Source organism: Macrotis lagotis, chromosome X (genome assembly GCF_037893015.1).
Source record: "Macrotis lagotis isolate mMagLag1 chromosome X, bilby.v1.9.chrom.fasta, whole genome shotgun sequence".
NCBI classification, from domain to species: domain Eukaryota; kingdom Metazoa; phylum Chordata; class Mammalia; order Peramelemorphia; family Peramelidae; genus Macrotis; species Macrotis lagotis.
Window position 1 is genome coordinate 59,756,097 of NC_133666.1, and position 144,179 is coordinate 59,900,275.

Genomic DNA, 144,179 nt, shown 5'->3' on the forward strand with positions numbered 1-144,179 from the left:
AGAAAAAGATTTCCTTTAAGATTAAGTTCAAGTGTCAAATGTTTTTAAAATTAGAGAAATAAATGCAAGAGCAGAGCGCCGTTCTTCCAGGCCAATCTGCCATGATTATGACATTCCCCTGGGTTTCTGAAGTGCTACTTCCAACAGCCAGTGTTTTTGAAAGCCCAAAGGACCCTGAAAAGTCAGATCAAAAGATCTGCAGAAAAGCAGATGCAAGATCCTTTTTTTTATTATGTAAGTGTTAGAAGTACCAAGAAAGCAACATTTTGTAGGTCTTTTTTTTCTAAATAAAATAGCTTTATCTCTTTCATAGTAAGAATTAACTCACTTTTTCAAGACCAGTGACTGAACAAAGTTAAACAAAGAAGGTCTAGCATTAGCCACAAATGATGTGGGATGAATTCTCTAAGTCGGACAAAGCTTACTTTTCCATCCTACGAAGAACTGAGATGCTTTACTATAGTCCTTTCTAGAAATAAAAAAGGAAGCTATTCTATCTTTCAGTCCCAAAATGACACACTACCTAGAACCTACATTTTATAGAGAACACATGGGCTTTTGTACTGGCACAATTCTCTCCTTCAATTTTTTTTTCTATAGTCTTGACAGTCCCAATTATGTCAATATAAGAATCATACAGGAGTTCATAGCCCTCTACCCTCAAGACAGGGAATACTTTCTTCTCCCCTAAGGATGCTAAAGAGGGAAATAGTCTAACTATGGCAACATTCCCAACAATAGAGGTAGGCAACCTACCAAGGATGCATTTATTCACAAAAAAATGAATGGTGAAGGAAAAAGAGAAAATATGTCAACCGGTGCCCAGAATCTACTAGACGAATACGTAGACTAGGTGTTCTGAAGGAAGAGGGATGAGGGAGGGGTCACTTCGTGGTCTCAGTTGATGAGACCACGTACTCAGGGGTCTTTTGGTCAGATGTGACCCAAAGAGGGAGTGGTTATCTCAGCAGAGACTACACTCTACCTCTTCAACTGACATATGTGACAAATAAAGGAGCTGAAACTGAAATAAAACAAGGAGGGGAAGAATTACCTTTCTAAAATGCCAGAAAGTTACATGATGGTTGTACAATTTCTAATCATGCCCAGTATCCAGGGCATCTGAATTTCAAGCTTTGACTCCAGTGGTTTTATGTAGTATTTTCTTAGGAGGAAACTAATTTGAAAGACACATTTACATACACACACACACATACACACAAACATACATCTCCCCCTAAAAGGCAGGAAGAGCACTGAATTTGCCCAATATAGTAATGAAGAAAGTGGGCAACCATGGAGAGCATGGGAAATTGGCTGCACAAAGTCAGTGAGAGGTAAAGGAACTTTCATGTCGAGAGCGAAAGAGATAGTCTTCATTCATCTCTCCTTAGAATTTTTTCCATATTGCACAAACCAGACCTACCACCTCACCTCCCAAGAGAAGATCACTGAATCTACCAAGATTTGTGATTCTACATAGGAAAAAATAAGTGGCAGTAGATAAAGGCAGGTTCTAACCATCAGAGTACCCATTTCAGCTACTTGCAACAAAGAGGAAAGAGAAGATCAAAACACTAAAAAGATGGTGAATTATAAGTTCAGCTTACCCTACATAAGAAGTTATATTGTCTCACTACCCATAACAATGATTTACTAAAGAAGGAATAAAACTACAAGTTATTACTTAATAGTTAAATGGAGTGGACAAAGAATATAAAATATCTTTTAAAAAATAGTACATGCTAACAACAACACAAGAAAAAGTTTGCAAGCAAACCTAGTAAGAAAGTTGGCACCTATACATTTGTAAATGGCTAAAAAGTTGTGGTATATGAATATAACAGAACATCTAAATATAAAGAAATAAGGACAAAACCTATTTGAACTGATTTAAAGTGAAACAAACAGAAAAACATTAGGCACAATTGAAATGAATTTAATGAATGTTATACCTAAAGGCAGTTGAATTCAATTTAATGGCAAGTACCATTCTCTTGTTTCTAGAAAATAGATGACGAGAGATATTTCTTTCTCTCAAAAGAGAAGTGAAGAACTATGGGTATGGAAAGTTCTATATGCTGTCAAATGTTATTTTTATGTTGGTTTTGCTTAATTGTGTTTTCTTTAATTCAAGGGAAGTTACATTAGAACTAAAAAGTATTAAAACAAAAGGCATCAATAAGACATTTTCAAAGTGTGATAAAGCCTGATCCCATTATCAGCAAACATCAGTTCACCATGAACCATGGAAGGAAGAAATCTACTGTAATGGAAACCTGCATTCTAGTGCTGGCTCTGCTACTGACTAGCTAGGTGACCTTGCACCAGTCACTTGCCTTCTCTGGGTTAATGTTGTCACATTTGTTTAATGAGGGGTTGGGCTAACTCATCACCAACGTTCCTTAGAACTCTAAAATTCTGTGATTCTATATTAGATCTAGCAGCCTCTGTGTCTAATTGGGAGACAAAAGGTAAGAAAATTGCCTAACACACAAGATAAAAAGAGCAATTCATATACTAGCAAACATACTTTTAGGGGTAATGCAGGTCCAGGAGGAGTAGAGAATGGGAGGAAAGGGTACCTTGTAAGGAAGATGGAACCCTGAAGCCTGAGTTGACTAGATATTAGGGAAGTTGGGCAGAAATCAATTATACATCTCGGTTATCTGACTAAAAGCGCTTCAAACATCATTAGATTCAGAGTCAGAGCAGCTGAATTTGAATTCTGACCCTGCCACTTATGAGTCATCAAATTGAAACAGCATGGCCATCTATCTTGTCTTCTGTATTCATCTATAAAATGATGGTATCAGACTAGATGGCCTCTAGATGTCCCCTGCAGTTCAAGAGCTAGGATCCATTAAGACTCAATCATTTTTCAGAAAATAGAATGTGGAAATTTTATAGAATCAGGGGAGTAGTTACCAGTCCACTTCAAAATATCTTCTCTCTTGCTTCCTGAACTGAGCTTTGATCCAACAACACCAATGAAAACAGAGATCACCTTTCCTGTCCAAGGTACCATGGAGAGACTTACTTTGACTGTAAATCACAGTGTATATTTTGAGACAATTATCATGTTACTACAATGTTAACCTGTGGCTAGTTTCCAGAGGACTTCAATCAGATTTTACCAGATCAGAAAGGCCAACAGACTTTTCAGTTAGAAAAAAATAGAAGAGAAAATCATGATATGAAGTTAACCTATTATACTCTATGCATCAATTAGTACCTTAAAGACAAGGAAGGTATTTTCATTGTCCATGTACAACCTAAAAATAAGAAACAAGATAACTTTAGTATACCTTCCTCAAATGCCTTTGAGCATCATGTACCTGTTCCCTCTATCTCCCACCTACTCCCACAGTTAAAAAACAGATACGTGTAAATAGTTTTGCTAATGAGATTTTGTGTTGACAGCCTGGCCTGGACACTTTAATTCTTAAGAAAATAGTATTTTTAATCACAATCCTGATCTGGAAAAATCTTTCCTAGTTTTCTACATACTGCCCTCCCCAACTACCCCTAACCAATGAGGCTCAATAAATCTGCTATGTGGAACTCTACTTCTGCAGTTCAAGCTCTGCTAAACTTTAAGACAGAAGCTGGCCTTCTGTCTCCTGCTCTGGACTCCATTTAACTATTAGTCTCCTCATTCATTACTGAACCTCTAATAATACCAGATGTTTCTCTCTGAAGGAGGTACAGTTTCCCATGTATACTGTTCATCTTTCCTAGGAGCTCTGTTACCCAATGGTATCTCACAAATTCATATTCGCCCACCTTTCAAACCCCTACAGCTCTAATGTAGCACAGAAAGATAATAGAGTAAGTGCTTAGATGTTTTTGCTTTTGTCAAAGGACTGTCTTAATTATATCCTTCTATGAGAGCTATGATCTGATTTCCTAACATTTGGTTCAACATTTAAAGAAATCTTGAATATAATTTAGAGAATAACAGTCATCAAGATCTGCATACCATGCCTAAAGACCGACAACTTGAAGATACAACCCATTACCTGGATGAATGGTCCTCTAGGAAATGGAGCTCCCACTTGGGATTAGAGCCATGAGCCATGATTGATCCTGAGAGTGGCTTGATTCCAAGTAGTGGAGATCAGGTTTTTCTCACTTTTTCTAGCTTATTATGAAGAGAATACTGCAGAAAATCTTGAAAGCTTAAACCTTAGCTATGGTTCATGTCTAGAACCTTTCCAAAAGGAATAATAAGGGTACATCTACAAAAGGCACTATAAAATAGCTATCGGTATAGGAAGTTATGGGTACTTCAACAAAGAAAACATAAAAACAGAACCCTTTCAATTGATCATACTCCTCTTAGAGGTAAAGACAACTTTATAAGTCTGATGAAATGGTATTTCATATTCATTCTGAATCTGTACAATCTGAGCACCTCACAAAGTCCATATAAGCTGGCCAGCCAAGAAGAATTCTTTAGGTTTGGAATGATCCCATCAAAGAAAGAAATACAGAACAGAAGAGAGAGCCAGGGACTTGAGGTTCAGTCTTAGAATTGCTTAGGCAAGCACATATCACATCTGTTCTCTAGTCATTGCTGATGGGAATGGGAAAGAAATTCCATCTCTTGGCTAGAAGCCCAAGGAAGATTTTGCATTATTGGATATGAAGGAGGGAAAAAAGGCAATAAAAGAAGAAAAAAGAAAGAAGAAGGAAGAGGAGAAGAAAGAGGAGGAAAAGGTGGTAAAGGAGAGGTAAATACAGAGAGAGAGAGAGAGAGAGAGAGAGACAAAGAGAAAGAGAGAGAGAGAGAGAGAGAGAGAGAGAGAGAGAGATTTCTCTTCAGTTTTTCTTACTGGATAAGGTAGGTCTTACTGGCTCAGACACCAATAATCAACAAAACTTCTCAATCATGGAGACCAAGGAGTCACCCAGAAGATATTCAGTCACACATGTCTTTCATCAAGGGGTCAGAACATCTTTTCCAGAGAAAAGATCAATCATGCAAAAATCTAGGAGTTGCCCCTATACAGTTTGAGAATACATTAAAAGATTTTTTCCCTAAGCAAAGAAAGCAGCCACAAAAGAAGTGAACACAGATAGCTGTAGAGATACAAAAGAATTAATTCTTTGGACCTCCATCATCCAAAAGAGGATCACTTCCTACTGAAAGCATTCAGAAGACATTACTCAAAGTCCAATTCTTAACCATTCCAGGGGCTAATATTTCATAGGAGTGTCCAAAATACTGGCTAATAAAATATCAAAGGGACTATGACAATATTTATTGTGCTGTGTAAATACTGTTTCTACTAAGCCAATCATTGAGTTAGAGCAGAAAGGGAAAATACAGTTCACTGAGTTCAAGTTACAGAAAAGGAACCCATGGACCAGAGAAGGAAAACAAAGTATACCCCAAGGTCACAAAGAACTTTAACATTTGTAAACACTTTACATACATCATCTCATTTGAAACTCAATAACCCTGCAAAGTAGGTACCATTAAAATTTCCATTTTATAGCTGAGGAAACTAATGCTCATAAAGATTAAGTGACTTACTCAAAGTTACAGACAGTAAGTCCAAAGAAGAGTACCATTTGATGTCTTTAAGATGGTAGTTAATGCTAAGTCTTCACCCCAAGTTCCAAAACTTACTCATCTGCCTAACTTCCCAAAGTCAACAAAATCTTTACTTTCAACTTGTTTGAAAGTTATCAACTGTAGACAGGAACTATTTACCTTTATTTCTTGCTTTATTTCACTTTGACTGGGTACAGTCCAAAGAACCAGAGTTATTTTAAAAGACAAATTCATTGCTTTTGCTCTCCGATCCTAATTGCCAATTTAGGCCCTAGATTATAGTCTTTCATAGAGCATTCAGGACTTTTCAAAGGAAAGGTGTTTGTTAACATAATAGCTATAAATGATTTTTTTTTATCTAAAGGTCACTCTTCATAGTTCATATTTATTCATCCTGTTGGGTTTCGGTGCTTTAGAGCCAATTTGTTATTAAATGAATATCGAATGCATAATTGTCCCTCTGCAGTACTGCACATCAATCATTTTGGCCTTTGCTTTACAAAGTTCTGTGTACTAGAATGGGAGGCTATATTAGGACTAAGAAATAATCAAGTTATGGCTCTCTCCAACACCCACGTGCTACCTAAGTGGACCCATATATGCATACGTCCTACATAGAAGAACCAATTACAACAGTAAAGCAGAACCTCCTAGCAAGAGTTCCACTGAGAGCCCCGAGAACACTTTTGTTCCATTTAATCTCAAAACAAAGTCTCTGAATCACATTTGGAACAACTATGGACAGTAGTCTGCTTAGGAGGGTGGCAACTTCAAGAAATAAGTACAGCAAGAAGTAGTTCAGGAGCAGAGAAGTATTTTTCCCAGGTTATATAGAAAATGGCAAACTGTAGCTCAGATACTTGGGGAGATTAAAGGTCATAATGTAGACACATTAGTACAGAATGATGGAATAGCATCAATACACAGCTTGCAGATAGGTTTCTAATTGGGTTTGACACTATTTGACTAGAAGACTTTTCCAAAGGTAAGTGGATTATAAGCTTCTTAACAACAGTGCCTATGCATCTATATATCTATAAATTCTCTTGCCTTTGTGTCCATCTATATTGATATATAAAGGGCATGCATTTTAGTCTGGAAACAATAAGACTGGGAACAATTTATGTTAAATGAAAAATATGTGTATACAAATATTTCATAGAAAGACTTCTTTAAAGTGATGTAGCTAGAAAGAAATAGAATCATAAGAGCAATATGTATGTAACTCTGTTGTTACAATAAAAGTGATATTAAATATGCAAGAATATTTGGTTTATGGACTTCTGGCCAAGATGGCAGAGAGAAGACAGGCACTGTGTTAACCATTCCCTGTGTCCCCTCAAATATAACATGAAATAAACTTCTTAACAGAAACTCAATCAACATAACCCAGAAAGAGAAGCTAGGAGAACACCTACCAACAAGGTCAGTCTCAGGTGACCATGGATGAACCAGGAGAGGAGACCAGAGGAACAGCAGAGGGACAACAATGGGAGGGAAGCTAAAGGATTGGTGTTAGGTGTTAGCCTCAGAAACCTTAGTGAGAAGCAGGTCAGAGAACCAACTTTAGCTGTAGAGTCTTTGGCCAGGGGGAGGGGAGGTCTGCAGCCTGGAAATCATCCAGCTCTCTGCTGGACCTGAACTCCATACTTTTGGAGCATTCTTCCAGGAACAAACTGTAGCCGCCCCACCCCCTCCCTATTCCCCCCTCCCTATTCCTTCAAGCACAGGTGTGGACTAAGGAGCCCATTCAGCTGAAAGGGAAATTGACTTCCAGCCCATTGTTCAAGGTCAGCTCAGACCCTGTTGCCCCTCCTCCCTCCCTCCTTCCAGAATTGGGAGAGGGCTTCAATCACTCTGGAGAAGGCAGCCAATACCCCTGCTGACCAGCACTTGAAATTGCTGGACCAAGTTAACAAAGTCTCTGGGATCTTCAAAAGCAAACCTCTGAGAGCCAGACCCCAACCCAACACAAGATCTTAGAAAAATGAAGAAAAACCAGTGAAAAGTGAGAAATACTTAGTAGGACCTGATTCTAACCCAAGGAGATCTGGCACTTCTAAGGAGAATATGAGTTGGTCTCCAGTCCAGAAAGACTTCCTTCAAGAAATCATGAAGGAGTTTAAAAATCAATTGGAAAAGTTGGGAAAAGAAACTCAAGAGAAAATTAACACATTGCAAAAAGAAAAAAAAAAACATTCGAAAATACAATTGGACAAATACAAAAAGAAAATAATTCTCTCAAATCATCATTTGGGCAAATGCAAAACTTCAAAAATAGAATTGACCAATACTTTATTTTTCTTCCTTAAGGATATGATTTCTTTCTCATCACATTCAACTTAGATCCATGTATACCATGGAGGCATTGTAAAGACTAACAGGCTGCCTTCTGGGGAGGGTGGGGGAGGGAAGCATGATTGGTGGGGGGAATTGCAAAACTCAAAATAAATAAAATCTTTTTTAGAAAAAGAATATTTTGTTTATAAAGTAATATTGTTGTCATTTGAGTTTTGTCTGATTCTCTGTGAATCCAATTGGGGTTTTCTTAGCAAAGATTGTGAAGTTGCCATTTCCTTTTTCAGTTCACTTTACAAAAGAGGAAACTGCAGCAAACAGGGTAAAGTGATTTATCCAGGGTCACACAGCTACTAAGTGTTTGAGACATGATTTGAATTCAAGCCTTCCTGACTCCAGGTTCACTGTTCTATCCACTGCACAACTATATATTATAAAATTAGTATACAAAAAGGAAAGAATTCTGAAACTGAGCTTTGCTATTTCCCACCTGTGTGACTTTGGGCATATTGTTGAAATTCTTTGCATTTTGGTTTCTCCATATTTAAAATCGGGGCTATACTACATGAATTCTGAAGGCTGTATGCCTCTAATTCACACAATGGTCTCCCAGATTTGAATATCCCAGTTTCAACAGACTTTGTGGGTCCTTATCTGCTCAAAATTATAGCAAACAAGAGTCTTATCAATGTGATTACTTTTACTAGGAAGTCAAAGACAGTCAGTTAAGAGGCATTTATTATGTTCCATGCATTTTTCTATATGCTAGAGATAGAAATTCAATACTTTCTGCTCTCAAGGAATTTATATTCTACAAAGGCAGAAAAAAATATACACATAAGTATATTTAAAATATGTACACAAAACATGAATGCTGTTATATGTACATTATTATCCTGGTTTGGCTTACTTGACATGGCATCAGCTCAAATAAGTCTTATGTTTTTTTCTGAAACCATTCCCTTCATTTCTTATATCTCAATGGTATTCTATCACACTCATATAATACAACTTGCTCAGTCATTCCGCAAAAGATAGGCATCCTTTCATTAGCACCATATAAAGGGATGTGCTTAATATTTTGTACATATGCGACCCTTTCATTTTTCTTTGATCTCCATGGTAGTATTGCTGTGCACAGTTGTAGAACTCTTTGGGCATAGTTCCAAATTGTTCTCCAGAAATGGTTAGACCAGTTCACAGTCCCACCAAAAGTTCTAGAATCTAAGAGGCACAGACAAGAAGGGAAGTAAATTCAGGAACGGGGGTCAGCCTTTGCAAAGGAGTGAAGATGACAGATGTAATACATGAAGAAGATGAAAAATGACAGTGTGACCAGACTGAGTAGTGTATGAAAGGGGAAATTTGTAAAACTAGCAAGATAGACTGAGGCCTAGATTTTTTTTATTTGGTCCTAGTGTGACACATAAAAAGTTAAAGGGACATTCTTTCTGGGTAATTCACCATTTTATTAATCATGTGAGCAATAATTAATAAAAGGGATCAGTCACACTTTTAATGCTGAAGAAGCCCCATGGAACCCATTCAACATTATACACCCTTGGAAGAGTGGGTGTTCTAGAGGGTGGCAATTAACTCTAATTGCTTAACAATGAGAAGAATAAATATTATGGTGAGAGGTGGACCTATTCTAATGGAGGGAACCAGACTACTCCTAGAACAATCTAGACAAAGGGGTCCACAGGACTGGGTGGAACAAGAAAGGTCAGAATTTCCCCAAGTTTAAATTCTTTCTTTTTAAGTTTTTTTTTTATTTTTTTAAAATTGCATTTTATTCTTTTCCCATTACAAATAAAGATAGTTCTCAACATTCATTTTTTCTTAGATTTTGAGTTCTGAATTTTTCTACCTCTCTCCCTTCCCTCCTCCACCCTCCCCAATCAATCTGATGCAGGTCGTATATGCACAATCATGTCAAACATATCTCCCTAATAGTCATGCTGTAAGAAAAGAATCAGAGCCAAAGGGAAGATCACAAGAAAGAAAAAAACAAAAAGAAATTAGAAAGAGAAAAAGTATGCTTCCACCTTCATTCAAACTTCATAATTCTTTCTCTGAATGTGGATGGCATTCTCCATCACAAGTCTTTTAGAATTGTCTTTGATGACTATTGTTAAGCAAGGCCACATCTATCATAGTTGATCATTAGATCATATTCTCTGTAATGTTATCTACTTAGGTGGGGTAATAACTTCATCTAGGTAAGAAAGTCTAGGTGGGGCAAATTTTTAGAAAAATTCAGAGTTCCCCAATAATTTGTTATTTAATAATCATTTTTATCATTAGAGATAGTATGGAGTCAAGAGAGTTTATTGAATAGGGGAGAGACATGCTTAGTGGGGAATGAATGATGCATGTTAATAGTCCTAACAATACACTAGAACAGCTCTATTATATTATAGAGCTGAAAGCTTCAGTAAGCACTAACAAGTGATAATATAATAATAACATTTGCTGTTACTTCTCACATTTGACAGTTTTACCTTAGAAAAATAAACTTTTTCTTGCCAGTTCACTAGGCAGTAAGCTACAAAGTATTGACAATTTCCAGATTTATTAATTCTATAGCAGTAAATTCAGTATATTGGAAAACAACTGGTATAGAAGGTGGAATTCTACATGGGAAGGTAGGGAGCCTTCTGGGCAGTGGAGAGAGTGTTGGGCCCAATGATGATAATGTTATTGATGTTTATCCTTCATTCTTGAAGAAGACCTTGACATCAGGGAGGTGATGCCGTGACATGCAAGTGAATTGGATATGAGTGGGGGGGTGCTGTGCTAAGTCATCAGCCTCACTTTCTCCTCCAGAGTCTTCTGGGTCCAGTACCCAGATATGAATCAGCATAATTGGAGATGACCCTGGATGCAAGACAATCAGGATTAAATAACTTGCAAGGTCACACAGCTAGTATGTATCAAGTGTCTGAGGCTGGATTTGAACTTTCATTCTCCTGAAATGGAGAATGGCCTTTTCCTCAAAGGCCAATGCTCTATCCACTGTGACACCTAGATGGGCCTAGAGTAAAAAGACTCATCTTTCTGGCTTCCAATTTGGTCTCAAATATTCCTAGCTGAGTGACCCTGGGCATATCATTTCACCCTATTTGTCACAGTTTCCTCATCTGTGAAATGAACTAGAGAAGGAACTGGCAAATCACTCTCTTTGCCAAGAAAATTCCACATGATCCTACCATGAAGAGTTCTACAGAGCTGAAATGGCTAGACAACAACAATCTGAACGTTAACTAGCAATATTCCAAGGGTAAACTACTACCAATAAAGGAGTCTAAAGCATCAGGATAAGTCTAAGTGATAGAGAGTCAGGGATAGGCTTAAATAGGGAAACCCCATACTCACAAGGTCATAGACCTTTAATGAATTAACTTTAGGCCAGGAGGAAATATTAGAGAACAGACCCATGAACAGGCTCAGAAACTGACAGAACTTAGTATTCATCTCTAGACATTGTTTCCTAGAATATTGCAGTACCTAATATTGGAGCTCAGGATTTTTGATTTAGGCCCAAAGTCATTAAGTCTCTTATGTAGTCACTACAGCAGGATTAAGAAGCTTTGAATTTGTTCATACTAAGTTACTAATCTTCACAAGTGTCTTCTTCTAATGCTTCCGCATGATGAAGAAGTTGCCCGAATTCTAGAAAGTCAGGTCATTTGGGCTCAAGTTCCAGGAGGTCCTATTCAAATGGACTGGGTTTGAGCACAGATCCTGGATGGCTTGTCCATTTGTTGGTCCAAGAGTTCCAAGAGGTTCATCACTAGCATGGTCATGGGATGTCACAGGTTTTCATCCACAGAAACTTCTACTTGGTGAGGAAGGTCACAATCTATGTTGGTGTAGGATACCACTACATGAAAGGCAGAAGGACTGTGGTACTAACACTGGACTACTTACCACAGGGCTGTTCTGGCTTCTCAAGTCTTCTCATAAGTCCTAAGAGAGATCCAGAAGGAGGAGAGGGAGTAGAAAACCAGATCAAGGTCACATATGAGAATCAACTAGAAGGATGGGAAATGAATGTGGCAGGGGTTCAGCAGCTGAGATTCTCAAGGACCAGGGAATTCTGAGGAGGTGAATTTGGCAGAGTGATCTAAGAAAAAGAAGTGCTGGATAGAGAAGGATTTGGAAGCTGTCAGAACTTGATGCGGAAGATGACTTTAGGAACAGGGAATGCTCGGGGGCCAGCATCTGGAAGGGAACTCTGAGAAGAGGAAGGAAAAATGCCTGCTTTGCCTTTAAAGAACCAAGCAATTTCTCACGAATATTCAATAAGAAGTTCAAAAAAGCAAACCAAAAGAAGTTAGGTAGATGTCAATTCCACCTTCTTCACAAAGCGAGCACAGCTTGGCCCCAAGAAGGGGTAGAAGAGTTGTGGCAAAATGGAATAATGGGTCAAACCAGAGCCAAAGTAAGACAGTGATGAAGCCAAAGCAGAGAATTGTTCATTTGGGAGTTAGTGGGAGAGATAAATTGATAAAAACAATACTTAGTACTTGGAAAATAAAAATAATAAAATGGTATTTTTATCATGGAGGGGAAAGACAGAGTCAGATAAATATTTTAGAAATATCTATTTTGAAGCTTAGTGGATGAAGAAAGAGGAAACAGGAATCAACTGGCCCATTGTAACTGCTCATCTGAGAGATGATAAGAGTCTGACTTCAAATTCCAAAGATACTAGATTTAACAACTGACTGGGAATGGTAAAATAAAAGAGAGGGGGATCAAGGTTGAATTCTAAATGATAAAGCAAGGTGACTAACAGATAGGGATATCTTCAACAGAAATACAGAAATTTGGAGATATTTTTGAAAGTTCATGACATTTTGGAGTTGTTTGAGTTTGAAATGCCAATTGGACATCTAGGTGAAGATTGCCATTGGAAAGATGGCAATGTCAAAGAGAGGATAAGGTTATCTTGCTAGTTCTTGGCGCTAGCTTAAACAACTCCAGTTTCAAAATCTAAGTCTCCTATGTAGCGATTACAAGGTCCTTTACCATTCTGTTTCCCTGAACCCTAATCCTTATCTGGGCACTCAGTTTACCAATGGCCTTTCTAAAATGTTGCTGTCAGACCTACACAAATGTTTTGACAAGGAGAGGGTCTAGTAGGTCTATCCCTCTCAGCTTTCCTGGCTGCCATATCCCACTGCTGACTCCATCAGCGTAAAGATCACTAAAACCTCTTTTTTCCCCCTTTTCCCTCTAAGGGAAATGACCAAATTGCTGGAATAGAGCAGATTCCTTCATTTTCTTCAGATCCCTTTTTTCCTTTGGGTTTTCAGGTTGAAGCCTTTTACCTGAGAACCTAGAGGGTGAAGAGGAATTCCTGAAACAATTTGCTCTCTCTTCAAGGAGGGAGATGATTCTGTCACTTCTCATTGAAGAAACATAAACATAGACCCTCTGGTGGTCAATGCAAAGTTATTCCCTACTCCCCATACTTTCAGACAATGAGATCCACAGTCTCACTGAAATGTTTTGGCAAACAAGGAATGGTCATAATAATGATAACACCAACAATGATGATGACCACAAGAATAATCATTTAGCTGGAGAAGCAGGAGCTTTTGGGGTTGACAACAAAAAAGGCCTGCCTCAATGCCTCAGGAATTGGAGGAGAACAAAGCCTCAGGTTGAAAGACAAAATCTTTTTTCAATCTTCCCGTCAGCTTTCCTGAGCTGGCCATCTACATTAGTTCTGCATGTCTGCCATCTGACAAGTTTGTTGTGTAGATAATTGTAAGCACTTTATTTTCCAAGTAACACACTCCATCACAAAATGCAACTGAGTTCAGGACAGAATGGACAAATTCTTTAATATACACTGGACAGTGAATAATATTAAACACTGTTTGGGCTTGACAACCAAAGTATACATGAGTCATGGCAGAATATTTTCTCCTCTCTGCAAAGGGGAAAAAGATTCACATGTGGAAACCTAGAAATATTTGAAATAAGATATGGATAGCAGAGTGTTACATTTAGCATTTTGTTCTCATTTAATGGCCGCCTTCTTCACTACTGCAGCTAAAAATTTTCTTTGGCATCTGAAGTAAGTTCTTTAGGTCATTCAAAAGCAATGAATTTTCCATTTGAGGCAAAATACAAACAGGGAAATATCAGATGTTTTGAAAGAATCTCCCATCTTGAAGGTGATTAAAGATTTTTATCTGCAAGAATATGGATAGATGCATGCTTAATGAGTTTCAGTCAGTGAGAATTCTACCTCAGGATGTGAAATGTTCTTTCATTTCCTGTTAGTTGAAAATCCAAGTCTTTTTTTACAACTGCTCCAGGCTGTGATATAATCTAACAATAACAATAATAACAGTATTTCTATAGTCCTTTTTATTTACTATCAGTTATTATTACACAGGTTTTACAAAGTAGGAAACTGAGGTGTATAGGCCAATATAACAGTAGAATAAAAGCTCTTTGTGGGAAGTAATTAGTTTCATTTTTTATTTGTATCTGCAAAGCTCAACATGGTGCCTCATATAAAGTAACTCCATCATAAATGGTCATTGGACAGAAGAGAAGTTAACTAAATTAAGTGATTGCCCTAGGTCAGGATTCTAACTCAGGTCTTTTGTCTCTTCGTCACACTCAATGACAGTTAGTGAGAAGATGAGTTTTGGTAGAGGTTTTTCCAAGCTATAAAGATGTCATTATCAAAGGATTCCAGCATACGCCATCTTTCTCTTTCCCCCTTTTCCCTCCACTCCCACTTCCCACAATGAGACAGATTTTCTTTCTACGATATGAATGTGAGTTACCATTTCTTTGATAATATTTTTATTCATGTAGTAATACATTTTATCCAGCTTTAAAAAACAATAGGGAGGGAGAGAAGGAATGAAGAAAAAAAGAAGAAAGAGGCAGGGGAGGGAGATAGAAAGAAAAAGATGGAAGAGGGAAATAAAAAATTTGAAACTTTCTGATAGCAATGCAGAGATGATAAGTGATTTGTCCAGGGTTACAAATAAAGTAAGGCAGAAACCAGGTATTCCTTACAACATTATCCATAATCATTGTAATTCTCAAAGTTTTCGGATCATTACTTTCAGGATAGAGAAAGGCAATTTCTGGAGCAACCAATAAACAATAATATCATCTGGACTCTTTGCATATGAATTTCACATATTTGGTACACATAAATGGCCATTCATTTATTATTTGAACAAGGAGTTATCCAATTTGTCAGGGCTGGAGGTGTCAATTTGTTAGTCATCTGCATATATGCATTAGCCAAAGACATGAGGAAAAAATGGAGTTTTTTGAGATAGGAAAAATATAGAGATTAAAACTGAGAGTGAAAGAGAAAAAGCTTGAAAAGACACAGATTGTAGTGATGAGACCAATCACAGCGATCTCACACAGGGTAGGTACTTAATACATTTTTTGCTGAACTAAACTGATTCCAAGTGAAAATAATTGTTTATATTAGAGACAATTTTTCTGTTCTTATCTGCTTCATAAGGCCATTGTGACATGACAGACAGTGACCCCAAAGAGCTCTGTGAAATGGCAGTCATTCACTATCTCTCATAGCACTATGTCTAGCTCATATACTTTTTCAATGATCTTCAAAAACCTCTCAGAAGCTGATATTTATTTAATCACTGTTGGCTTGATCTGGAGAATATTCCAGTTTTGGGTAACCTGGAATTGGGCATTTTAATCACAACTGCATCTGAAGTTAATGAATTTTCACATAAAATTTTTTTGGTCTCATATAGAATTTTTTTTGAGGGGGAAGAGAGGTGGGGAGAGGGAAAACAAATTCCAACCTGTGATTTTATCAGTATGAGATATGGAAATGGGTGACCCAACTGTAACTTGTGCATGCTTGGAGAGGATTAAGTGACTCGGCTAAGGTAGTACAGACATGATGTGCCAAAGGCAGTACTTGAAAGGAGATCCCCCTGACTCCATGCCTAGCCCTCAGTCCACCATGCTGCACAATGTCGAGATTATTTTCTTTGACAAATAGTAATTGACATACAAAAAATTCATGACAAAAGGTGTGAGAAGGAAGTAGCAAGGTACTCCATTATCTTTGTTAATAAAAACCTCTGGACAGTGCACTTAATGTGTTATGCTCCATTGGCTCATGAAGGCAGACACAACTGGATGACTATACAACAATAAAAATTCATGTACATTATAAATAAAGCACTCTAAAATTGGAATCTCCATTGAATTCCAACAGCAAAAGGTTAACAAAGAGGTTAACATAACATATTAAATATCCAATACCTTTTCAAGCAATATTTTGAATTTTTTGAAAGAATGAGTTTGGTCTGTCTTTGCAAATATATATACCATAAAAATAAAATGGGAAGGGTTCAGACAAGATTCAAGTATAAATGTTTCCTACCAAATTGAATTTCCAAAAAGGGAAAGAATCTCATAAAGATCACTGTTTTGGATATCTCCATGTTCCAGTCCTATCAGTACTTTAAAAAGGGGGGGGGGGAGACTAAGAGAAGTCCAAGAAGCAAAAGAATTCCAAATCTTGTAAAAGGATACAAATAATTGAAGGAAATGCTCTGTTTGAAGATGAAACCATTCAGAGCCTATGGTGATTCCTATCAGGAAGAATGAATTTTGTTTCCTACTGCTAAACTTAAAAATATACAGACTCCAGACTACACCAAGTATTTCAAGTGCTGAAGGTGAAGACATTTATTAGCTGAAGTCCTTCTAGAAGACAATTCTCTCCCTAAAAGGGTTAGGTATTTAGGAGAGGGTAACTTCCCACTAAGAATATGACTTCAAAAATCTAGTCATTATTAGTTTTCCTGCCCCTGCTGGAGTTTTCCATTACGGTTGAACTTGCTACCATTTCTTACCTCTCTCCCCACCAACCCACAAAACCTATAGTAGTTTTCTAGGCAGGGAAGAAACATCCTTGCCAGTAATCCTGTGGGGGAGGGAGAGGATTTAGATATCTATTTACACTGTTAATACAGCTTATAAAGTACTTGGCAAATAGATAGGAATGAGAAAAGATAGCAATAGCCAATAGTAGAGGAGATAATGATAGTCAGGCAAGATCAGGTGCTATTGGTTGAACTGTGAAATGGTCCAATCTATTTGAAACTATGCTGAAAAAATGACTAAACTGTCCATATCCTTTGACTCAGGGGTCTCACTTGATAGCATGTTTCCCAAAAAGGAGAAAGACAGTGATCAAAGTCCCATCTAATATTCAAATATTTCAAAGAGCACTTATGGAGTAGCAAGAAATAGGAAATAAGGTGGGTGTCCATAAAATGGAAAACAATTAAAAGATGATTTAGGTTTCTGACAACAGAATATTACTGCACCATGAGAAATAAAGAGGATGGGGGCAGCTAGGTGCCACAGTGGATACAGCTCTGGCCCTGGAGTCAGGAAGACCTGAGTTCAAATTAGACCTCAGACACTTAACAATTACCTAGCCATGTGACCTTGGGCAAGCCACTTAACCCCACTGCCTTAAATAAAAAAAGAAATAAAGAAGATAAAGTATTTAAGAAAATTTGGGATTCTGATAAAGAGTAAAGTAAACATAAGTCTTTTCTAAGCATCTACTATTTGCTAAAAACTAGGCTAGGAGCTGAAACACACACACACACACACACACACACACACACACGCACACAAAGTCCCTACCATCAAGAAGTATATGGAATGCTAGATTAAAAAAGCATATGTCCCTTGAACCTGTTCTTCCACCCTCTTCCTTATGTGATGCCTCCTCAGACAGGTGATCACTCTGGAGGTTACTCTAGAGTTCTCCAAGGCTACATCTATAAACATAGATGCCTCTACCCCAAATACATACATACATTACATTACATTATATTACATTACATTACATTACATTACATTACATTACATTACATTACATTACATAGAAGGTAATGGATATGGAAAGGCATTAGTAGCTGGAAGGAATTTTTGAAAAGGCCTCATATACAAGGTGGTATTTTAGTTAAGCTTAGATAAAACAAACAAATTGGGAATTCTAAGAGGTGGAAATGAGGACTATATTCCAGGCTGAGGGAATAACTTGGAAAAAGCATGAAGAAGGGAGATAGAGTAATGTGTATACAGAAGATCAGTTTGGAAGGATCACAGAATTAGAAATGGATGTTGGGGTCAAGGTACCAAGGGCTTTAAATAACAAATAAAGAAATATGTATTTGACCCTAATGGGACCCTCTGGAATTGACTGAGTAAAAAGGGTGATATGATAAGGACTATACTTAAGGAAAATCATTTTCATGGCTTTGTGAAAGGTGGGCTGGAGAAGGGAGAGACTGAAAGAATATTGTCAAAATCAGTATAGGTGAAGAAGGGTGAAGAAAATCTAATCAGAGTGGTAGCTTTATGAGTAAAGCAGACAGGACAGATGGGAGAGATACTGTAGAGTCAGAAATGACAAGAACTGACAACTGATTGGATATGTGAGGATAAGCAGAACCAAGAGAGCTATAATACTATAAGGATCTCAGAACTTTGAGGAATAAAATGAGTTAGACCAGAGAGATACCAGAGGACTCAGAGGTGGCACGTGACCAATGAAAAGGGAGCCATGCACCATCAGTCATGATCAATGGGTCAGTTTGTTTTGTTTAGCTAAACTCCTTTATTACCATAAATATTTCTCTCTGTCTCTGTGGGAATGGGAGAGAGTTCCTTGGAAAAGACTCCAATGAGCAAAAAAAAAAAAAAGAATAAAGCATTTTTAACAGGAAGATGAGTATAGCCAGGGTTCAACAGAATATAGCCTAATATATGGTGTAACCTTTCCATAACATTTTGCATTTTCCAAAGGACAGTCACATACACCATCACAATAATCTCCTAAGATGAATGGGACAGGTATCATTCTCCCCATTCTATTGGTAAAGAAAGAGTTGCTCAAAGCTAGAGTACTGAACTTGGTCAAGGTCATATATGGGCAAAGAAAAGTGAGCTTAACCTAGATCAGAACATTCTCAGAGTGCAAAAGGCTCTGGGTGAGGGAAGGGGCTCCTTTCAGTTGTATGGAGGGTATCATTACTCAATTTATGGGAAAAAATATTTCAATTATATGATATATGATATAAGAGGTATCCATGTGCTATCTCTCCCTGATTTCAGAGCAAATCTAGACAATCCCACTGAATTTCATATCTGAAAAATGAGCCAGGAAATATTGGGAAAGCTATATTGTCCCTTGGAATGAAATAGAACGGGAGAGAAAAAATGAGGGATACCATTTAGAAAAGCTTCTTTGCTCTTCCCTCGATAACAAAAGAAACACACATGAAAACTGATTTTACTGAAAAAATTCAGAGGCTTTCTGTAGTAAACAATTATACCTACTTTGACTATAATTGTCATTTGGGACATGAGATGAAGTCAATTAAATAAAGTGCAGTGGGTCTGAAGCTGTTCTTCCACTATCCTCCTTATGTGAGGCCTCATCAGACAGATGATCACTCTGGCTACACTCTGGCTAGTTATCCAAGGCTACAACAGAAGAGCATTAATATTAACAGGTCATAGCCGGTTGAAGAAGTTTGTAGTATGACCAGGGAGCAGTAAGGGGTCTGTTGGTTGCTGATCTTATCTTCCATAAAATTAAAGATGATCCTCACCCCTAGTGTGGTCTTCAAGGGATGTTTGCTGTGATCAGGATAAATCCTTGTAACAGCTACTAAGTTGTAGAGGAAATGTAATGGGCAAAGGGGCAGTACAGAATCTTGAAATACTGACTCTTGTACTTTCACTTCTTAATAAAAGCAGTCCAGAGCCTATTGTGTGATGCAGTTCAAAGATTTGGCCACTGAGCCAAGGAATTCCAAATTCTAGTCCTGGTTAGGCCACTAACACCTGCATCTAACTGTAGCACACTGAGATTAAGTGACTTACCCAAGGTCATACCATTAGTATCGGAGGAAGACCATTAACTCAGATATTCCATCATCAACTGAATGTATCACACTGTTTTTGTCATATTTATTTGTAACGTCTCTGCCTCAACAAGTAAGATGAACTTTAAGTGAAAACACACTCTCCTTATCTTAATGATACTCAATATTTGCCAGAGCTTGTGCTCTGCAGTCCTAACTTTTAGAAGCCAGAGGTACCTCCATATCATGATAAGGACCTAAAGGAGGAGACTAGCAGCAAATGACAGCAGAAAATAACAAATGCACCAGTTCCAAGCCTCCAAACAAAATCTCAACCATCAACCAAGACCAGCAATGTTCTGTCAAGGTCAGATTTTATTTGGCAACTCTACACATTGACTGTTGAAAGCATTTTGGTTCAGGGATGCTGAGATTTCACCTCTGGGTAGGGATCTACTGCTGTTAACTTCCCTACTTCACATTTGCCAGCTATCAGTTTCAATCAACAAACATTAAGTGCTGAGTTAGTAGATAAGGGAATTGAGGGGATTAGAAAAGCAAAAGGTTAATGGTGGGAACTGAATAAACCACAATGACCCCTCTTGACTCAATTCTGGATCTAGCTTGCTTTCCTTTCTATTCAACTATGGTCCTGTGAGAAAAGTTCATTCAATTGTGCTAATTGAGAGAAAACTCTAGCACTGTTCAAACTTAGTCCTGAATGGCTAGGAAGCTGGGCCACTTCTACTCTGTGCGGACCCTTAAGCCACTGAGCGGTAACCCACTCAGATACACAGATGGATGCAAAAAATGTCCTCACAATTGTACACCTTAAGCAATCCGTGCATCTTATATGAAAACTGGCTTCACAGCACTCAATCGGTAGTTGGTTCCATGTTCCTTCGATCGTTTCCCGAAACTTTGGTAAGTGGGATATCTCCTTTTCTGATTTTGGGGAATTGAACCTGTTCATTCTCTCCTTTTCAACTTGAAAAGTCCTCAATCTTTCATCCAATTAGAAATCAGATTACTTAGTATTATATTGTTTCCTTTTGATTAAATGGCCTTATTTGATTGTTTTTAATGTAGAAAAAGTCTGTTTCTACCTATATCCAACCCTAAGTTGAGGAAGGGACTTGGTTCTGGTTTATTAGACAATTGGCATGTATTGTTTACTGAAATGATATGCTCAGAACACTGAACACAATACTTCCCCCAAAAAATGTAAGCTCCTTCAGAGTACAGTTGGTTTCCTTTTTGTCTCTGAATTCCTGGCACAGGGGGACCACAAACCCTGACTTTTGAATTCTCATGGGTAGGAAACTGCTCCAAAGACAAGAGTAAATGAAGTGAGTACAAGAAGTTAAAAACAGATTATTTTTTAATATCAAAAAAATCAAGTCAACCATTGCCCTGGATCAACTCAGGCCATTACAAAATATGGTAATTTTAGCATTTTTTTATAGCAATCACATATTCCAAGGGAAATAATGAATCAGTTCATTACTGGCACCGTATATTGTCTCACCCCCCCCCTTCATTCATTTTTAAAAGGTAGAATTCTTCAACTATACTCAAAACAACTTTCAGTATGCTTTCAAAGAATGGGTTACATCATGAAAAACTCCAAAACGAAACAACAAACAGATCTTCCATCTTCACCAAGAGTTTTGCCATTGCTATTAATTCTACAATTATTGCTACTTGAATGCTAGACTTGAGAATCCCATTTCTGTCCATTGATTGACTTGGAAAGTGACACACTTGTGGGATAGATACTCCCATCTTCTTAGACAGAATGTTTCCCCCTTCCATCCACTAATGAGTTTACTTCTTTGAAAAACTTTTTTCAAAAATGCCTTGGGTTTTTTATGTGACTTATAACAACTAAATCTGACTTGGGATAAAGGGAAAACATTTTCATCTTAGTTTGTAAGGCGAGGATATGAAAGGGACTCACAGGGATATACTCTTTCAAGAAGAACAAAATTATTTTTAATGTGCAAAAATGCTGATGAAGTCTCACCCGTGCCTCCAATTACTTTTCTAGCATATGCTTATCCAGATTGTACAAGACTTGGCTTTGCCATCCCATTACAAGAATTCTTTATTTTGGATACTTAGTTATTTCCTGAAACTGCACAAGGCAAGAAGAGACTGCCATAGTGCCAAGAAAAATGGTACTAGAAGACTCCTGACTCAATTGGCAAAAGAAAAGTCTTAAAGTTTTATTATAATGGGCAATTTTCCCCACACTGTTCAGTCTCAATAAATGCAGTTTCCAAAGAGAATTTAGAGGGTTTAGACCAGTGCCAAATCCTTTACTACATGTGACCAAAGAACTCTCACATTTCTTTAGCATTTGTGGTATCTTCTTTTTGTCAACCCTAGCAGGAAGTGACGTAGGTATTCATATCCCTATTTTACACTCAGGGAAGCAAGGCTTAGAGATCTGAAGAGATTTACTGAGACATTCATAGAAAAAACACTTCACTTACACTCAAAAGATCGAGACCAGGGGTGGGGTACCCTTTTTTCTGCCAAGGACCATTTGGATATTTATAACATCATTCATAGGCTATATTTGGTCAAGCATTTAATTCATTTATCCCTAAAAACTCCTAAATTTACTGAATTTCGGGTCCTTCCTGTGTTTGCCTTGGCAATACCACACTAGTACGGAGGGCTAGAGATCCTCCTGGCCTTAATCTAGACAGTTCAAATCATATGCTTGCTACTTATTGGCTGTGACCTTGAGCAAGACTTCTGGGTGCCTCAGTTTCCTCAGCTACACAATCAGGAAAATAACACTATTTGGCAGGATTTCTTGAGGATGAAATTAGAAAGTCAGCATGGTGCAGTAGATTAAACAATCATAATAAACAAATACTGATACAGAGCTTCAAGGTTTTGCAAAGAACTACTTATGTAAAATTTATATATTAATTTATATATGTAAAATCTCATTTGATCCTCACAATAATCTATGAGATAGGTGTTATTATGATCTCCATTTTATAGATGAGGAAACTAGGGTAAATAGGAGTTAAGTGGATTGCACAGGGTCATACAGCTATTAATTATTTGAAGTTGGATTTGAACTCAGATCTTCTGAACTCTAAGCCTGAAGCTCTACCTACTTCATTACCTAGCTGTCTCATATCGCCTTCTAAAACCATGCTTGTAACAGTGTTTGTAAGCCACTGTGTAACCTGTTAAGTACTAGAGATACATGAGCAAGGTTAAGAGATTTGCCTAGGTATTAGCTTCCCAATATAGATTGTTGCTGAAACAGAAAGTCTAATACTATTTGGCTTCAAGCTCAAGTCTCCATTGCCTAGGCAAGAGCCTCCAAGGCACTGACCTAGTATGTAAGCTCGCGGTAATGAGCCCATTTGAACTAAGTTACTTTGGTCTTTAGACCACAGAAGCAGGCCCTAACAGACTATATAACAATTGTGATATAGTTATTTTTCAAGAATATATTTATTTTTTATTATATTAATTTATATTATATAATAATATTTATATTATAAATAACATATTTATTTTTCAATAGTTTAGTCATGTCTTTGTGATTCCAAATGGAATTTTCTTGGCAGAGATACTTGATTGGTTTGCTATATCCTTCTCCAATGGATTAAGGTAAACAAACCTTAAGTTACTTGCCCAGGGTCATGAAACTAGTGAGTGTGGGAGGCTGGATTTGAATTCAGATCTTCCTGAGTCATCTTCCAGTCTCAAAACTGATTTTATATATATATATATATATATATACACACACACACACACACACACACATATATATATATAAGCATTATTTAGTTCTTTCTAGTTACAGAGTACTCAGAACACATAAACACATGATGCCATCTGTCTCTCACAGCATCTAGTTAGGCATGCAATTATTAGCATTATTATCTCTACAGATAGGGAAACTAAATCTCAGAGACCTGAAGGGACATGCTTAAGATAATAGAGCTGAGATTCAAACTTAGATTCTTTCACAACAAATCCATTGTTCCTTATAGAAGACTAAGCCTCCTAAAAAATGTACAGTTATCATGAGGAGTAAAGGCTATGTCTTCTCTGAGAAGTATGTAGAAGGTGAGGGGTTAACTGCTGCCCTAGCATCTCTTCCACAGAAGGTGATTGCAATGAGATCATGAGAAAGTGGAAACTTTTATCTTCAGGGCACTTGTGTGGTGTTCCTCAGAGAGAAAGAGATCTGAGCAAGGTGATGGAGTGAGTCATTCAGAGCACAGGTAACAACAGAGTCAAGAACTGGGGAAATCCTAACCCTAGGTTTCTAAGGGTGCTGGAAATATCGGTGTCCACATGAGAAAGAGACTTGAGCCAAATAAACAATAACAGAGAGGAAGCATAGAGTAGGAAATGGAGTGAAAAAGACTGAGGATTGAATCTAACATTACTGTGGTGGCTATGAGATCCTTGGTATTTCACTCAACCTCTCTGACTCAGTTTCTTCTTCTGGAAAATAGATAATACCTTCTATACCTCCCTTCAAAGGTATTGTGAGGATCACATGATGTATATAAAATATTTTGCAAACTTTGAAGTAGCATTGAAATGTCAATTATTATCAATATCATTTCAATAATAGAGGCCCTAGATAAAGGATACTGTTTGCTCTTTTACACAAATAAAATTGACTTTCACAAGAACTGTGCCCTAAAGGTGAATCAAAGTAGGAACTCACTAAAGGATCTGCTGAAGGAATTTCTTTCAAATGCATGCCTTCCTTTTATTTGGATTATGTCCAATCAATTTTTAAGAGATCATTTGCTTCATTTATCTTTTTAAAAAACATATTCACAATAAAGGCATCAGCAATGAGCTCCTTTCTTCCTGATTATTCTTATACTAGAAATCTGTAACTTTTACTTTGCTAGTAATATAATTACCTAATTGTTGTTTTTTCACATTCGGCCAATGGTGAATCTGTTTTCTCTCCTTAGAGGGAAATATTTTTTTGGATTCCCCAGGCAGAATATTCTCTCTCACATGGATTGGAAAGCTGTTAGTCCATTTGGTAGTTTAATCATACCAGATTTACCAATTGGCCAAATGTAGCAATCTATTACCTTCTAATGGGTGACTAAAGGAAATTCTCTTTTATTTACTACCTAAAAACAATGGAAATCAATTAGCAAGATCTGCTGACTGGAGATTTTTCGTCTGACATAAAGCTCCAAGAGAAATTTACTTTGTCTTGAGGTATACAAAATCTGTGTCTCTGGGGTTTTATCCAATCCCATGCAGTTGTTCAAGATATTAATGAAAAGATGTCAGCAAAGTGGTTGACTGTTTCCTTCTGTTGCCTTTTGGATATGTATCATGCTATGCCAATCCATATTTAAATTAGAATTTTAAAAGTAGCAATATACATTTTACAAGAATGTAATTGTCATTCCCAGAAAGTATTATCCATATGTGATTTGCACATAACCTGATACTTCTCCAGAGAGTCTTCAGAATTGAGGTTAGTAGGCCTGAATGATTGTGCTTCAATATTCCAGAGTTCTTGAAAGCCAAACAGGGACACTAATTTAAACAGCCTGAAAACTCTGGCTTGTTGTCATCATTACAGGTTCCACTAAGGATGAAGGAAAGAAGTACCTTTTGAAATGGGTCAGTTCTCAGTCTCAGGGTGAGCTATTAATGAGGAGAAGGCCCCATCTGCCTATGTTGGGGAAGAGGGATGGAGCGACGCTGAGGATGTTCTGTGTGGATATGCAACTCAACTGGTCAGTCTTTAAGACTGCCAGATTTCCATTGTCTACAGGGACCTAGCAGTCCAGTAAGCTGGCACCAGCTCTTCCACTTCCAAAAACCTCAGCCAACCTATATGTAGGGAATTCTATTAACAACAAACAACTCAACAAAGTCCAAACTAAAACCAGAAAATTGAAAATCACTGAATATTACAGCTCGAGAGAATCTAGCTGTACTTTGGCCCTCTTAAACCACTACACAATGAGATAGAAGAGGAACTCTAAGTAGTGTCAAGAATTAGATTTAAAGACCAGAAGACCCCAGATCAAGTCTGGCCTCTAATATCTATAAAATGTATGACCCCACTGGATCTAAGGGACATCTCTTCCGACAAGAAAAGTGTCTCTTTTTATTTTATTTTTCCAATTCCATGTAAAGATACTTTTCAACACTCATTTTTTTGTAAACTTTGAGTTCCACATTTTTTTTTCCTCCTTCCCTTTCCTCCCCTTGCCTTGACAGTAAGTAATCTGATATAGGTTATAACATAAACTAAATTAAACATATTTCACATTAGTCATGTTATAAAAGAAGAACCAGAACAAAAGTTAAAAAACCATGAGAGAAAAAAAATACAACACAATTTCAAAAGTGAACTAGTATGCTTTGATCTGTATTCGGATTCCATAGTTATTTCTCTGGAGGATAATATTTTCCATCTCAATTCTTTCAGAACTGCTAAGAAGGGTATCAATTAATATTATTTCAATAAAAGAGGCCCTAGATAAAGGATACTATTTCGGCTTTTTCACAAAAAAAATTGACTTTCACAAGAACTATGCCCTAAAGATGACACAAATTAGAAACTCACTCAAAGATCTGCTGAAGGAAATTCTTTAAAAATGCATGCCTTCTTTTTATTTGCATTATGTGCAATCTATCATAGTCAGTCATCAGACGATGTTGCTGTTAATGTGTACAATGCTGTTCTGGTTCTGCTCACTTCACTCAGCATCAGTTCATGTAAGTCTAGGAAAAAGTGTCTCTTATCTCAAAATGGATGGAGATATGAGTCATCATACGGCTAATGACTTTGAGAGGTAAAGTTGGAACCTAACTGAGAAATTTTTCCTTTCTACCCTACAGTCAAAGAGAATGAGAGCCACGCCTCTTTTAGCACCCAACAGTTCTCGATTAATAGATGCTCGACAATGTTTCATGGGGAAATTATACTCTTCTTTTCAGAAGGATCGCTGCTCCTAGGTTTCATTTCCATAACAGCAGGCTTCTACTCTTCTTTTTTTTTTTTTTTTACTTTGGGTAATCCTTTTGTTTCTGGGCCTTACGTCCAAACCGAGAAGTCTATTTCTTATATGTCTTCACAGAAAGTCCTATATTTTTCTTCTTAGAGCTTCCCCAATTGGGTCTGAGTAGTTGAATAAGCAATAGAAGGTGCTCTCTCTGTCCAAGTATTTCACTAGGCAATGGGGATAGAGAGATCTCAATGGAACAGTTCCCAGCTTCAGGATTGTGCTGAAAGAACATTCCAAGGATGGTGTGAGAAACATAGAGGAAAGTTAGAACAACAACAACTCGAGGAAAGGGGAGGGCAAAATCAGAAAAGGTGATATGTAGGAGATGGCCTCGAAGCAGGAGTGGGAGGAGATGAAGAAGAAGCAACTTCCAGACTTAGACAAATGGATGGAGCTGAAAGACAGAGTATTGATTTCACAGAAAAAACAAGTAGAGTCAGTTCAGTTTAACTGAAGTAGAGAATTCCTAAGGGTGAATTATATGCAGTAAGTCTGTAAAGAATGCTGGAAGCCATATTGTGGAGGATCTCACATTTCAGGCTAAGGAGCAGAGAGGAAGAGGTCACAGAAATGAGATATACCAACTGGGCAACTACAGAAACAGTAGAGATATAAGAGCCATGACTGTTTCTAGTTTACTATGCTAGGTGACTGGGTGAATGGTCATCTCCTCAACAAAAAACAGGAAATCTTTGTGAAAGGATGTGTTTAGAGACAAAGAAAGGGAATTTTTTATATGCTGAATTTGAGGTGCCAATGGAATAGTGTGACAAGATGGATGATGATCCAGCCTCAGACTCAGGAAGACCTGGGTTTAAATCCTGTCTCTCTATCCTACTCTGACTGTGATCCTGTGCAAATGACTTTTCAGAGAGGCTGCACCTCAGGCAACTTCAGAATTGTCCCAGACAACTCACTAAGACCAAAAATTGTTTCTGAATTGGGAATTTTTATACCAATGAAATCATACTTCTAGAACATCCCCAATGAGACATTTAGGAGGAACCGTCTGTTGTTGTTGTTCAGTTATTTCAGTTGTAGCCAATTCTTCCTGGTCTCATTTAGGGATTTCTTGTCAGATACTGGAGTAGTTTGCTAAGTTCTTCTCCAGCTCATTTGACAGATGAGGAAACTGAGGTAAATGGGGTTAAATGATTAGCCAGGGTCACACAGCTAGTAAGAGTCACACTGGATTTGTACTCACAAAGATGAATCTTCCTGTTTTCAGGCTGGCACTCTATGACCCCACCTGGTTGCCCAAGTGTCTAGCAGGCAGTAAACATGTAGCCAGTGCTCAGGGAAGAAATTAGAGGTTGGATGTTGAAATTTGAGAAATATGTTCATCAGTATGACTATTTATAGAGCGAGATACATATCTAGAGGAGATAAAGATATCTGGGGATTTGCCAATAAAAGGAAACAGGGAGGAAGACAGCAAGAGGGGATGGCAGAAATTAAGGGAACTAAATAGGTAGGGAGGAGAGAGAGGGGAACAGAGAACAAGGAATGTTGTTAGCAATAGCGTCATATTGAAACTGATCCATACGGGTCACATATCCACGGAGAATACCACAAATTAAAATTCTCCAAACTATATTGGATTTTTATTTATTTGTAAAAACATTTCCCAATTATACTCCAATATGGTTTGAGATATACTGCTTGCTTGCACCTGTGGCCAAGACTGACCACCTCTATGCTAGAGGATAGAGTTGCATCAGTCCTAGTAAGGAAAAGAGCTGTGTCTTTCTTCATAGACAGAGGTAAAAAAGAAGGCATATGAAGACATAAAGAGCTTCTGGTGTCTGAAATAGCAGAGACTAAGGTGCTGGAAGTACTTGGCCTCAATTTACTCATGACTCCCTCTAATGCTACTGAGCAGTTCAGAAGTCAAAGTAGAGAAGACCGGATGATGAGGGTGATTGGGATAAAGAAAGGCAATTGACATAAGGAAAAGGCTAGGAAGGAGTCAAGGGGAAAGGAGAATTTATATCACAACATGTTAATGATAAGATCAAGACTGTTAAGGGAAAAAGGGAAAACCAAGACCAATCATAGAGGGAAGGAAGGAGGGACTGGCAGATACATTCAGGATGAAAAATAGTTCTGGAAGACTGAGGCACAAGGAAGGAAGGAGAAAGATTGTGATCAGAGTAGGAACCCTAGAGACAGTTCCACTGAGGTGAGAGCTAAGATATGACCACTCATCTGAATGGCTGAGGTATCATTAAGCTTGAGACCTTAAGAGGTGAAGAAGCCAAAAAATATAGGAAGGCAGGATAAATGTGAAGAGATCAGTAACTAGATTGAAGTTTTCAGCTAGAATGCTAAGGGTTAGACTGGGAAGAGAGATAATAAGCTAGGTAGCAAACTTTTTGAGAAAGGAAGGTAATTGGGAGGTTATGAAATCACAGCCACAGGTATGCAGACTGGGTGAAAAAGATAACTGGAGTGTGCCTCCATTAGAAAAGACACTCCCTATTAATGGCAAGAATGGGTGACTCTGGAAGTACCATGGAGGCATGGGGACATGTCTCCTCCTTGCTCCAGCCCAGTGCATTAGAAGACATAAAAAGGGTAACTAATACTGCAGAGTGTGGCCCAGGATGCAGAGTGTAGGGTTTAAGGTTTGTTTAGACTGAGCTGGATAAGAAACAGAGTATAAGAAAAGGAAATTGGGGAAGAGTTTCTGGATCAGGTAAGTGGAGAAGTTCCAAGAATCTACCTATCATTTACCAAAGAGTTATCAGTTAACTCCCGAAATGAGAATCCAGAAAGAACATGGTAGAGGTAGCATGGCATAGAGCAGTGCTTTCCAAACTTTTCTGTTTGAGGATCCATTTACTCTCAAAAATAAAAGCCAAGAGCACCCAGTGCCCTAGCTGGCACAGTAGTTAGAGGACTGGCCCTGGAGTTAAGAAGACCTGAGTTCATATCTGGCCTCAGATGCTTAATAATTGCCTAGCTATGTGATCTTGGGCAAGTCACTTAACCCCACTGCCTTAAATAAATAAATTTTTTAAAAGCCCAAAGAGCTTTTATTTATGTAGTTATATCAATATTTACCACATTCGAAATTAAAATGCCTTAGTATTATTTTGAAAACAACTTTGATCTCCCTCATTCTCTGTAAAGATCTTGGGAACCCCAAGTGGTTCCTGGATCACACTTTTTAAACCACTGGTATAGGAAAAGTCCTCCAGATAGGGAATCATGAAGGCTGGGTTCTAAGTTTAACTCTGCCATGAACTAACTTTACTACTTTGAAAAATTCCCTTTCCCTTCCTGTACCTCAGTTTCCCCATACGGAAAATGAAGGAGTTGTATCCTGAAGTTTTCTTTAAACTCTACCTGAGTTCTATTCAGGACCATCAATGCAACAAAGATGCATAAATCAGTCTTAAGAGTCCAGGAATTAGGCTTGGAAGAAAACAGTATTCAGGTCGAATCCTCTCATTTCACAGATAGCCAAGCTGAGGTCAGAGAGAGGAAGAGCCTTTAAACCTATGTCCTCAGACTCCTTCCACCCCACCACGTTGCTTCTCATACTATGTCCACCACCATCACTCCAACCTAAACCAGAACTCTAATTAGGAAACCACACCCTTAGTCCCTTGGTTTTCCTTTCCAACCTAGTCAGAATCCCAGGAACAGAGGCTTCTGTGCCAATCCCATTATACGCACCACATGGTTAGACAGAGCCTGCTATGAAGCAGGAATGGCAGATGTTGAACTGTTCTGGCACTCTCCAGGGGAAGGTTGATATGATGGTCCACTTTCAGAGGAGCTTAAGCTGCTGGTCACCTCAGCCAGAGTATTTTCATTAGCACCCCCAGGAGGGGCCAGGATGAGAATGGAAACTGGGGTTGGCAGGCCACAGAGTTTCAATTAGGTTTAAAAGGCAAGTGTCAGCACCAAGTGCAAGATAACTCATGAGGACATTGGCGCTTCCCTGTAGATGCTTCAGAGAACCCAGCAGCACAGTTGGCGCTTTGCTGGGATGGGCAGCAGAGCACGTCAAGAGGCCATTTAAGAATCTTAGGAGCAGATGGTGTTGTGTGTGCAAAACGAATGACAAAGAATATATTAATTTATGGGCACGATGCAAAAATTCAACATCATTGGCAGAACACCCAACAAAACATGTGGCCAGGGCCAGCCCTGTTGAGCAGCTGGGAAAGGTCAAACACCAGGCCAAAGGTTCAAGGAAGAAGGGAAGGAGCAAGACCCAATCTAGCTAACTGTCCAAAGGGGCTCATTCTTCTGATTGGCACACTCATGTACATGATACCTTATCAGAACCCACCAGATTACAGGAGGAAAGATCACTTCTTACCCAGAGTTTTACTTTTGCAATTATTTCAGTTAGAAATCTGAGTTTCATTCAAATCCTAGTATCACCCTAAAAGGAGACTGAGAAATGGGGATTTAGAAACAATACATTGACACATACCTCCTTAATTGTGGCAGGATTCATGGTGTACAAAGTAGGTGGATCATTTTGCTTATTTCTTTCCAGGCCCATAACTAGGGTAGGGTAATTGGAACTTTGCCCCAGAGAGTAGAAATTCAGAGGACTGCCATTTCCCATTCTTCTGTCCACCAGAAACAACTGTGCATGACCTCTCTCTAAAAACAAAAACAAAAATAAAAGATTATGGAAGAAGTTTTTATAAAACATTTACTATGTGCTATTTATTTCTTACAACAACCTTCTCGGGTAGCTGTTATTGTTATACCCATTTTACAAGTGAAGAAATTGAGATAGCCAAGAATTATCTCAAACTGGATTTGAACTCAGTTCTTCCTGACTCCAGGCCTAGTACTCTGGACACCATGTCACCTCCTCTAAATGGAGAGAGGGAGTTCCGTGTGAAATACATCAAGTCCTACCTCGGCCCCAAAGTCACACCAGGGCTAACTCCCTAGCAATATTTAGGAGAACCTTTCAAAGACTTGTCCTGGTTGTGTTTTGTTTCGGACACATGAAGTGCTCATTGCAGATCTGATTGTGGCAGTGATTTGACCATTGGTTTATTTGACAGAGATAAAGCTCAGGTCAAGGGGAAAAAGTGTCCATGGGCGGCAGGAAAGCCCCCATATTTAAGGATCTCAAAGCTCAAGATAAATGAGATGGCGATATCCATCACTAACATTCCTTAAATATCATTTTGAATGATACTTCTATAGGAAAACATTTTTGGTATTCCAATTTGAGACACCACCATTTTGAGTGATACTCCTATAGGAAAATGTTTTTAGTGCTCCAGTTTGAGAGGCCAAGAGTACATAGCCCTATGTCACTATCTGAGGAACAAGGCAGATCTCCCTCAATAAAATATAAGCTCTTTGAAGTCAGGGTCCATATCACTTTTGCCTCTGTATCTCCAGAGTCTGCCATAAAGAAGCTTTAATACAAGCTTGGAGATTTTTTTTAACTGCAGGACAAAAGTCTTGGATTTTTTTAGGTTCAAGCTTCAATGTTGTAGGAAGGGTTCCTTAAACATAGGGAGTCAGGAAGAAATGACCTCAGTGCATGTGGATCACCGGAGGAGACATGTGTAAGCATAACCAATCGTGGAGATAGGGAAACATGCCTCTGTGAGATAATGGGAGGGAAGTCAGGTGATGTTTGAATATGGTAGGTAATTCTCTAAGATGGCACAGTACAGACTAATGCTAATCTGCATTTATGGAGGGTGAGGTACCTTGTGGGAGCTCTCCAAAAGAATGAAATCAATTTCAAAGAAAAGAGGAAAAAAGAGAAGCCTACTAAACTTTCAGTTGGGAGTGCAATCAATAGTGCACTAGACCTAGAGTAAGGAGGATCTAAGTTCAAATCTAATTCTGATACTTACTAGTTATGTGACCTTGCCCCTGTTTCCTTAACTGAAAAAAATGGGAATAATAATATCATTTATCTCTCAGCATAATTGTGAGGATCACATGAGATAATGCTTGTAAAATGTTCCTATTAGTACATTACCTAGCATAGTAGATGCTACGTACAGAATTATTTCTTTCCCTTCCCTTTGTTCCCCTGTCCTTTCCCAGAGACATGCAATGGAACAAGTTTCTTAAAAATCCTAAAAGAGTCCATTGGTTAATAACCATTAGAAAACCAATGGTACCTCAAAATGGCCACGGCACTTCTTTTCATTCTTTTGGCTACAAAGGATACCTGCTCAGAGGATGGGAAAATGTTCCCATTCTTCTTAAAAGGCAAATGAACAACTCTCCTATACTTAGTACAAAATTAATATTTATAATTGCAAGGCAAAAACATGAGGGAATCTTCAGAAATGGTTAATCATGGATGTGAATTTATAGAAAGCAAAAGTGGAAGCATGAGAAATCTTGCTCCATATTTCAGTTAGCTTGTCCTCATATACTAGCTTTTATTGAAGCATATACTTCGAGTTTAAAATTGCTCTAAAAAAGAGCAGGAAACACAGAATCGTTCCCTTATGACTTTCATGTTAAAAAAAATAAAAAATAAAAAGCAACCCCAGCAGGTTAGCGGAATGGTTAAGAATTATACTGAACACAGGGAAGAATCAGAGAATATTAAGTAATGCCTCCAGGTAAGAATAAGGATGTCTTTCTGATTTTCCTTCAGTTGAAAAGCCTTCAGAACAAGGGAAAATTCCCTTGAATTTGGCCTCTGTGTTACCCAAGAAGAAGGAACTTTCTGACTTTCATAACTACTTTTCCCTTGGTGTTGTTCTGATCCTGTACCAAGCAGAATAGTATGAGCTGGCAGGGAGACAGCCATGTTGAAGCCACTGGGCCTTTTGATAGCTCCACATCTACTTGTCCACTTCTTCCTCAATGGAAGCGTGCCCTGATTAATTAATTGGACCTGAATGAAGCCTACTCCCTTTTGGAAATGTAGAGGATAGAAGGGTTTGCTTCTCTTTCACTCCAGTGCACAAAAGAATTCATAAACCAAGCTCTATAAACCTCCTGTCTTGGATCACATAGATATATTATACAAGATTTCTCTTTTAGTGTCACCTTCAACTTTTACTGAAGTCCTCTCTGCTCCCACAATTCACTGAAGGCATGAGCGGGGCCATTCTTGACTTCTCCGAAGACATCCATCCAGTCTAAGAGCAATTTTGTAATTGAGAAGTAGAAGCAGATCATGGAGCCCAACACATTCCTTTTATAGAAGATGTATGGCTTTCTCTCCATCAACTCCCACTTTGTGCCCCCCTCAGAGGGGACAGATATGCACAAAGGAAAACTGGTAATAATAAGAAGAGAAAGGACTGAGTCAATCTCTCATACAGAAGGGACAGAGTATCAACTAATGTTTTCATTTCCTGGATCCCCTCCCTTTTAATGACTGGTATACTGTAATCCCAGGCAGGTAAATTAGCCCCCCTCATAGAAGTCCTGTGAAAACTTCTAAAGAGAGCTGTCATTGCGGAGAACTGGTAGTGAAACTGATCTCCGTAGCAATGTGAAGATGGACTGAGTTGCAGAATCAGGGCTCTCTTGTCCAACATACTCAATGTGCCATTTCATTTAAGTCAAATGCTTAAATACATTTCCTCAATATCAGGTAAGGATTGACCAAGGAGGGCCCTGATATAGGGGAAAAAGGTTTCATTAAAATACATACATACATATATATATATATATATATATATATATATATATATATATATATAATTTTGTAAACATAACAATGGAGGGGCAGCTAGGTGATGCAGTGGATAAAGCACTGACCCTGGACTCAGGAGGAACTGAGTTCAAATCCAGTCTCAGATATTTAATACTTTCTAGCTGTGAGATCTTGGGCAAAGCATTTAATCCTAACATCCCACAAATACCAAAAAAAAAAAAAGAATAAAGAGAGAAGGACTTCTGGGATGAAGCCAAGAAGACAGTGCAAAGCTAGAAAGCTCCTGGAACTCTTCCCAAAACAACTGTAATGAAACCTCTACACAGACCCTAAAGCTATATGAAAGAATGAAACAAGTTCTCAACTCAAGATATCATGGAGGAAGTTCAGTAAAGGTCTATTGCTTCTGACTAAAAGGGGAGTATAAATCAGTATAGGTGGGACAACTGGAAAGCCAAGAGAGGGATCTTATCCACAGCACAGCTCAGGTCAAGTCTCAGTAAGCCAGTGGTGCAGCAGGGCAGTAGTGAGGGTTACAACCACAACTCAGAAGACATAGTTAAAGTCCCAGGAATGCTGCTGCCACAGGTGGGACTTGGTTGGACTAAAGACTTTTGGACTTTAGCTCATGAGGGTAGTATTTCTATTGGGTTAGAGCGATTATACTTAGAGGGTCTGGATCTAAATAAATCATAAAGCATCTTCTACAAAATGAATATGTTGGGCTCCCTGATCTTCTTCTGCTTCTCAATTCCAAAATTGCTCTTAGACTGGATAGATGTCTTTGGAGAAGTCAAGAATGTCCCCACACAGGCCTTCAGTGAATTATGGGAGTAGAGAGGACTTCACTACAAGTTGAAGGTGACACTAAAAGAGAAATCTTGTATATTGTATCTGTGTGATTCAAAGACAGGGAACAAAATACTGCTTAGACAATACGTGATATCAAGTGATAAGCCAAGGACTAGACCCCTGACCTAAGCACAAAAACTTGGTATTGTGCCTCCTTTGCCTCAGGAGTAGAACTCAACTACCAAAATGAGCAAGAAAACCAAAAAAGTGGCAATCATAGAATGTTACTATTCTGATAGGGATATTAAAAATGCCATCTCAGAAAAGGAAAGTAGCCAGATTGTCTACACGTGAAGCATCAAGAGTTTATGATTTGGCTTCAAATGCAAAACCTCTTGGAAGAACTCAAAAAGATAAAAACCAAAGAAAAATGGAGAAAATAAATGAGAGCCATGCAGGAGAATTATGAAAAATTAACTGAAGAAATCTACTCTTTCAAAAGTAAAAATACCAACTAAAACATAAATGAATTCATCACAAACTAAAATCAACCAAATGGAAAAGGAAACACAAAAAATTAACTGAAGATAATAACATCCTAAAAATTAGAACTGGAATTGGAATTAGAAAGAAAATACTTTTTAAGACACCAAGATTCCATCAGAGAAAATCAAAAGGCTGAAAAAAGAGTAGACAATGTAAAGTACCTCTTAGGAAAATCTACCAACCTGGAAAACAGATCTAGCAGAGATAATTTATGAATTATTGGTCCATCTTAAAGCCTTGATCAAAACTTAAAAAAAAAAGCCTGGAAAATATCTTTCAGGAAACTATCATACAAAACTGCCCTAACATCAGAGACCAAAAGGACACAATAGTTCTTGAACGAATCTACCTATCATCTCCAGAAAGAGAACCCAGAATAAAAAGTCCCAAGGAATATTGTAGCCAAATTTCAGAATTCTCAGCTAAAGGAGAAAATACTGCAAGCAGTCTAAAAAGAAACAATATAAATATCAAGGAACTACAGTCAGGATTATGCAGGGCTTATCAGCTTTAACATTAAAGGATCAGAAAGCCTGGAATATGATACTCCATAGGGCATATGGCCTTGTATTTCAGTCAAGAATGAACTACCCTGCAAAATTCAACATATTCGCTCAGGGGCAAAGATGGACTTTCAATAAGATAAAGGAATTTCAAACTCATCTGATTAAAAGACCATAAGTGAACAGCAAGTTCAATCTTCAAAAACAAGACTCAACAGATGTGCAAAAAGGTAAATGAAAAAAGAAAAAAATGTTAATCTATAATATTAAACTGTATATATCCCAATATTGGATGGTAGTACTTGTAACTTTTGAGAATTGCAATTTTCTTAGGATAGTTAAAAAAAGCATACTAAGAGAGAGGGTATGGGTATAGATTGATCATGAAAGAGATGATGCTATATCTCATACTTGAGTTGATGAAGGTTGAATACAGTTGGAAGGAGTACATTTAGGGTTTTATTTTGCAAGGTAATGGGGTTAAGTGGCTTGCCACCACACAGCTAGGTAATTATTAAGTGTCTGAGACTGGATTTGAACTCAGGTACTCCTGACTCCAGGGCCGGTGCTCTATCCACCTAGCCGGCCAGAGGGAGTTTATTTAGAGTGTGTGGGTATAAATGGAGTTTGAAATGATTTTGCTCTACATGTTACTTAGCTCATGAGGGTGGTATTTCTATTGTGACAAAGGGATTATACTTAGAAGGTTTGGATATAAATAGATCATAATGTGATTTTGCTTTACTTGAAACTTCAGCTACAGTTGGAAGGAGTGTATTTTCAGAGGGTGGATATAAATAGATCATAAAGTGAATCTTCTTTACATGATACTATAGCTCATGAGAATTATATTTCATATAGCAGGTCCCTGGAAAGAGGGTGTGGTTGATTATAATTTGATGATGCTTTTGACTAGAGAATTTTATTTCAGATGGAACAGTAAAAGAGAATGTACTTGGGCAGAGGCTGTGAGTATGAAGTAACTAAGAGGTAATGTTGCTTATCAATCAATCAATCATCCCATGAGAATCATACATCTATCAGGACAGATAAAAGGAGTATATACTGTCAAAGGTTGTGGGTACAAGAGAGGTGTAAAACAAGGTATAAAAAGAAAGGTTATACTAGGAGAATGTTAGACATTAGAGGATAGATAATATCACATGAACAGGCACAACAACCTATTTTAGTAGAGGAAAAGATGGAAGGGTATGAATGCTGAATAAATCTTACTCTCAACAGATTTGGCCTACAGAGGGAAAAACATAGATTCCCAATTGGGTTTAAAAATTTATCCCACCCTACAGGGCTTCAGGTAGGGGGAGGGAAGGGAAAGAAAGGGGGAAGCAGGGACAGATAAAAAGTAAAAAGTAAAAAAGAAAAGGTAAAGTTAAAGTAAAAGTTTAAAGAGTAAAAGGAGAAAGTGGTATAAAGTAAAAGGGAGAAGGAAAGGGAAAAGGATTAAAAGAAAAAAGGACTGATCTAGAAGAAGTAGTAAGAAGCAAAACACTGGTTAAAAGGACAAAGTAAAGTAAAGTAGAAGGGAGAAGGAAAGGGAAAGGATGAATAGAAAGAAGGGCTCATGCAGATGCAACAGGCAGAAGCAAAACATTGGTGAGAAAGGATAAAGGGAAAGGAAAGAGAAAAATATAAATGGGGGAAGAAAGCATAGAGGGAAATGCAGAGTGAGTAATTATAACTGTGAATGTAAATGGGATGAGCTCTCCCATAAAATGGAAGTGAATAGCAGAGTAGATTAAAAACCAAAATACTACAATATATTGTTTAAAGGAAACACATTTGAAGCAGAGAAATACACAAAGGGTAAACATGAAAGGGTGGAGAATACATTATGCTTTAGGTGAAGAGAAAACATAGAATAGCAATCCTGATGTCAGACAAGATAAAAGCAAAACCAGATCGCATTAAAAGGAATAAGGAAGTAAACTATATCTTCTTTAAATGTAACAAAAGCAAGGACATACTATCAATATTAAAATCATGTGTACCAAGTGGTATATCATACAAATTCTCAGAGGAGAACTCTGGAGAAAATTGAATGGGGATCGAAAAGGATATACTTTATTCTCTGTAGTACATGGCACCTATACAAAATTTGACCATGTATTGAGCAAAAGATCCTCACAATCAAATGGAGAAAAGCATAAATTTTGAATGCATCTTTTTTTTCAGATCTTGGTGCAATAAAAATTACATTACTCAAGGGCCAGGGAAAGATAAACTGAAAACTAATTGGAAACTAAATAAGCCTATTTAAAAAAAAATGAGTGGATGAAGCAATAATTTCAACCAAGAAAATGACAACAATGAGACATCATACTATATCACTGTAGGATGCAGCCAAAGCAGTTTTTAGGGGAAATTTTATATCCCTAAATGATTATATGAATTAAATAAGGAGAAGATCAATGAATGAAGTATGCACCTAAAAAAGCTATAAAAAGGAAAAATTTAAAATCCCCAATTAAATACCAAATTAGAAATTCTGAAAATCTCAACTGAGATCAATGTGTAACAAGGAACCAATGTAAACACTAACAGAATGCCTTCTGTGAGCGGTGGGGGGAGGGAAGCAAGAATGGGGGGAATACTGTAAAACTCAAAATAAATAAAATCTTTCTTTAAAAAAAAGAAATTCTGAAAATCTAAGGAGAAATTAATAAATTTGAAAGTAAGAAAAAATTGAATCAACAAATAAGACAGTTGGTTTAATGAAAAAAAAATGCCAATAAATTAGAAATTTGGTGAATCTGATTAATCTGATCTTAAGAAAAAGAAAGAAGAAAACCAAATTACCAGTATCAAAAATGAAAAGGGTGAACTCACTGCCAATAAGGAGGGAATTAAAATAATAATTAAGAGCTATTTTACCCAACTTTATGCCAACCCATATGACAATCTAAGTGAAATGGATGAATGTTTACAAAAAAATTAGGCTACACAGTTTAACAGAAGAGAAAATAAAGTATTTAAATAACCCACTTCATAAAAAGAAATTGAAGAAACTATCAATAAATTCCTTAAGAAAAAATCTCCAGGGCCAGATGGATTTACAAGTGAATTGCACCAAACATTCAAGGAAAAATTAATTCCAATTCTATATAAACTATTTTTAAAAATAGGTGAAGGAGCTCTGCCAAAATCCTTTTATGAAACCTGATGCTGATACCTAAACCAAGAAGAGTCAAAACTGACAAAGAAAATTACATACCAATCTAACTAATGAATATTGATGCAAAAATTTTAAATAAAATTTTAGCCAAGCAATTATAACAGGTAACATTTATGCCAGGATGCAGAGATGGTTCAAAATGTGGAAAATGATCAACATAATTGATCATATCAAAAACACAATTAACAGAAATCACATGATTATCTCAATAGTTGCTTAAAAAATCTTTGATGAAATACAGCACCCATTCCTATTAAAAACACCAGAGAGCATAGGAATAAATGGAAGTTTCTTTAAAATGATAAGCAATATCTATCTAAAATCATCAGCATGGCTTCTATGTAAGGGGAATAAAATTATGGAATGCCCAATAAAATTAGCGGTGAAAACCATTATTACTACTACTACTAGGATGGTACACTTAGATAACCCTAAAAATTAAACTAAAAAACAAAACAAGAAATTTAGCAAAGAAGAATATAGAATAAGCTGACATATATCATCAGCATTTCTATATTACAAACAAGACACTACAGCAAGAGATAGAAAGAGAAATTCCATTTAAAGTAAATGTAGAGAATATAAAATACCTGGGAGTCTACATGCCAAGGCAAACTCAGAAACGATATGAAAACAATTACAAAACACTTCTCACAAAAATAAAATCAGATCTAAATAACTAGGCAAATGTCAATTGCTCATGGGTAGGCTGAGGAATAAAAATGACAATTCTACCTAAATTAAATTATTTATTTAATACCATACCAATCAAATTTTCAAAAAATTACTTTATTGAGCTAGAAAAAAAAATAGTAACTAAACTCATATGGAGAAACAAAAGAACAAGAATATAAGGGAATAAAAGGGAAAAAAATGCAAAGGAAAGTGGTCCAGCCATAGCAGCTCTAAAATTTTATCATAAAGTGTCAGTCATCAAAACTGTTTAGTACTAATAGAGTGCCTTCTGTGAGGGGTAGTGGAAGGAAGCAAGAATGGGGAAAAATTGTAAATCTCAAAATAAATAAAATCTTTCTTTTAAAAAAACTGTTTAGTGCTGGCTAAGAAATAAAGTGGTGGATTAGTAGAAGAGATTAGGTGCAAAAGAAACTATAATAATCTATTGTTTGAGAAGCCCAGAGATTGCAGTTTCTGGGATAAGAACTCACACGTTGATAAAAAGTGCTTGGAAAACCGGAAGATAAGATGGCAAAATTTGGGCAGAGACCAACATCCCATACCCTATACCAATATAAGATTGAAATAGATACAAGATTTAGACTTAAAAAGTGATATCATAAGTCAATTAGGAGAACAAGAAATAATTTATGTGTCACATCTATGAAAAGATCAGCAGTTTAGGACCAAAGAAGAGATAGCGACATTATAAAATGCCAAATGAATGAGTAATTCTGATTTTATTGAATTAAAAAAAATTTTGCACAAACCAATGCAACCCAAATTAAAAGCAATGTAGTAAGTTCTGAAACAATTTTTACTGATTTATGAATTATGAAACTATCTATAAAAAAGGATAAACTAGAAGCTTTCCAAATAAGAAACATGGATTCCATTATCACCACTCCTATTCAATACTGTATTAGAAATGTTAGCAATAAGAGAAGAAAAAGAAATTGAAGGAATTAGAACTGACAAGGAGGAAGCAAAGCTTTCATTCTTTGGAGACATTAGAATGGTATACTGAGAGAACCAAAGAAAACTCAACTAAAAAACTACTTGAAACAATGAACAACTGTAGCAAAGTAAATAAACCCCCAAAATCATCAGCATTTCTAAAGATGACCAATAAAGCCCAAGAGCAAGAGATACAAAGAGACATTCCACTTAAAGTAACTGTTGACAACATAAAATCCCTGAGGATGGGGAGGGGAAGGCCTAAAGACAGGTTTTAGCAGGAACTCACTTTCAAAATATTCCCAGAAGCTTAAAATGATGATCTAACTAAATTTTTGAGAGACAGAACTCACAGAAATATCCCATGAGGCAATTCTCCAGCCCAAGATAACCTGGAAGATGGCATGGCTCCGCTCCACAGGGTTGAATGGGGTGGTAGTGCAGCCAGGCCCTCTGGTAACAGCCCTCAGACCAGAGCCAGCATGGACCTCCTCAGCGTTAGGGCACTTAGCGAGGCCCAGAGTCCCAGAACCCAGAAACAGAAGCACACTTGTGGAGTTGCCCAGCAAGGGAGCCACCCAGCAGCTGCTCCCAGAGCACTCAGTCCACCAAAGGTAAGGGGGTGGGGGGAGACTGTCCCTGGGACAGGACCTCTGCTTTGTCCATATTCAGACCCTGGTTGCAGTCTGGGGTCCCCCATTACCATAGAGCAGCTCCAGGGCAGAGGGGTATGCGTGTGGTCACCCACAGACCAAAGCAGAGGCAAGGAGAGCAGTCAGAGCCTCTCATTAATACTCAAAAGCTCAGGAAGCACCCCAAAACAAGAGCACAGGCTAGGGAAATGAGTAAATTGGAAAAAAGGAATCTGATTATAGACAATTATGTTGGTCCCATGGAAGATCAAAATATATACTCAAATGACAAAGTCCAAATTTCTGTATCCAAGAAATATGGAAGTTGGGCTCAGGCTATGTCAGAGCTCAAAAAACATTTTGAAAATCAAATAAAGGAGGTAGAGGCATTATTTAGACTGAAGGGCAGTGATACATTCAAAGATGGGGACTAAGAATAACAAATATGTGATCTGCTAACCTCACTGAAGAAATGGGACTACCTGCTACTTCTTGACTCTCCTAAAAATGGTGATCCAAAGAACTTTCTTTAGAGAAACATGTTATTTAAAAGCACAGAAAATATTAAGGGAAGGATGGAAAGAGACTTCACAAGGAAGCATTAGTCCTAATGACTTGCTTGAAAATAACTGAAATGATGAAGAAAAAAATCAATAGGACATATGCTGGTGACTCAGGGAAGAGATGTGAGAGACTAATGGAAAACTGAAGCACAAATATGAGGAAATAGAGAAGAACCTCTTAACGTCCTTTGTTTCCTCTTGCAGTACCTGAATAAATTCTCCATGGTTGCCATGAAGCAGGGTTAAATTATCAGAGGAGTCCATCTGGACCTGAAGCAAGCTTCACAGTCTGTTCAAGGGGGTAGGAGAAGCAGGTGCCAAAGACCTTTTAGAAAGCAGCTCTAGAGATGAGGGGATGAGTCAATGAGTGGGATTAAGAAGGGAGAAGCAGAATTGGCACTAATACCAAGCACACCCTCCACTGAGAAAAGTTTTACCAAGTGGAATCTGATGTCTGACTCAACAACTCAGCTGGACAAACATTTATGAAGTCTTCTGACACAAAAAAATGACAAAGGCTATTTTCTGAAGTGACTCAGTGTCTCTGAGAGGGAGCAACATGGACACAAGGAGGCACAAGGCAGAAGGAAGCAAATAATTCAGGCAAAAGAACTCTGAGAAATTATTGGGGGGGGGGAGATTACTCCCAACAGGGTGGGCAAAAGGCATACTATTGAAAGCTTCAGAGAGGAGGGATCTCTTAATCCAGGCCTCAAATAATAGAGGGAGGTCCAGATGAAAAACAAGCAAAACAGAAGTTAAACACCACTGTAATAGTGTAATAGATATGGCTGAGATTCTCTGTTCTTAGGCAGCTAAGTGGAGCCTTAGAGGCCATAGCAGCAGGCCTGAAGTCAGGAAAAGCTGAGTTCAAATCCATACTCAAACACTTACTCTTTGTGTAATCCTAGTCAAGTGACTTGATCCCTGATTGTCCCCTAAAATAAACTGTATGTAAATGTTAGCAGCACTTAGTAAGGACCAGAGTTTTAGAGTTAGAAAGGACACAAGACCCAAACTCTTTTGTTTATAGACAAAGAAACTGAGCCAGAGAAATTAGTTATCTAAGGTCATACTGGCAGTATGTAGGTAAGCTGGAATAGGAATTCAGGTCCACAACTTCCAAAAGACTCCTGTGGTAACTTAGGAATCAGAACGCCTGGATTCTAGTGCTGACTCTACTACCAAACTAGCTATGTGTCTTGACCAGTTCACTCTGAGACTTAGTAGTCTCTTCTGGAAGAGGGAATAATATTGATCTTCACCAACTACCTCAGAAATAGTTTTGCAATGTTCAAATGAAGTGGTATTGTTTGTGTCCAACTTTCCATGAACCTATTTGGGGTTCTCTTGGCAAAGTACTAGAGGAGTTTCCCATTTCTTTCGCCAGTGCATCGTACAGATGAGGAAACTGAGGCAAACAGGATGAAATGACACGCAATTAGTATCTGAGGTTGCATTTGAACTTGGATTCTCCTTATTCCAGGGTCAACACTATCAATGGCACCCTAATGATTATATCACCATACACAAATCATTATTTCTCTGTTCTTATTTTTAAAAGGAGGAACTTAGTTTAGATCAGGGGTTCTTGACTTGAAGTTTAAGGATCCTTCTCAGAATGATACCAAATACTTAAAATAAAACATAAAGGAAATCAATGATATTAAAATATTTATCAAAAAATGTTTTTAAGTTTACAGCCCACAAGCACAGAACTGCTGGGAGATAGTACTGATAGCCTCTTCCAGCTCCTGTGAACAAGTCCTGTGCATCTCTGCATGTTGGCAATATTTTAGATAACAACTTTCCAATAATCCAATAATGAGATTATTAGATTCTTAGAATTCAATCTTCCCACCATCTAGTCAGAGACAAACATCATTACAATATGTACAGAATCACACAGACAATTGGACTAAATTAGACAAGAATATAATCTATCTAGATATCTGTATCTATATATCTACATATCTATATCTATATCCATATATATATATATATATATATATATATATATATATATATATATTTCCTTCAGAAACATACCATGTGACCAGAAAATTCTCATTTATCTCTTCTCATGGAGAGAAATTATCCATACCAAGGCTAAATGAACTCCTTAACTGATGTCACACTCCTATTTAGCCCCTGGTTCCAACTCTCTTAAGCATATAACCTTTACAAGAAATGCTAATCAGTTGCCCAATTGACTGATGAAAGGGGGGCCTGCACATGTTTGCTTCTCTCCAACCAGAACATGTCTCTTCCAGCCCATGTCTGCCTTTGGACCAAGCTGCTAATGAACAGTGATGTAGTCCAAGGCAAAGCACGGGGGCGGGGGCGGGGTGTAGGCTCAAAAGCAAAGGGCAGGGATGATTCTGGAGTCTGTTTCTGCATGACTGACCGAAGACGTGACAGCAGCTCCTCTGTGGGGCAAGAGAAGCCCACTGCTTATGAGAAAGCCAAGACTCCATGTCATGGCAGAGCCTTCACCCTAGTAAACTCTGCACGTACACAGTGTACTTTTCCACTTGGAAGAAGAAAATAGGTTCTTTTATCCAGACCATCTGCAGAGAAAAATCCATACATAACATACACACATATGTGTATATCGCTGTTGTTTCACTATGGTGACAAAAAGACAAGATTTTATAAAATATTATGCAATTAGATATAGCACTTCTCCAATGATGAATTCTTTAGCTAAATCAAATGGGAATGAGAAAAGCATTTTTTACCCCAACCATAAAATCTACAGCTTCTGTCATCAACAGCAATTCATTTTCTTGTGTTATTCTTGTCAAATAGGCCATTTACTGGTAAATAGACAAAAAATTTGTATTTGAAAAAGTTAACAGAAAAAAAAGCCTTATGACTTTCTGAGAAATTTTCATTTAGCTTGGAGAGCAATTCTGGGCAATCAGGGATTGAGAAGAGCATCAGCTTCCTTTAAAAGGGACCCAATGAAAAGTTCTTGTAATTCTCATTCTGCCTTCAATTAGCTAACTCTACCATGCCCCATCTCCCTTTCCCCCGGATCAGTTGATGAACAATGTCTTCAATGGCTGAAAGGTACACCAATGGCCAGACTGAATGATAGAAGCTTCTGATTAGGGGGAGAAGGCTAGGCAGTAGGATGCTTCATGTTGCTTCCAAACGTGGTTATGTGGCCTCTCCTGAAAATGTTCCACAAGTCCTATTGTTGGTCTCAGCCCCTCAGCACCACTACTTTTCCCAGTGTGACTTATTTTCCAGGTATTTGTTGATCTGCGTGTTGAGGGTGCTAGGAGCAGAAGGTCTCTGAAGTCCTACTAAATTATATGCTCTATATAGAAATGAATGCATTCTTCAAAGGGGTCCAGTTTAAAGCAACCTGGTCTACCATATTGTTCAAACCCGAACAGTGACATGTAATATCTTTTATAAGACTAATAACTTTTAGAACAAGATACTTTAAAAAGTCTGCTGCAGTTCCATTTGGTTAGAATAGATGGGTTAAAGGAAGACAGCTGGTGACTCAGTAAATAAAACACTGGGCTTGTCCTCAGAAAGACCTGAGTTTAAATCTACAAATCTACTTTCAGACATTTCCTAAATTGTATGACTCCAGGTAAGTCACTTAGCCTCTGAATGACTGACCTTGGAGAGGGAAATGACTAACTACTCCAGTACCAGAGCTAAGAAAACCCCAAACAGAGCAAATAAGAGTGGGATATGACTGAGCAACAAATATTGGTTAAGATGATTCTTGTTTCCCTTAAAAGCAAAGGATGAAATTGAATGTTATACTTGAGGGGAACAAAAGAACGCTATTCATTTAGCTTTTTTCCCCCCTATGAATTCTAGTCAGGATTTAAGTCCTTGCTGTCTTAACCTTAATTCATGGTAATACAATTATCAAAGTCTTGTTGTGTTTTGTTTTTTGTTTGCATGGCTATGGAGAGAAGTGGAAGTGGTGGCTTCCTGGTTGGGTTGAAGAAGCCAGGCCAGACTTCTCCAGGCATCAGAAAGGAGAGAAGAATGTGCATTTTTTATGTCTAGCTCTTGCACTCTAGGAAGCTGGGCTCATCAAATCCAAGGTTTGCAGTTGTTAGGTTTCAGGATGTGATGTGCCTCCTTTTCTATCGAATCTGTATAATAATGAGCTATGTTATAATGACTTTAATACTAATGGCCATTGATCAAAGCAGTCTTTAGTAGCCTTCAGAACATAAAAGTACAATTAAGCCATTGTTCTTCCAGACTGTTTGGTCTCTGGCCACAGAGCAGACACTCAATAAAAGATGGATTAATTGATAAATTATGTTCTATTGTATAGACTTAGTTAATTTTGTTATTTTGAATGGAATATTTGTCAATTATAGAAGGCAGCTCAAACCTTTGGGAGGGTGACTGCTGGAAATATTTGCATGTGAAAGGAAGGAACTTAGAACAAAAGATTTCAGAGGGAGGAAAATGACTTCCTAGGTGCCTGCATATCCCTTTTGGTTCTAACTTTCCCCAATCACTCTTGTGCATGGGAGACCCAGAGAATTTGTTAAGTTTAAAGAATCTATGGGAATACAGAACACACAACCCTTTTCATTTTCTTAGAATATAGTCTCCTTCCCTCCTGCCCTCCCATTACAGGGGAAAAAAGTGTCTGAGGGGGAATTCAAGTTAACACTCAGAAAATGAAAAGGTTTAGAGGGGACATTTCTTAGAGGAGATATTTTTTAAAAGTTATTTTTATTAGCATTTTCTTTCTTTTTTTTAGTTTTTGCAATGCAGTGGGGTTAAGTGACTTGTCCAAGGTCACACAGCTAGGTAATTATTAAGTGTCTGAGTTCAAATTTGAACTCAGGTCCTCCTGACTCCACAGCTGGTATTCTATCCATTGTACCACCTAGCTACCCCTTAATTAGTATTCTATCAGCACTAGCTCATGTATCCCTTTTTCCTACTTCCTGAGCGACACCTCATATGATAATATTTTTGGAGAGGGGAAAAAATCAGCCCAATTGACAGTTACATTGGAACACCCAAAAATCTATGTGATATACAACACAGTTGGCCTCCCACCTCCATTAAAGAGTGAGTTAGGGACATTTCATAACTCATGAATTGAGTCTTGCTTGATCTTTATAATTTTGCTACATTTGTTATTGCTTTCTGGGTATGCCATTTTTCTTTCTATTTGCATTCCTCACTCTGCTTCTTTCACTTCACATTCATTTTTATGTCTTTCCATACCTCTCTATTTCATTATACATATATTTCCTACAGCAGTCTTATTGCACCACATTCATTTACCACCATTTGTTTAGCCATTCTTTAAGCAGGTGAACATCTACTTTGTTTCTGATTCTTAGCTATCATAATAGTGTTGAGAGAAAACATTGTAGAGTATGTGGGGACTTTTTCCTTATAGACTGGTTCGTGGGGGCATAAACTGAGTGATGGAATCGCTAGTTGAAGGAGTATAGTCATTTTTAATCACTTTATTTGCATAATTCCAAATTGCTTTCCAAAACAATTGTACCAATCCACAGCTTCAGTTCCATGAACAATGTGTTATTATCCCTATGATTCCATAATTTCTTTACCAATGACCATTGCTGAACTTTGTTTTGGGGTGTTTTTTGAATGGAGAATGTAAACTCCTTGAAGGTAGGGACTATTTTCACTTTTCTTTGTACCTAGTAAAGTAGAAGCCCACAGTAGGTATCTACTGATTACTGCTTGTTAATGAGACTGATGATGCCCTTTGGGGGGGGATAGGCACAGCTGAAGAGCAAAATGATTACAGCGGCACATCTCATTGGCTTCATAGCAGCAGAATGATGAGCTACTCATCCACAAGACCATCTGTGCCGAGTAGATATTTCTTGTGTTTTCCCTCATCATTGTATATCACTTTGCATGTCTACTCTTGCTCATAAATTTGTGGAAAAATGTGCCCCAGTTCATTAGAGGAGTGTTATTTTCTATATTTCTTGTTATGCTATTCCATTAAAGTGTATTTGTTTTGAACTAATTGTGTCCTTTAGCTGAGAATATGAGTGAAAAGAAACACATTTGAAGGGTCTCAGATAGGAGCTATCATTCTGAAAGGATACAGATCCATGGAGTAACCGTGACCATGATTGAGCTCTCCTTAAGAGTCCACATATGAGAGGGATGGTGGCCCAGCATGGCTTCAATCCCAGAGGAGTACCCCACCACTATTCTCCCCCTAAGACTATGGTTTAAAGTGAAAAGAAATAGTATTTCCTGCTTGAAATTAAAGGACTTAACTCTAGCAAGGACATATGCTAGAAAACTGGCTCCAACCCGGAAAAACAAATCCACAACAATATGTTCCCAGGGTGAAACTATTATGATCATCACTTTTGACTGCCTTGAACAAAAGCAGACCTGCTAGAGAGTGGTCTTATTAACTATTCATGCATATGGGAACAATGGCCAAGCCTAAACAGTAACCTTGCCCCAAAAAAGTACACCTCATCAATGTCTACTTTACCACTGAGTCCAACCCAGATAAAGCCATTAGTTTTTTGATCTCCCTTCCTGTTGTGGCTACCTCTTTGCTCATTTTGTCTCTCCTAGGGCTTCTTTAATAGATCTCTTCCTCCTTCACCACTGCAAAGGCCGATGGAATGTCCTGACTTTTGGTTCAGCTTCTGTCAGTACTTCACAATAAACCATTATAAGCCAAGTGCAAGCAGAGTGGATGCATGAAATCTGAAGGAGTGCTTCAGAGCCCCTTTCCTTTTGGAACTCTTGATCACCTTTATCTCTTCGTATTGATTCTTCTGACCACTTTTTTGCAAGACTACTTCTTCCTCAATTCCTTCTAAGCAAACTTCCTTCTACTAGATGAGTCTATCTCACCAAGTGATCAGTTCTAAAACTGAAATCTCCTGCCAAGTATGGGTTACTGGGTTTCTTCCTTAGACAACTGAAGAGGAGGAACTAGGGTGAAGCAATCTGCCTCAGGCTGTAAGACTCTATAGGGGCAATATTTTTAATCTTTCCATAGATAGAAAAAGATGAGCTAGGGACCTACCTTTAATAACTAGTTAAAATAGGAAGGTCCAAGAATGGAGTTTCTTAAACCCTATTGTACCTTTATTTCCAATGACCACATTCTGGGGAGATCTTGCCTGAACTTAGTCCCACCTCAGGAATATTCTTTTCTGTGGCCTGGGATCTCTATCTTCTGGAAGCATAGAGGTACCTTTCCTCTAGATGGGTTTCTGTTTCTTCCCTTCCCTTTACATTTTTAAAATTCTTTAAAATATTTTTATTTGTTTTGCAAGGCAATGGGGGTTAAGTGACTTTTCCAAGGTCATACAGTTTAGTAATTCTTAAGTGTCTAAGGCCAGATTTGAGCTCAGGTCCCTCTGACTCCAGGGCTGGTGCTCTATCCACTGTACCACCTAGGTGACCCCCTTCACTTACATTTCGAAGGCAAATTTAAGAAAGTATCTAAGAACCTTAATTTGAGTACCTTTAATAGTGCTTGGCCAAGGTGTCAAAATTGCTTGCCATGGCTCTGGCAGAATTTATGTCATAAGGTTTGAACCTATCTGAGTCACCTGAGCCCTCTAGTCACTTTATCCCATGTTCCAGGATAATAGAAACCAAAAATAAAAATCACAAAATGGAAAGGATCTAAGACAGCCAGTCACACAACTCTGCAGCAATCTAAACAAATGGACCAATCCAAAAGAAGCTGGTAAAATAGTTATGTAGTAAGAAAACTTTAAGAACAGGGCAGAAGGAAGTCTTTTTTTATGGATGCATGCATAAGAAGAATGTCACAGTAAAATGTCAATATTCTGCTATCAATTCATCACATTGAAATGGAAAGATATGTGGTGAATCTATTAAAAAAAAACTTCAAAAAAACTCCAAGAGCTAACAATAGGAATGAAAATAATGAAAATGGCTCAGACACAAGATTTATTGTGTTACTAGATACCATACAGCTAAAAAGACAGAGAAAAGAGAGGAGAGATAATAAAGGAAGAAATGAGATCATTATTGCTCACTCCCTAACAAATCTGGTTGGGGAGAGCTAAGAAGAATAGAGTTATCATTTATCAACTCAACTCAGTTCAACAAGTATTGTTTTATTTCCATGCTGTGTTAATCTCTGTGGGAGATACAAAAGAAGTAGATGACACAGTAGCTGCACTTGAAGGACTTACAGTTAAAATGGGGAAACAAAACATAGACCCAAAACAAAATTATATGATTAGGTGCATATGGTCACGTGAGGCAATGAAGCCACTGATAGGTCCTGGAGGAGTTCATTTTTGATCAAATAATTATACTCAGAGGGGTCATTTCCAGTGAGCTTTGGAGAACAAAGGAGCTAGCAGAAGCAGAGGATGAGTTCCATTCTGAATAAGTGGTAACAGAATGGAGGGTCACGTTATCTTAGCATTAGTAACTGTCCAGATTCTGGGAGTGATCAAGTCTTTTTAAAAGCAACAAGTGGCATCCTAAAATGGAAAGTAGGACATTGTAGCTGCATCCCACCTTGGCAGAGAAGCAGGTGAATGGCAATGAAGGTAACAAAGGGTGATGCTGGTCTCACTGACCTACAGATAAAAAACAATGCTAAGAAATCACTCCTGCTATTGCCCAATGATTTTTCAAACTTGAGCAGAATGGGCATTTGCATAGCCATCAAGTCAGGTGGACCTTTCCATTACTCCAGAGAATGGCTAGAAAAGATGGTAGAATACACTGTACTGTGATTCATCAGCACTGCTGAGTCAGGTTCCCTAGTGGAATTGACAGCAGTGATAACAGTCCATGAAAATAAACATCCATTTTGTTCTGATATCCTATGTGGGCTTGCTACAGGGCTGAGATAAACTAGGATGGTGGATATGTGGGAGGAGAAAAGAGGAAGTGTTTGAAACAGAGATGCAGAGATAGAAGTGACAAGACTTGGCAATGAACTGGATATGTAGGAGGAGTGAGAGTGTAGAGTCAGAGATAAGATTGAGATTACAAACTTGGGTACCTGGGGGAGGGGTGATGCTCTCAAGACAAATATGGAAATTCAAAAGAGAAGTAGATTTTGAGAAAACGTAATAGGCTTTGTCTCAGATATGTTGAGTCTGAAATGTCTGTGATGTCAAGCTAAAATGGTCAATAGGCAAGATATAAAGCAATGCTGCAGCTCAGGAGTGAATCAAGGATGGATATATAGATGTGGGAGTGACCAGAGTGCAGAGAGAAAAAAAAAAGAGAAGAGGGATCAGGACACATCCTTGGGGACAAACATTGTTAAAGTGCATAATCTAGTTGGCAAGGGAGGATGTAAAACCTAGAAATCGATAGGTAACAAATAACAGCTGTAATGAAACCTGGATTTATAGAAGGTACATTACGTACCACAGGAATTAAGAGGAGGAAAAGCTCACTGCAAATTCAAACAGTCTTGGAAGGTGAGAGGAAATGAGGCTTGAGATGGACTTTGAATGAAGTTAGTATTTAGTGAAAGGGAAAAGATTAAAGAGAAGATCCTCAGTCTGATACTTAAACTCTTCTAAAATGTAGATATGAACCACTTTTCTAGTCCTATGTTACTTTACATATCTTTCTGTCTTACTTTTCCCTGATCTTGACAAGCCATATGCCACCTCTTTGAATTCAAATGGGTCATTCTCCTTGTCTACCTTTGAGACTCCTTAAGATGTGGGGGGCAGCCCTCTCATTCAAGGGTTTTAAGCTAAGGCTAGACTGTTACTTGCTGGGTAAGTTGCTGGGAAGTAGAGGGAGCCTTCTCATGTTTCTCACAGCCATGAATGTCTCTTTCAACTCTAGGATTCTAAGTACAATATACTTTTTTTCCTTTAGTGTCAAAATTTTGGTTCAGAAATTTTCAGTTGCCTGCTCAAGCAGTTCCTTAGCCATGGCACTCTCTATTGCTTCCCACAATATAAGCTGTGTGGGGGGGGGGTGATAGCCATCTTGCCCTCAAACTCTGCTACTAGGCTTAGTGAAAGAGAAGTAGTATTCTCCTTTATGGAAGGAATTGAAGTGAAAAAAAAACTTGTCAGACTCCCAGTAGGACTCCCAGAAGTAGTTAAGTACAGATTCATAATGTTATCATCAATGAAAAAGAAGGAATGCAAGAAAGAGCCCGATATTACAATAAAAAACTTAAGTTAATAAATGCTTGCATGAAAAGGACTGTTTTCCATGATCAGAGTAAAGTTACTTTATATACATAACACAAATAGAGAGAGGCAGGGAGAGAATGAATAGTATATGTCCATTTGTTAGTTTAAGTATAAAGTGAACCTTTTTTCTTGTAGCAAGAACAGAATTTACTCATCAGTTTTCCCTTAACCTACCAAAATGTTACATCTCAAAGTCCTCCCAAAGATGGATGATATGGGGTAATAGTACTAGACCTTATGCACTTGGGAATCCTATGTTCCTGAAGGATTAAGGAATGGAGTAGAAGGCCAAAAGTTCCCTTGATTTTAATTCTCACTATAAACACAAAACATCAAAACAGAGTCTCCTCATACTTTGGCCAGGAGGGGGCCAAGCAGAAGCTTTCTATGGCAATGTCATCTGAGGAAGAGAAATAAAAACATTCTGCCTCAAATCAGTTCTTGGTCCTCTCAAAACCAACAGGAATCACCTGTATACATCCATTCACAAATGAGTGATGGAGGAAGATAAAATGAGATTATATAGTATATGAAACAAAAACCTTAAAGCCATATATACACCTTAACTGTTATTACTAATAGTCATGGGCAGCTAGGTAGCACAGTGTATGGAGTACTGCCCCTGGAGGCAGGAGGACAGGAGTTAAAATCCAATCTTAGACACTTGTCACTTATCAACTGTGTGACCTTGGGTAAGTCACTTAAACCTTATTGCCTCACATCCAGGGCCATCTCTAATTGTCCTGATCCCCTTCTGGACACTAGATTCAGCTGACTCTGGGGGACAGAGTGAGGCTGGTGACTTAGCACAGGCCCCTCCACTCAAATCCAATTTACGTGCTTGTCATGGCTTCACCTCCCTGAGGTCATGGTGTTCTTCCAGAATGAAGGACAAAACATCATCAATGATAGTGCCTTATATCTCTTTCCAAAGACTCTGCCGACTGTATATTATATCCTGATCTTTCTCACCCCCCCCTTTTTTGCTCTCAAGACTGTAACTTCATTACTTTAGTTTACTTTGTTTTATTGAAAAAATCTGCTTTAAAAGCTTATTATTATAATACCATAGGAAACAAGCCAGGACAACTTAGAAAAACTTGAGAAGATTTCTATGAACTGATATCGTGTAAAGGAAGCAGAACCACAGAAACAATATTTTTAACAATCACAGTTACTTGAAAACAAAGAACAAAGACCAAGCAATTGAATGACTAATACTGGGTTTTAAAAAGAGATAAAGTTCCCTCCTTTTCTTAGAGATGTGGGGAGTTATGGTTATACAATACTGCATACACTGTCATAGGTAGTCCCTATATGGTTTGGTAAAGTGGTATGTTTTTTTTTATTTGTCACAAGGAAGAATTCATGAGTTGAAAGGGTAAGGCTAGAAGCGATAATCATAAAAGCAAAAGGCATCAAAACAATGAAGACAATGACAACAATAAAGAAGACAATTTCTTTTGGGAACAGTAACATTTGGTATGAACACACAAACATGAATGAGTTGGGAGTTTTTTTGTTTGTTTTTATTATTAGTGAGGAGACAGGAGAAGGAAAAACCTGGGTGGAATTGAGGAGGAAGGAGAGATGGATTCCTGGTTGGTCTAGGAAGGATTGAGCAGGTCAGACGAATTTGTGTTGTTTGTCTATTTGTTTTCATTTTAAATGTTATGGTTAAGGTCTTTTAATCAATATTTTAATTTTCCAAATACATATTATGAAAGTTTTTCAACATTCATCCATATACCTATGTATATTTTTGTGACAAAATTTCCTTACACCCTCCTTTCCCACTCCCCCCTCCCCTAAGCGGCAAATAGGTTAATATTGTACATGTGCATTTCTGTTAAAATGTTTACAGATTAGTCATTTTTGGTATGAGGAATTAGGATTAAGGCAACGAAATATATAAGAGATATTTGTTTTAAAAAGTTAATGTAGTGTTCATCAGATTCTGAAGGATTTTTTGTTTTGTTTTGTTTTCTTAATCTTCCTCTGGATGGGGATAGCATTGTCAAAGCCAGTTGAATAGGCTTGTCCTAGCTCTCTGAACTGCTGAGAGTAGCTGCATGCATCAGGATTGACCATCCCACAATGTTGTTGTTAACGTGTATATTGTTTTCTTGGTTCTTCTCCCTTTGCTCAGCATCAGATCCTATAATTCATTCCATGCTTCTCTAGAGTCTGACCATTTATGGTTTCTTAAAGAACACTAATAACCCATAATATTCATGTACCATAACTTGTTTAGCCATTCCCCAATTGATGGGCATCCCCTCAATTTCCAATTCTTTGTCCTACAAGAAGAGCAGCTTTGAATATTTTGAAACATGTGAGACATTTCCCATTTTTTTTTTATGATTTCTTCTGGATATCGGTCTAAAATTGGAATTGCTGGGTCAAAGGGTATATGGTTAAGGTTTTATTTGTAAGTGCACAATTCAAAAAGCACCACAAAAGATGCTGACATCAAAATCTGCTTCCAAAGGAGTTGTAACTTAACAACTGAAAAATTGATACCATAAAGATCACTGATGATGGCATCCAATAGAATTTCCTAGCTTTTTTTTTTCTCAGTAATTGTTCATTCACAAGGTGAAAGAATTGTAAAAATTAAATAGCATACTATCTACCTGATAATAAGAACAAAAGATTTTCTAAGAGAATTTTCTGGTTAGTACATTACTAAAGATCAGCAATCAAATACCCATAGAACTTCCCTTAGGACATAGCCCATGTTAATGGAATCATGATTTGTGTGGCAAGTTCATTCTTGTCTCCCTGATCAGCAGAGTGCTATTAAAAAGCAGAAAACATTATGCATCTCTGGATTCATTGATTCCATTATCATTCTAAAGAATGTAGGATGAGCTGTTTAACTGGTGGGCAATGTATTGCCAAAAATGAGAAATGATCATTTTATTTCCTTAGCTTGTCAAAAACTCTTTATATACAACATCAATGTAAAAACACTACAAGTAATTGTTGGAAAAACTCTCACGATATCTATGTGTGTTCACATACATACACATGCACATTTTAAATATATATACATATATATATTCACATATATGTATGCATGTACATACATAGACATTCACTCCTGGAAAGTAGAACATACAGCATTACAACCAAAGCAAACCAAAACTGTTTTCTTTAATTTCAAGGATAGTCTAGTAGAAGTGAGGCAGCTGGGACCATCTGGAACACCCATTTCAGGCTTTTTGTACTCTTGTCCAAAGAAACCCCAATACTGCATTATATGGTAGAGGGCAGGGCAATAGGGAGTAGCAAAGAAGTTCTTAATTTGGGGGGGATTTTATGCCACTACTCTTGTCTTTTCTCCCTCCCAGGGAAGTTGCACAAAACTTAGCAAAATGGCTCTATATTCAAAGTGGAGCTCATGCAACGTAGGAGCCCTGGTGTGAATCACAATTTTCACATGCCTGGAATCCAGATGTGGCCACCAGCACAGCTGACAGCCGCTCCCTTGGAAGACCAATTGAAGGTGAAGATAATGCTAGTGGCATTAAACATCAAAATCTTAGTTCAGAACAAGCAGACAAAGGAGTCTTTATATTTGCTTTGGGGGGATTTATTTTGTAAGTTTGAGAAAATGGGAAAAATGTAGTACTTTTTAATAGGAAGAAACTTTTATACTAATATATTAGGGGTAAAAACCTTTTTTTAAATATTGCATAAAAGTTCTACTGTTTAACATGGAATGACTTGTGATCATCTAATAAACTCATCTATCCAAAAGAACAGGGAACATGCTAGGAATATTCCTACATTTCTGGGGTTCTTGAATGTTTTAAAAACTTTTGGATAAATGTATTTCAATATAATTGGTTTCCTTTGTAATCCTACATATCTAAAAATATGATTCTGGGCAGAGATCCACTGACTTTGCCAGACTGCCAAGGGGGTGCCCATAACACAAAAAAGGAAAGGAAGCACTGAGCTACTTGCAACATTCATACCAAAGTAAATTAGTGTCAGAGAACTGCACGGTCAATGAGTCACATGGCAAGCCACAAGCATCATCATAAGTTTTATTAAGAGATGGCTAATTGATTCTCTATAGTCTTCTGTTATTCTATCAGTGATTCTCCGGATCCTGCTCACTTGACACTATATCAGCTTTTACAAGTTTTGGTTTTACTTAACTATGAATGTTTGCTACAAGAATTCTATTTTCCTTTTCATTCCAAGGGTGGAGAGGAGAAAAGGCAAGAAATTAAATGCTTATTCAGCAATAACACTACTAAGTCTGAATTCTGATGAGATCATCAATAAAAGGGGAAAAAGGCCTATATGAACAAAAATAGTTATAAGCAGCTCTTTCTGTTATGGCAAAGACCTGGAATTTAAGTGAATGGCCATTAATTAGGAAATTATGGTATATGAATGTAATGGACTATTATTGTTCTCTTAGAAATCTTGAGTATTGAAAGACTTCAGAAAATCCTGAAAAGATTCGCATGAACTGATGCGAGCTGAAGTGCATAGAACAGAACTTGGTACACATTAACAGCAAAATTGGGATTTTTGCAACTTATGATGGACATATTCCTCTCAAAACTACAATGATCAAGGACAATCCTAAAAACTTGTTATGCCAAATATCATCCACATTCATCATTTTTCCCCTTTAGCTCTAATTCTTTGTTAACAACATAATTAATATGGAAATATGTGTTTTAAAAATAAAAGCAAATGCTTGTTAACTGGAAAAAGATAATTATACATTAAAAAGAGAGAAGCCTAGGGTCTAGGAATAGGGAGATTATAGTCCAGTTTCCTTACTTTATAGATGAGGCAGAGAAAACAGACAATTAATAAATACTCTTTAAGCAGTCCTACTTAACAGGTGCTGTAAAAAGTAACTGGGAGTACAAAAAAGCCCCTGCCCTTGTGCAATTCACAGTCTAAGGGAGAGGGTAATATGCAAAAAAAATATGTCCAAACAAGCTACACTCAGGGTAACTAGGAAGCAATTAACATAAAGGGGGAAAAAACTAGAATTTAAGAGGGATTGGAAAAGCTTTCCTATCAAAGATGAGATTTTAGTGGAGACTTAAAAAAGATACCAGAGAAAGCAGAAGGTGGAGATGAGGAGAATAAGAAATCTAGGTATGGAGGACAGTCAGAGAAAAATATCCAAAACTGAGAGATGGAGAGTATTTTGTTTCTTAAATATCAAGGAAGCCTGGATGTCACTGGTTCAAAGACCATATGGTAAAGAAGAGGTGTAAGAATAATGGAAAGGCAGGAAAGGTTGATTTGTAAGGGTTTTGAATGACAAAAAGAAGATTTTCTATTTGATCCAGGAGGCAATAGGGAACTACTGAACTTAACTAAGGCAGGAGTGGGGAACCCTTTATCTGCCAAGGGCCATTTGGATATTTATAACATCATTTGCCTTCTACATTTGGTCAAATATTTAATTAATTCAACTATTGAAAGTCCCTAGATTTATTAAATTTTGAATCCTTCCCCCACCCAGGGTGATTTTTTCTGTGGGCTGGAGTTTGCTGGCCCCTGGAGTGAGGGGATAAAATGGTTAGACTTGCACTTTTGGACAGTCACTTTGATGACTAAATGGAGGATGACTTGGCTTAGGGAGAGACTTGAGGCAGGAGATCCACCTAGGGGTGGGGTGTGGGTGTGAGGTGATAAGGACCTACACCAGATTGGTAGCTATGTAAGATGAGAAAACAGAACAAAGGTGAAATCAAAAGACTTTTAGCAAAAGACTGGATATGGGAAGGGTAATGTAAAAGAGAATGAGGAATCCAGGATGATTACCAGGTGGTGACCCGGAAGGACTAGGCTCACTCCAATTCACATAATTGTCATGGTATCATCTCCTTGATGTTGTGGTCTTTTTCAAAATGAAGGACAGCATTATGAAGATAGTATTGCCCTCTAAAGTAATATGGAAGTTATTGGGGGGGGGCGAGAAGGAAGGAAGGAAGGAGTAGAAAGAAAAATAATAAGTCCAGGATTGGATGTGTTGAGCAGGAGATGTCTGCTGAATAAGAAGTTTGAGATGTCCAACAGGCAGTTGGAAATGGGAGATTGGAAGTCAGCAGAGAGGTTAGGGCAGAATAAGAAAACTTGAGATTTGTTCAGATTAGAGATAGAAATTAAATCCAAAGAAGCTGATCATATCACCAAGTGAAGTAATTTTAAGGAGAGAAAAGAAAAGAAGTCCCAGAAAAGAACCCCGAGGGAAACCTACAATAAGAGAGAATGATTTGGCTAGGGACACAGCAAATGAAACTAAGCAGGAGCAGTCATATATACATACATATATATACATATATATATATATATATATATATATATATATATATATATATATATATATATATATATATTTAAGAAGAGAACCAGGAGAGAGGATCTCTTCAAGGAGAAGAGAGTGATCAATATTGTTAAAAGCTCTAGAGATATCAAGAAATAGAAATTGAGAAAAAGCCATTGAATTTGGCACCCAAGAGATTACTGGTCACTTTATAGAGGACCATTTTTTGTTAGAATGATAAGATCAGAAGTATAATAAAAATTACAATGATAACAACAATTATATAGTGCTGAGTCTGTGCCAAAACTGTCTCATTTAATCCTCACTATAACCCGGTAAGGGAGTTACCATTCTCATCCACATTTTACAGCTGGGGAAACTGAAGCAGAGATCAAATGACTTACCAGGGTCACACAGCTAAGAATTGTCTGAGGCTGCATTTGAACTCAGGAAGATGAGGCTTCCTGACTTTGAACATCAGGTCCAGTACGATCCACTGAGTCACACAATGATCAATTTTTGTTTTGCCTGTTATGGGGAGAACTTGGGTATGGAAATGATTCTCATATGATTACAGTACTATCTGAGATTAATTGAGCATCTTAGGCATCGTTCACCAAGTGCATTACCTGCATGATCCCAGTAGATCCTCATTCTACTTCTGAGGTAGAAATTTCCAGGCATTATTATCCCTAATTTTGAGGTAAATGAGCAGAGGTACAAACAAATGAAAGAAGTGGCCTAAGTTACATAGGATGTAAACAATGAACAGCCTACAACCAGGAATGTGCCCCTTGTCTCTTCTGAGTCAAAGTCACATGAGGTAAATATGGCCCAGTGGGGAATAGAACCCAGATCTCTTGACTCCAAGTCCAATATTCCTCTTACCTAATCTCAGCTAAGATAAGCACTTAAAGTTGGCTAGGAACACAAGCTCCGGGCACCTGAGAAGCACAGGGAAATCACTTTGACTCCGGGAATCTCTTTTTAGGTACCTAGAGCTTATCCGGATCAACTCTTTCATTTCACATATGAGGAAACTGAGGCTTGGTGTCCAAGGTCACATAGGTTAAAAAAAATTGACAGGACCTGAACTCAGGTCTTTTGAGTTCAAATCTATTGCCTGCTGGTATCTTCTCTTAGTCTTGTTCATGCTGTACTATATTGATGGCTACTTCTTCCTATCTCATTAATTTCACGCTAAACCCTTTCTGCAGAGACCACCAGATGGGGGAGGTCTATGGGACATCCTCAGACAGACATCTCCCCAAAGAATTCAGCCCACCCTAGGGGTCACTACAAGTCCCTGGGTCTGGAACAATACTGTGAGCCCACTCTCAATGGTCACACCCAGATGGTACCAGGATGGCATCTACTGATGCCTGAGCCTTGTTATTTACAATGCTGATCAACCCCAAGGACAACCAGGTCACTTTATCTTCTATAGGTGTTGCTTCCTCTGATTCTAATCTGAACTTGGAGAGTAGGGCAAGCTTGTTTTTCTCCATGTGTCCCTGGAGGTAGTGCATTGTTTGGCATATACTAAGTGCTTAAGGGCAAAAGCAAGTGCAGTGAATAGAACATCAGCCTGGAAATCAGTAGGAACACCTGAGTTCAAATCTGATCTCAGACACTTGCCACTTTCTAGCTGTGTGACCTTGGACAAATCACTTCACCCTGACTGCCTCACATCCAGGGCCATCTCCAGTCATTCTGATTCATATCAGACCACTGGACCCAGATGGCTCTAGAGGAGAAAGTGAGTGTGGTGACTTTTCACTAACTTGTCATAGCATCACCTCCATGACATCATGGTTTTCTAGAATGAAGGACAAACATCACTAAGGGCTTAAGTAAAGTGCTTTCCAGTCAATATCATTCCATTTCATTCCACTGGTAGGCAGCTCCTTCTTACAGCCATTGGCAACATGTCTCACATGTCTAAGACAACTCTGCCTCTGATAATTGGCTCTGGGGAGCATGACCCAATCTCACTTATATTTGATGGCCCCTTTCTCCACACTGGGAGGAGAGAAACTGGAGTCATTGTGGAGTTTTTAATTGCTTTCTTCGAACAGAAAGGAAGGAGAAGGACACTGCAATTGTGCTGTTGTGGTCAAATCTATCAGACTTTCAATCTGATATCAATTTGATTTCCTTGAGGATATGAAAGATATACTAAGCAGGAAACCTTTGCATTAGAAATGAGAGATAATCAAATCCTTAATCAGTCCAACTTCCTCCCTTCCCAGCAATACAAATTAAACCCAAGGAAGCAAACACCAGGGGGCTGTCACAAAATTCGACATCAATTTCAAAAGGAAGATTCTAATTGGGGGGCAATTCCTGTATTAGGGGTCTTAGAAAATGTTGGAAAGGACATATTTTAACCTACTGGCTCTTTTCTAAAATTGAAAATGCAAATTTAAATGGGGAAAAAGGGTGATTTTTTTCAGCAACCTTGAAAAGCAGTGGAAGGGGGCGGAAAAATCCCTCCCTTCCCATTATCACTATTCCATCTCTACCCTAGAAGAACTGGAGGTAGGGCTGCTGCTAAGTACCTGGGTCTTCCAAGAAGTGAGGACAAATAAGAAGCAGTGGGAAGATGGGTGAATTCCTACTGATTACTAAAATAGGAATGTGACCTGGAAAAACCAGAGTAAAATGTAACTTTTTTGTAAACTAAAGAATTTCTGTTTAATCATTCCTTGGAATTATATCTTTGGGGAAACCTGAGAAATTCACCCTTAGAAAGGCAGTGAAACTGGGGCAGCTAGGTGACATACTAGATAGAGCACCAGCCCTGGAGTCAGTAGGAGCTGAGTTCAAATCCAGCCTTAGACACATAATAATTGTGTAGCTGTGTAACCTTGGGCAAGTCACTTAACCCCACTGCCTTAAGTAAATAAATTAAATAAAAGAAATGCAGTAAAACACTTTTAAATTCATAAAGTATAAAGATATAGAAAGACAGTTCTAATATTTGAAAGGTGATGCAGCATAATGGAAAGAACACTGGATCTGAGGGAGATGACCTGGTTATGATTTTCACTAATTACTCATGGAATCTTTGGCAAGTCCCTTCCATTCACAGAGTCTCAGTTCTTTTATCTGCAAATAAAGAATAATAACTCAGTAAAGTTTTACAAATAACCCAGCAGCCTCAGTAAAGGACTTCTTCAGTGTTTTTTCTATGTATCTGAGACTACATTAAGAACTAGGAATAGGGGGCGCTAGGTGGTGCAGTGGATAAAGCATGGGCCCTGGAGTCAGGAGTACCTGGGTTCAAATCCAGTCTCAGAATAATTACCTAGCTGTGTGGCCTTGGGCAAGACACTTAACCCCATTTGCCTTGCAAAAACCTAAAAAAAAAAAAAAAGAACTAGGAATAGACAAACATTCTCTGCCTCCAGGGGGCTTTCAATCCAACAGAGGAGACAAGTCAAAATAAAGAGATTCAAACAAGATATGCGCAGATTAAATGGAAGATTGTTTCAGAGAGGAAGGCCCTAAAGGCATGGGAATATGGGAAAGGTCTGCATAAGATGAAATTTGATCTCAGCCTTAGAAGTTCTCAAGCAAACTAAAAAGTGGTTATAAGGGGGTAAGCTATTTCAGGCATGGAAAAGAACCAGTGCATACAGTACCTTAAGGAACAGCAAGTAGGCCAATCTGTGAAGGAAAGAAAAGTGTAAGAATACTGGAAAGTAAGGAAAGGTAAAAGTTATACAGGGCTTCAAATGCCAAATATAGAACTTTATATGTGATCATGAAAGTAACTGAGAGCTGACATGGTTTACAGAGCAAGGGGTGGATGTGGTCAGGCTTATATTTTACAACAGGGTCAACTTGGTGGTACAATGACACCAGAGTGTAGGGCCGAAAGTTAGTAATACTCATCCTTCCTGAGTTCAAATGTGACTTTAGACACTTCTTAGCCATGTGATTCTAGACAAGTCACTTCACCCTATCTCCCTCAGTTTCTCATCATGAGCTAGAGAAGGAGATGGCAAATGACACTAGTGTCTTTGCCAAGAAAACCCCAAATAGGTCACAAACAATCAGAAATGACTGAAATGACTTGACAACAGTAATTATTTTAGGAAATTTACCTTGGCAGGTGATTTGAGGATGTATTTTAATGGGGAAAGACTTGAGACAGGGAAACCAATAAGAAGACTATCACAGTATGCAAGGAGAAAGGTGATGAGGGCCTCAACTAAGTAGACTGCAGCATATCAGGACTTCCTCAAGGTAGTCTAAAGGATGTAAAAATGTACTGCAACAGCAGAAATAATGTTGGATTTGGAGCTACAGAACTTTGGTTGAATTTCTGGTTTTGATTCTTCTACTTATGTAACTTTGAGCAACTCACTTAACCTCTATGGACCTCAGTTTCCCTATCTGTAAAATGAAGGTGTTGGCTAAGAGCAGAGGTGTCAAACACATAGCCTATAGGAAGTATTGCAGGAGCAACATTCAGAGTGAGACTCTAGTAGATTAAAATGAAATTGGGAAATATTTAACAAAATAAATTTTAAAATATAATAGAACAGAGACAATGTTAACATGTGGTTTTCTAAGTCAATTAAGTGACCTTGGGGCATGTAGGTGGTACAATGGATAGATTACCAACCCTAGAGTCAGGACAAGCTGAGTCCAAACGTGACCTCAGATACCTGACACTTACTAGTTGTGTGACACTAAGCACGTCACTTAACTTTAATTGCCTCACCTCCAGGGTCATCTCTAGTCATCCAGTGTCATATCTGGTTCCTAGATCCAGATGATTCAGAGGAGAAAGTGAGGTTGATGACCTAACAGAGCTCCCTCTCACTCCAATCCAATTCAAAGGCTTATCATGGCATCACCTTCCTGAAGTCATGGTCTTCTTGAAGAACAAAGGAGAAACATCATCAAGTGGTTTTCATAGACCCTTATACATGATTGAGAGTTCTCCATTTCTATTTGAGTTTGACGTCAGTGGGCTAGAAAACCATGCAGATCTCTTCGGGCTCTAGATTTCTGATCCTTGATTCAATTTATCAAGAACAGAGACAAGATACACCCATACATGGATATAGATAGATAGAGATAGATAGAGATAGAGATGATAGAGATAGAGATAGATGATATAGATATAGATATACTTATTTGTATATATGATCAGGCACACACACACAAATATATATATATATATATATATATATATATATATATATATTTGTGTGTGTGTGTGTGTTCCAAGGGGAATATTGGTATTGCTAGGACATGAAAAGAAAAATAAAAAGATAAAAGTCTTGAGATGTTGAGGAGATCCTCTTTTGAGGACTTCTGGGAAAAAAGAGACAGAATTAGAATAGGAAGACTTGACGGGGATATGGCCTGCACTGGTAAGAGGAATGAACACTCATACTAAAGAGATCATTCAAAGGATCTCAGTATTGGCTATAGCTCTTAACTTGCAGAGTAATAGTGAGAATAGAAGAAGATAAAGGATTTGAAAGCACTTTGCAAGTTGTCAATATTATTAATTCCCACTTTTTCTTTTTGTATTAAACATGACCAGAGCCCTTGTTCAAGTGGAGTTGGAAATACTCCAGGTATTTTTGCATAGTTTTCTTTATTTCTCTAAGGTGATTTCAGGTTGCTTACACATACACCATCTCAGGTGAAGAACTATGTCACCCTCCTCTTTTGTCCCTTCATGGACAATTCTTTCCTCTATAAACTTAATACCACAAAAGTTTAACCCTTGATCTATGATACTGGTCCCCCACACAAAAAACAGAACAGGATTGTTTTGCTTTTGTCTGTCATCCCCAGGACTTGGTACACAGTAGGTGATTAATAAATACTGAGTTGACTGACTGATATAACCTGAGAGGATCGAACTAGAGAAATTGCTTTAAAATTCAATAAAAAAGCACTGTGTCTTCAATGGAGTCTTAGCTAATATCTCTAACTGATAGTGGCTACTCTGTCTCTCAGACCACCCCAAGAACTTAGTTTAAATCTCCATAATTCACCTATTATGCTAATCTGGTTTATAGCTAGTTCTTTGTGTAGACATGATATCCTACTCTGAGGCTAAAAGCTCCAGTAAAACATGGACCTCTCTTATCTCAAATTCACATTTTTTTTTCTAAGCCTGGCATAGTATTCTACACAAAATAAGCCCTTAATAATTGTTTGCTGAATTGAATAGAAAAACACAAAAGTAATTTGAAGAAATATTGATAGCATGTTCTTTGGTAGAGATAACACATTAGCTACTTAAATCTATTAGCAGGGATTTCTTATCTGATTTATTATTACCATCTGTAGGGGAAAGGTTCTCCTTGGGAACTATCTCCTGCACAGGCCTGTATAGATTATAGATGGTGATTATACCATCCAGTGCTAGGATTTATTGGAAGGATGTTTTCAGATTGTCTCTGGGGAGCCTAAATAGCGCTCATAAGAGAGGCAGGAGAGGAAAGACATATTGTTGAATACATAAAGAGGGAGAAGAAAAATTGTGCATGGAGCCAGGAAGCGGCCTTTTTATAGGGGATGGGTAAGTGACTTGCCCAAGGCCACACAGCTGGGCAATTACTAAGTGTCTGAGGCTGGATTTAAATTCAGGTCCTCCTGACCTCAGGGCCGGTGCTCTATCCACTGTGCTACCTAGCTACCCCAGGAAGCTATCTTGCAAGTTAGATCTCATCCATGACCCTACTAGCAGGAGATTCTCTCTTCTCTGTGACAGAAAGCGAAAATTGCACGAAGGCTTCCAGTTGTAGGTCTTTATTCAGTCGTGTCATGGTTGTAAGCCATCAGTTGCTCTCAAGATTCGTATGAGACTTCATTTCTTCAAGAATCTGTAATGGTCCTGGCCTCAATAACTAGATAGACTGTTAACTCCTTTACGAATATGAACATATAATAAATCAAAGAATGTCAAAACAGTAGAGTCACAAGCTTGTTTTCCATGTTCTGGAAACTTAGGGCACCAAAGCTGAGAGAAGACCCACACCCTACATTCCCTAAATGTTTGGGAGGTAATAATTTGAAAATTGGCAGTAAGAGTGCTCCCTGTTTGATTCATATCATTTCTATATCTTGCACTATTTTTGCACTATTATGGTATTATGATTAATTCTGGCTGCTTAGGGGGAGGGAAACACATGGGATTGTGAACAATGGTTGAATTTATGGTGAATTCACAGTTATTTTAAGAACCTGTAGGAGCTACTGGGGTTCTAAAATATCTATCATCATATGTGGAGAGCGGGTTCTTGAGAGACAGGTAAGACAGGAAAGTGGAGTAGGGTTCAGGGCACCTGGGGAACACAGTAGCTGACCCTAGGCAGCCGGCAGGCAGCAAGAGGGCCATGGAAGTTGGAAGCAGTGAAGAAGGAAGGGCCAGAGAGTCCCTTCTGGAGAAGAGTCGCTAATGATGCTTGGGACCCAGGATGATCTTCGCCTGTTTCTGCATTTGGACATTGTCCTCTAACATTCAGCAGCCAAAATGAATTCATTAGAATGACACCGAAAGAATGGGAATGTTCTGGTGTCGAAAGTTTTTTGCATTTACAGATTCTGAGGTATGGATTTATGTTGCTTTGAATCAATATCTCAAAATAGTATGAGATGTGACATGATTTTTGATGACTGCAAAAACTATACTGATCCTTAAAGTAAATTAATCTGTGCATTCAAAAGTACAAACACATTTTCTTACCTAACACTTCTTATGTGAATAAATCCTACACAAATGATTTATTGTTTTAATACATATCTTCAAGTTGTTATAGTTACACTTAAAAGTTAATTTCTGCAATTTCGTACAAAATCATAAATCATTGCATTTGACTTTTCCTCACTCAACCACCATAAATATTGAGTTTTTTTGACCTTACTTCTTGAACCAGAAAATCAAACAGTTGATCTCCCGTATTTTCTCAGATAATTAGCTAGAGTATTGAACACCTAACCAGGGTTTTTTTCAAATTGAAAGCTGGTCACTTTTCTTGTTAATCTTTCATCACAATCAACAAGAAATACCTGAATTAGGTTTCATTTAAGGAAAAATGGATCCAATTACCCTAATCTTGCAAAAAAAAGAAGCTATCATTTGAATAAAGTTTAATTGTTAATTGTTTAAAATCCAATGTCTATGCTTGCAACTGAATTAGCAATGCTATGCAGGAACATGCAGACCATAGAAGCATATGGTCAGGCCATTTCCAGGTCTTTCAATTGTATATGATTATCACTAAAAGAAATTAACAGTTGCTTCTGGATCCTCAGTGAATAACCATATCCAAAATAGTTGAGGCCTAGGAGGGGGGAGGGAGGTATTTGTTATAGGTATAAAAAAAGATGATATTGAGTATACTGCCACAGTAATGCCAAACTGTATTATTTTCCAACATTCCTGGAAGATTTCTTTTTGAATACCACCCAGAAGCTTTGGGAACTCTAAGCAGAATTGATAGAACATTTGCAAAAACTATTCCTTACCTCACCTGGTCTCCTAGAAGACAAAAGAGCCAGTTGAAAATGAAACACTTCAGTTAATCTCTAAAGAACTGGAATTTTTCTGATGCAAGGCCAAACAATCCACTGGACTGCCACTTCCTATCATGCTGCCTGGTAGTTTTGGGGGGGGCATGGTAGAGATATTGTCCAACATCTATTTCAGCATGATCTGAGCATGTTTGGATATTTCACTTCCATTTTGGATACTATGACTATACCTCCTTAAGCTCTGGAAAAAGTCAACCATTGCTAAAATGAGCCCTAAGACTGAAAGCCAAGAATTCTAAGAGACACAATATCTTCTCTATTTTAAGGTTTTTGCAAAGTTCCTGGCTCCTCACCTAGGCTCAAAGCAGACCTTTCCAATAAATTGTCTAAATGACAAAAGATATGACTGAATTATTAAGGCTAAATTAATTTCTTCTACATTCTTTAAAACCTGCCTGGAGGCAAAGCTCAATCAAAGCCACTTTCAAAACCAAAGTTGAGACATTAAGGTATGGTGAGCTAATGTATAAAAAATGCTCATAAAAATGAGGAGTCTCCTCTCAGTTCTTTGTGATATTGCAAAGCAACTATTTCATTCATTCCCCAAAGCTGTTTATATCTATCCACAAACTGATTTGGGGAAAAAAAACAAAACAGCTAAATTTAATTAAAAAAAAAACATGTTATTAATTAGCTTGGTGAAGTGGACAGACAGGTCACTGGCCTTCTCCTCCACTGTGTAGCTTCCAGGAGCTTACCATCATTGGTATGACCAGGACTTGTCAACAGGAAGTATCTGTTAGGAGTTAAAAAGACAAAGGAAAAGATATTTGAATATCTCTGAAATGAAGAGGGGGGAGGGGAGAGACAAAGACAAAGACAGAGACAAAGAGAGACAGAGAGAGTGCTAAAATAGCTCAGACTCTAAGGACCTCCCATTTAGAAAGGGGCAGAAAAGAAAAGTCTTATAGCTGCTTAGTAAGAATTTGGAAAATATGTTGACTAATCTGTGACATGGCCCTTGGCAATCTAACAGAGAAAGAACAAATACAATATCCCGAGGTGGAGCAGTAGCATCAGGAAAAGGGTCTCTGCAGGGATTAGACAGAGAGAGAAAGGGAGTGTAACAGCAATGCAAGAAGCTTCCCAACTTCCATAGAAGCAGGCATGGGAAGCAGAAAGCAGATTCATTCAGTAGTTTCTCAACAGTGAAATAAGGACCATAGCACTGAGGCCCCAAACCTTCACCTCAAGGGCAAGTTTTATGGGGTATTATTAGTTTCCTTTCCACTGGAAATCTGTATTTGGAGACTGAAAGTAGTTCCATGGACTGAATTTCCCTGGTTCTTTAAATGGTCATTCTGACCCAATGAAATATATTGGATTTGTTGTATTGTTCCTGCTACTTCATTCCTTCTTGTTTCCAGAGAAGATATTGGATTGGTGCTAACTCCAACACTACCTCCCACTGAACTCCCAAAGTGGTAGAATTTCAGAGTTAATTTGGATATCCTAATTTGGACATTTTCCATTGAAAAGTTAATTTCGATATCCATATTAATTTGGACATTTTCCATTGAAAATAATTCAATAACCAGTGATTGTTGTATATGGAGAAGGTGAAAACTGAAGCACCTTGTCTATTTTTAAAAAAAAATGTGTTAATGGAATCTAGGTCTAATTCTCTTCTTTACCAGACTTCATTTACTATCAGGAAACATTTTATCTGTCATGAAATCAAAGGACTAGATAGAAGAAACTTTCAGAGCATCAACTCTTTTTCCTTGCTCCTTCCTTTTGGAAGGTTAATACTAGTTTAGAAATAGTTCTTTAATTTCGTTCTCTTCCATGACCTAGAAATACATAAGCACCTTATATTAATTTTTCAAAAACAAGTATTATGAATGTCATGACAGATCTGGTGTCATTTAACATCTTCAAATCCTTCTTACCTACTGTGCACAAACTTTCCATTAAAAAAAATCATTGCACATATTATACTGGCTCATCCTTCCAAAAGTTCCATTTGGGGGGAATTTCTAAATTAAGAATAGTTATGGGAAAAGTCATAGGTATAATTTGATTCAGATAAATACTTAATTTTTATATTATGGGACTTAATTTTCTTAAATTATCTAAATACTTAAAGATAAATTTACTATCTTCCAGAAATGCCGTAATTCGGGGGCGACTAGGTGGTGCAGTAGATAGAGCACTGAGGAGTACCTGAGTTCAAATCTGACCTCAGACACTTAATAATTACCTAGCTGTGTGGCCTTGGGTAAGCCACTTAACCCCATTGCCTTGAAAAATCAAAAAAAAAATCCCCCAAAACAAAACAAAAAAACAGAAATGCAGTAATTCCTGCTACTAGCCAAATAAGAAACATTGCTCCCTTTTCTTCTGACAAACTTTTTTGTGTCTAGGGTGAACTTAGGGAAAGTCTTGAGAAATTTTAAGTAGTACAGCAAAGATTTTGAAACTTAACAATCACCACAATTCAAAGGAATTAGAAAGCAGTGCTGTGAATTAAATAAATGGTTCAATCCTCCTTTCCTTCAGAGGCTGTTCATTTAAATGTTTACCAAAGAGAATGTATTTGGGAGAGATTTTTTTCCTAATTATGAGCCAGAAGTTATTTACATGCACTAGGTCATTTGAAAGAAAAACAGCTTAGTGTGTTTGATATCTTCTAATAGGAAATACTTTCCAGTAGCAGCCCTATTTCTCTAAGGGATAGTTGTGATTAGCACACTCTGGGGAAATGAGCATTGGAGAAAAAGGAACAAGAGTAATTAAGATATTAACGTAATGTTTTTAGCCATACTGAATCCAGATCTTTTCAAACACATGTGTAACTGGGGACCTAAAAATGCAATTGCATTCAAAATAATGAAGAGAAAATTCAGGGGGCTCTCATATGAACCACAATTAAAGAAGAAAAGGCAAGGCTTACATTAGGAAATCTACAATGGTAGATAGAATAAAAAATGAATATTTGGGTTTTGGGTGTTTAATAAAATTGTGAATGCCATTCAGCTCAACCAGATATGACTATATAAGAAGAATTTTGCTACCTTCTGGGAAAACAAAGTCAAAACAGGAAAGTGCCTCTGCCTAGAAAGAGGTCAAATGCTAATGATATAGTCACATTAAGTAATAGTGTCCTAGAGCACTGAAAACAAATCCAGATTCAGACAATTCTGAGATATCCTTGACCTGTATGAATTGGTAGGTGTGGCCTAATGCAAAACAAAAAAATAGACAACATGACTAACTCATAATCTAGATAGGAGACAAAATGTACCTTCAAGGTAAAAAAAATTCTTCTAATTTATGGTACCATACACATCATTACAAAAATGTTTTCTTTTTAATCATTTTTTTCTTTATAATTATTTCCTGAAATTGTTAAGGGGCTGAGATGCAAACATGATCTAGAGACCAGGTGTTGTGATAGCATTCATTGTTCTGTAATATTATGGTTGGTTAAAGTGGTATGAATCCCCCTCATAGGCACAGTCATTATTTCAATATTTTATAATTCCTCCCTTTTAGAAGGGATTATAGAAAAGCTTGGAAAGACTTGCATAAACTGATGCTGAGTGAGATGAGCAGAACCAGAAGAACATTGTACACCAAAACAGCAACACTGGGTGATGATCAACCTTAATGGACTTGTTCCCTCAGGGCAATAATCAGGGGCAATTTTAGGGGATTTGCAATGAAGAATATAGTCTGTATCCAGAGAAAGAAATGTGAAGTTTAAAAAATGACCAAATGACCTTCAATTTAAAAAAAAAGTTGTCTTATGTATTATATAAATTTGCTATCTAATATTTTATTTTTTCCTCAAGGTTATGATTTTTCTCTTAACACATTCTTTTTGATCAATGCTTACCATGGAAACAATGTAAATATTATCAGATTGCCTTCTGTGGGGGGGGAAGGGGAAGAAAGGGAGGGTGGAGGAAAATTGTAAAATTCAAAACAATACAAAAATGATAGGTAGAAACTACTATTTTTTATAATTGGAAAATAAAAAAAATTATAAAAAATAATTCATCCATTTTTACTAGCTAAAATTTTAAGTCTTCTTTATGTCGCATACTAATACTGGGGTATGGGGGAGAAAGATGAAGGTTCAAATTGAGGAGGAGATTCAGCTTTTTCCCAATATCTGACCTTTTACATACTAATAGTAAAAATAAAAAGCATCTCTGCTAGACCAACCCTGCTTTATATAATGAGTTTAGGATAAAAAGTAGAGAATCTTCAATAATGTGCAATTGGAATCCGACATTGAAAGTCAATCTTTTTTTAAATAGTAGCAGGCTCAAAATGGGTTATTTATTTATTTTTGGATGGTATTTTATTTTTCCAAATACATGTTATAAAACTTTTTCAACATTAATCCATATGCATATCTATATTTTTAAGTTACAAAATTTTCTTCAACCCTCTCTTCCCACCCCCTCCCCTCAGCAGCAAACATTCAGGTTAATATTGTACATACGTATTTTTGATAAACGTGTACAGATTAATCATTTTCAGTATGAGGAATTAGGAGTAAGGGAAAGAGATAAACAAGAAATAATTTTTATAAAGTGGTCATCAGATTCTGAAGGATTTTTTCATTTTCTTTTGTTTTGTTTTTCTTCCCCTGGTTGTCCTAGCTCTCTGAAGTTGTAAGAGCAGCTGTTTCCATCAACTTTGATCATCTCACAATGTTGTTATTAGCATTTACATTGCTCTCTTGGTTCTGCATCCATCACTCAGCATCAGATCCACCATTCCACGCTTCTCTAGAATCCAACCATTTATGATTTCTTATTGAACAATAATATTCCATAGTGTTCATGCACCATAACTTGTTTAGCCATTTCCCAAGTGATAGGTATCCCCTCAATTTCCAATTCTTTGCCACTGCAAAAAGAGTTACTATGAATATTTTCGAACATGTGGGATTTTTCCCATTTTTTTATGATTTCTTTTGGGTATAGGCCTAGAACTGGAATTACTGGGTCAAAAGGTACGAACAGTTTTATTGTTCTTTGGGCATAGTTCCAAATTGCTCTCCAGAAAGGTTGAATCCATTTATAACTCCACCAGAAATGCATTCATGTCCCAATCCTCCCAGAACCTCTTCAGCATTGATCATTTTCCCTTTCTCCCATCTTGACCAATCTGATAGGTGTGAAGTGATACATCATAGTAGTTTTAATTTGCATTTCATTAAACAATGATGATTTGGAGCATTTTTTGATGTGGTTATATATAGCTTTAATGTCTTCATTTGAAAACATTCATATACTTTCACTATTTCTCAAATGGGAAATGACTTGTAACCTTATAAATTTGATGCAATACTCTATATATTTTAGAAATGAGGCCTTTATCAGAACTCCTAGTTGTGAAGACTGTTTCCCAGTTTTCTGTTTTCCTTCTAATTTTGGGAATATTGATTTTATTAGTTCAAAAATTGTTTAATTTAATGTAGAAAAAATCATTCATTTTACAGTTTATAATATACTCTACTTCTTGTTTGGTCATAAATTTGTCCCCTTTCCTTACATCAGAAAGAGAGTATTTCTTAGTCTATCGATTTATCTATAGTGTCTCTCTTTATGTTTAATCCTGTACCAATTTTGAACTTATTTTGGTATAGTGTGTGAGATGTAGGTCTATATCTAGGTTTTGCCATACTATTTTCCAGTTTTCCCAGCAATTTTCAACAAATAGTGAATTCTTATCCAAGAGGCTGATGTCTTTGGGCTTGTCAATCAGTAGAGTGCTGTAGTCATTTATTGTGGTTTCTTTTCAAACCATCCTAATCCACTGACCCATTACGCTATTTCGTGACCAGCCAGCCAGTTTTGATGACTGCCACTTTATAGTATAGTTTTAGATCTGGTAGAGCAAGGCCACCTAACTTTACACATTTTTTTCATCAGTTCCCTTGCGATTCTTGCCCTTTTGTTGCTCCAGATGACTTTTGTTACTATTTTTCCTAGTTTGGTAAAATAGTTATTTGGTAGTTTGGTTAGAATGACACTGAATAAGTAATTTAATTTGGGAATAATTGTCATTTTTATTATATTAACTCGGCCTAACCATAACCAATTGAGATTTTTCTAATTATTTAGATCTAACTTTTTTGTGGTGAGAAGTGCTTTATATAATGTTCGTACAGTTTTCTGAGTTTGGGGAGGTAGAGTCACAAGTATTTAATGTTGTCTATAGTGTCTTTAAATGGAATTTCTCTTCCTATCTCTTGCTCTTCAGTTTGTTGTTCATATATAGAAATACTGATGATTTATGTGGATTTATTTTGTATCCTGCTACTTTGCTGAATTTGTGAATTTTTTCAATGAGTTTTTAAGACTTAAGTTCTCTATGTATACCATAATATCACCTGCAAAGAGTGAAAGCTTTGCTTCCTCATTGCCAATTCTAATTCCTTCAATTTCTTTTCTTTCTTTTATTGCTAAAGCTAGCATTACTAATACTATATTGAAAAGCAATAGTGATAATAGGCATCCTTGTTTCACCCCTGATTTTATTGGAAATGCTCCAAGTTTATTCCTATTACATGCAATATTTGTTGATGGTTTTAGATAGATACTATTTATTATTTTAAGGAAAACTCCATTTATTCCTAAACTTTATAGTGGTTTTTAATAGGCATGGATGTTGTACTTATCAGACTTTTTCAGCATCTATTGAGATAACCACATGATTTCTATTGGTTTTGCTAATGATATATTCAATTATGTTGAGTGCTTTTCTAATATTGAACCATCCCTGCCTACCTGGTATAAATTATACCTGATCATGGTATATTATCCTGGTAATAACTTTTTACAGTCTAATTGCTAAAATTTTATTTAAGATTTTTGCATCGGGGCCACTAGGTGGCGAAGTGGATAAAGCACCAGCCTTGAAGTGAGGAGTACCTGGGTTCAAATCTGGTCTCAGACACTTAATAATTACCTAGCTGTGTGGCATTGGGCAAGCCACTTAACCCCATTTGCCTTGCAAAAAAACCTAAAAAACAGATTTTTGCATCAATATTCATTAGGGAGATTGGTCTGTAATTTTCTTTGTTTTGTTTCTTCTTGGTTTAGGTATCAGTACCATATTGTTGTCATAAAAGGAATTTGGCAGAATTCCTTCACCTATTTTTTAAAATAGTTTACGTACAACAAGAATTAATTATTCGTTAGATGTTTGGTAGAATTCATTTGTAAATTCTTCTGGACCTGGAGGCTTTTTCTTAGGAAGTTTATTGCTGGTTTCTTCAATTTCTTTTTATGAAATAGAGTTAAGTCTTTTATTTCTTCTTCTGTTAATCTGAGTAGTTTGTAGTATTGTAAATATTACATTTCACTCAGGTTATCCAGATTATTGACATACAGTTTGGCAAAATAGCTCTGAATTATCTCTTTAATTTCCTCCTCATTGATGATTAACTTTATTTTTTTTTTTTGATACTGGTAATTTGATTATCTTCATTAATTTTTTTTAAAATCAGATTAAACAAATGTTTGTCTATTTTATTGGCTTTTTCATAAAACCAATTCAGTTTTATTTATAATATCAATGGTTTTCTTGCTTTCAATTTTATCAATCTCTCCCCTGATTTTCAGAACTTCTAATTTGGTATTTATTTGGGAAGATTTAATTTGTTCTTTTTCTAGATTTTTTAGTTGCATACCTAATTTATTGATCTCTTCTTTCTCTATATTTCTCCTTATTCTTATAGACATTTAGAAATATAAAGTTTCCCCTCAAAACTGCCTTGGCTGCATCCCATAAATTTTGGTATAATGTCTCATTAATATCATTTTCTTGGATATAATTATTGATTATTTCTATTACATGCTGTTTGATCCACTCATAATTTAAGATTAAGTTGTTTAGTTTCCAATTAGCTTTTGGTTTATCTTTCCATGACCGTTTATTACATTAATTTTTATTGCATCATGCTCTGAAAAGTGTGTATTTATTATTCCTACCTTTCTGAATTTGATTATAAGATTTTTTGGTGCACTAGTACATGGTCAGTATTAGTATAGGTGGCACGGACTGCTGAGAAAAACAGTATATTCTTTTTTATTCATATTAAGTTTTCTCCAGGGGTCTAACATATATAAGTTTTCTAAGATTTCATTAACCTTCTTAACTTCCTTCTCGTTTATTTTGTAGTTAGATCTATCTAGTTCTGAGAGAGGGAGGTTGAGGTCCCTCTTATTAAAGTTACTAAATCTTTAATAGTTTTGCTCTCTATATCTTCTTGTAATTCAATCAGCTTTTCCTCTAGGAATTTGGATGTTATATATGTTTAGTAATGATATAGCTTCATTACCAATGGTGCCTTTTAAGAAGATGTAGTTTCCTTCCTTATCCCATTTAATGAGATCAATTTTTGCTTTTAATTTATCTGAGATCAGGATAGTGACCATTGATTTTTTTTTTTTATTTCAGCTGAAGCATAATATATTTTGCTCCATACTTTTACTTTTATCCTGTATGTATCGCTCTGCTTCAAATGCAGGATTATGATTTTTAATACATTCTCCAATGTGCTTCCATTTTATGGGAAAGTTCATCCCATTCACCTTTACAGGTAAGATAACCAAATTCTACATTTCCCTCTGTACTATCTTTCTCCATTTATATTTTTCTCTTTCCTTTCCTCTTCATCAAAATTTTACTCCATTTCTACTTTAACTTTTCTTTTAAAATTTAACTTTCAAATCAAGGGAAATATTTTGGTTAATCTGATTTGAAAAATGAATGAAGATGAACCAAATGACCTGTATCAAAAATGAAAAGGGTGCACTAACTAGCAATGATGAGGAAGTTAAAGAGATAATTAAGAACTTCTTTGCTGAACTGTATGCCAATAAATTGGATAACCTGAGTAAAATGGATGAACATTTACAAAAATACAAACTTCCCAGATAAGCAGAAGAGGAAATAAATCACTTAAATAGTCCCAATCTCCCTAATGAATACTGATGTAAAATAAAATTTTAGCAATGAGACTATAGTAAGTTTTTACTAGAATAATACACCATGATCAGGTGGGATATATACCAGGTAGGCAGGGATGGTTCAATATTAGGAAAACACTCAACATAATTAAACATATCAATGTGGAAACCAATAGAAATCATATGATTATCTCAAAAGATGCTGAAAAAGCCTTGGATAAAATACAACATCCATTCCTATTGAAAACCCTGGAAAGTTTAGGAATAAATGGAATTTTCCTTAAAATAATAAATGGTATATATCTAAAACCATCAACGAATTTTATTTGTAATAGTAATAAACTTGGAGCATTTCCAATAAAATCAGGGGTGAAATAAAGATGTCCATTATCACTATTACTGTTGAATATAGTGTTAGAAATGCTAGCCGTAACCATAAAAGAAGGAAAAAGAAATTGAAGCAATCATTACTGGCATTGAAGAAGCAAAGCTTTCACTCTTTGCAAATGATATGGTATACTTAGAGAACCCGAAAAGTCATCTAAAAAACACCTTGAACAATTAACAAATTCAGTAAAGTAGCAGGCTATAAAATAAATCCATATAAATCATCAGCATTTACATATGTGGACAACAAAATTCAAGAGCAAGAGCTCAAAAGAGAAATTCCATTTAAAGTAACTATAGACAACGTTAAATACTTGGGAATCTACCTCCCAAGACAAACTGAGAATCTGTATGAACACAATTATAAAACACTTCTCACCCAAATAAAGTCAGATCTAAATAATTGGAAAATGTCAATTGTTTATGGCTAGTTCAAATTAATATAATAAAATGACTTGCTATAGACCCACATCTCACCCCCTAGACCAAAATAAGGTCAAAATGGGTACAGGATTTAGACATAAAAGGCGACACCATAGATAAATTAATAGACCAAGTGATACTCTATCTATAAGATCTATAGAAAGGGAATAAATTTATGACCAAATAAGAATTAGAGTAAATTGTGAATTGCAAAATAAATGATTTTTTACTATGTTAAATTAAAAAGGTTTTACACTAATAGAATCAATGCTGCCAAAATTAGAAGGAAAGCAGAAAGCTGGAAAACAATCTTTACAACTAGTAGTGCTAACAAATGTCTCATTTCTAAAATATATAGAGAATTGAATCAAAGTTATAAGGTTACAATTCATTCCTCAATTGAGTAATGGTCAAGAGATAAGAATAGACAGTTTTCAAATGAAGAAATTAAAGCTATATGTAACCACATGAAAAACATGCTCCAAATCATTGATTAGAGAAATGTAAATTAAAACAACAATCAGGTATCATCTCACACCTATCAGATTGGCCAAGGTGGGAAAAAAGGGAAAATGATCAATGTGTGAAAGATTTTGGGAGGATTGGGACACTGATATATTGCCGATGGAGTTATGAATGGATCCAGTCATTCTGGAGAGCAATATAGAACAATGCCCCAAAAAGCAATAAAACTGTTCTTACCCTTTGGTCCAGCAATTCCAATGCTAGGTCTATAATAAAAATTGGACAAAGTCTTATATGTTCCAAAATATTCATAGCAGCTCTTATTGTAGTGGCAAAGAATTGGAAATTGAGGGGATTGTCATCCATTGGGGAATAGCTAAACAAGTTATGGTACACAAATACTATGGAATATTATTATTATTATTATTCTATGAGAAATCATAAATGGTTGCACTCTAGAAAAGCATGGAATGACTTACAGGATCTGATGCTTAGTGAAAGGAGCAGAACCAAGAGAACAATGTACACATTAACAACAACATTGTGAGATGATTAACCTTAATGGAAGCAGCTCTTCTTAGCAGTTCAGAGAGCTAGGACAACCATATTAGACTGGCTATGGACAATATTATTCCTATCCAGAGGAAGAAAAACAAAACAAAAAAGAAAAGAAAAGAAAAACCAACCCTTTGAAATCTGATGATCACTTTATAAAAATTATCTTTTATGTTTCTTTTTCCCTTAATCCTAATTCCTCATTCCAACAATGACTAATACATAAACATGCATATCAAAATATATATGTACAATGCTAATCTGACTCTGCTGCTGGGGGGTGGGGTGTGAAAGGAGGGTAGAAGGAAATTTTCTAACTTTAAAATATACATGTGCATATGGATGAAAAAAATAATTTTTAGAAATTTAACTTTCAGTTTATTTTCACTTTATACCTTTGCCTTCCCTTTTATTAGTCCTTTCTTCCCTTAACTTTCCCTTCCTCCATCTTCCCCTTCCCTATAGATTAGGATTGATTTTTTAATCCCAAATAGGAATGTATCTTATTCCCTCTCTGGGCCAAATCTATTGAATAGAATTTACTTAGTTTTCACACTCTCCCTTCTTTCCCTCTAAAATTATAAATCTCTGTGCCTCTTCACCTGGTATTATTTATCACTCAAGCACTATTAATCAGGCATCATCAATCACAGTTTGATTATTTGATAAACTCAAATTGTTATCAAAGTATCATCACAGATTGATTGTTTTGATGCTTGATAAGCAGCATTGTCTCAAATTTCATCAAATTGTAATTATAATCATTTTTTACCTTACCTTCTTTTCAAGTTCCTTCCAAGGGCACACAGATCCTCCTCATGTACCAAAGTATCATCCAAAACCAAATCAATTCTTGAATTATTTGTACCTCTTCCCCCAGGTCTATTTCCTCTCTTTACCTGCACCTCCCCAAACAGAATGCTTAAACTCTTGTTAAGTGAAGCAAGGATTAATTTAAACCCTGTTTTAACTAACTATAAGAATCTTAGAGAGTCCTAAGTACTGCGAGGTTCTGAAGGCTGAGAACTTTACACATTATGCCCTCATCAGATAAAGTGCTAAGCTTTGTCAGCACAGCAGAATTAAAGTGGGTCAAAGGATAATGAGAAACTTAAGTTTAGAGTTAACAGCCCTGTTTTTTCATCATGGCTTTTTGTCTCAAACATAGTGATTTCATCTTGGACCTCTTCAATAGAGAGACAAGACCCAACTCTACCCATATCCTTCAAGTCCAATCTCTTCAATTATATTCAACTCTTTAATTATCCTAGGAAAAGTAAAGTTCTCAAGAATTAGATCTTTCCTTTTAGGGTTGTATACAATATGATGGTCTTGATCAATGTTTGTTTTGTCTCTGTGTTCCCCTTTCCATTTACCTTTTTTTTGGTAATTCTTGAGTCATGTATTTGGCAATTGAATTCTCTTCAGTTTTGGTCTTTGTGTCAGGACATTCTGAAAATCCTCCATTTCGTTGAACATCCATCTTTCCCCTGACTGTTTATGCTGAATTTTGCACGGTAGTAAATTCTGGGTTGTAATTTCAGGTCCTCTGATATATGGTATTTCAGGTCTTCTGGTCATTCAGTGTTGAGGGTGATAGGTCCTGTGTGAGTCTGATTGTGTTTCCTTTGTATTTAAATTGTTTCCTTTTTGCTGCTTGCAATAATCTCCCCTTTATTTGAGAGTTCTGGAATTTGGCTATAAGAGCCCTTGGAGTTTTTATCCTGGGGTCTCTTTCTGGAAGGGTTCTGTGTATTCATTCTTTTCTTTTCTTTTTTTTAAAAGATTTTACTTATTTTGAATTTTACAGTTTTTCCCCCTAATCTTGCTTCCCTCTCCCCACCCCCCACAGAAGGCAGTTTGTTACTTCTTACATTGTTTCGGTGGTATTCGTTGATGTAAGCTGAATGTGATGAGAAAGAAATCATATCCTTAAGGAAGAAACGAAGTACAAGATATAGCAAAATTACATAAGGTAACTTTTTTTTAAATTAAAGGTAATAGTCTTTGGTCTTTGTTCAAACTCCATGATTATACTGTCTTCTTGTTTTAGCAGATTTAGACAGTTATTCCTAATAATTTCCTGAATGATATTTTCCAGATTCTTTTTTAGATCAATGCTTTCTAGTAGTCCAATGATTATCTCTCCTGGATCTATTTTCCAATTCATTTGTTTTTCCTAAAAGATACTTTATGGTTTTCTTCAATTATTTTTAGCCTTTTTATTTTGTTTGATGGAATCTTGTAGTCTCATAGATTCGTTGGTTTCTATTTGTTCAATTCTAATTATTAGGATTTTATTTTCTTCAATTACCTTTTGTGTTTTCTTTTTAAAGGTTTTGAATACACTGATCAGTGTTTCATAATTTTCCTGCATGACTGTAATTTCTTTTTTCCATGTTTCCTTCCTCTCTTCTTTGGTTTTTAAACTCTTCAATGAGCTTTTGGATTTGAGTCAATTCATAGACTCTTTAGAGACTTCCCTTGTGAGTGATTTTTCACTGATTTCTTCTTCTGATATGGCATAGTTATCATCTTTGTCTGTAAAGTAGTTTTCTGTAGGGAGCACTCTTTTAGTTTTTTTTGTTCATCTTTGTTGTTTTAGCTCTGCTCCTGGGATATAAGGAGTATAGATCCAAGCTTTTTACACCGGAGTTGAGGTCTGATCCCTGGCTTGATGTTGGCCAAGATGTTGCCTATGCATTCAGGCCTTGCCTTTGCAAAGGTTTGTTTCCTCCTTTATGTCTAGGTTCTGACTTATCAGTGGTTTGTTTCTGACCCAATTTTGTCTTTTACACTGGTGTTCCCAGGGTTCAGACTTTGGGGTTTTGATACTCCCTGCTGGTTTGCTATCTAGCTGCCAGGACTTCTGTTGTTTTCAAGCTATTGGGACCTGGACTTCACTGTGACTATAAGTCTCCCACCTCCTGGGCTTTACATCCCCTTTTCCCCCCAAAAGACAGACCTTCACTGAAGATCCTTCACAAGGTCTACCACTGAAAATTTCTTTGAATCCTCTCTTTTTCTTGGTTGTATCTATAGCTTGAATGTCAGTGCAGAGGCTTCATTTATTTTTGGTAGGGAAAAGCTCTGGGAGCATGCTAGCTTTACACTTCCATCTTGGCTTCACCCTGGAAGTTTCTGAATATCAATCAAAGAGCTATGTAAATGTGAGTTGTCATTCTAAACATCTAAATGCTCTCTCATCTCCTCAATATTTGGCTTTCCTTCCTTTCCCAATGGGGTTGATCACAGCCAAAACAACAACAACAATAATAATTAATAATAAATATATTAGGGGACTGTAATATGTTAAAGAACCCTGCATTGAGTCTTTTTGCTTTTACACATTATGGGTTTGATTTAAAAAATTAGTCCCTAATTTACCTTCCATGTAAAATGACATAGAGTTTGTTTAAAGTAAGACATGGAAGTACTAGGAATTAGCTGTATAACAGACATTCCCTAAATGATTAGGGTGAATGAAAGAGATTTGAGCTGGGATGTTTTCCAATACCGTTAAAAGGAAATGAATTCTCCCTGCCAGTAAAAGCCACTTACCACCATTTTATACAATGACTTTACTGTTCCACCCTCCCCACAAATAATCCCAGGTTACGTTTTTAACAGTCAATCTACCTATGCTTCCATTCCTAAAAGTAATCAATCTCCAATATGCAGATTTTTTTTCATGTATCAAACCCTAGCAAGTCTTAAAGATGTGAATGGACTGAAGGGACAATGTGTCTGGGCTCAGACAGGACATTGGGAAAAAGGTTGAAGGAGGAAGCTACTACTCCAATCAGGAGAAGAAATGGGCATGCACAAAGAAAATGAGGAGGCAAGGGTGATCAGAGTAAGTGAAATGAAGATGCTAAAGCCAGAAAAACAGAAAGCTATCAAAATAAGTATGTTTACTAGGTCTCCATAAAGGACATTCATAAGGAAGAACCATATTCATCATCTAAATGAATGCTTTAATTAAGCAGCAGTCCGACAGTTAGAAAAAAGTTCAAGACCCAGGGAAGAATGGGAAAAATAAAACAAACAACAGATTTTCTCCTTATATATAAAACACAAAATTGTTTTCATGCCTGTGTTATTTTTTCTATCTCATGTTTCAAGAAAAAGTAAGACTTACACAGGACCCAAACATCTTAGATGATCAGTTCTCTAAATAAAGCAGAGATTAAAATAAACTTTTTTTATCAATTGGTCGTTGTTCTTTTCATGTTCATACCTAAAATAATAAATGGTTCAAATTCTAAGAAGATTAGGTGTAGATGGTGAAGGGGCAGATAATCTGGGAAAGTAGCCTACATGAAGGCAAAGAGACATTGTCTAGTTAAAAACAAAAAATGGAGTAAATAGCATTGTTTCTATAAAGGACAATGACTGTAGGGAATTAAGCTTGATCAAAATAGTCAACTGGTTGGTTTTAAAGCACTCCGAGCTGGACATCGTCATCAAATAACTAGAACTTGTTCAGAACGGAAACACAGATATTCCATTGATGCCTCAGAACATCCAGAGGAAAATGGAGACTGCTAAGCATGATTTAAAATTGAAAATTACAGAATCACAGCAGAGACCTGTCTTTCCAATCTATTCTAGGTATGTGATATTGGCTAAGTCATTTCCCCAAGACTCAGTTTCATTGGCAATAAAAAGCAAATGATCATATTCTTATTCATTCTCAAAATATACATACACGAATATCTATATGTATGAGATCACTAAGTTATGCTGCTTGTATGTCTATATGTCCACATGTATTTGTGTCAACAGAAGTTAATTTGAGGTTTAGAGGTTTTATTTTGATTTTTTAAAAAATTTTTTTTAGAGCAACTTTATTGGCCCCATAGCTGCCTGTCATGGTGCATAGCCATTTGTGTGTGTATGTGTGTGTGTGTGTGTGTGTGTACATTTAAACACATATTTACATTTATGTAGTACATATATACACATAACTACATCCACACCATGACAGACACCTGTTAACTTCACCGACATTTTCTAAAATAAATCAGTGAAAAATAAAATAAATAAATGAGCAACCAAACCAAACCCCCAAACTCTGATAATCAAATACTTACCTTCTATTTAGAGAAGGAGAGAAAGACAGAGACAGAGAAAGATGGGGGGGGGGGAGAGAGAGAAAGTATGACGTAGTAGAAACTCAATCCCAGAACCATTAGGACCCAGGTTCAAGTATTGCCTTTGACATGTGTGATATGGGTAAGTCCCTTAATTCTGGGTCCCAAAGGCCTAAATCCTGAGTGTAAACAAAAGCAGATTAAAATGTAATTGGGTTAGGTTAAGCAAAACAAATTTTAAAAATCCAACACAGGTAATATTAACTTGTGGGTTATAAGTTAATATGCAACCCTCAGTGATCTCTTGTTTATTTTTAATTGACATTATTGCTTTAAGAAATTCCCCAGAAATAGAAGCTGTAGAAGAGGCACCTGCCTGCACTGGGACAAGAGATTCCCGATGCCAATGAAATCACCGGATCAGTCACTAGTCCTATTCCTACCATATATCTCCCAACTAGATTCCACCACAAGTTTCTTGACTAATTTTTAGTATTTGTTGTGAACGTGCAGAGATCATTTACTTCTGTTACATGGTTCCACATTCTTGGGTAAATCAACATAGGAAGAATTTTCCTCATCTGGAAAGTAAGGGAATTGAATCAGATGGCCTCAGTGATCCCTTTTATTTAAAAACACACATATACATGTGTTTCAAGTGAAATATATAACTATATATTATAAATATATACATATATACACATGTGAATTTGGGTGAAAAACATTGAAAATGTTTAACACTTAGAGTACTGTCAGTCAACAGGCATTTATTACATGGCAGGAATTCTACTAGTCACTGGGTATACAAATGCAAAATAGGACTGCCTGCCCACAAGCAACTTATATACTATTGAGAGGGTGAGAGGGTGGGACATTTTATTGAAGAGTTGGAGCCAGCTAAGGGAACTTTGTTAGAGATCAGAAGGTTCTTAGCTTTAATTCATAGACAATATATATACACACACTAAAGTATTTAAGGGAAATAGGATCAAAATGCATGATTTTTTTTTGTTTCTTTGCTTATTTCACTGTTCTCACTCTTATTTTAACCTTCTATGCCTCAGTTTTTGTCTCCTCCATTTTAACTATCGATCTCCCGTTGTCCCGGTGGTTGTAACACCCTCAAGAGTAATTACACATTTCTTATTGGAAATGATAAATCTTCATCCATTCATCCAGTTATCCATCCATCTATATGACCAATAATTACATTAATACAGAAGAAATGGTTCTGGTTTTACCAAGAGATTATCCTATATTTATAAAGAATCTTTAGAAAGTACATGATCTTTGGGATTTTATCTATCCTTGAAGTTTTCTCCTATTTTCTAATCTGCCATCCTTTTATAATATCTGTTCAGAATAATCTATTGACCCATTCACCAGGTTACCAGGAGCCTGTTGCTGCATATTTGCTTCTATCTCCACCCACTCCCTGCTCCAGAATCTCACTAAGCTTTCAACCTCTTCATCAGAAAACATATCAATATCACCACTGCCACTACAAAGGGCCAGTCTATTAACCTTTGACTCTATTCACAATCTCTGTGAGAGGTCCTAAAGGAATCTTTCTTAACCTTGGGCTTACATACTTTTTTCCCCAATACATTTTGTTAACTATATTCCAATATAATTGATTTCCCTTGAAATCTCTGCATTTTCATTTCAAAACTAAGGGATTCACCAGACTGCCAAAAAAGGTCTATGAATTAAAGCTAAGAACCTCTGATCTCTACCAAAGTTCCCTTAGCTGGCCTCAACTCCTCAATAAAATGTCCCATCCTCTCAATGGTATATAAGTTGCTTGAGGGTAGGCAGTTCTACTTTTGCATTTGTATACCCAGTGACTAGTAGAATTCCTGCCATATAATAAATGCCTGGTGACTGACAGTATTCTAAGTGTTAAAAAGTTTCAATGCTTGTCACCCAAAGAAATATCTATTCAAAATTTTCATAACAACATTATATGTAACTACAAACATTCAAATAAAACTATAAAGAATCTAAATGTTCAATGATAGGGAAATGAAGAAAAGTGTGTGGTTAATTAATACAATGAAAGAGTTTAATGAAATTAAATGACCAGGCATGAGGATTGTGGAAAGACCTTCATGAAATAGAGCAAAGTTAAAAAGCAGAGTGAGAGGAATGGAGTAAACAGTAACTGCCATTATATGAAGTAAAATGAGAATGAATGGAAAAAAGATGCTAATAGGAGGTCTTTGAGGAGAAAACCTAGAAATTATTGAAATTAATGAAATTAAATATAAATAGCTACTAAGCATTTTTTGTCATTTATATTGAAGCTTAATATTTAGTTTCCAATGAAATATTTACTTTAAAAGATTGTATTTTCCATAAAGTTATTCCATTTAAAAAACACCATGTTTCCCCAACAGAGTGCTATTTATTTCCTGTCATTATTTGGTCAGTGTAATCATAAGGGTTATCTTTGAAAAGATCATGAGAAGTGAAGAGGAAGATGTATGTGGCTGGCTCTCTACTGTAGAGCAGATCTTGCATATTACAGAACTTACTAAGGGGGTAAAAAATATAAGATTTTGCCACCTAGCATGGTCATTGATTTCATTCCTCAATAAAGATTTGTTAACAACCAAATAAACATAATATTAGTGAACATTTATATAGCATTATAACTAAAAATGAAGTAATAAAATAATTACATTAAAAACACAATTGGGCAAATGGAAAGCATAATAACTCCTTCAAAAATAGAATTGACAAATTGGAAAAGGAGATGCAAAAGATAAATGAAGAAAATTCTTCTCTTAAAAAAACTGGAATCTGTGGAAATTATTGACTTCATGAGACACCAAGAATCTGTTGATCAAAATTTTAAAAATGAAAAAATAGAAAATATCTCATTGATAAAACAAATGACCTGGAAAATAGACCCAAAAGAAATAAATTAAGAATCATAGGACTATATGCAAAACTTGACCAAAAAAAAAGCATAAACTACACACTCCAGGATATGGTTAAGAAGAATGCTGTGACATTCCAGAACAAGAGGGAAAAATAGTCATTGAAAAAATATATTGATCCTCTCCTGAAAAGGATCCCAAAATGAAAACACGAATGAATATTGTGGCAAAACTCCAGAATTATCTGATCAAACAGAAAATCCTGGAAGTGGCCAGAAATAAGCAATTCAAATCCAAAGGAGTCACAGTCAAGATTACACAGCATCAATATTAAAGGACCAGAGATCATGGAAGCTTGGATTACAAGTAAGAATCCATGAACCAGAAAAACTGAGCTTTCTCTTTCAGAGGGAAAAGATGGACATTTAACAAAATAGGTGACTTTCAATCTTTTCTGATAAAATAACTAGAGCTAAACAAAAATTAGATCTTCAAATGGGAAACTTGTGAGCTACATGAAAAGTTAAACAGGGGAAAGACAAAAAAAACTTATTCAATAAAATTAAACTGCATCCTCACCTGGGAGGAAGACTCTTACAATTGTTGAAAACTGTAACTCTATTAGAGGAAATATACTGAGGCTGAAAGTATGGACATTCATGGTATGTCCATGACTTTGATGGAATGATTTTAAAAATATTTCATTAAAAAGGGGAGACAGTGAAGAGATGGAAGGAAGGGGGAGGTTGAATGGGGTAAATTACATCACATGACGAAGTGCAAAGTATCCATTGTAACAGAGGGGAAGAAGGGAGGAGGTAAGAACCACCTGAATCTTACTCTTATCAGATTTGGCTCAAATAGGGCTTAACACATGCACTTAGTTGAGTTTAGAAATTTATCTTACTTTTCAAGTGATAGGAGGAAAAAGGGAAAGGAGGGAAGGAGGGATTGATAAAAGGGAGAGAAAGAAGTAGGGGAAAAGGGAAAGGGGGAAGAAGAAGGAGAAATTATAAAGGGAAAAGAAAAAGGAGGGGGTGGACACAAGGGGGTAAACACATTGAAGGAGGTAGAATTCAGAAGCAAAATACTGGGGAGGAAGGATAAGGTGATAGAAGGGGATACAGAAGATGGGAGATTGCATGGAGGGCAATAAAAAGTTAACAATTATGACTTTGAATGCAATTGGGATGAACTCTCCCATAAAACAGAAGCAGATAGAGTGGATTAAAAACCAGAATCCCATACAAGAAACACATTTGAATTAGAGAGATACATACAGAGTAAAAGTAAAAAGCTGGAGCAGAACATTTTATGCTTCAACAGAAGTAAAAAAAGCAGGGGTAGCAATACTTACCTCAGGCAAAACAGTTGCAAAAATAGATCTCATTAAAACAGATAAGGAAAGAAACTATATCCTCCTAAAAAGTACCATAGACAATGAAGTAATTTCAATACTAAAAATGTATGTACCAAGTGGTATAGCATAAAAATTTTTAAAGGAGAAACTAAATGATTTACAAGAGGACATAGACAGCAAAACTCTACTAGTGGGGGACCTCGATCTCCCTCTGTCAAAATTAGATAAATTTAAACATAAAATAAGCAAGAGGGAAATGAAAGAGGTGAATAGAATGTTAGAAAACTTAGATATGATAGACCCATGGAGAAAAATGAATGTGGATAAACAGGAATATGCCTTTTTTTACCTGCAGTACATGGTACCTAGACAAAAACTGACCACGTACTAGGGCATTAAAAAACCTCAATCAAATGCAGAAAAGTGGAAATACTGAATACATACCTTGTCAATTTTTTTTCATTAATTTGTATTATTGAATATATCCTTTTCAGACCATGATGCAATAAAAATCACATACAATATACAGCCATGGAGAGATAGATCTAAAACTAATTGGAAACTAAATGATTTCATCCAAGACAACGACAATAAGAAGACCACATACCAAAACTTATGGGATACAGCCAAAGTAGTTGAGGATTTTATTGTATCTCTAAATGCTTACCTGAATAAAATGAAGAAATCAAAGAATTGAGCATGCAACTAAAAACATTAGAAAAACATCAGAAAAACATCAAATTAAAAATCCTCAAATAACAAGTTATAAAATTTAAAAATTAAAGATGAAATTAATAAAATCAAAAGCAAGAAAATTTGAATTAATAAATAACACCAAGAGTTGGTTTTATGAAAAAAACAATAAAATAGACAAAGTTTGATTAATTAGACTAAAAATAAGAAAGAAAAAAATCAAATTACAAGTATAAAAAATGAAAAAGGTGAATTTGCCACTAAAGAGGGTGAAATTAAAGTAATAACTTGGAGCTATTTCTCCCAACTGTATATTAATAAATTTGATAATCTAAGTGAAATGGATGAATATTTACAAAAATATGAACTGCCTAGCGTAAAAGAGGGAATTAAATACTTAAATAAGTCTATCTCAGAAAAAGAAATTCAACAAGCCATCAATGAACTCTCTAATAAAAATCTCCAAGGCCAGATGGATTCACAAGTGAATTCTACCCAACATTCAAGGAACAATTATTTCCAAGTCTATACAAACTATGAAAAAAAGTGAAGAAAGAACTCTTCCAAATTCCTCCTATGACACCAGTATGGTGCTGATACTTAACCCAGGAAGAGTCAAAAACCAATAGACCAATTTTTCTAATGAATTTGGATGCAAAAATTTTAAAATAAAATATTAGCAAAGCAATTACAGTGAGTTTTCACTAGGATAAAACACTGACCAAGCAGGATTTATACCAGGAATATAGGGTTAGTTGAATATTCAGAAAATTATGAGCATAATTGACCCTATCAATAACAAACCTAACAGAAATCATATAATTATCTAAATAGATGCTGAAAAGCATTTTACAAAATACAGCACCCATTCCAATTTAAAACACTAGATAGCATAGGAATAAACATATTATTCCTTAAAATGATAAGCAGTATCTATCTTGAAACCATCAACAAGCATTATTTGTAATAGGGATAAACTAGAAGCACTGCCAATAAATCAGGGGTGAGACAAGGATGCCTCTTATCACCACTACTATTCAAAATTGTATTAGAAATGCTAGCTTTAGCAATAAGAGAGGAGAAAGAAATAGAAGGAATTAGAATAGGCAAAGAGGAGACACAATTTTCACTCTGGAGATGATATGATGGTGTATACCTAGAGAACCTTAGAAAAATCATCTCAAAAACTATTAGAAACAATTGGCAACTCTAGCAAAGTTGCAGAATATAAAATAAACACATAAATGCTCAGTATTTCTATATATTACTAACAAGATACAGCATCAAGAAATAGGAAGAGAAATTCCATTTAAAATAACGTCAGATAACATAAGTTACTTGGGAGTCTAACAAGGCAGATTCTGAAACTTTATGAAAACAACTATAAAACACTTTTCACACAAATAAAATCAGATTTAAATAACTGAGCAAATATCAACTGCTCATGGGTAGGCTGAGCTAATATAATAAAAATGACAATTCTAATTAAATTAAATTACTTATTAAGTGTCTTACCAATCAAACTTCCAAAATATTACTTTCATGAGCTAGAAAAAATAGTAACTACATTCACATAGAGGAACAAAAGATCAAGAATATCAAGAAAATTAATGAAAAAATGCAAAGGAAGGCAAGCTAGTCATACCAGATTTAAAATTATAAAGTATCAGTTATCAAAAATGTCTGGTACTGGCTAAGAAAGAGAGTGGTGGATCAGTGAAATGACTACAGTAATCTACTGTTTGATAAACCCAAAGAATCCACCTTCTTGGATAAGAACTCTTTGATAAAAACTGCTGGGAAAACTAGAAGATAGTATGGCAGAAATTAGGAATAGACCAGCATCTTACACCCTGTACCAAGATAAGGTTAAAATGTGTGCAGGATTTGGATATAAAAGGTGATATTATAAGACAATTAGGAGAACAAGAAAAATTACCTGTTAGAATTATGGAAAGGGTAGCAGTTTATGACCAAAGAAGAGTTAGAGAACATTATAAAAAGCAAATTAAATAATTCTTATTAATTAATGTAGTTAAAAATGTTTTTTTTCCACAAACAACATCACTGCACCCAAGATTAAAAGGAATGTAGTTTATTGGGAAACAATTTTTACAACTACTATTTCTGACAAAGGACTCATTTCTAAAATATATAGAGGATTGAATCAAATTTATTTATTAATTTTTAATCATATAAATATTTTATTTGTTTTCCAATTATATAAAATAGTAGCATCTATGTTTTTGCAAGGTTTTGAATTTTATAATTTTTCCCCCTCCTTCCCTTCCCTCACCCCTCCATCCAATAGAAGGAAATGTGATATAGTCTTTACATTTGCTTCCATGATATCCCTACATCAAAATTGAACATTTTGAGAGAGAAAAAAACATGTCCATAAGGAAGAAAGAAAATATTAGAGATAACAAAATTGTGCAACACGTAAGACAACTTTTTAAAAATTGAAGATAATAATTCTTGGTCTTCGTTTAAACTCCATAGTTCCTTCTCTGGATACAGATGATATGCTCTGTCATGGATCCCCTAAAATTGTCCCTGATCATTGCAGTGATGCAGGGAGCATGTCCAGCAAGGTTGATCATCATTCCATGTTGTTGTTAAGGTGTACAATATTTTCCTGGCTCTGCTCATCTCACTCAGCATCAATTCATGCAAGTTTTTCCAGACTTCTCTGTAATCCAATCCCTCGTGATTTCTAATAGAACAATAGTGTTCCATGACATACATATACCATCGTTTGTTAAGCCATTCCCCAATTGAAAGACATTCACTTAATTTCCAAATCTTTGCCACCACAAACAGGGTTGCTATGAATATTTTTTTACAAATGATATTTTTACCCTTTTTTCATCATCTCTTCAGGGTATAGACCCAGTAGTGGTATTGCTGGGTCAAAGGGTATGTACATTTTTCTTGTCCTTTGGGCATCATTGAAAATTCCTCACAGAAAGGTTTGATAAGTTAACAGCTCCATCAACAATGTGGAGATTTCCCACAACCCTTCCAACATTGATCATTCTCCTTTCTGGTCATATTGTCCAGGCTGAGATGCGTGAGGTGGTACGTCACAGCTGCTTTAATTTGCATTTATCTAATAGTGATTTAGAACAATTTTTCATATGACTATGGATTGCTTTGATTTCCTTAGCTATAAATTGCCTTTGCATATCCTTTGACCATTTGTCCATTGGGGAATGGTTTGTTTCTTTTAAAAAACAAAATCTCACAATTTAAAGCGACTCACTACTATGGAAAAAAAGAAAGTAGGTAAAAAATGTCTATTATCTAGATAATGGCTTATAATTGGATAATTGATGGAGAAAGCACATAAATGTGAGTATACATGAGTGTTAGAGGAATATGTTTATATATATGTGTATATATAGACATAGATATTTGAAATTCTTTGTGTGTGTGTGTGTGTTTGTGTGTGTGGTGTGTATGTATGTGTCAGATCAGTCCAGAGTTCAATAAGAAGAAAAGTTTCGGTTGTATCCCATTTGGGACAGTATATAGTATTTTTAATAATCCCAAGATGCTTGTTGCTGTCAGACTCTTTTTAAAATAACATTATTCTTCCAATAATGTGGTATTACTGCCAATCACAGAACAACATAATCTCAGAAAAAATCAAGATTATAGGTGATCCAGAAGAGAACAAGAAGATATACAAAATAGATTTCAGCATAGTACTATTAATGGCATACATGTGAGAAAGTACATGAAAGGCATTCACAAGAACTGTAAGATCAGAAAAGGAAAAGAGTTGAAAATATAGCAAGAATGAGGGTTAATGGAAGGACAGGGCAACTATTTCATTGGTATCCATAAAAAGAATCACAGAAAAATTTCCAGTCCATTAAACAGATCCTCTCTGGAGAATTAATGGGAAGTTATGGACAAGAGTTACACAGTGAGAAGATAGAATGGGCTGCAAATTACAAAAGACCAGAAAGCTTGGAGGGATTGGGATGTGGCAAGATGAAGCAAGGATCCACATAGATATCTCATCAAAGGAATATCTTGTGCTAATAATAGACACTTACAATCATTTTATGATTATATCATTTTTAGACAATGGTAACTACAAAGTAGTTGATCATTATTATTTTCTTTTTAAAATTTTTAAAAATCATATATTTTATTTGTTTTCCAATTATATACAATCATTACCAATTTCTTGCTAAGGTTTCAGGTATATGTCAAAAATTTGAAATGTATAGTACAACTCTGATTCTTCTGCCATCAACAGGGATTGTGGAAACCTAGGATAACTGGTAGACATTTAAATATTTTTAAGATAGTCACAGGAAAGAACTATGAAGAAAAGTCAGTAATGTAGTGATATTAGAATGTTTTCATCAGGATGGATGAGTTATGCCATTGGAGTTAAAATGACTATAGAAAAAGACTACATCCAGAACATAAGAAGAGGACACAGACATTTCGTTCTACAAAGTAAAGGCCAGAATCTAATCAGACTCTACTCAAAGGGGATTTCAAATGGTATGGAGATTGGCTTTTTCTTTCAATTTAAACTTCAGTAAAGAAAGTAATATCAACAAGAAGGAAATGTTATCCAATGGTCAGAAGACTGTCAAAAGTCTAGTTCGCTGAGTTCTTAAAGGAGTCATGCAAGCTGGGACACCTGGCAGTTCTTCTGTGGGAGACTGATGTTTGTCCTTTGTTCTTTTCTTTGTTTTTTAGGTTTTTGCAAGGCAAATGGAGTTAAGTGGCTTGCCCAAGGTTAAACAGCTAGGTAAGTATTAAGTGTCTGAGGCTGGATTTGAACTCAGGTACTCCTGACTCCAGGGCCGGTGTGCTATCCACTGCACCACCTAGCTACCCCTTGTCCTTTGTTCTTGAAGAAGACCATGACACCTGGGAGGCATCTGGATCCAGTGGCCAGATACAGGTTAGGTTGTTGGAGATTGCCCAGCATTACAGGCAGAGTCAAGTAACTTGCCCAAGGTCACACAGCTAGAGTCTGAGGCCCTGACTTCAGGACTGATGAATGCTTCCAGGGTTTCTAGAGGATGATGCTGTAAAATTCATTAGGTAAATTCAAACTCTTTTCCTCATTTCTTTTTTTCATAGTTTCTTTCTAGTCCCAGAGAAGTACTTGTTTCACTCTTCTGCCCAGGAAATGTGAGTGCCTCTCTGATGGAGTATGGCCATACTTTCCAAAAGGAAAAGAGATTTCTCCCCTATAGCTCTCCAGAAAGCTTGGAAGAGTTCACAGCTCCACCAAAATATTAGTGTCCCAGATTTCTCATATCCCTTCCAACATTGATCATTGTCATTTCTAGTCATATTGGCCAGCCTGAGAGGTGTGAGGTGCTACCTCAGAGATGCTTTCATTTGCATTTCTCTAATAGGTAGTGATTTACAGCAATTTTTCATATGACTAGGGATATATATATATATATACATACAAATATATATATATATATATATATATATATATATATATATCCTATATCCTGATGACACTGTTCTAGTAGCATCAAATCCCAGACCTATATAGAGGTTCCTCATTATACTCTACTTATTTTAAAAAATAGCATATTTTTTGATAGTGTGAATTTGAAAAAAACAAAAAAATAAACAAAAAGTCCAACATTTCTACTTAAAAAGTCACTATAAAGACACACATCTCTATTTAAAAATAATAAAATGAATGAATTCGTAAAACATTTATTAAATGCTTACTCTTTGCAAAGTCCTGATCAACATTTTAAGGCTACAAGTAGAAAAATAAAACAGGCTCTGCTCGTATGGAGTTCCCATTTCTTGGGAGTAAAGGATGGGAGCAGACACAATATAAATGGAAGGTTTTACATAGTCCCTGGGGTGCATTTTTCACTGATAAAATTACTTAAGTTTCTAATGTAAACCAGTTGACAGGACCATGGGCTTTGGGGACAAGAACCTTCTTTTCTGGGAGTTCAATAGCAACAACAGTAGCAAGTGACCAGGCAGTATCTCCACAGGGATGGCTTCCCAGGATGATGGGGGCAGGTACCAAGCTGGAAGCATTGCTCTTTCCAAGGCTCTTGAGTTTAGGGTCCTAGGATGTCTCCATCAGCAATTGAGGAGAGACAGTGGTCAAGATGATAGTGATTGACTTTCCTGGCATGTGCCATCTCATGTCTGTCCCCAGGGTGGATTAATCTTTTAGCGAGGCAGACTGGCCTGCCATGTAAGATGATTGGCAACTGATGGAGATGACTGGCCTCTTTTCTATACAGGCCATTTCCTGAATGATGGCAGGGAGGGTTGGATTAGGAGCAGGACTGGTTTTCTTAGGAGTGCTGCCACTTTTAGGGTTTCTGTGATTATCAGCAGCATGTTGATGACATTTGGTCTACAGCTGCTCCTATTGATGATGAAGAAGGCAGGGCCCTTCTTCACAAAGCTTTCTCTCCTCCACGATGGCTACAGGGGCTGGACTGAGGAAAGGTCTGGTTTTCTGAAGGAGTCTGCTATTCTCAAATATCTTGGATTCAGAGTCCTGACTTGTTGACTAGGGTCTGGGGAGGAGATGGTGGTCAAGTAGATGTAAATTTAAAAGTTAACTGACCATCTCTCTTTCCCTCTGGTCTGTCTTATATTTTGTTCTGTGACTTATAAAAAGTTCGAGTTTCTGTGTGATTAATCATTTTATTAATCTTGGTAGGGGGTAATTAATCAAAGGGGATAGTGGCACTCCCAAATGCCAAAGACCCCTTTATGGAACCCACTCAACACTTAAATGTCCTCAGAACAGTGGGTATTCCTGAGGGTGGAAATCAACTCTATTGTTTAACAAATGAAAGAATTAACTTTATAATGTTAGACTGTCTAATTCCAGTGAGGATCTGGGGAACAAGACTGCTCACTCAGCCTTGGATAAAGAGAGTTATCTCTCCCTGATTGATCACAGCAGGCTAGGGAAATCTAGATAAAAAGGGGAATCCATTTCCCCTGAGACCTGTCTGACTAAAACACAATGGGCCAGAATCCACCAGTTCACCTAAACTAACATTTCTTTACCTTGTGATCCGATCTAAACTTTCCCAGTGGGGTGCTTTTCACCCAATATCTCATATTATTATCAGCCCTGCACTCCAAAACTATCTGAATAGCCTACAGAGGTTGATCTCTAAATGAGGAAAAGGAAGGAGAAAAATCTCACTCCTAATTGAATAACTGGCTATTCAAATACGATAGAAATAAGCATTTCTCTCAGTGTGAAATATTTTCAAATGCTTCAATGACCTTCGATTTCTTCCATTTTTTTCTTTTTTTCTTTTTGCTTTTATTTTTTTCTGGCATTACTATCACTATTATATTTCCCATGCTTAATGCAAAAATCCTTCCTTATAGCAAATGGAGAAGCACTATGACATAGGATGAATGAAAATCAGCCCAGGAGTCATTATGGTCTGGGTTCATGGCTTGCCTCCTACACATACTGGCTTTTGGCCTCTGGGCAAGTTACCCAACTTCTGACTGGTCTAGGCAACTCTCTAGAAAATAAATCTTATAGGAGGTGATGACCACTACTGGGAAAGTAATTATCACCTGAGAACTGTCCTTGTCCAGTGTCACTTTCTATTAAAATAAATAACAATAGTCATGTAAAAGAAATCTATAGCTTGTTCATACCCCCAAATGCTTGGTTCTATTTGATATTCATTTTATGAAAAGAAGAAACTGGGGGCAGCTAGGTGGCACAGTGGATAGAGCACCGGCCCTGGAGTCAGGAGGACCTGAGTTCAAATCCAGCCTCAGATACTTAATAATTGCCTAGCTGTGTGACCTTGGACAAGCCACTTAACTCCATTTGCCGTGCAAAAAAAAAAAAAAAAAAAACTAAAAAAAGAAGAAGAAGAAACTGATTCAAAAAGTTAAGCGATTTGTTCCTGGGTCACACAGGAAGTGAGAGAAGAAAAATTGGAATCCAGATTTTCTTGATTTCAAATCCAATGCCTTTGCTATTACTAGGTCATTTCCTTATTTTAAGGATCAGGGCCTGTGAGAGAAAGTCTTGAATTGATTCTCAAAGCCTGGACGCTCCTCTTGCCAAAGGACTAGGGTATATTTAAAGAAAAGTATTTCTCCATGTCACAGATGGACAATGGACTTCCTTATTCAATGTTAAGGGATTCACAATGTAGAAGAAGGGATTGTATCCATGAATCATTAGGGGGAAGGTGAATTACAAAACAGAGTTAATACTCATTGAGATGCAATGAATATATACTAATAATTTGAAAATCATAATTCTCAAAATATCTATAGCTGGATTTAAACTCAGGTCTTCTTGACTTCTGGCTCAGTGCTTTGTGTACTCTGATGTCCCCTGAGATGCCTCGATGGGACTCAGTTTCCTCATGTGCGAAAAAACATGTAGAATGATCTATGTTATAAATGAATGAAAAGAAAAGCCTGCTAGAGTGAGAGAAAATTGTACATTTTATTCACGAACCTTGCAAGATACACCTTACAAGATACAGGTACCTCACCTAGGCATGAGGCACACATTGGTCTTGGGAGTCAGGTAATTTATGGTTCTCAGAACCTCTTTCCCCTCCCTCTTGGATGTACATAGGCTCTCAGAGTTTGAGTTACAATCTAAAAGGTCCCTCCATTACATGATATGTCCCTAATATGATCCCCCCCCCCACATCATAAAATGCATGATATGCTAATGTGTGTGTGGGTTAATATTCAATTACCTAATTGCACAAACTCAGTAGCATTAGGTCAAGATCTCTTGGTCACTCTTTTTCTTTTAAGGTTTTTGCAAGGCAAACGGGGTTAAGTGGCTTGCCCAAGGCCACCTGGCTAGGTAATTATTAAGTGTCTGAGACGGGATTTGAACCCAGGAACTCCTGACTCCAGGGCTGGTGCTTTATCCACTGTGCCACCTAGCCACCCCTCTATGTCACTCTTGATGGGTTGAGAACTGGTTTGGGGTTTGCTATCCCTGGAATGGGATAAGGAAAACTCTTCCAGCCTTGTGATTGGCTGGGCCATTCTCCTTTGTATTGGATTTCCTAAGGGCTCCCCTCCACACCTGGTGAAGACCAACACACTACATTCTTCACAATCTAGATAAGAATTCAAGTCCCCTCCCCAGTTCATAAATATTATGCTGTGATGTCTGAAAACAGATTTTGAAGTTCTCATTGCATGAACATTTCTCTCACAAAAGGAATAAGCACCAATTAAAAATAAATGACCTTGGGGCAGCTGGGTAGTATAGTGGATAGAGCACCAGCCCTGAAGTCAGGAGTACCTGAGTTCAAATTGGATCTCAGACACTTAATATTGACCTAGCTGTCAGATCATGGGCAAGTCACTTAACCCCATTTGCCTTGTAAAAGACAAACAAATAAATAAATAAATACCCTGGAGACCAGGACACTGAATTAAGAACAAAAAAATGGAAATAATCTAATTTGGTGCCTTTAACTTTTTGCAAAGGTCACTTGTAGCTTCTATTCCTTTATCTACTCATTTCTTAACTGATGGCCATGTGGTTTCTAGCCCCATATGTCTATGGAAAATGTATTTTATTTTTTTTAATTCTATAAATATTTTTATTTGTTTTCCAATTTCATACATGGTAGTTTCTACCAATCATTTTTTTTGCATGATTTTGAGTTTTATAATTTTTTTCTCTCTTCTTCGCTTCCCTCAACCCTTCCCCCAAGAGAAGGCAATCTGATACAGTCTTTCCATTTGTAGATGTACTTTCTTGACTCACTAATAATCACTTTATATGACTCTAGATCCAGTGGCCTTCAAAAAAAAGGTTGACTGTTGCTTTTCCTTAATTCAAAACTGGCACTTCTCAATTCCATTATTCCCCCAGAGAGAATTCCTTCAAGTAACAAAGAAATCCAGTTAGCAAATCAAAACAATGCCACCCTAGTGTGGCATCTTATGAAAATATTGGCTTCAGGGATACAGCCCTCTACCGAAATATCTTCTTAGTTCCTTATTGGGAATGGGATGTTACCTGTTCAGACCCAGCTTGCACCTCTCCACTGTCCTCTGGATGATCCTTAAGTCTTCTCATAAAAACCATTTCCTTATCCTCCTAACTATCCTATCTCTGTTAATGTCACCACCATCCTTCAAGTTGTCCAGGCTCAAAGTCTGAGTTATTACCTCTGACTCCTTCCACTGCTTTGCCCTCCACAATCACCATCTTTTAAATTTTATCTCGGCACTATCTCTCCCATTCATCTGTACATTTCTTTCCACACCCCAGATAAGGCCTTTATTGTAGCTCATTTGGAATATTGCAGTAATGTTCTATATTGGTCTCCCTGCTGCCTTCTTTCCCCCATTCAATCTGTTCTGTATACTGCTGCCAATTCAACTGAATCAAAATAACTCTCATCGTATGTCACATGTTATGCATCTTCTGAATGCTTACCAATAAGGTCCAGATCCCTTCATCTGGCCTTCAAGACCCTTAGCAGTCTGGCCCAACATACCTTCCAAGTTTATCTCACATTACTTTCACTTCTCTTACGCTCTGAGACAATACTTATGTCTGAGACTCTTTGCCTCAGATCCCCCATCTACCTGTTGAAACCCTAGCAATTCTTCAAGGAAGGTTGGATGACTATTACTTCCATAAAAATCTTCCCCAATCTCATACCCTCCTTGGAACTGTGAGGACATTATTGTAGATTACAGTTATTTGGGTAAACCTCCTATCCTCCCTATCTCAAATAATATGATAAAACTGAAACAGGACTGAACGTGGGAAAAGGAAAGGCCTTGTGCAAGCCCTTAGCGTATTTCTGATTGAATTTTGTCATCGCCAAAATACAGTAAGAATTCCTACTGACCCTACTTTCAAAGGGCTACTTTGAGTTTCCAGGGGGTAATGTCAATAAGGCAGTTTATAAATTGCAACATGTTTATTATTATTGCTTGTCTCTAAGACCCTTCAGGATCAGAAAATGTTTTATCCGTTTGTGATCACTGTTTCCCCTTCAGTTTACGGTGGACCCTGGGCTAGAAGCACAGCACCACACACACACACACACACACATAGTAGGGGTCAAATATATATAGTTACTGAATGAAAAGAGAATATATTGAAGTTAACTTTACAACGTCGCATACAACATATGGTCATAGTAAGACGGGGGAAACTTCAGGCATTTCAAATTTGCGATAATGGTAATTGGCAGTGCTTGAGCTTGCAGAGTCAGAAAGCCCTGCTCCTGCCAATGATATTTACTAGCTGTGAAACTTTGGGCAAATCACGTAGCCTGACTGTTTTTATTTCATAGGGTCATGGTTTTCGAGTTTGAAGGGCCCTTAGAGCTCATCTACTATAAGGCTTATGCTTTAAAAGTGAAGTAAATGAAGCCCAGAAAGGTAAGTTGACTTGTCCAAAGTCACAAGGATAGTAAGTGACAAAGGAAAGAATTGAACTCAAGTCCTCTGACTCCAAGCAAAGTTATTTCCAAGCTTATTTAGGCAACTCCCTAGGACTGATCTGTAGATTCAGAGATGGTTTTGGTCTGCATTGGTGGCAGATGTTCCCATACCCAGAATTCCCTAGTGAATGTGATGAAAAGATCCTTAATGACATTAAGTATCAGCATGAAAAAAATATCACAATGGCTGCACTCAGCTGTACAAAAGTTTGAAATCAATAAGAACTCAGAATTAGTCGTGCAGAATAACAATTGTCTGTCTATTGGAATATGGGACTTTACACACTGTAGCTAGGGTCTAAGTTTCTCAAGTTTTCTATTCCTTTTTTTTTCTCCCTATATATGGTGACATTTTCTGCATTCCAACTGGCAGGAGAGAGACAAAGGACAAATAGCATCTATTTGGTGATTTCTTTTCCCCTAACTAGAAGTAAACATTACTAAATTTCTTTCCGCTAAGTCTATTGTATCTCCACCCAGATTTTATAGAGAAAAAATGTTCAGAGAAGGACCCAAACACTTGCGTATGATGCCAAATTGAAGCTCTCAAGGTTCCTCTGTCATTTGTTTTTCAATTATTTTGAAGAATTCTTAAGATTTAGCAGGCATTTGATCCCTGATAGATACGGGGTAATGGGGAGGTATGGACAGTGACTTTTTCCAACTGAAGAAGGAGGAGGAGAAGTTTCTTTTTACAGTTACCACATTATTAAAAGCTGGATGAAAAATAACAGCTGAAGATTTTCACAAATCTGTGTAGCATTCATTTTTTTAGAATTAGTTAACTACTTCCTGCTATATGAAAATTAAAGCTGGGGGGGGACGTCAGAAGTAAATTTCATCAATATTTGCACATGTATTTTAAATGGTTTTGTACTACTACAAAAGGTTCTATAAAAAATAAAATGTTGTATATGGGGGGATACAATTAAGAGACTCCATATGATAATCATGTCTGATGGAGATATTTTAAAAATCATTTAACAAACTAAAATGCTTTTGAGTCATAAGGAACCACTTCAGGACCACTCAGAAGATCAGTCCTTACATTCTAACAGATGAAGAAACAGGTTCAGAGAAGGTGGCAACTTGCCAGAAGCTATGACTATGATGCCAGAACTTTTCCCATTATAGGTTAATGCCAAGGACCTTAAGAACTGGAAATAGCCTCCAGCATGACTCTCTCATTATGCATTTGAGGAAACTAGGATCCCAGAGACATAGAGTAAGTTGTGCAAAGTTAGCCACAGCTGGACCACTGAGTATAAGGATTTGGCATCACTTTAAGGACTTCTGGCTTTTTAGTCTAGCACCCCCTAGTCTAATAGAGGTTTCTTTTCAGTTTCCTCTCTTCTTATGTTTTGGTTTTTGAGGGAGCAAGTATAACATGGACATGGCATAATCTCTCAGAATCTCCATTTTCTTATCTGTAAAATGTGGGTAATATTATCTGAGGAGAATAACCCATGATGTAAGAGATCCAGAGTGCTCCCTTGTCCTAAAGTCCAGATTTCAAACATCATGAAGGATATTGATAATAATGACACTGGACTAACTCTCTTGTTCTGACCCCACCAAAGTAGGGCAGTTAATCTGTTCTTCTTACTCTTGAGTGGGGCATGAATTCTTTGAATAGATTTCTCATGGCTGGAGGAATCTTAAGTGGCTAACACAGTCAAAGTTCAGGTCTGGGTCCTCATTGCCATATTCATTCTCTCATTAATTCCTTTTTTGTTTGTTTTTTGCAAGGCAGTGGGGTTAAGTGACCTGTTCAAGGTCACACAGCTAAGTAATTATTAAGTATCTAAGGTTGGAGTTGAACTCAGGTCCTCCTGACTCCAGGGCCAATGCTCTAACCATTGTGCCACCTAGCTGCCACTCTATCATTAATTCTTAGCCAATAAGAATTGATTGCCACTCCTCTTCCAAAAGGGTATATTGGCTATTAGCCCACCACTAGAATTGTCTATGATCTAAGAGAGAGAAAGGCAAATGATTATCTGATTATTAAAATACTGGTATTATTTTTTTTTTAGGTTTTTGCAAGGCAAATGGGGTTAAGTGGCTTGCCCAAGGCCACACATCTAGGTAATTATGAAGTGTCTGAGGCCGGATTTGAACTCAGGTACTCCTGACTCCAGGGCACGTGCTCTATCCACTGAGCAACCTAGCCACCCCTAAATGCTAATGTTATTAATAAAATGATTAAATTATCCAGAAATTATGTCCCTTGAACCTTTCAAGCAACTCATAACATTTACCTCACAGGTACTACCTGAGGATCAAATGAATGGATGCATTTAAAACATTTTGTCAATCTGCTGTGCTGTATAAATATGTTTAATATTATTGCTATTATTAATATGAATAATTTTCCTGATTTTGAAGCCAAGAAGACCTAAGTTCAAGAGCCATCTCTTGAAATATCCTGGTTGTGTGACCAGGGGCAAATAGCTTAACCTCTCAGCGCTCAATAAGACTTTCTTTTGGCAAGGCAATGGGGTTAAGCAACTTGCCCAGGGCCACACAGCTACCTAATCATTAAGTGTCTGAGGTCATATTTGAATTCAGGTCTTCCTGACTCTAGTGCTGATACTCTACTGTGACATCTAACTGCCCCCTCAAGAAGACGTCCTAAACAAATTGCATGGAAGTTACCCATCTTCCCTGGTAGACAGGTTTCCTTACTTACTACTTCCTTTCATCAATGAAACACAGCAATTATTATTATTATTATTATTATTATTATTATTATTTTATCATCATTATTATTATCATTATCATCATCATCATTATTAATTGTTAATTATCTAGTCGTGCCTGCTATAACACAAAGGACCAAATAATCATGAACATGAAATAATTCTGTGATGTAGGGAAAAAACAAACTATATAGGACCCAATCTTACAGCTGCAGAAATAGAGACCCCAAGAAGAAGAGGAGTTAGTCAGAGGCCCCTCTACTAAGAGGGGTTGGAGAGAGAAGACTTCTTTATAACCAATGCCCTCTAGCCTATATTCCAGCAAGTGAAATCCATTCCTTCCTTTTAGGATTCACTTTAATAAATATTTAGTGAATACTGGCTGTATTTACAACACTATTCTATGGCTGGGGAAAACCCAAATTTTAAATGAGGCAGAGTTTCCACTTCATGGAGAAGTCATAGTCTAGTAAGGGTCACAAAGGAAGTCTGAATGGCTACAATACAAATTTGGCAAGGCATGCCAAATGCAGAAAGAAGCATCAAGAATCATATGAGCTTTCATGGATAAAATATGCAAATTGTTCATTCGTATATCATTTATTGGAGGGGAGAGGGTAAGGAGAACCACATAAGGGATTAAAAGACTATCCTGAGAAATTATATCACTTTTCCCCTTGTGATTCCAAGCTCCATTCTAGGTCCCACACTTATCAAGTAATTATTTTCAAAACCAAAACCCAGAACAGAAACAAACAAAAAACAAAAAGCCAAGAAATATTATCTATCACAAAAACCCCAGGGTACTCACAATGAAATTTTATTTCATGTCTAATTTCTTTAATTCAGTAATCACTTAAGTAGCTACCAAGTGCTCTATTATAGGTCTTGGAGATACAAAGATAAAAACAAATTAATCCCTCTTTTCCTGGACCTTGTGTTCCCCTGGGGTCATATGAGAAGTACAAATAACATAGATAATAAGGGATGTAGAGGTCAAAGGAGACAAAAATGTTCGAGGAAAATGAGAAGAGGGAGGGATCACCAGAAAGGTAGGCTTCATTGAGGAGGTGGCAGCCAGTTGAGCCTGTCATAAAGACAAGGACTTTGAAAGATTGAGAGAGTAGGAAATACATCCAAAGCTAAAAGAAAAACTTGGACAAAACCATTAATCAAGGATTGAGTATTTAATTTATAATTACTTTAATACCCTATTATTTGTTTTAGGCTGTTTTTTTGCATTTGTAAAACTTGGAATGATAAATCATTGGGTTTTGCAAGCAATGTCAACAGTAAATTGGAATAAGAAGCAATACTTCTTTGCAATTATCTTAGAGATACCCAATTCTCCATCAAGTCTGGTATAATATGTAAACAAATATTTATTTATTTGTATGATTTTTTTAAATTTTTAGGAAAAAGGTCATAGAAAATATTTTCTTTTAGAAATTCAATTCAATGTTATTTTCAGCTCTGAATTCTCCCTGATCTCCCATCACCCACCAGGATGAAATGATTATTTTCAATGTTTCTTCGGTCCTTTCTGTTCTTCCTAGTTTTTTTCCTTTTTGGATGAAGGAGGGAGGCCATTTAGGTTAATTTGGTACTAGAAGGCATGTCCTCTATAGGTATATTTACCCCAACACAGTCCACTTATATATGACATTATATTATTAAGGGAGAAACTGAACATGAGGGTTAAAGGAACTTAATGCCTATGAGTGGAATGGGGGGGTAGGGAGAAACAGGGGATTTGGAATGAGCTGATCTGTAGAACTCCAAATCTCTAAGCTTTAGAAGAGGAAATTTGGGGTAATTTTCCCTATGGACTCATGAGTTACAAATTGTTAGAGGTAAATCAAACAGTGAATATCAAGAAAGGGAAAATTATTTATTAAACCAATACATTCCTATGTAATAGGATGAAAGAAAATGGAAGAACAGTTGTTCAGTCTTTACTATGTGCCAAATACTGGCAACAAAAATAGGAAAGTGAGGCCCTCCTGGTGCCCACATTCTAATGAGAGAGTCAACAGATAGAGAGGAGTTCCATAGCCAAGAGTCAGAAGTGTCACATCTCTCTTTGTTCCTTTGAATTCTTCATCTTTGTCATTTTTAATGCCACAATGACATCCCATTATATTCACATAGTATAGTTTTTTCCAGTTATCCCCTACCTATTGGACACTCTTTTTTTCAGCTTCTTTTTTTTTCCTTTAGAAAGATTTTATTAATTTTGAGTTTTACAATTCCCCCCCACAGAAGGCAGTATGTTAATCTTTCCACTGTTTCCATGATATACATTGATCTCAGTTGAATGTGATGAGAGAGAAATAATATTGTTGAGGAAAAAAATAAAGTATAAGAGATAGAAAAATTATATAAGGTAACGGGTTGTTTCCTAAATTGAAGTTAATAGTCTTTGGTCTTTGCTCAAACTCCACAGGTCTTTCTCTGGATACAGATGGTATTCTTCATCTCAGATAGCCTGAAACTGTCCCTGATTTTTGTACTGATGGAATGAGCAAGTCCATCAAGGTAGATCATCACCTCCATGTCAGCACTCACATAATGCTGTATATTTGATCTGTTTCTTTTGAACTTCTTTGGGATATAAGCCTATGATATCTCCTATTGCTTTCCCACCTTCTTCATCCACACTTTTTTGTCTTCCCCAGGAACCCTGACCTTTAGGGATAAGGACTGGGCCTGCTACTTCCTGTATATATGACACAGTTCTGCATAACGGTATTGGCTAGGGAGCAGCTATCCAACTTGCTAAATTATAACAGCTCATATTTAAATAGGACTATAATATTTGCAAAGCACTTTATATCATCTAACTAAATTAATACAAACAACAATCATGTGGGGTAAATGTGATTACTGTACCCATTTTACAGATGAAGAAACAGACTGAACGAGGCAAAATCTCTTGGGCAGGTGACATTCTCACCCAGGTTTCCCTGACTTCAAGGGAGTCCTTCCTGCTAAGCTATGCTACCTACTCCCTGCTTTAAAATGAACACACAAATAAATCACAATAAAAGTCATGTCCAAAAAGAAGTCCTGATGCTTGTGGTTCCAAGAATACATTAGTCTTCTCTATAAGCATTAGTTTTATGCAGAGAGCAGCTAATAAAGCATTTTTAAAGTCTGTTGTCTCTAATGGGAACTTGTTGTCTTTGATCATCTTGAAATTACAACCTTCCCTTGTTCTGGCTGCCTGTCAATGGGCCTAGATCTCTCCTAGCACCCTAAAACCTCTACTTGACCCTATCATCTCCTCTAGATACTGAATTCTCTCTCTCTCTCTCTCTCTCTCTCTCTCTCACACACACACACACACACACACACACCCCTTTCACAGCTGAAATCATAGGAAAAAGATGACTCTACTTTCTCACATCCCACTCACTTCTCATTGCCTTGAAATCTGATTTTCATCCCCAAAGCCCTGTCTTATGTCATCCACGATCTCTTTATTGTTAGGTCCAAAAGACTTCTTACACTCATCATCTTGATGTCTGGCTATTGTTTTTGTATCCCCATCACCAACCACAGGGTCTGCCATGTGGAACTAATAAATGTGTGCTGATTGCAGATTGATGGATTATCTCCCAATTTTCTTTATGGTACTAATTTATCTATCTTCACTGTCAATGAGAAGTCCAATTTCAGCTTGAGTTTTTGGGTGAAACAGTGCACAACTTAGATTTTTCAACTTATACCATAACCACATTTTTAAACTAATTTGATTTTTGTATCACTTATTTTCATAATCCAAGGATACTTCCATTTGAAGGCTTAGAAAGGCAGGTTCTTAAAAGTGGGAGCTATCATCAGGAAGTTTTCACTGTCTCTTAGATGCCATAAAGAAAAAAGTAAATTCATGTTTCATTATGCTTGCCTCCTACCACCCAAGTTTTTTCAATTACAATAGAATATATCACCCAATAAGGACTCCAAGTATAATAATATATTCTAATTCCTATCCAACATACTCATCAGGGCCCTGTGAGGCAGAACTTTATGTGAAGCATTATGTTGTTGTTTTTACAATTGGTAAGATTTTTAATGAACCAATGACCTGTACTAGCAACAATTAAACAAGTTTAAAATAAAACAGCCTGTTGGGGCAGCTAGGTGGTACAGTGGTTAGAGCACCGGCCCTGGATTCAGGAGGACCTAAGTTCAAATCCAACCTCAAACATTTAATAACTGCCTAGCTGTGTGACCTTGGGCAAGTTATTAAACCCCATTGTCTTAAATAAATTTAAAAAATAAAAAATAAAAAAACCGCTGTTGAAAAAGAGCAATGGGAAGGTAGAGATCAGCAATCTGAACATTCTTCAGTTATTCTTTTGCCTTAAGTTTGACACCTTGCAAGGACAAAACTGTTTTTCACAATTGCAACTGAAAATGGTGTAGAAAGAGAAACCAATTGGGTGAGTCAACTCTAAGGAACACTGGGAGACCAGGCACAATTAGTGATGACTCCTGTCATAACTGATCAACAAAATTAACTTTTGTCCTTTGGAACCAAGAAATAGACATAGTGAGTGACTGCAGTGAAAGGGGGAGGTAGGACAGAGAGATTATAGGAATGGACTGAAATCCTCAGTTCACTTCATGGTACAGTGGCCTGCTCAGCCATCCCAGAGACCCCCAGTATGTGTAGAGCAAGCAAAAATGAGTTCCAATTGAGGGGGATTTAGCAAATGGTGGCACAATCCCCAAATGGGCTTAATGAGCAAAGGCATTTGCAAAATGGAGAAAGAAGGCTGCTTAAAATGTGGGCAGAAAGGCGGATTTTCTCATTTTTCACATTTTATTGAATTATGTGTGAATATGAACCTTTTGGTTCTTCACTTGAGGGGGACAACTCAACAGCTCTTGCAAACCGTGGGCAGGAAAGCAGAATTGAAAGATGGCAGAGCACAGCAGGCTTCCAACTTGGTGGCAGAATTTTCATTCAGAAGCATCCACCAGCTTACCATGCTGGTCATGCATTTCCCTGGGAAATTAAATAAGCAAGGACTGTGTTCACAAGAGTAAAGTAAACTGCTGGCTGCTACAGCTTCCTAGAGAAGAATTGAGCAAAGAGAGAGAAAAAAGAAATATGCTTTTTCCCTGTTATTTTAAAGATGCATAAAAATATTTCTTTTATCACTTAAATCATGCACAGGAATATACTAGTCTAAAAATCCCAATAAAATAAGATCCCAAACCAGGATTGGGAGGCAGAAGACCTTGCTTCTGATCCTTAGCTGTCTATGTGACCTTGATCTTTGTCTTCCATTCTCAAAGAGGACCAGGACATCAGGGAAGTGATGCCAGGACCAGCACATGAACTGGATTTGAGGAGTGGGGTGGGGCTGTGCTAAGTCTCCAGTCTCACTTTCTCCTCCAGAGCCATCTGGGTCCTTTGGATAGATATGAATCAGGATAATTGGAGGTAGTCCTGGATGGGAGGGAATCAGGGTGCCAAAGTCACATAGTAAGTATCAAGTGTCTGAGGCTGGATTTGAACTCCCATCCTTCTGGCTCCAAGGCCAGTGTATTATCCATTCTTCCACCAATTATTCAACCTCTTTGGATCTTAGGTTCTGCTTTGATAAAATGAGGAGATTGGAGTAGATTATCACTAATGTTCTTTCTACTTCAAAAATCAATGACACCACAATCCATACTTTCCATAAAAATTGCAGTTACATATATAACATGTATGCATATGTGTAAACATGTATTTATAGGAATACATGTATGTTACAGTTCAGTTTTATGACTGACCAATGTAAAAATGAAATCAGTTATTCTCTAACGTCCAGCAGTTGGACAGCAAAGGGCTGAAACACCATGGGGGAAATATACTTGCTCCTTATTCAAATAAGAATAGAAAGTGATAAGGAACTGACCAGGATCTCTTCATTAGTAAAGAATATGACAAGCTTAGCAAGGAGAGACGCAAAAATTCCAAAGCAGAACAGACTAGAAAAGAGAGTGGAAAGATCTGTTCTTCCCTCCAATTGCACAGAAATGCCCAAGTACTAACTAGTGGTATCTGTTCTGTATGCATATAAGATAGCTGCCACATGGCTAGAATCAGTGTTTAAGATCAGCTCACTATGTCTCCTGCTGCTTGCGGTTCAGACTGTGGCTACTGCTTCTTTCCAAAGCTACTATAGCATATCACAAGGCGGATCTTGGCTGATTAAAACAAATTTCTTTAAAAAAAAAGAGGATGTGGGGGATATGTCTAGAGCAAAGCCAGTAACCACATAAATATGCACAACTGACTATTAAGCAGATGTGTAGGAGTTGCCCCTTTTTTCTTTTCTCATGCCAGATCCTTTGCTTTCGAAGGAGTGGTAAGAAATGGACTGTGAAAGCTGCTGTCTTGATGAAAACCCAAGAGTTTGCTCTCTTGTGTAGTCCTGAGAATATATTGCTTGGGAGAATATCTAAATATTAAATCACCATAATATTAGCATTCCTTAAGGTTTACAAAGCACTTTCCTCACACCAAACCTATGGTGATAGGCAGTGTACGTTTTATTACTAACATTTTATTGATGAGACCCTTGAAATTCAGGCAGCTTTAATGACTGCTCCACACCTACTGAAGAGCAGAATAGACATTCAAAATTTGCTGTTCAGACTAAGTCCTATGTTCTTCTATTGCACATAATATATTCTATGCTCTCTCTATATAATGTATATACATATAAACTAACCTATAGGAATACACCTCACTATTTTCAGTTTTCAAGATAGGAAATATACAGGATAAAAAGGTGGGTTGATCTTTCTTGTAGCTAAACTCCAAACCCACCTTTAGGTTTTTTTCTATATCTATTAAATGGTTTTGTGAATTGAATGACTTCAACAAACTCTCCAGAGATAAACAATGGAAATGGATAACTAGGGCGACTTTGCCCGATAAGATTGTCTTTTGAGAGCCTCCAACAATAGCCATTTTTTCACTTATATGATCTATGTAGAACATTAGCGAATATCAATCTTGGATTAATTTGCCTCTGAAAAAGAAATATATTGAGAACATGGGAAAATGAGGAGATTGTAACTTTTTCCCAGGTAAACATAGTCATGGGTTTCATTCTCCTAGGATCATTTGTTCTTGTTCCAGTTGGTGAGATATTCTATCATTAATGAAAAACAAACTGGTAAAGGTAATGCCTATTTAGAAGGTGGAAGAATTGGATTGTCCCAATTAAAGAGACAAGCTTAAATCATCAGCCACCCCAATAGAGTATTTCAAAGAGGTTGTACAGTCCTACCCATTCCCCTTCTTTCCCTCCCCACCAAAAATCCCCCAAACATTAGAACAAAAATGGGAAAACAAGACATATCTGTTACATTTGTGCTATAGTGACACAATCCAATTATAATATTCAATTTCTAATTATTAATATCTTTATTAATAATAAGAGTAATGATAGCAAAATAGGCATATATCACATTTTTTTATTTTCAAAGTCCTTTCCATAATAACTTTGTGATATATGTTGCATAAGTATTGTCATCCCTATTTTTCAGGTAGGGAAATTCAACCTCAATAAGTCATGCTATTTTTCCACAGTCATTGAACTCCCAAAGCGTATGATTTGGGAAACAAATCCAGGTCTTTTTATTTCAGGTTCTGAGTATTTTTCTCCTATAATTTTCCCCTTGGTAAATATGGTGATGGTGAGCCTCCAATTTTGGATTACAAAGACCTGACCTTTTATTTTGCAGAAGTAATTTAAAATCAAAAAGGTCAACAGGGGAAACAGCAAGCAATAATGAACCGGTGATGGGATATCATTGGATTTTCATGACATGCCTCTCATTTCTATTGATAATTGAGATTTTATTCAAGAAGATGGGAAGTGCTTCATGCCATTATAGTTTCCAAACTCTCAGAATCTTTTTTTCTTCAAACCCTTTTTGTTTCATTTCCACTGAAAAAGAAAGAATACTATACAGGGAACTGATTTAGAGCATCATGAAACATACTGATAAAGCCCCCTATAAATACTAGAGATTGTTACCATAATAAAGGAAATAAATTCAGTTGGAAAACTCAGAACATGAAATCTGTTTTGTGGCAACTGAAACAGTTTACTTACATGTCATTGGAAGAAAAATACTGTAAAATTAAGTAATGAGATTTTCAGTCTTAATTTTACTTTAATGTAAAGGATTTTAATATGTAGTCTTGGTTTAAAGAAACCTTTTCTGTCTGGTTGATAGCCCTGCTTCATAACATCAACATTTGCACAAACTAAGAGACAAACTGTGTCTTTTTATGTTAGTCTTTGTTTGATCCTTTGTCATTATCACTGAATTATAATTGGAGTTTTCTGACAAGACCCAACACTCTGTGGCTTGGTAATACAACCATCTTCAGGTCCTGTCAAAAAACTAATTAATTAAAAGTCAACCAATTGAAGTCCAAAAGGGTTGACTTTGTTATTCTGGACATCTGAGCAACTCAACTGGATTGGCCACTGATTTTTCAAATGGAAAGCTTGATATTCAACTATTCTGGCAGTCTCCACAGTCAGTTGTTAAAACAACAAGAATTGTTTTTGTACCACAGACAAAACCACCATTAATTTTTATCATGCAAGCTTAAGCTTTTCATTATGGTGTTGAATTGCTTGAGTCTTGTTCTAAAGGCAGGTGCTCCCCTTTTGAAAGGAAGAATGAAAATTATATAGGAAAATATGACAGCCTCAAAAAATGCAAGAGACAAAAGTCTGCAAACTACATAGAGGTTTTTTTGAAGAAGAGAATCAGGAGGTGCAGGATATAAGAATCACCGTATAAATCACAGAAAATATAAATGGCTTTATTTAAACTAATAGGAAATGATTGAGTACAATTTAAGAGTGTTTTCAGAATGAACTGTCTGTGTACAGTCTGATCACTGACTTGGTAAAAATCATTACAAGATTAGGGAAGGAATAAAAATGTTAAGTTATAGCAAACATTAAAACAGTTGCAATTCTCACCTAGTTAAATGCACTATTGACTTAGCTAAGTGATGATGGAGACAGGAACGGACATCAGCATAGATTGTCACTATATGCTTTGGAAGTTTAAATGATATAAATCAATTGCTAAAATGAGGAAGTTCCTTCAAACCTGGATATAACATTATCTAGTAAGCAACTTATCTCTTTGCAAGGCAAAGAGAAATAGAAAGCAAGGGTAATAATAGTTTATATTCTTAAAAATGTTTACAAAACATCATCAAAGAAAGTAGTGAAAAATTATGGATACTACTATCTCATAAGACCGAGATTGAAAAAAAAATCATTTTCTGGCAGGCCTAGTGTGAGACCCAATTAAGTCAGATGGTTTAACAAGTTTTTGAGGATGAAATAGAAAAGAAGACAATAATGCGTGAAGAATGGAAACCATCTGTCAAGATTTTTAAACAAACTATTTCCTCCATCACCTACAGTGACAGTACCATATCTGTTCACTGAAATCATAGTCTCAGAATTTTCTACTTGATGAAGTAGAAATAGCACTAAAGGAAACAAAGAATAGTTAGACTACAACAAATATACAAAGATGAGGTCTATGCTGGAGGTGGTGTATTTCTGACAATGATGAGGAAATGATTTGCAAGATATCTTCAGGAGATGAATGTAATAAATTACTGAAAAAGAAATCTAATGTCTCTCCTAACTTTAAGTCTATGACTCCATGATTATACTATGAAGGGACTGAAATCTTAAAGATAATCTAGTTCCACTTATATTACAAACGCAATTATAAAGACATTAACACAAAGAGAAGGGAAAGGACTTACCATCACAATATGTTAATCTTGTAAGGTATTTCAGAGACCCCTTATAAAACTAATCTCTTAGTATGAGGAAAGTGAAGCACAGAGAGGGGAAAAGATAGACTCTTCTCTATGACTGTCCCACAAATGACAGGTGTTAAGTTCTGATCAGAAATGCATGTATTCTTCATATTTATTAATTTTCATTCAAAATCTGCACTGAAGCCAGAGATGAAAACAAAATTCACGTACTGTCTACCATGTTTTCCTATAAATATTTCTTGCAAGTTCACAGCACTATAGGATAAGAAACCAAAGAAGAGATGATATGGTTTCATAACTCCAAGAGCTCACATTTGGGGAAGCAAAACATACAGAAATTAAGGGCATTTCATAAAGCATAAAGTGTAAAATAATTTAGGACAAAATTCAGTATATAAGTGTTGAAGGAATATAAAATCTAGGGAAGAGGGAGAAATCTTTGGTGTTAGATAAAGAGGGCCACTTGAGTAAACTATCTGGGGTAATGTTTTGAAGGAGGACTGAGATGGGAAAAATAAAATGAAATTAAAAATAATAATGAATGCAAAGTTTTCTATGACATTGAATAAATAATTTAATAACTACAGGCCTCAATTTCCTTATCTGCAAATTGAAGAATGGGGCCTATGTGCTATCTGAGGACTCTCACATCTCTAGAATCATATCACGATCCTATGATTGAATATTCCATGGTTTTATGATTCTGTATCTGACAGAGTAGGTATGGTAGTGATCCCCAATATAGGAGCAGAATACCAAAATGAACTAGTTTTTTTTTGAATCAACAATGGGGAAAGGAAAGTGGTCTTAGAGATTGACCTTGGATACCAATATTCCTGAAAAACACCTAATTCTTCTGAAAATAGGGTCAATGATACCATCTATGAATTACTGAATAGAAATCCAATTTTAGTCTTTCTAATAGAAATCTATTATTAATTTCTCCATATTACAATGATACTTAAGATGATGTAACAAGAGCTAGAAGAAGTTTTAGAAGACATGTACCTCAACCCCTTAATTTTACCAGTGAAGAAGAAAGGTCCTGCAAAAGTATGGGCTGAGCCAAGACCTCAGAAGTACCTAAGTGATGGAACTAGACTGTGGTCCCAGGTCCCCTGTCCCCAAATCCAGAGTTCTTTCCCTGCAATATGGCATGTTTGCAAAATGCTTTTGTAAGCATTATATCATTTAATACTGATTAAAAACCCTATAAGGAAAAAGGAAGGGATATTGCTATCCCCATTTAACAGATGAGAAAACAAGTTCACCTAGCTTCTCCTCTCCAAATTAGATGATATCAGTCATAGGTATCATAGAAAGTCATCTTTGACCCTATATCTGTGTCTAAGGTAATGGGAAGGCTGGACAGAGGAGGGACAAGAAGAGAAAAAGATGGTGACTAACTTGTGGTGCAGTCCCAATGAAGAAGTGTCCCTAAGATACTTTGAGTTTTCTATGACAAATGGGCAAGCCTCCACTCAGACAAAGTACCAAATTTCCCCATGTATAAGATGTAACCTTTTTTGAAAAAATTTGGGGATCTAAAAACTGGGAGTGTCTTATTCAGTGGTTGTAGATTCTTTTATTTGCGTTTCCCACTTTTTTGCACTTACTGTCTTTGTGCTCATTGTTTCAAATTTGCTACTGGTATATTAGGTTACAATTTGTCATGTTCTGCCAAAAAATGGTTCAGGAAATATTATTGTACAGTGCTGGGATAATATCAAGATTGAGATTGTTGTCAAGTCATTTAAGAAGTGTGGCATTTCAAATGCCATAGATGGAACTGTGGACAAAGCAAAATATGAAGACAAGGATTTGTCATCAAACACAGATGAGGACAAGCTAATGGACAGGAGTCTTGACAGTGATGAGGAGTTATATGAATTTTATGATGAATAAAACTAGAGTTCATTAACTTTATGTAATACATTTTCTTTTAAATTTTGGGCCCCAAAATTAACCTGAGTCATATATAGGAAAATATAGTATTTCTAAGGATGAAATCATCACTATAGGGAGTTGGTTGGTTAGGCAGAGAGAAACTCATCTGGGGTGGGGCCATAGGGTAATGGGGAAGGGGTGAGAAGGGGATTGCCTTAAGTCGGTTCAGTGGCATCCTCTAAATTTGATGGCCAGAAGGACACCCTGATTGTCAGACCCTACTTCGATTTTGTATATGAACACTAAACCTTCTGAGTTTTCTTCAACTTCATATATCTACAAATATATGTATATATAAGTCTATATTACCATTATTATATAATATAACCATTATTATTTTCTAAATATATACAAATACTACTATGATTAGTAAAATGCAAATGAATTTTAAAAGCTTTATGATTGCAGGAGTGTTTTTCTGTCCTAAAATCTTTTCTCAATTACATGATACTAATCACAAAATAACATCAAGGTAAAAGGGTTGTTGAGGAAATATTTTACATTAAAATGTTTCCCTTTACTAAAAACTAACTGAGAATCACAGGTCTTGTCCAACACCCTTACTTTATAAGAAAGGAAAGTAAGGCCCAGAGAGGTTATGGTTTAAACTCTTCTGGCTGTTCTTCAGCTATGACAATCTGTGATTCTGTGATGTTATCCTGGGGTTTAGCTTTCCACAAGGATGGTCCCTGATCTGAGAACAAATTTTAAGATGAGTTATGAAACAGAACAGGATATCAAAAGGCTTAGTGAGGCCTGGATTTGTGGAACAGATTTTTAAAAAGCAACTGTTCAGAAAATTTCCACAGCCATGAATGGTAGGGGAGGGAATTTGCCTGTCTCTGTGAAGGCCAGTCACACAATGTCACACATAAAGTCCAATTGTGTTGATTCATTCTTGAATCTTATAAGGATTACAGAAGTAGAGTCATCAAGCTATGTATTAGGCAATGTATGTGCTCAAGGTTTGGAAACCACATTACAAATTCAGCCATGCCTATTATGATATTAATATTCATCCCTAAACATTGAAATCTCCATGAAAGATATACCTAGTAAGATACATTTTCTCTAGTCTATGACTTTTATGATTTGAAAAATTGATTATATCACGTATTTTTCAATGCAAAACCTTTAATTGTTTCTCATATTACCTTCTATCTCCCTGGCCTTCAGTGGGTCTGTTTTCTCTAGTCCATCCAATCTATTCAAGCATCATATAATGCAATATAAACAATAGAAAAGGAGTTTGACTCACCAGCTCATTTGAATGCAGGTGCTCATCAAGCACAAGGGTCCAAAAAAGCATCTGTGTCCCATCAGTGCCCACTAGCAGCGATTTCTGGCCCTGATTTAGCAGCCCTGGTTCCCCAAGCTGAACTCTGGGTAACCACTCTGAACTTTAGTGACATTGTATAGCACCCTGAATTACCCCAGGCAGCTTCATCTGCAAGGTAAGCAAATTTTGGTATGAGCTCAGGATTCATAAAAAAAGGCAGAGGAGATAATAGCAAACATAAATTATTAATTGGAAGAGAGATAGGAAAAGCCAGGCAAGATGGGTTGATAATACAAGAGCTATTCTGACCCAAAGAATACACTAAAATTGATATAAAAGGAGAGCTGTGAAATAGCTATGAATGTTACATTATGAAATAATTCTTACAGGGACATATTTGTGGAACTAAACACATTACATTAAATTTCTAAGAGACATTCCAGAATGACAGATAATGAATGCTGAGCTTGGAACCAGGAAGAGTTGAGTTCCAATCCTGCCTCTGAACTGTCTTATTTATGTGACAACCCCCCCCAACTCAGGATTTCCATGCTATATTGTAGCCATGGCTGTGATCTTCTCGCACAGACAGACATATGCCCCTTTTTGATGCCCCTTCCTCCCTATGCTGACCAAATATGGCAGAATTTGCATGGAAAGGGTACATGGACTCTGGAGTCAGATTATCTGAATTCACTCTCAGACTTTTACCACTGTGACCTTGCCTAATTTCTTTTAATTTTCTCACCTTCAGGGTTCTCATCTCTAAATATGAGTATCAGATTAAACATTTCAAACAGCATATGGACAATGGAGCTGAATGGTTCGAAAGCTAAATATGAAAGCAGGAGAGACCTGAGCTCAAAAATCATCTCTGCAAGTTATCTTACCTCTATGTCCCTTAAATATACCCCTAAGATTTATCTAAGTTTCCTTTTCTATAAAATGATCAAATTGGGCTACATGATCTTAAAGGTCTTTCTAACTCTTAAATTTGTGATGCTATGATCTACTAAGTAATAAATTTTCATCAGAGTTGATATGGGGAATTCCTCCTTAAAGTCAAAGGAGCTTATCCTGACTTAATATGCATAGTCTCTTTTCTGAAAAAAAAAACATATGGAGGGAGCAGCTAGGTGGTACAGTGGATAGAGCACTGGCTGTAGAGTGAGGAGGACATGAACTCAAATGTGACTTCAGACACTTAATAATAACCTAGCTTTGTGACCTTGGGTGAGTCACTTAGCCCCATTACCTTGCCAAAACATGTGGAAATAAAATTCATAAACATTGTATAAAATATATTCATTTTAACCCCATACATAACTTGAGTTTAGATATCTGGAGAAATAATTAAGATAACTTTAGAAAAAGCCCATGAGAGATGACATATAATATGTAGAGAAACTCTTCAATATATAACATTTTTCTTTTACTCCTTCTTTTTGAAAATCATCATAATGAATGAAAAATTCCAAATGTAAAACATTGTCTCAGGGGTAAGACCACAGTTTCATGGTATGTTCAAGAGGAGGACAGAGAGTGTGGCAGAAAAGTTGCCTTTGGCGATAATAGTGACAAGGCCTCCTAGCAGCACTAATCTAGCAAAATCCCTCCAAACTGGTATGACCTAAAAGAAAATGACATTTTATAAAACACCTTTGCCAACTGAAAAATGTCACATGTGAATCTAATACGAACATGTCAAAGATAGCTACTCTACAGATTTTCTTCCCAGGTAGGGCCCCAAATTTATGTACCTTGTTTTGAAGAAGAAGCCACAGGAGAAGTTCTAAACTTGGATTCTAATTCTACCACAGAAACTAACTAGCAATGTGACTCTTGGTAAGTTATTGATCCTCTGTTTCCACAACTGTGAAAATGGGATGATGTTGGTGCCTACTTCGCAGTTTTATAGGGACTAAGAAAATCAGACTTGTGGCCAAGAAGAAAAGAGTTCTTGGGCAAACCAATAGTAATCCTTAAGGATAATGTGAATACGTTTTTCAGGAGGAAGCCCATTTCCTTCAAAAAGCTCTCTCCGTGTCTGTATTCCCCAGTATATGAGCAGTACTCTGGAAAACACCTCCATCTCTCCTACAACTTGTGTTTTTCGCTTGGAGAGCTCTACTTTCTTAAGGGAAGTGGATAGTCAAATTATTTCAGAACTAGACTGGTTAAAGGAATGTTTTGTCTATTGATGAATCAACGATTTAGAAGTATTTGGATTTCCAAGATAATTTTCATACATTTGTACATGACCCCCTTCAGAATGATCTCACCAGAATTCTATCACCAAACCTTAGTATATACTATCAGTTTAAAAAAAAGCCTCAGTGGATACCAATTGTTATCTAGATCATCTCTATCATCATCAATCATCATCAGTTAAGAGCTTGATTAATGAGAATATTCAGGGAGGTCTGATTAATGGGACCTTCTTATTAACTGAAGGTTAAATGCAGACCTATCATTTCACCAGGGTGAGAAATTCTTGATGCAGAAATCCCCTTGTTTATGTAGGTCAGAAATGTATCTATAACTCTTAAGCTCAGAGATTTGCCTGAAGCACTGAGAGTTTAAAGCAACACAATTAGTATGTCTCATGGGTAGGATTTGAACCTGGAGATTCCTAAGCTCCAAACATGACTTTCTCTTCTCTACCTCACAATGGCTCAAATCAGGGTGCAGCAAGTATACTTTCGCTCAGTCTCTTTCAATGTCATCCTTAGTTTTAAATGTATATTAATTCTAACCAGGGCATAAGGTAATTGAACAAAATCTGATTTTAGAATGGTATCTTGATTGGTTTCCACTGTTAAATTTCACTGTTTGTGTCAACAGTGTCATATCCAGAGTCTTCCAATTTATATTCCTGAAAGTATTCATGGTGAGCAGGAATGAGAAGTTAAATTATTCCAAAACCCTTTAGCCTTTGCTTCTTAATCAGAAGTCAACTTTCAAAGCAACCCTTTGTGCTCATCTTCACACTAAAGTCATTGAAAATAAAGACATTTTGCCTTGGTTTGCCAGAAACTAGTCAAGTCCTCCATGGAAATTCTATAATGGTTCCATAACATTTCATGTTCTAAGGAAGATCCTGAATAAAACAGAGATAACTTCATGGCAGGTCCTTTGTCTGTATTGACCATAAGCTGGGAAAGGCAAGATGAATGAAGGTTATTGTGCATTTTTACCTATTTCCTATGTTCTAATGGTCAAACCTTTACCTGGTTAACCTTCTGGGCATGACTTTCCATGTATAGCGTGATGCTGTACTGTGTGTTATTTGGGGCATTCGGTTACTGGGATGAGAAGCTACCAAAACTTGTGTTCCCCTGGCAAACCCTTTGAGGAATGTAGGCATACCACCATATAGAATGGGGTTTCTGAATATAACTATGGAAAATTCTAGAAAAGAGTGAGCCAACCCGAAAGAGTATATAAAAAGGATCCAAATGAATGAAAGAGACAATGAAGGCCACAGGAGTTGACAGAAAAACATGGACATGGGTTGAAATAGTCAAGAAAAGGAACCTGGCCATGTAATTGAGCTAGAGTTAGATGGGCGATTTTAAGACCAGGAGAAAGTTAAATGAAAGATATTTATTTTGTGGCAAAAACATATTTTTATTGAGTATTTATTTTCCCACAGTTATAGGTAAAAACAATTTTTAACATTCATTCTTAAAACTTTGAATTCCAGATTCACTCCCTTCCTCCCACCCCAACCTACCTCACAGAGAAAGCAAGGAATTTGATATAGGTTATAAAGGTGTAGTCATGAAAATTATTTCTATAATGATGATGCTTGGCCTTCATTTTCAAAGATCATGACATTAGAGAGATGGTGTCAAGGCAAGCACATGATTTGTATTTGAGTGAGGGGGTTCTGTGCTAGGGTATCAACCTCACTTTCTCCTCCAGTCATATTATGAAAGAATACATACACTCCCCAAAATGAAGCTCAAGAAAAATAAATTTTAAAAAAGGTATGCTTTAATCAGTATTCAGGCATGATCAGTTCCTTTTCTTGGGATGGTTAATATTCTTTAACAAAAAATCCTTCAGAGTTGTCTTGGGTCATAGTATTGACTGAGAAAATCTGTCATTCACAGCTGATCATCCTATAATATTGCTGTTACTTTGAACAGAGTACATTTCACTTTGTATCAACTCATGTAAGCTTTTCCAAGTTTTTTCTGAGAGCATCCTGTTCATCATTTTTTATAGCAGAATACTATTCCATCATACTCATATACCACATTTTGTTCAGCTATTTCCTGGAAATGATGGGCATCCACTCAAATTTCCAATTCTGTGCTACTAGAAAAGAGCTGTTATAAATATCCTTGATTATAGGGATCGTTTTCCCTTTTGTTTGTTAACTCTTTTGAAATACAGAGCTAGTAGTGTCATTGGCTCCAAACTGCTCTACAGAATGGTTGAACCAATTCATAACTCTACTAAAAATACATTAATATGAGAGAAAAAATATTTCAAAGAGCCTTTGAGATCTCAAAGCTACCACCATGTAACAATTAAGTAATAGTTTAGATATCAGATGAAGACTGTGGGAAAACACAAATCTGGAAAAGAGGCACAGGCACAATACAGCAGTGACTTAATTCAGACTTCTAGAATGTTCGTGTTCTCTCTCTCTCTCTCTCTCTCTGTGTGTGTGTGTGTGTGTGTGTGTGTCTGTCTGTCTCTCTCCTGAAGTAAAGCAACTAACAATTCCTTGACTTGTTTTAACAATAATTTCATCCTTCAGAAGATGAAGGAGCATCTCAAGCAGTAGAAAATTTTACTTTCCATCTGATTGTCAGGAACAAGGAAGAATAGGTTACTGAGTGGTAATAATGTAAGAAAAAGAAGATTTTTATGGAGTTGACAGCAGATTCACAGGTTAACAAAGACAAACACAGAAGATGGAAACAAAGTTAGGCAATTGAAGATGTCCATCCATCAAGATGCAGGTAAGTAAAAATAATATTGAGTACAAAAGCACAACATAAATTGAGGCTAGCATAGAAAGGTAAGGACAACAAGAAGGGTAGATGAGGTTTTTTGTGCTTCTTTGTTAAGCAAGAGAAAAGAAGAGGATCAAAAAAGGGACATGACGGCAGTTTGGTATGGAGAGGATCATGGTCCCAGAAAATAAAAAAGCAGGCTGTTCAAATCTTATTTTGCTTCTGTTTTCTCTGACAAGGAAAAGAAAATTGAGACTAAAAAGAAAAAAAACAACAAAAAATAGTCTCTAGGGAGCTGGTACCCAAATAAGTAGGGAGATATTAAGGGAACACCTATCTGCTCTGAAGAATTTAAGTCATCTGCCTTAGAGGAATGATGTTACAGAGTACTGAAAGAACAGGCATATATGAGCATGATAATGCTGTTAATGATATTTTAAAGACTGAAAATAGGTATTGTAGCTTCTCTGAGAGCAGAAATTGTCTCTCCTTTCTATCTGTGTCTCTAGTGTTTAGCCCAATATTTGGTGGGAGAAATCAATATAAAAGATAAAAATGGAAGAAAATCTAGTATGACAATAGAGGCAATGTTGCACAACCATATCATTCCCCTCTCCGCAAATAAGGGAAGAGTGGTACATTTTCTCATTTCTTCTTCAGGGACAATTTTAGACAACTTAATTATGTAGAGATCTGTTCTTTTATAAAGTATAAATGTATTTTCTGTTTATGTTATGTTGGTTATCATAAATATTGTTTTTCTCACTGTTTCATTCTGATGCAAAACTATTAAGTATCATATCTGAAAAGAGGGTGTGGTAAAATATCTCAAAATTATTTACTATGATGAAGTTGAATTTATACTAAGAATGCAAGGATGGTTCAACACTGGGAAAACAATTGGCATAATTGATCATGTGTTGGGGACCACAATCATTTCACTACATATTGTTGGATTGACAATGCAAAAGTAATATAACTATCTCATGGCTTAATATTAGACTCCCAGATCTTATGCAAGGACATGGTAAGGTAAGTGCCTTCAATCATAGCTGTAATAACAACTTGCTGTCTTCACATAAGAATTACTTCAGTTTTGTTTAAAGAGTGATTTTCCACAATTGTAAAAGTATTTTATCTTTTCCCCTTGTTTCCAGACTGTGAACAGGGGACTCTTTTCTCATAATAAATACAACTACTTATATTCCAAATTCTCCCTTTTCTTTCTGTAGTCCCCTATTTCTCTAGTCTTCCCTCTCCTGATAAATGTCTTACTTTTCATCCAATGTTACAATAGAACACTGCAGATTAACTGCATACATTAAATTGGCCGGAAAGATTTTGGAAATCGATTCTATACCTCAGAAAATAGAATTTTCATCAATGAGAGCAGATGCTCTCCTTTAATTTTGGCCATCTCTCTTCAGTCCACAGTCACTGTATCCCCTGCTGATAGAGACACCTCTCACAAAAGATCAAGGGAATTCCTTTACAATCACATAAACAACAAAACCCAGATGATACATTAACAAATGCAGAAAAATCTTTACATAAAAAAATTCTTATTTAAATGAAAAATGCTAAAAAGCAAAAGGAAAAGTTTCTTAATATGATTAAAAGTACATGTTGAAAACTAAGAGCTAGCATTTTCTCATTGAAAAAACACTGAAAGCTTTCCCAATAAAGACAGGAGTAAATCTAGGTGCTAGCTCTCCTTACTATTATTTGACATAGAAATGTTAGCTATAGCAGGAAGATAAATATGATGAAAATTATAAACATCAGTAAAGAGGAGACAAAATAATTCATGTTTGCAGACTAGAGAATTATTTACTTTGAAAACCCCAGAGAATCATCAGAGAAACCAATCAATACTATTAATAGTTTCGGGAAGTGTTTATACAAAAGCTAGATAATCAATTGTTGTATAGGATGAAGAGAAATGCCTATTCAAGTGAGGGTTAAAATTTAGCTAGAAGGTTGCTGAGACCTCTTCCAACTCTAAAATTCCATAAATCCATCAAAAATTAAACAAAAGTCAATCAGCATTTCTCCATTCTAATAAAATCCAGGCAAATATGACATAACAGCATTTGATGGTCATTGATATGATTGTGAAGAAATACAAGAAACCTTTAAGTAGAACACGGAAAATTTTCCTTTTTTATTGGAAGGGTTGGATTTCATTGAGATTCTACCATATAGAAGCTTTCTACTGATCTAAGACTGTCAAGTCAATTTAACCAATGGTCATACTTATTTTGTGACTAGCACTATGCAATTACTCACTCACTAAACATTCAATGAATACTAAATAAAATTTAATAGAAGAAAAACTCTGGGCTCTTGGATAAAGTTCTGCCAAAGGAGTCAAAATCTTGCTGGGGAGATTCAAGCATGCATAAAGCAAGAAGATTGGGATACTAGGGCAAATTTCTGAAAAGACAGACATGAACAGGTTGTTACCTAAAACATATATTACAATGCGTTGACAGAATTAGTGGAACAGCAAGTAGAGTGTGAGCATCAGAAAAAAATTGGGACATCTTCTGCCATTTCCAATGCTATCAAGAATCTGCAATCCACTGCTCAGATTATAACTACAGTCACAAAAATGAGTAAAAAACACTTTAGCAGAGTCACTGTACAGTCTCACTGGGGTCAAAATAAAAATGGAAGAAAAACCAATTATGAGCTTGGACTTCAGAACTAGACACAAATATTTTTATTGCATCTTTCTTCAAAAGTGAGTTAGCTGATACAGTTATGTCATTAAAGTAGAGATTACAACAATCCAGCTGTACTTGGATATAAGAAGTTCCTAGGGCCCTGGAAACCTTGCCTCTTATCTTTTTTTTTCTTTAGAAAGTATGAGCACATCACTGTAATCTTGTTGAGTACAATAAATAGTCAAAATTCATAGCTTGCTTAATTTGATTCATTTATGTTGATGTGATTAAAACATTGCTTAATCCTCACAGCTACATAAATTTGATGCTAGCATAAAACACCAATTCAAATATAAATATAAAATCAGGGTGCTTTGAAAATTGAGTTTTTTGCACTATAGTTACTATTTGGGGGGAGAACTGGATATAGGTAGATCTGGTCTGAGAAATTCAGTGAGATTTTTATTGCAATGAGACAGAGATGGGCCCATATTGTAATCAGCTTAATGCTCTGGAACGGCTATTAAAGAGAAAGATTTGATTTATCTTTACAGAAACATAAATTTTAAAAAGAAAACAGCATGGCACAAGCCAGTCCCTTGGTATGAATCCATTTCTCTCCCATCATGCACCTCTCCACAGCAGTAACGACTTGCATAATGGTTAGACAGATCTAATGTCATCCTGACCTTCACATTGCCTTTGTACTCACTCCCTCATTGCTTGGGGCCCCCCTTGAGGACTGCCTTGAAGTTCAGTTTCTGAGAAAGCATCTTTGGTTGACCAAAGAGGGCAATTTGAGACCAGCCACAGCCAAATAGAAAGTGCTTCCCTTTGGACACGTATCGAAATAGCATATGGAAAAAAAAATCACAAAGAAATAGGGAACTGCATATCTAGATGGGGATATTGGTGGTTTCTTCACAGCAAAATGTTTGGCTCTGCTCTAAGAAGGAAAGGTTCTAGTTCATTCACTCATTCATTCAGTGATTCATTCATTCATTTAACAAGCATTTAAGTGTCTAATTTCCTCCAGTTACTGTAACTGGTACTGGTTATTAAAAGGCAAAACTAAATCTCAAAATCTCCAGGAACTTCATTCTGCTTGGGAAAATGACATATACACACAGGAAATAGATGTAAACCACAGACAAAGTGATTTCAAGGTGGGTTGGGGTCTAACAAAATTCATGCAAGGCCTTATATAAGGAAATGGAATTAAAGATAAACTTGGCAGGAAGTGAAGGTTATAAGAGAAAGCAATGAGGAGGAAAGCTTCATGACTGCCTTGCAAATGAGCCATCATTAATACTTGGGAGGGAGAAAAGAAATATCAGGAAGTCATTTTACCATATCTTATTAGAAAACACTTGTCTTTTTCAGTTAATGTCTCGAGCTCCATGGTTTGGCCAGGTTGTTCATTTGTTTTTAGGGGCCTATTCAAGATAAAATATTGTCTCCTATACTTTACTTGAAGTCTTGATACCCACTCTGGTCACTTTCAACTTAGGGAAGTTACAATTCAATATTTTGCATGATGTCTATGATCTATGCTTTGTTTCACCATAAGAGGTATAGTAGCAAAGGGGAAAGAGTCAGGAAAGACCTGATTTTGAAATCTACACCTGATATAGAATAGCTGTGTGACTCTGGACAATTCACTTCTCTCTAAGCCTCCATTTCTTCTGTAAAATCAGTGAGGTGGACTGGAGGACTTCATAAGTCCCTTCCAGCTCCAACGCTAAAATCTTCTCAAACTCAAGGCCTAGACAGTTGGGCCTAGATCATATTATGATGCCCTTTGTTCCTTTCTCCCCATTACATGGGGGATGCCTGAATAAGAGATGAGAAATAAAGATGACAGGCATAATCACATAAAGGGATTAGGAAAATAAAGCAAATTAGACTTGTGTGAGCCATCCTCTAGGGATTTTATTAAAAAATAAAAAGCATTCCCCAACGAACCAAAGCCATTCCTTTTTTCACTAAAACATAGGCATCAGGAGTTGAAAATTGGTATCTTTGCAGTAGTCACTGAAGCCCATTCAAGACATTAAAGAAACATTAGAGTTAGCATCAGAGTCATTGTGGTAATCACAAGGGACCATTAATGGGACTGCTCCTAGAAAAGTTAAAACCATTCTGGGGATGGTACTCTATAGAGCCTCCTGAACTGATTAAAATGCCCTTTGGAGAATAGCTTCCATGTGAGATAAATGACCCCTTCCAGGGTAGCAAATAGGTACCTGGCTTCAGAGAAGTACTATCCACAAATCATACTTTGCTTGTCCGAGAATAAGATTGAATCCAATAAATACAAGTGTGCCAGGAAGGCCTCAGTATTCTGTCCCAATCTACAGATGCAGCTACACCTGGGGATACATGTTTAGGATAAACTAAAGGGGAGCAACTTTGAGTTGACCCTCTGCTCTTCCTTCTTGTCTTCCTCCTTTCACAGTGGAGAATGATCTTGTTTAATTATATATAAGTGAGGCTTAGGGAAATTTGGGATAGGGGATCAAGAACAGGAAGAACAAGCAATCATCACACAGTATATCTTCAAAGTAACATGGCTTGAGAGGACATAAAGGTAGTACAAGTACTCCATTTATATATGACCTTGTTTGTGACTAGGGGCAGACCCCCATCAATGACTTCTACACCTACTCTCCAAGATGAACTAATCACTTCAAAGAACCATAGGATTTCAAGTTGGAATGGGCAAGGTCACAGAAAGTAAGTTTCAAAGACAAGACCTTAACAGATGAAGATGGGGACCGGGGTGGGGGAGAACGGAGGAGAGAAAAAAAGTCCTTTCTGGACACATGGACAGCATGAGAGAGAACACTGAAATGGGAGAAGTCAGGACAAGAATGGGAGAACAGTCCAATTTAGCTGTAACACTGAATGGATGAAGGTGGAAGAGAAGTAGAAAAAGAAAGAAAGATGGAGGAAGAGGTTGACTATCAGGATGAGGAATTTACTTTTTATCCAGCAATGAGGTATATGTGTTATCAAGACACATAAAATGGCAACCTTTACAACTTCTCTCCTTATAGCCAATCTACAACTATTTTTTAGGGTTCAAAGAGCACCCTTTTTCATGGCATGGGCCTGTGGATTGAGCTCTTTTTTTTTACATGGGAGGAATCTCATTTTTGTGCTGTAATTTTGCCTTTGAAATCACATTTTCCAATGACAGTCTCATCCTCAGTACACAGAGTGTTGCATTTTAAGTTTAGAAACTTCTGAGTCCAAAGTCCTCTTAAGAAGACGTACACAACGTGTGACTGTGGGTAACCTCTACCTCTCAGCATCTCACTTTCCTCATTTATAAAATGGAGATAAAGATAGTACTTTGCAGGGTTATTATGGAGATAGAAGGTAATAAATAGGAGTCACCTGCTTAGCAAACCTTAAAGCAGAGGTGTCATCCTTGCATGCAGGTCCACAACATTAATCCTAATCAGGTAAAAGTCTAATTAGGACATATTTAACAAAATAAAGCTACAAGAAATCATTGATAATATTTCTGTGTGGTTTTCTAAGTCAATGTGTGCTTCAAGAGCCATTTCTAAGTGAACTGGACAATGTTTCCATCAAACATTATACAAGAGGAACCGGAATCATAAAGTCATTGGTTATAAGGAACTCCCAAGCTTGGAAATTTTCTTCATCCAAATAAAGCATGCTCTCATTACAACTGTTTTTAGAAAGTTGCCTAACATATAGATTAAAATATATTTGAGAAATGTTTTTAAAAATACAAAGCAATGAAGATATCGTGAATTTGTTATTTTCTTTATTTTGCTAATTGAATATTTTATTTTGTCCTCAAGTACAAGTAATAATAATATTTAACATTCATTTTAGAAATTTTTGAATATTTTTATTTTTTCAATTTCACGCAAAGACATTTTTCAATATTCATCTTTTTGTAAACTTTTGAGGTCCACATTTTCTATCTCTCTCCCTTCTCTCCCACCTCCCCATGACATCAAGTAATCTAATATAGATTTTAAATGTACAATAATTTTAATATATTCCCATATTAGTTATGCTGTGAAAAACATCAGAACTGAGAGAAAACACCATGAGAAAGAAAAAAAAAAACAAGCTTTGAAAAGTGAAAATAATATACTTTGGTCTATATTCGGACTCCAGAGATTTTTTCTCTAGATGATGGATAGCATTTTCCATAACAAGTCTTTTATAATTACCCTTTATCACTGAACTCCTGAAAGGAGCTGTGTCCTTCATAGTTGAACATCACATAATGATTTTGTTACTGTGTACAAGGGCCTTCTGGTGCTGCTCACTTCACTCAGCATCAGTTCACAAAGGTATTTCCAGGCTTTTCTGAAGTTCATCTACTTATGATTTTCACAGAACAACAGAACTCAATAATATTCATATACCACAATTTGTTTAGCCATTAATTGATGGGCTACCCCTCAATTTCCGATTCGTTGCCACCACAAAAAGAGTTGTTATGAATATTTTTGCACATATGTGCCTTTTCACCCTTTTTATGATCTCTTTGGGATACAGAACTAGTAGTGTTTTTAATGGAGGAAAAAGTTTGCAGTTTTATTGTCATTAGAGAATAGTTCCAAATTGCTTTGCAGAATGGTTGGATAAATTCACAACTTCACCCACAGTGTATTAGTGTTCCAGTTTTCCCACATCTCCTCCAACATTGATCATTTTCCTATTTTGTCACTTTAGACAGTCTGATAAGGGTGAAGTGGTACCTCAGCATCATTTTAATTTGCATTTCAGTAATGCTTTAGAGCATTTTTTTTCATATGACTACAGACATTTTTAATTTCTTCATCTAAAAACTGCCTGTTGATATTCTTTGAGTATTTTTCAATTGGGGACATTTTCAAAAATTGAGTTTCAAATTCTCTCCCTCCTTGATCCTTCATTGAAAAAGTAAGCAATTTAATATAGGTTACAAATGTGCAGTCATGCAAAACATATTTCCATATTAGTTATGTTTGAAAGAAAAACAAAAGTAACACAAAACAATAAAAATTAAGAAAGCCAAAATAGTATGTTTAGATCTGCATTCAAATTCCATCAGCTCTTTCTCTGAAGGTGGATAGCATTAATGTTATTGTTTTAGATTATCAGTTAATCAATTCACTTATGCCCTCTGTGTATTCTCCTAACTGTCCTAATAAGAGATTTCTTAGGAGTTAACATGAATCATCTTTCCATATAGGGGTGTCAATAGTCTAATTCTTTTAGTACCTTATGTTTACTTCTTCAAATTTACCTTCTCTCAAATCTCGTACTTGAATGTCAAATTTATATTCAGCTCTGGGCTTGAAAGAATTTCATTAAATATCCATTTCCCCTGAAGAATTATACTCAGTTTTTCTGGATAGGTTATTCTAGGTTGTAATTCTAGCTTCTAGGGGTAGCTAGGTGGCACAGTGGATAAAGCACCGGCCTTGGAGTCAGGAGTACCTGGGTTCAAATCTGGTCTCAGACACTTAATAATTACCTAGCTGTGTGGCCTTGGGCAAGCTACTTAACCCCATTTGCCTTGCAAAAACCTAAAAAAAATAAAATAAAAAAAAGTAATTCTAGCTTCTTTGTTCTCTGGAATATCATATTCCAAGTCCTCTGATCCCCAATGCAGATGCTACTAAAGCTACTGTTATATTGACTATGTCTCCAGGATATTTGAATTATTTCTTTCTGGATGCTGGAAGTACTGTCTCTTTGAACTAGGAGTTCTGGAATTTGGATATAATATTCCTGAGTATTTTCATTTGGGCATCTTTTTCAGAAGGTGCTCAGTGGATTCTTTCCATTTCTATTTTGCCATCTGGTTCTATAACAGGAGGGCAGTTTTCCTTGATAATTTCTTGAAATAAGATATCTAGACTATTTTTTGATCATGGTTGTCAGGTAGTTCAATAATTCTTAAATCACCTTTCCTGGATCTATTTCTAGGTAAGCTGTTTTTCCAACAAAATAGTTCACATTTAAAAATTTTTTCATACTTTTAATACTGTTTTATTGTTTCTTGGTATCACAGGAAGTTATTAACATCCATAGATAATTCTAAACTTTAAGTAATTGTTCATCATTTTCCACTTGGCCAATTAAGCTTTTTAAGGCATTCTTCTCTTCATTGGATTTTTGTTTCTCATTAACTATTTGACATATGCTGTTTTTTTTAGGTGTTATTTTCTTCAGTATTTTTTTGATCTTCCTTTACTAAGCCATTGACTCTTTTTCATGATTTCCTTGCATCACTCTCATTTATCTATTCAATTTCCTCTCTACCTCTCTTATTTGATTTTCAGTACCCTTGTTGAGTTCTTCCATGAAAACAGAAAATTATCAAAGCTAAAAATCATGATAGTCAGCCATCATAGCATAGGGCATAGTGGGCTCAAAATCAGTATGCCCTGAATTTATATTCCTCAATTTCGGAGAAAAACACTGCTTTCCACATTTCAGATTCCAATTATAAGACTTTAGGGCAACTAGGAGGAAGAGTGGTTAGAGCACCAGACCTGGAGTCAGGAGGACCTGAGTTCAAATCTGGCTTCAGACATTTGAAACTTACTAGCTGTGAAATTTTGGGCAAGTCACATATCCCCTATGCCTAACAATAACAAAAAAAAAATTCACAAAACAAAACAAAAAACACAATTAGAAGACTGTGATACAAAAATGGTACCCTACTACCAACCTTCTTGACCTTGATCTCTGTAACTTCATTTTGTCTGATTCTCATTATAACTTCACCCATAAACATCTTCAGCACCCTGGCCCTTGGCAACAGCCAGAGGAAAATAGACAGCACCTCTAGTGCTGGCTGTTCCTGTTCTTAGCTCATGCATACAGAACCTCTAGCTTTATTTTCCCAAAGCAAGACTTAGGTGAACAAAGCTCCATTCTTTTCCATCTAGGTAACTAGGTAATTAGGCCTCAATTTCAAAATATTGCCCTAAGACCTAAATTTTCCAAAACTAGATTGTGATTTAAAAAAGTAGGGAGAATTATCTCATGCTGAGAAAGGGGAGCCTATGGCAACATTTTGAAATTGCAGAATGTTAGTGCTCTTTCATAAAAAGAAACTGAGGTCCACAAGAACTAAATGATGAATCCAACACAACACAATTGAGTGGCAACATCATACATCTCTTTTAAGCTTAAACCAGATTCTTTAAAAGTAGAGCCTCCTCATGGTAAAGGCAGTATGGTAGTAAAGTACTGGATATAGAGTAAGGAAGGTATCTGAGTAGGTATTCTGTCTCTGACATTTATCAGCTGTTTGAACATGGCAAGTCATACAACTCATCAGACCCTTAGTTTCTTCATTTATAAAATTTAGATTAATAATACTGTAGCATTTTATCTCACAGGAATATTGTGAGAGTCAAATGAATGACTAGATCTTCATTTCTATAGTGTTATCGGTCCTAAGAAGGCTTCCTAGAATGTTAGTCCCTTAGAAAATTCTGATTTATGGGGGCGGCTAGGTGGCGCAGTGAATAGAGTGCCAAGCCTGAAGTCAGGAGTAGCTGAGTTCAAATCCCGCCTCAGATACGTCATAATTACCTAGCTGTGTGGCCTTGGGCAAGCCACTTAATCCCATTGCCTTTAAAAAGACCTAAAAAACCCTATAAAAATAAAAAATAAATGAAAAATAAAAAAATAAAATTTTGATTTATGACATCAGTCATAGATTTTAGTTTCTTTCTTTTTTTTCCTGCAAGGCAATGGGGTTAAGTGACTTGCCCAAGGTCACATAGTTAGGTAATGATTAAGTGTCTGAATTCAAATTTTTTTTCTCCTTTTTTTTCCAAGGCAAATGCGGTTAAGTGGCTTGCCCAAGGCCACACAGCTAGGTAATTATTAAGCGTCTGACACCGGATTTGAACCCAGGTACTCCTGACTCCAAGGCCGGTGCTTTATCCACTACGCCACCTAGCCGCCCCTGAATTCAAATTTGAACTCAGGTCCTCCTGATTCCAGGGTCAATGCTCTATCCACTGTGCCACCTAGCTGCCCCTAACTTTAGTTTCAAGTGAACCCCTTATGACCTGAACCATAACCAAAGATAGGATTTAGAACATAGGAAGAGATTTCAGATATAATCAAGCAATTAATTTTCTAGCTGTGAAAAATGAAGTTCCAAGAAGGATTTGATCCTTGATCAGTCACTAGGATAACTAGAGGTATAAGCAGTATTTTAACTCAGACTCCTGGCTCTAACTGCAATGTCCTCTCCACAACCTACACTTCTCACAGATCTGTAAAAAACTTCTGTCTAATAGTATAGCACAGTGGAACCATTATCTCACTTTTGTGTACTCCTAAAGAAACAGCATGGAAAATAAGTCAGAAGGTCAAGACACATCTTACTGATGTAATATGTGTACAATAATATGTAACCATGGATCATTAATCCCCTACCCAAATAGGAAGTAACTCAGGAAATGGTTTCAAATGCTTCATGCTCAAGGAAAATAAAACATTTTAGACTCAAAGGTTTGTCAAAGAATCCATGAATCAACTCTGTGTTCAGCCATTTGAAGTTGAAATTAGGTCCAAATGGAAGATGTTTTTCTTAAATATTTACCAGGCAAAGCAAGAGGTTACAGAGGGTGATCTATGGACATTGTCGTCAGTGCTCATCATATATTTTCTCTTAGAAAAATAAGCTAAAAAGGGGAACATATATCAATAACAGTTTCTGACACAATCCATTTTTCATTTACTTCTACCAGGAAACAGAGAAAGTTTGGTAAAGATTTCTGGAAAAATCTTTAAAATTCCCTGCTAGTAAGAGCCTGGAAATCAGGTCAAGTGTTCTGCCCACCCCCATACCCCCTGTACCTCCCCCAAAAGGCAGTTTTACTATCTATCTAGTCTATGAACTTAAGAAACCCAGCTCCCATGAAGGGGTTTGAGAAAATATATACTGCCTTTCACCTCCTGAGAATTTTCTCCTGTTTGTAACATACTTTGAGAACCTCAAATGAGAGATGCTTCTGTTAACAGAAAATTCAGTAATCTGGGGAAGATGAACAGAATCACTTCCATTCAGTAAAGGAGCCATAAAAAGGCCTTCTGCCTCACACCAAATTGCTAACATTTTCATTTAAATCCAACAGTTGAGCACATACCTGGTAAGTGGCTGTAGGTTTCACCTTAGCCTTCTGCCAATGCAATTCAATCATCATTTCTTCTGTATTTACTATGTGCTAGATGCTAAGTTAAGCACTGGGGGTACAATGCTTAAAGACAGAAACAAAGATATCTATGTCTTCAAAGAGCTGAAATTCTTCTGAGGCAGGAGCAACAAGGACTCACTGGTAAATATAAAACATCTTGTATGCAACTGAGAGGAACTTTCTTCTAAAATTGTAAACAATAGAGATCTATGATTTTATGAATGATTATCCTTCATTCCAGAGCTATGTGAATGTTTTTGGTTTTGATTTTTCATGTTGCATTTTTGTTTTACTTTCCTTCCTTCCTCCCTGCCTGCCTTCCTTTCTTCTGGCCAGTCTATCTCTCTCACTAAGACTAGAAATACAGTGGACACTCTATTCTGTTATTAAATGCCTTAGGAGACTTTTCCTGGTCCATTTCTGACCTAGAATGGTTAACCCCTCCTTTAGGTAGCCTGTCCTGTCTAATCACCTCTCTTAGTGCCAACATCCAAATGATTTTTAGTGCACTTTGTTCAGAAATACCAAGCTTGGGCATTTGAACTGTGTCAGCTCCAATAGCAGCAAGGGTAATAGGGATGGGCTAACATGGTTAGTAAGCTTGAAACACTCGGGTCAACCTCTCTTTTCTTTTAAAAAAAGATATGTTAATACAATTTAATAACCATTAAATTATTCAAGAGTTGTTTTCATTGATGATTCATAAAAAGACAAGTTGACCATGAGAATCACAGTTGTCTCCAAAATCACAGGATTGCAGATTTAGAGACTGAAAGACCCTTAAACACCACTGTGTCCAACTGCCTCATATTACAGATGTGGAAACTAAGGGTGAGAGATGTCAAACAAGTAAACATCTGAGCTTTCTGAACTTTTCCTGACATGAAACTCTTCTCATGATGAATTGTGCCTCCTAATTGTTTAGTCTTTATGTATTGTACTTGACCTGATTCTAGAATTCTGGCAGAGAAACTAGGTCATAATTTTCAGGGAGTTTTTAGGTATCCACAGAGTCATTTTACAGTCCTTTTCCACCAGCTCAGAGGCAATATGGTAGAGTGAATAGAGAGCAAGCTTTGGAAGAAAAAAGTTGTGAGTTCAGGTTTTAACTCTGATACACAGAGCTTTCAGAACCCTGGACAAGTCATTCAGTGCTCTAGATCAATGGTATCAAGCTCAAATACAAATGGGAACTACTAATCCATACAGAAACATTACTGGAGGGCCACATATTTACTTAATTTGAAAATGTAATATTATTTGTGTTATATTTTAGTTTTAATTATTTTTTAAATATTTCTCAAACACTTTTAAATACAGAATACTGACATACCATAGCAGGTGATGTTTTTGAAGTCTCCAAGTTGCCCTGACATTAGAATGGAGGTTGCTTACCAGGAGTTCCTAATACTCAAGAAATCATAGATGTGATCTCTACCTTCCCCTCAATTTGCTCAGCAAATATCTCATCTTGGACCTTAATTTCTTAGTCCCATCTTCTTATACAGTTTCTTGGTCAAAATAAAGAAGTAGAATTATTTTCTTTTTAAAAAATCACTAAAATAAGGGGGTGTAGTGAAAATGACAGCTTAGAGATCCCACTGAACTATTTCAATATTCTCCTCCAAACAACTTTAAAATGATGCCTCAAATAAAATTTTGAATCGGCAGAGCAAATAAAAGGTCAGGGTAAGACTTTTTTCTGATTTAAGAAAACTTAAGAGGCTTGCAGGAGAAATTTGTGACACCGGGGTGTTAGCCAGTTCAATTCCCTCCTCCTCTTCTCTTCTTTGCCCCCCCCCCCACCCCCACATACACAGCAGAAGCAAAAGCTTTGGGAACTCAGTTCAGAGATAGTAAGGAATTCAGAATAATAGTCAGAAAGAGATTACAGGGGATCCTTTGCCAGCACTGAATACAATTGGCACTGACTGGCAACTCTATTCCCTATATGCAGTTCTGGGTTGCAGTTCCATGGAAAAGAGAAACCATGGGGATCAATCAATAGTTACTCTGATTATCTCTTTTAATTAGGTATGTTTTCCCTTTTGCTTAGGCTAAGATTATGGTTGTTATACCTTTTTATTTTTTTTATTTTAGCTGAATCCTATTAGATTCTGCTGCAGCCCTTTAATTTAATTCTGTATTCTTCTTTCGGTTTGAAGTGTTTGGGTAGTTTTACTTGTTAATTTCCTGAAATATAATGTCAAGGCTCTTTCACTGATCACTTTCCAGTAATTCTTTTTTTTTTTTAGGTTTTTGCAAGGCAATGGGGTTAAGTGGCTTGCCCAAGGTCACACAGCTAGGTAATTATTCAATGTCTGAGACCGGATTTGAACCCAGGTACTCCTGACTCCAGGGCCAGTGTTCTATCCACTGCGCCACCTAGCCGCCCCTCTAGTAATTCTTATTTCCAATAATTACTAAATTATCTTTGATCTATTTCTCAGATCAGTTGTTTGTTTTTTGTTAAAAGTTGCTATAAACAATAACTATCAAACTTTGTTATCAAGTTTTTTTTCTGATAAAGGCTTCATTTTTCAAATATATGAGTGCAGAACTGAGTCAAATTTATAAAAATAAGACCCAGTCCCTAACTGATAAATGGTCAAAGGGTAAAAGTAGTCATTTTTAAAAGAAGAAATAAATTCTATCTACAGCCATATGAAAAATGCTCTAAATTAGTATTGAGGCGAGAAATGCAAATCAAAACAAAATGCAATCAAAACTTTCTTACATCTTCCAGAAATAACAAAAGCTGTACAGGATGAGGGGGAAATAGGTATAATCAGAAATCACTGGTACAGTACTAAACTGGTTCAACCATTTTGCAGAACAATTCAGAACTATGTACAAAAGGCTCTAAACCTGTTCATACCCTTTGATCCAGCAATACCACTATTCGATCTGAATCCAAAGTCCAAAAAAAAAGGAAAAGAACCTATATTTTCAAAAAATTTTAGTGTAGCTCTTCCTGTGATGGCAAAGCATTGGAAATTGAGATGATGCCTATCAATTTGGAAGGAGCTCAGCAAGTTGGGGCATCTGATTGTGACAGAGTGCTATTTTGTTATAACATATGATGAACAGGATACTTTCAGAAAAACATGACAACATCTATATGAACTGGAGCAAAGTAGAGTAAGAAGAACCAGGAGAAAAAGGGAATAAAAGAAATGGAGGAAGACTATAAAGGCGGGGGGAGATTAAGGGAAGCAGAGACTAAAATCAAAATAGACTTTTGAAGAGGGACAGGACAAAGAGAAAGAGGGACTTTGTAATTTCACATGTATAATTGATATATTGTGTACCTTCTCAGTAGCTGGGGGAGGAAGTAGGAGGGAGGCATAAAATTAACAAAATAAACATATTGAAATTTTTTAAAAAGCAATAATGAAAGAGGATTTTGAAGAATTCTAGGAAATATGAACTTAAGTAGAATCAAGTGGATAGAACCAAGAAAACAACTTATGCAACAGCAACAGCATTACAAAGAAACCTTTGAAAGTCATAAGAATTCTGGTCAATTGCTCTCTCCCTATGAGCAATCATAACTCTAGAAAAACTATGATGAAGCATACTCTTTAGTTCTTGATAGAGAGTATTCATGGACTCAAGTACAAAACATACACTTTTTCTCATGGGAGAAAAATAGATACAACAGAAAGTCAATGTGATCATTGCTAGAGAACTGGTCTTGGAGAGACAAATCCTAGTATCATACATATAGAAATGAAAGGGAAATCAGAAATCACTGAGTCAAAGAGCTTTATTCTACAGGTGATATTTGCCCTTCATTTTTACTAAGAAGACCATGCCTTCAGGGAGGTGATGCTATGACATGTACTTGAATTGGATGTCAGAGAAGGGGCTCCTGTGCTAAGTGTCCAGCCTCACTTTCTCCTGCAGAGCCCACTGGGTCCAGTGGCCAGACATGAATCAGGAAAACTTGAGTCAGCACTGGATGCAAGGCAATCAGGGTGAAGTGACTTGCACAAGGTCACACAGCTAAGAAGTATCTGAAGTCACATTTGAACTCTGGACCTTCTGACTTCAGGTCTGGCTCTCTACCCAATGGACAATGTGGCTGCCCTTTTATAGATGAGGAAATATCCTGGGGAACAGAAAGGTTGAAAAATTTTTCCAGGGTCATAGAGAAATTAGTATCTGAGATGGGACATAAACCTGGGCCTTGTTACTTCCAAGTCTAGCATCTTATTGACCATACCACATTGTCTTTCAAGATCTGATAGCACCTCCTCCCTTTGCCATTTTCTGGCTCTTTCACATCAGTTCAGACATTTAACAAAAGGCATGTGACTCAGGGAGTGAAAATTCAGAGAGATGAGAGTTGTGAGAAGAAATCATGTAGGACTGCATGACAAGAACAGTTTGTGAGGGGAAATAATAGACAAGTTGTCCTGGAAGATAGTCTGGTACTAGACTGTAGAGGGCTCTAAATGCCAAACTGAAGTGATGATATTTTATCTTGGAAGCAAGAGAAAACCACTGAAACTTCTTAAGCAAGGAAATGAAACAATCAGAACAAAGCAACCAAGAAAGCCAAAAAATAAAAATATTGGAAAGAGCAATCTAATAGGAGCAATAAGAAATTGGTTCCAATTTCAGCTGAGGCCCTAACTAGGTATAAGATTTCTCATAAATCTTTCCAGTTATTTTTGTGTCTTTTATCATATATGAAAAGAGAATCCATACTAGCTCATACAGGTTTTTTGAAGATTAAGTGAGGTATGTGAGATTGTTCACTAGCAAAATGCCCAGACACAAAGGCAAGGTGATTTTGGATGTTTCTCATTTCAATGGAACCTTTCAGGGTAGAAAGTCTCCTCACTTAAACAGATGAGCATCTTATTTCTAATGTATAATTTGAGAGAATTGACTCAGGACAATGGAAAGCTAAGAAGTCTAACCCACTACATGCCAGAGTAGTGGAAACTTGGGTTTCTGATCTCCAAATCTAACCTTCCAGCATAGGACCTCAGTGACAACAGAGGAATGGCTTAAACATTTTTTGCCGATTGACTGACACCATGTTGTCTCATCTATGTCACATTAATCATCATGTTATAATACTTCCTTTATTACTTTTCCTCCTCTCATCCTGCCCCAGTTCACCATTTGGCCTAAGTCAGAGGTCTCTCTGTTTATATATTTCTCTGGTGATCATACACCTATCACAGCATTTCTTTTCCACTGCCTCTGTCTTATAGTAATTTCTCAGAGGACAATGTCATCTATTTCAGGAGATGCCAGGCTGCCGTCAGAATTTCAACACAATATGCTTTATGCCAGTCAGGGTCTCTATGGGAAACTTTCTTTTGGAGGAATGCCATAATGAATTGTTTCCTCTAGATCACATGATATGGCCCACACAAATGACCATAAATATCAGCCAAGAACAGCAATAAATAAAAACATCTTTTCTCCATTTATTCATCTATTGTTCACAATATTCAGTAAATAACACAAATCATAGAAAGGCATCCACAATTATAGTGATTCTTCAAATTAGTCCTTTTACACAGATTACATTAGACATTCACTTGGTCACTTGGGGGAGTGTGTGTACGCACACACCCCAACTGCTATTCCTATACAAGGTATCATTATGTCATAACTACTTGCTGGTCAGCATCAGAGAAAAACAGCTTAAGATGTGGACCAAACCTATGTCATAAGCAGAAAAATTTAGATAGATGCTCCAATTTATAAATCTTAATGAATAAAACAAGAAAATATCAAATATTATATGACTAAATCTGATGAACAGTGAAGCTCAGCACGTTACCATTGTGAATAAAAAAAAGTCAATCATCACAATGATGTGCAGAATTGTGAATGTAGCAGACACAAAATCTTTTAAATGGCTGGAGGTCCCCACTCTTGAGATTCTGCCTCCCTTAGACACTGTTGATTGTATCCTGTCTCCCCTTGACCCTGTCATTTGTATCTTATCCCCCATTTTCCCCTTCACCTAATCTTGGCTGTAGACACTGGTGGCTAGGAAATGACTTATTGGAAGGACAGGAAGGAACAGTACGTGGTTTGCCATTGGGGGACTACTGGCTCCAAGGTGAAAGACCACTCCCCAAGCACTACCCTCTGTTTGGCCTACAATGGAGGGGTATTTAACAGGAAGCACCACCCCTTCAAGGTTCTTGCTTCTTCTGGCCTCACATGTGGCTTTTCCATAAACTCTTCTTAACTTTCATATTACTTTCTCTGTGTTGTAACTTTTTTTTATTTTTGCAAGGCAATGGGGTTAAGTGACTTGCCCAAAGTCACACAGCTAGACAATTATTGAGTGCCTGAAGGTCACATTTGAACTCAGGTCCTCCTGACTCCAGGGCTGGTGCTTCATCCACTGTGCTACCCAGCTGCCCCGTGTTGTAACTTCTTTAGTAAATCCTCTATTTTCTTTTATACCTGCATTCCCAGGGCTCAGAGTGATTCTTCACGGGTGGGTAATCAAACAATTGGCAACAACAATAGCATAACTGGTCAGGTATAAAGAACAACATGCTTACAGTTATTCAATTCAAGAGAGAATATGAACATATTCTGAGATAGTTTGAGCACCAACCATTCAGTAGAAAAGGTTTTTCCAAGATAGATGAAAGTAGGTCAACATTTTAACCAACCCAATGAAGAATTTGTCCATCCTATACATTTAAATACTTAACACTGGCCTCACTCTAAATTGGGAGCAAATTTGACTTATCCATTGAAATGAAAAGTACAAATTCAGTTATCCATATGAATGAATGAAAAAAGAATTTATTAAAGCTGGCCGTACATTAGACATTGTGCTAAATACTGGGGATCAAAACAGAAGTAGGCAAAAGAACCCCTGCTTTCAAGGAGATTACATTCTAAGGGGGGAAAGACAGAAAATAAAAGGGAACTGGAAAACAGGGAAGGAGAAGTGCATACGGAGCAGTAAGGTTTGAGAATGACCAGGAAGTGAAGTGGAGACCTGCTTTTGGATAAAGCCAAGCTCACCTATCATAACCCACACATGACTAATAATTTTTATTAAAGATGTAAATTAGAAAACTACATTGATGTTGGCTCTTCTTCTGGTGATTACAGTACCAAGATCTTTGTAATTTCATAAGTCATAGTTCCTTAAGGCTCAGACCAGTAATATGATCTCCCCATTAAAACAGATGGTAGACATCAAAGGTGAGATTTGAAACCAAGTATTCCTTACTTCAAGCTAAACAATCTATTCAAAAGACCCATCCTGCCTTTCAGTTGTAAAAGGGCATTTTATTAAAAGGAATGTGTTTCCAAATGTCTATTCATTGAAGCCCCTTCACCTTTGTTGCTTCACTGTCCACTCCCACCCACTTATGGGATTCCTTTCCTACAATCATTGCATGAAGACAAAGTTGCAAAAGTGTGAAGAGAAAAAAACAATGCTTCTGTCAATTTATAAACTAATAGTTTTATCTTCAAAATGTACTTACTGTTTTGGTCTCAACAGGGAGGCATGTTTTGCATGTAAATAGCAGGTGGTTAGGGAGAGTTACTTTGACAGCTAATGTCTTGTACTGCCTCAACATCTGTGGTCTAATAGAGTGACTATGGAGTAAGTGGAGTTGCTGATGAAAGGTAACCAAATTAAATGGAGTTTTTTTATCTCAGTTTCCAGCTGACTATGTGGAGCCCAGTCAAAGGGGGAATGAAGGAATGATTAAAAATAAATTGCACTCAAGTTCTGGTGGCACCTGATGTAAATGAACTTGAAAAGGCAAATAAGACAACACTAATTTTAAAGACAGTAGTTCTTCTCAGTCAGCTTTATTGGAAATTGGCCCATTGGAAAGAGGGAAAGGCTAACTTGTCTGAGGAGTGAGCAATTGAAAGTCACAGAAAAATGAGTAAAGCCAATAATCCCTGGTTAGGTGTCACTAAGTTTTTGAATTTTAAATAGCATGTTTTTTGAAAAAAATTTTTTCCCACACAATTAAAGATTCCCATATTGAGAAGGTGGCCAATCAATGTAAGCCAAACTTGGCCAGAAATCCCCTCTAAAATAACCACCACCTCCTAAAGCAGCCTGTCTCATTTGAGGAGTGCTCTAATTGGAAAGAAAGTCTTACCATGAAGCTTCAATGTGCCTCTTTGCAATTTTCACCCCTTGCTCTTCTCTCTGTACCAAGAAAAACAAATCTATACCCTTCTCTACACAGAAATCTTCAAATATTTTTAAATAACCCTTGGGCATCCCCAATGTCTCTTCTTCAGAATAAATATTCCTGGGTCTTTTAATTTTGTCTGACCATGCTGATCTGCCTCCCTTGGACATACTCCAGCTTGTCAAGGCTCTTCCTAAAATGACAAGGCTCTTCTCAGATCTGGACTTAATATTTCAGCTGTGGTAAGAGAATCAGAAAATGTGCACCATTCTCATCTCAGATACCATGTCTTTCTTTTTTCATTTCTCTAAAACCCACCACATCTTTTCACATTCAATGTCAACTTTGCTCTGTCTTGTAGAAGTATAAATAATTTTTTTTAACTTACTCTGTACATCTTACATTCATCCCTCTTAAGTTTCATCTTATTAGATTCAGCCTTTCAGACAAACCTGTTGAGACCTTTCTGGATTCTGAGATTCAGTTATCCATTTCTTAAGGATCTATTAAGTGCCAGACACCTATTTAAACTCTGGGGATATAAAGACAAAACTGAAGCAGTCACAGACATGTAAACTCTGTGTCCTCTAGTTTCGTGTCATATACAATTATGATACATTTATCTAAGCCAATGATACAGATTCTCTATAGAGAATCAGGCTAACCTTTGACTGTTTGCAGGGTAAAATGGATTCATTTATTAACTAGATTTTCCATTCAATTTGGTTATACAACATATTCAAAATCCACTTATTTGGACCAATACATAGCTAATATTTGCTCATTTGGTCTGTCAGTTCAGCAACTGTATCAAAACACAGAAAATGAGGAACATGGCAAATAGAGAGAACTGGTGCAAGATGACTTCAAGCCTGTTTATCTAACTATTCTTATGATAACAGTAGCATGACATCAAAACCACTAGGTCCAATGTTAAAACTATAACTGAATCTTGGGAAATTTATGCATGAATAATGAACCAAGGATGAGGAGGAGGATATTTGGCCTTCATTCTTGAAGAAGATCAAGGCATCATGGAGGTGATGACATGGCAAGCATATGAAGTGGATTTGAATAAGAGGAGCTGTTCTGAGTCCCCAGCCTCACTTTCTCCTCCAGAGCCACCTGGGTCCAGTGGTCAGATAGGAATCAAGATAACTGGAGATATCCCTGGATGTGAGGCAATCAGGGTCAAGTGAGTTGCTCAAGTCACACAGTTAGTAAGGACCTCCTGACTTCAGGGCTGATGCATTACCCACTGCACTTTCTAGCTGTCCCCTGTGAACCAATGCAAACATTTGCAACTAGACAAATGAAAATGAATGATGAAACTGCATTAGGCTGAGAATAAAACACACGAGGGAAGAAAACATGTCTTGGTCTTACATTTGTCTGCTTGAGTATGCATGACATCCAGGAAGACTCCTTTGATGACCATCAACTAAACTTTAGACAATAAATGTTTATTAATTACCTACTATGTGTCAGATATTACACTGAGAGCTGGAAATGGTCCCTGCCATTAAGGAGTTCTAATCCCAATGGAGAAGACAACTATGCACAAAACACTATAGACAGGATAAATATGAAATGATCACACAGGGATTCAAGAAAGGCTCCCAACAGAAGACTTAAAGAAAACCAAAAAAATTAGGAGGCAGAGATGAAGAAGGATATCATTCTGTCCCTGGAGAACAGCCAGTGAAGATGTTCAGAGTCAAGAGATGGAATGTTTTCTTCAAGGAACAGTAAGGAGGCCAGTGTCATGGGATAGCAGATTATGCATTAGCTCAGAATGGAAAAGAAAACTATACAGGTAAAGGTGAGGCAGATTAAGAAGAGCTTTGACTACCAAAATGACTTTGTTTTTGATCTTAGGAGCAACAGGAAAACACTGGAAATACTTGAATGGGGAAGGCATGGTTGGACTTGCTCCATAGGATGAGAAATTTGACTGGTGAGTGGAGGATGAACTTAAAGGGATGAAGAAACTTATGGCAGAGAATCCACCTGAAGGCTATTGCAATAGACCAGGATTCAAGTGACAAGGGTCTTCAACAGGGTAATGGTGGTAGCAGAGAGGGGAAGGAGGTATATGTGAAAGAAGTAGTAAGGAAAAAGTAGAAGTAATAGGACTTGGAAAGGATTGAATATTACTGTTGTGAAGGAGGAAGGAATCATGGTTGACACCTAAGTTTCAAGGCTGGAGGACTGGGAAGATGGAAGTATCTTCAATAATAATAATAGGAAGAAGGGAGAGTTTGGGCAACAGGGGGGAAGATAGTAAGTTCAGATTTGGGCATGTTGAGTTTAACATGTCTTTGAGATATTGAGTTTGAGAAATCTAATTGAAGTGGAACTCAACAGAGACATCAGGGCTGGACAAATATATCTGAGACTCTTCATAATTAAATTTTACTAAAACATTTTGACTGAATCTGTGCTTTGTCTCATCACATTCTATTTTTTGTCATACTGACTTATATACACATAACATTCTGCCTATAAGACCATTCCTCCTTCAATCCTTAGAAGATTTTATCTTTCCTCAACTCCTGGATATATACAGAAATGATTGTTAATAGGGAAAAAATATGGACTTCATTCCAAAGAAATCAATCTCAATTCTCTCTGCAGGGCACAATGTCCAGTGCTTCTCTAAGGTCCTCAGGAATGCCTAGATGTGTATCTTAACCTGGAAGTGTTTCTTTTCACAACTTGGAAGTAACACTGGCAGTGAAATCCATGAGACATACCACTAGGTTTAAAGTGAGGAGAGTGCCATCATTGAGTTGTGCCCATGCTCTGTTTTATCTCAATGAGAAAAAAAAAGTTAGGAACAATTTAAGACTTTTTGAAGCCTCAGCGATCTTCTCAGATTTGTACTTACTTCTCTAGATGTCTGTTGGAGCTATCTCTCTCTTCTGTGCAGTTAATCAATTCTTGACTTTCCTAAGAGACAATTTCATTCTTAAGATGTTGAAGGAATCAACAAGGCACATTCTGTTCTGGATCCGATTCACAAGAAGGAGGGATAAGTCAATGGGGTAGAAATAATAGGAATGGACTTCTGGCCAACATGGTGGAGAGAAGCCAGGCACTATTTTAAGCTCTTCTGGTTCTCCATCAGAAATGACATGAATCGAGCATCTTAGCAAATTTTGGGGCAACAGAACCAATAAAGGAAGAATGGAACATCCTCCAGCAAGGTCTGTCAAAGGGGAACATGGTAATCCAAGACAGAGAGTCGAGACCCAGTGCACTGGCAGCAGGTTAAGGTGGGGAATCTAATCTGAAAACCTTGGCAGTGGCAATGGAAGCCTTTGCGGTATGAGAACTCCAGGTGCAAACTGAGAGAGCTGCACAATGGCTGCCCAGGACACCCATTTGACCAGTGTAGGCCAAATCATGAACCTCTGGCATTCCCAAAGGACCCCCAGTGTACAAACAGCACAAAACAGCCCCAGGTGTTTGCACCTTTCCCAAAGACCCTTTCTGCAATGAAAGTGGCCTAGCCATGCCAAATCTGAAATTATATTATGAAGCATCAGTCATCAAAACTGTTTGGTACTGACTAAGAAAAAGAGTGGTAGACCAGTGGAATAGACTAGGTGCAAAATAGACAGTAATAAATGAATAAAGTAATCTGCCATTTAATAAATTCAAAGAGTCCAGCTTTTGGGATAAGAAT